At 38.3% G+C, this 130,746-nt stretch overlaps 2 protein-coding genes and 1 long non-coding RNA gene across 8 annotated transcripts; 2 read left to right on the top strand and 1 right to left on the bottom strand.

Moving 5' to 3' along the window:
* Window positions 1-23,084: 23,084 nt before the first annotated feature.
* On the bottom strand, window positions 23,085-27,759 carry LOC141939269 (uncharacterized). The gene is made up of 2 exons (XR_012627535.1): window positions 24,993-27,759; window positions 23,085-23,445 (listed from the first exon to the last, which is right to left on the bottom strand). It is a non-coding gene; the product is annotated as an uncharacterized LOC141939269 (long non-coding RNA).
* Window positions 27,760-27,928: 169 nt separating this feature from the next.
* On the top strand, window positions 27,929-109,434 carry RPS6KA3 (ribosomal protein S6 kinase A3). Of its 6 annotated transcripts, XM_074858660.1 has the most exons (23): window positions 28,120-28,182; window positions 43,090-43,146; window positions 54,465-54,616; window positions 66,820-66,936; window positions 69,178-69,259; window positions 73,071-73,151; window positions 74,166-74,245; window positions 76,650-76,756; window positions 79,073-79,110; window positions 79,503-79,645; window positions 82,768-82,838; window positions 86,747-86,835; window positions 87,102-87,166; window positions 87,269-87,371; window positions 88,151-88,275; window positions 90,290-90,415; window positions 92,212-92,301; window positions 96,558-96,716; window positions 100,183-100,344; window positions 100,536-100,612; window positions 101,709-101,826; window positions 103,977-104,117; window positions 105,290-109,434. In XM_074858660.1, exons 3-23 carry the CDS (start codon window positions 54,578-54,580, stop codon window positions 105,410-105,412), a joined length of 2,136 nt encoding a protein of 711 aa, XP_074714761.1. In that variant the 5' UTR covers window positions 28,120-28,182; window positions 43,090-43,146; window positions 54,465-54,577; the 3' UTR covers window positions 105,413-109,434. The 6 variants fall into 6 exon arrangements, with proteins under 6 accessions (XP_074714764.1, XP_074714765.1, XP_074714763.1 ...); XM_074858663.1 differs by lacking the exon at window positions 54,465-54,616 and having other exon boundaries at window positions 27,929-28,182; XM_074858664.1 differs by lacking the exon at window positions 54,465-54,616 and having other exon boundaries at window positions 27,929-28,182; window positions 90,293-90,415.
* Window positions 109,435-111,031: 1,597 nt separating this feature from the next.
* EIF1AX (eukaryotic translation initiation factor 1A X-linked) lies at window positions 111,032-121,668 on the top strand. The gene is made up of 7 exons (XM_074858665.1): window positions 111,032-111,238; window positions 112,709-112,792; window positions 114,570-114,673; window positions 116,286-116,336; window positions 117,901-117,982; window positions 118,088-118,179; window positions 120,301-121,668. The coding sequence occupies exons 1-7, from the start codon at window positions 111,223-111,225 to the stop codon at window positions 120,304-120,306; spliced, it is 435 nt and encodes a 144-aa protein (XP_074714766.1). The 5' UTR covers window positions 111,032-111,222; the 3' UTR covers window positions 120,307-121,668.
* The last annotated feature ends 9,078 nt before the right edge of the window (window positions 121,669-130,746 follow it).

A 130,746-nucleotide genomic window follows, 5' to 3' on the forward strand; every position in this document is an offset into this window, starting at 1 on the left:
CAGTTTTAAAACTTACCAAATAACTTTCACAGTGTAAAATTTTCAGCACTTCATAAAGATCCTGGGTTGTGCCATCTTCATTTTGATCATCTTCAGAAGCTGGTTGAGTCATGGAGATGGCAATCTGAAGGGAAACTGTCATTTCTCTGAGCTACTTCATCCAATGTGAGCATGTGAATATGACTGTGAGGGCTCTCAGAAGGAAGAAGGACAGGGACAGTGTTCCAGATATAAAAAAAATCAGGGAGCCTCTCTAAAGTCTTCAAGCACATACAAAGAAAGAAAGGACTGTTAAAGCCCAGATCAAGAAAATGCTGGTGTTATGGTGAAAAAGCAAAATAAACAGAGATAAAATCTGTAAGCCAGAACAAGAAAGATAAAAAATTGCTTGCACAGGTTAAAAAAAGAAAAAAAAAAAAAAAAAGCAGACACTTGAGATCAACACTATAATCAAAACTGTTTGAAGATGGTGAGATTTGCTGTCTACTGGCACTGGCCCTTTTATGAATCATCGACTGCAAAAGTTGAGAATTATTTTAAAAGTAAGCTGCAAACCTATTTTTTTTTCCCTCTGCTTTCCTGCTGGGACACTTGGTTGTTTTTCAACATGATACTGCAACAGGTAAGCTGAAAACCTCCCTTACACAGTGATTGGTTTTGGTACGTATTAGTTACTATAAACTATTCTGACAACTCAAGAATTGTGTGAGCAGGTTACAAAATTAAATTCATTCACAAAATGTCCCTGTCACTCACTGATCTGGAGTTTCTCAAAGACGTTATGCATGAAAACAAAAAGAATGTAGACCTGTGTCAAGTTACTGTTTATTTCCATTGCAACTATGTGCCAAAAAAAGGTATTGTCAGTGTGAGCACTTCTCTTCTTAAAAAGTTAGAGTCATCATAAAGGGACAATGGAAGCAGCAACACTGCTTGTTATCATAGCCAAAGTCTCCTAATGAAACATCTCCAACTTGATAGCATCCCTGTACTTATCATAAGAACAGTCATTCAGAACTGGACCAAAGCCATCAAGTTAAGTACCTGATGGTGAACAACAACAAACGTATAGGCAAGATTATAAAAGCAGGACAAGAAAATGAAGATACTCTCCCAGCCTCTGGCAAAGAGGTAGACAATCATTTCCCAAGCCAGAGGTGCATGTTTAATCTCAGCATTAAATAGGCTTCGATGTTTTATTGTGTTGGGTTTTTTTTTTCTATTTTCATGAATTTGTCTAATCACTTTTGGAATCAATGTAAATTTTTAGTACCTAGAACATCCTCAGGCCTGGGTTCTACAGATGAGCTGCTGCCTGGTGATCTCCTTAGACGTTCCCTCTTATTTTAGAAGAGCAAAATGATCCTTCCTTACTGATCTCCATCCCATACATGATTTTATAGCTCTTTCATATCTTCTCTGAGTCAAATTTTTTCATAGCTGGAGTTCTTATATGTTTGATTTTTTTGTACTGAGCCTTTTTCATATATATGATTGCCCTTGTCACCCTACTATGCTCCTTTTTTGGTCCTATTTTTTTATATATATAGTGATATGAGGGCTAAAAATGTCCACAGCATTGAAGATATTGTAGCCTAATATTGTTTTATGGGTTGTTCTCCCTTCCTTCCCTAGTAATTTACTTCATATTGGCTGCCATTCAGCACTGTGCTGACATTTTTACAGAACTTGCTATTATAACTTCAGAATCTTTGTACTAGTTGATAATAGCTTTTTCAGAGTCTGTAATTGCATATATTAAATTAGGATTTCTCTTGTGAACTCTCTATATTTTCATACACTCTCTTCCCCCACTCCACCATGTTATTCAGCATCACAAGATGTCATAGCAACTCTTCACACTTTGCTGGCTTTTGCTTTTTCCACCAGGAAGAGTTCAGAACAGCCACTGAACTTTACCACTTCATTTTTCACCCTTTTTCCATTCTTTTATGAATGTGATGAAGAGCAGGGCTCCTCAGATAAGTCCCTGTGGGACCACAGTGGTAAGGTCCCTCTGGTAAGAGAAATAACTACTTATTCTTTTAATCGGTTGCATATCCATGTCAGCACTGTCTACCTCATCCCAGTCCTAATTTCTTTAAGACCCTTTGGTGAATGATCTTGTCAAGTACCTTTCAGGAATCCAAGGAGACCATATCAGCTCTATCTCCCATATTAACATGCTTGTTCATTCCTTCAGAGAACTCTGATAGATTTATGATGAATAAATTGCCTTTACAAAACCATGAAGAATATTGCCCAAAGTATCATATATGCATACATATCCAATAATTTTGCTATTTTATTAAGGCCAACACCGGTCTGTAATCTTCTAAAATCCCTGAAACTCCTTTCAACAATAGGCATCATCATTTGCTACATTTCCATTCCTCTGGTATCCAGGCTATTGGTTGTAGGTGAGAGAAAAGTGGCTGTACACTACACCTAGTACTGTTCAGCTATTTCTCATTTGCATCTCTTTAGAGGTGAAATATGTGGTCCTACTGGTAACTGTTAACTCTCCATGTGGTGGCACTTAAAGCATTCTGTCTTTTCATGGATTTACCATTACCAAGGCTCAGTCTTCCAAAACTCCTTCAGGTTCAGGATATTCTGAAGTCATTATGAAAGTAACTGAAATAAGAGTTGTAAAAAGGCCAGGAGAGGAAAAAAAGTAACAACCCATCACTGGAAGACCACATCAGAATGCTCCTTTCTAAGGCAGGACATTTAAAACTTCCTTATTTAACTTTCCATGGCATTCCTTGAAAAGCTCTGTGGATCATCAGAAGAGAAAAGCAAGGGCCTGTGTTCACAGCAACCTCTTTTCCCATTCAGTTGTGTTTCTTTTTCTGTCTACACTCTGCTGCTTCAAAAGGAATGAACAAACAAAAGATCATGGTGCATAGGCTTGCTTTTTTAAGTAGGATGAGCCTTCATGAAATAGAAGTTTCTGTAACAAAGGCTTTTAGACACTGGGGCTTTTTATACATTGCTCACATATAATTTAGTAATGAGTAGTTACCGATGTAGTTAGGCAGTTGTGGACCCAATTATCCAATTACTGCAACTGACTGCACAAACAGAGTAATTGTACAGTGAACGTGCTCATGTACTTTGCATTCATGCTTTTGTACGCCTGGTGTTAATCTTTCAGTGCTATGACGGAGTAGGGACGATTCACCCTGTTTATTATCACTTCTCTCCTTGAGGAAGTTTTAGCTCATATTTTGGGGAGAAAACACTCTGGGTTTTCAGAAAAGGCAGCAAATGGTAGAACTATCATGAGATACTTGGCAAGCAGGAACCTTAATTCTCTCAAACTCAGATGATATCAAAGTTAAATTAGCTGTCTTCTCTGAGCTTCCTATTCTCAAAGTTCTCTTTTGTAATAAGATGATTCCATTCCTTATAGATGCTGAAAAGTCATAACAGCCTCATCATCCAGAAATTTGCATGCAACTGAAATAAAACCACAGTGAAAATTGAATTTTATCCTTTGTCTTAATGGAATATTAGAGTTTAGTGCATGCCACAAAACACAAACCCAGATCCAACTCACAACAAATTTCAGCATTCTTCATGTTATTCCTCTTGCACTTAGGTTTGGCTTGAGGAGAGGTGCATCTGTCAAGTCTGTGCCTGTGCAACAGCAATATAAAGAATTAGGCAAATTTTTCTCCAAGACTCAAGTCCATGTGCAAAGCTCAGTAATAAGACCATAGATTGTATGGACAGTTACAAACAAATCAGATCAAAATTTCATGCCAAGAGGGAGTTGGTACATATTCTTCCACAAACTGAAGCAACGTGTTTCCCTTCACACTTACATTTCTGACTGTGAATTGCTGTGTAGGAAGTATAATGGCTTGGGACAATTACTGAATAAAATGGCAGGAAAGAAGATATTCTTTGTGGGATGTATCAAAGGTAAAATCACAGATTGTTCTAACTTGCTTGTATAGAAAGTACCTTATAAGCATAAAATGTGTAAGGGTATTTTTGCCTTGATACAGCAATATTCTTTCAGTGTTAATCTTCTTCTTGTTCATCTCCCGGATTCTCACAGTACATAGCTCTTTTGCATTTGTCCCTTATCCTAAAAAGTAGTTGATCAAACTCCAGGACCATGTTTATCTTGCTGGAGGCAATTAGTTAGGACCAGCTGTCAAAGCCACAGCCAGTTCCTAGCACACGTGTGTGTAGCTTGTCAGCATACACAAGTAACAGCATATGCCTTCCAGAAGATAATGATACTGATCTTGAACTGGAATCATGTTTTGTTTGGTAGAATAACACATGGAGAACCATATTACACCATAACCAAATACTGTGATATTTCAATAAATGATTCAACTTCAGGCCTATTTTTGGGTTTGTAGACTGTTAGCACAGCAGCTGCTTTTAATATAAACTCCAGTTTATCTGCACCCTCCCAGTACTTAGAGGTTTGAATACTCCTTTTGAATTTAGTCCCATCTCTATTTTTAAAAGCTCATTTATCAGATAAGTGCAGCTGAAAGACCAAGAAACCTCTAGGCTTTGAATAGATGGATTAGATTAAAGTATTGGGCATAAGAAGTGAAGATTTTACTAAATTATACAACTTCCCCTGCATATCAGTGTTTTCAACACTTTGTCATATTTAGAATCTGTTTAGCTGCAATATTATTAGAAACAGTAGTTAAGTGTTACTTACGAAAGAAAAACAAAATAATGTTACCAATTTGTGAGCCAGAAATGTCTACCTCCTACTGAATGAGGACTGTCAAATAATAAAGAGCTCTTTGAAATCTATAAAAAGACTCCTGTAGCTAAGTATGTTCTACATCAAACCCTTGTAATTCCCAACATTCAAAATGTAAAATCTACAAGGAACAAATTATGATTAAGCTCACAGCAACTGCTAAATACAGGTCAGAGATGGGAATATTTCATTCTGGAAATGATTATCAGGATTGAAAAGTTTTGTATTTGGGCTGAGATACATTTCTAAGGATGAGCTTTATTCCCTTGCAGTCCCAAACATGCTACCTCCCCCTGAGAGGGTGCAATGGCCCCAGAAGGGAACCACAAAGGCCAGAGGCTATTCTGTGCAAGTGCCTGTAGGAAGAGAAAGTGTTATCAGGCCTGGCAAGGCTGGAGTAGCTTATTGGGAAACCGAGACAAACCATCTGCTGGAAGGGAAGTTCAAACCCAATGTGGTGATCTCTTCTGAAACTGAGAAGTAGAAAAAGAGCAGCAACAAACTGCTGAAGCTTGAGCCACTGCTAACTGCACTGCCTTGCAATAAAAAGGGAGCTTATTAAAAGCAGATGAGTTAATGTCTTGAAAAGAAGCAAGACACGGAAGGCTTTCCCTTTTCTGAAGCTTAGTGTCTGTGCTCTCTGCCTGCACATAATTTTGACTGTTAACTTTGACGTTTAAGCCAATGCACATCTCCCGAGCAGCAGAAAAGTTCATATTTTTTTACTTGCTTTTGAATTGCTGAGTTCTATACTATGGAGGTGATAGCCTCTTTAATAAAGGGTGTCCCTTTCTTTAGAGAAGGGAAATGGAGCTGGAAGCTCACAAGAGGGTAATTTTGAAACTCACTTTCTCCACAATAATTCTTCAAAACTACTGCAGGAAGAGAGGCAAGATCGTAACAACCTCTCTGCTTTTTGGATAGCACTCTGTAAATTGCAAGCCAGAGAAGAATATGGGCAAGAGAAGAAGTGGAAGATGGGAAAGGAAAATGTTGAGCAGATTTTGAAAATTCTCCAAGTAATGTCTTAAATGAAAGTAATCCTTGACTATGAATGCAGAGGCTGCAAGTAGATGGGCCTTTTGGGTAGAGAATTCTTGCTAATCAGAAAGAGAAACTCTGTGCAAGCAATCTAAAAGGAGAATAATAGTATTAGTCACTCCTCATGCTCTGAGATTAACTCCTTTCAAAACACTGATTACAGTTCTAAGTACAGCCCAAAACTGGAATTTATAAATCAGATGAGAAAGTGGCATTTTAGCAGTTCAGTTTCAGATCCTAGCCATTCTCCTTCTACATAACCAAGAGCAGCTTTCATAAGCTCATGAAGTTCCACTCTATATAGCTATTCATCCTATATACTGAATTTCCCCTATAAATCATACTATGCTTCAGCCAATCTGACAGCTTACTGCCTAGGACTGGAAGTTGTGCAGTGTATGGCAGTCCAGTGAACAGTCCCAACTACTGTAGACCTCTGAAATGTTTCAGTCTGGCTTTTAAATCTCATCAGGCATCTGCATACAGGGGTCAGACTGAAAACACCATTTTGAGTGTTTGTCTCTTTTGCCTCCTCTGCTGTGTTTGGCCTCCCAGCTGACACAGAAGCTATGGGAGGAGACAAGGCTAGTTCTTGCATCGAGCACAGGGTGAACAGGAACCACGGGGGCTGACCAGACACTTTCATGTGTCACTCTTGGACACCCTTGGCTCTTGTCCAGGGCAAACCAGTTTTCAGCTCTGAATACTCGAGGTCAGTGATAACTAAGCAATAAATTATATTGTGAGAAGACACTGACAAAGCTACCTCAAGAGAATAACACAGAAGACCCATTTTGGGAAGAAGACAGGAGGAAGAAAGAAGAAGGAGCAAAGAAGGTGGTCAGGCAGTAGACATCCTTCTGTCAGAGGATGCCTAGTCTGATTTTTTTTAAATTATAGCCTGCGAATTTAAGCACAATAACCCTGAAGTAGAAAACTTCCATGGATTCTTATTTAACAGGCCTGCATGTTCTCTGGTTCTCCAAGGAATTAAGTTGCAGTCAGCTCCTGTCTGGTTCACCTCCAAACATCCAGAGGTTGCACGTCGCAGGTGCCCAGAGCCATTTGCAGGCTCCTAGGAAGACAAGTTTGTGTCAGAAAAGCTTCTCACCTCTCTTTGCCTTTTCTCCCTTGTGCCTGAATACGCGTGGTGAATCATAGCACCCATAGGTACGACTCAGAGAAGGGACATGTTTGTCCAGCAGAATTCACATAACTTTAAACATATGCTTAAGCTCTTGACCAAATGAAAGATTTAACCACTGCTTATCTCATACCCTACCAAATGAAGCCCATAAGAACTAATAACACCAGTGCTGAATGATTATGAAACTGTGTAGTCAGACTAACAAAGCAAGTGCTCATCCTGTGCTGAATCTGAAGGAAGCAGGTTGAAAGTTTGTTAACATGGATGACGTTGCTAGAAAAGATCCTAATATAATTTTAGGTTTAAAAAATTAGGAGACAAAACCTCTGTAATAACTACATTTCATTATAGGCATTCAGAATGTACAACTGGTAATCCAAGTGAAAGTAAATTGATCTCAGTATATACACTGACACTGTATCACCTGTATGTTCATTAAAAGCACATACGTTTAAAGAACATGTAAATTGCCTAAGCACAGCAAGAGAGAAAATAGTAATGCTGAGGTTATGCATTTAGTCTTAAATAAGTCCCTTTCACTGTTTCTTAACTGGTAATATAATATTTCTGTCTATTTCTCTATTTCTTCCAGGGTACCAAGACATTTACTTTATATCCTCACCTAGACCCAAAGCTAGTAATTTTTCCTTTAATTGTTCCTCAAAGCAGTTATTAGTGTGTCAATAGATGTCCAAATATTAATATCAAACAGAAATTTTAAAAAAGGAACAAGCATCATTGCTTCTTTTCTAATGTGTCCTTTTTCCTCTTTTAAAATTATAACTTCACTATTCACCTCCTAAATTAAATGTGTTTCTTTGAAATATACATAGCTGAATTAGGGTCCAGTTCAGTTCCTATTCAAACCAATTAGTAGAATTCCCAATGACACAAATGAAAGTGAAAACAAAACTCAGTTGTATCTCTCACTCCCAGCCTTAGCTTCCTTTTTTCTCTTCCTTCTTAGATTCACTATATGTTTAGCTTGGTTTCTGAATGAGATGGGGCTTATCTGACCACATTGTCTGCCTGCCCACCTTCACTTTTGAACTCTCTGGCTAAATATACCTTAACTTGAGAGAGCTACTCATCTCCAGGAGATTATATTTCTACACATTCTGGGGAAATAGCAGAGAAGATATAGCCAAATCAGTCACCCCTCTAGGAGAAAGGTGACAGTGTGATATGGGTAGTTACTCCCCCTGCTTTGCCAGTCTGTGCTCCCTCTTGCTAAGGCAGTACTTGGGAAGCACGGATAGCAAGGTTGGTAGCTCTGTATTAAAGAACACAGAGAAAGATGAGCTGGGATGAGTGTCGTAGGAGTCTCAGGCAGATCGGATGACAGACTGTGGAAATTAAGATTCACAAGTGACAACTCACAAACTGAATGATCTGTAAATATTTTTTTGCTGGGGGGATAAGTTTGATCGTGACTCGCAGTCCTTGTGCAGATCTAAACTCTAAAGAGAAGTCCAGCTGAGTTGGATGAGCATTTGGCTGAGCTAAAACTAAGCAGAAACTGTGGGACTTAGCCCACTGGTGGTAAGACCTCATTTCCTTTCAGCATTTCCTCCCCAGCTGTCAAATGAGTATTTCACCAGAGTACCAGCTATCTCGCCCAGAGCAGCTGTGAAAGCTCATATCAAGTCCAGCTTCTAAAAGTACCATTACACCTGCTGTTGGATTTTTCCCTCTTCCCTCAGCGATAAATTCAGCAAAGCTTTCATTTTTGTTGCAGAAATATGATACACCAAATCCCAGATCTTTAAAATTAAGGCTGCTGTATGTAATGTCTTACAAACATAAAAGTAGGACAAGAAATATGAAAATCAAATCCCATGGCCCACTCAGTTGTGAGAATTTCTTTCATTATAATAGCCAGTGCAGCTAATGTAGATCAGCTACAGCTAGAATTGTTCACATGCATGTTCCATTTTCTTCTTCACAGCAGCTTTGTTATTTAAAAAAGCTTAATTTAAAAATGTTTTCCCCGTATACTGATCCCACAATCACATTGGCCAGCTCCTCCAGCATCGTCAGGTAAATCTTACCCATCCCCATGGTTTTAAGTACATCCAGCTTCTTTCAAGTCCCTAACTTGTTTTACCCCTCCCCACTGAGGGAGGGCTGCCCCGCTCCCGCACAAATCATGCCAGTACCAGAGCAGCCTTTGCTTGTGAAGACTGAGGCAAAAAAAGCCATTGAATGCTTAAGCCTTTTTTGCTCCACCATAACTAGGGCTTCTTCTCCACTAATCAATGGGTCCATGCTTTTCCTGAACTTACTTTGAAACTAGCATTCCCACAGAGTCTGTCTTGTTCCCATCAGTGCCCCTTAGCAGTCTCAGCTCCAGCTGGGCTTTGGCCTTCCTGATTTTGACACTAAGTACCTAACATTGCTTTATACTGCCTGTCCTTGTTTCTACCTCTTCTCCACTCCCTTTTTGTGTGCTAGTTCAATAAGAAGCTACCTGTCCAGCCATGCAGACCTTCTCCTGAAATTCCCAGTCTTCCTGAATGACAAGATGGTTCATTCCTGAGCTCTCAGTAAGTTGCCTTTAGTCACCAGCCACCTTTCCTGGGCACCCTTCCCCTTCACAGCAGCTCCTCGGGGGATCATGACAGGCAATCCCTGAACAAGTCCCTGTTTGCTCCACCGAAGACCAGCGTCCTCTGCTCACCTCCCAGTCTTCCTCTGGACCCCAACCTCCAGCACCTTGTGGTTGCTGCAGCCAGGGCCACTCTGTGTGACCAGAGCTGCCACCAGCTCTTCCCTGAGAAGCAGGTTAAGTCAATTATTGACCCTGTTCAGCTCATCTGGCATTTCCATGAGGACCCATCACCTACGCAGACCAGGACCTTCCTGGGTTTCCTGCCAGATGCTGTGTTGCTATCCCAGCAGGTGTCTAGGTGGTTGAACACCCACCCCGAGGATAAGAGCCTGCAAGTAGGAGCCTGCTACTAGTTGGGAGTTCCCAAGGAACAAGCACCTTTCTGCTGTGGGTAAGCATTGTCTGTCAGTACCGCCAGACACTGCCAGCCATGGCTGCTATTAAACTTCAGAAGACTGTTCCATAATAGTTTGTCATTGAAGAGGCTAGCTGGTCTTCTATTTTTAGATCAATAAAAGCCTTTCTATCAATTACAGTGATACTTAATACAATGAAAATTATACTTCTTTAAAAATCTGAACTTTTGAACTCCTTTCTGAAAATAACAGGAACATCAACCCAAATTACTGCTTATCAATTGCTGATGTAATTGGACAATGTTTTACATGCAATACAGCTTTCCAGTTTGTTTTAATTTTTAATTATTTTCTGGCATGGCATCTATATGTCTTACCCTGCTCCAGTCAAAGACTTTTTTTTTTTTAATTTGGATACAGCATCTGAGTCTTGGGAAGGGATGCTGGTGGTTAAAAAACCAAAATAGTATTGTACATAGATTTTTTTTTTTAGAGTTAAATAAGAAAATGTCCATGTCTGTACTATGGCACTTCTATTAAGCACTATACTTTGTTCAATCTGTGATTACAAAACCATTGTTTAGTAAAAGCTAAGATCAATTTGAATGCATTGTGGGGGCAGGGAAGAGTGTTCAGCATAGTGGCAATGGAGTCTTATGTCCCTGACAATAGCATGTCTGAGAAATCTCACTCGGGAATAAAAATGGTATAATTATGGGGAAAAAAATCTACATTGGCTTGGCACTGGCAGCAGTTTGTCAGGCTGGGTGGCTAAACTAGTACAGTGAGACATGGCCTTAATACTATGTTGTACTACATTAATGTTTTTATAGCATCTGAAATCTTCAGAGCTGAAATTCAAATCCAAAAATGTGGAGAAGTGGTTACCTTTAAGACTTTTCTTATCTGAAAGACTTTAAGACTCCTTTTTTCCACAGGAGAAGAGGACATCCCTGTCAGAGCTGCTGAGTGTGCTGTACGTGTGTTTTAAGCAGTTTTAGTCTGTGGGGTCAAAAAATAAAGATGGAGAGTGCTGGTTTTAGTGTTACCATCTATATTCTTCCCTTTCTATACCATTCTTTTTGATCCTTGAGGTTCACACTCTGCAGATTTTTACTACCAGAAACTCTAACTTTAGCATCGGAGATCCTAAAATGTGATTCTTATTCCTGAGGATGAAGAATACACTGAAGATGTCACAGAAATGCCAATAATTCTCAGGAATAACTATCACAGAAATTTAGAAATAGACAACTTTGGCCCATCTAGTCCAATATATCCTATTCCAGTCACAGGTATCAGCCATCAGTAAAGTTTTCTTTCAAAGCTCAGAAGTCGTGTGGTGCCTTGCTCTCTTGGTTGCTGTAGAGCGAAAGTCTGAAGCCCTTGAGTATTTTGAGTTTTAAAGACCATGTAGAAATGAAAATATTTTTTCTTAATGTCTTACTCCTTTGATTTCAAGGTTCTAGGTTAATGGTGTTTGCCAGGCCACCTCTGTAATGTAATCTCTGTTTACAAGGCATTATTTTTTATTCCCTACCTTACCCTAGCTGTCTTTATGTAACCATGTTTGTATGTTGGCATTCATGCCTAAATACCTGAATGCTACCAGCAGGAACTTAATTCTTGTATCTACAGGGGCATATTATCTTCTAAATAATTACTTACCCTCTCACAGCAAGCCACTAATATTTCAATTTTAGTTTAGCTTTAGTTTCCCCTGTTACTGACACTGGCTATGTCTGCCCAAGTAGAAAGGCTAGAGATTGGGCCAGGAGCAATAGACTGCATCGAATTTCCTAATGTATCAAGTTCTACCTATCTGGTATTACCAGCAAACAACCTGCATCTTCGTTTTTATAAACCGACCAAGTCCTGTTTAAAACTACGTAGACCCTGTCCTCCCTTATTTCCACTGTTGTTTTAAAACAACCAAAACTTTATTGCTCTGATGGTTATAAACCATCCTAGCCTTCAATCTATATTAATTCATGGCCAATTTATATTCATTCATTCCTATGTCAGTATTGCTCTTTAGCATAAGTGGCTCCCTCCCTTCCAGGTGTTTTACCTGTTCTGCATTCACAGAGAGTAACCATGACCTCTTTCAGCCTTGCTTTTCTAAGCTGAGCAAGCTCTCTTCAATAAAACACTTTTCATTACCATCATCACTTCTCTGCACCTGTTCCTGTCTGAATTCCCTTTCCCTCAGTCATTGATGCTCAGAAGCATATACAATACTCCAGATAAGGTTTTGGCATAGTCACACACACCTGCATGAATATGTCTCATTTTTTGCTACAATTACCTCAATTGACACATCTAAGAACTGCCCTTCAAGGAAGCTTCTCATTAGTGGCTCATAGACAGATCCTGATCAGTTAATACACCCCAAAGCACTTGATCCCCTCCATCATTCCCACCTAGCGCTCTCACAACACTTTCCCCAGGATATTTATGCAGGGAATGGTTTCATTCATAGAATTTTAGCCATCTAAATGTTAGTGGCCAGGCTCATTAACTTTAAATAGCTGTCCAAGGCAATTTAGGTAGATAAATCCCACTCTGGAATTCATCCCATCTATCTCCAGTAAAACTCTAGTACTAATTTGATGTCTAAAACCAAAGGTCATGCAGACTCTGGGACACGTGGGCCATATTCCCATGTAAAAATATACAGCCCTTGCTTAGGACCTCAGGCCATTTCTGTCTCATGCTAGCCGTATATGTCCCATTTCTCTCCACTGGCTCCTCAGTTCTCTCTGAGCTTACACCATTCCTGGCCAACCCAAACAAGTGAAAACCAAAGCTCCCACGCTGTCAGTCAGGCTCACCCACTCTGTGTAAACACTGGCCCCTTTGGCCTTGAATTACCCAACACCAAAGAGATACATGAGATGTGTTTTCACAGGAACGACTTGGACCAAATTACTCCAGATATTAAGTTGGGATAGAAAAGGATGAATTGGAAGAGAGCAATGGGTCTTGGAAGGGATATTGGGAAGAAGATAGGGACTAGACTACTGCTCACTTCCCTGGTCTTGGAACAAATAGATGGACAGACCTAGACCTGAGAGAGTGTTAAAGTTTGGTGAACTGGTCTGGGGAATCCCTGAGAGCACAGACTATGGAACAGCTTGGTCCATGGCTGCAGGAGGGATAAGGAGAGCTGCTGAGGAAAACACTTTCTCCTAGATATCAAAGAAACAATACTCACTAGCATGACTTTTCTCACTCAGAAACTTTAAAAAGGAAAAGGTTTATAGGGATTTCTTTATGATCTGAGCACAGGCTTTTTCTTCCAGGATCATTTCTCAGATTGTTCCTGAGTGTAGGCATGGGAAGGTCAAGCAGGGCTAGAGCAATGGTGGGGAAACGGCCTTTGACTACACCCCTCTGCTCTTTCTCATTGTTTGAAATGGCCAAAGACAGTACAGACACGGGACAAGTCCATACAACCTGTGGAAAAGCTGTTGCCACTGTCTAAAAGAAAATTATGGTTAGAAGTTAATTGACTGTTTTCCTGAATGAAAATCCCAGACTTAGGAGCCCAGCAGTCATGACTGATTTGACAAGGCAGGTGAACAAGGTAGGTCTAGGTCTGTCCATCCATTTCAGGACCAGGAAGGCAAATACTATGACTTCCTCTGAACCTGCTTATCTGAGTAACTTCTTGGGGGTTGTAGTTTGCCCAGATGGCTCTCCTCCGAGTTTTGCTCTCAGGGTCACTCCCAGCCTTTGCCCTGACCACAACCCTCCTGCTCTTATCACTGCAGGTATTTTGGCACTTTGAACCACTAGGAGTCACTTTTTTAATTTGCTTGGGTTGGTTTTTTTTTTTTACCATTTCAACCCAAGGAGTGAAGGTTCACCAGGACACTGCTGACTGCCCACCACTGTCAGTCAGCATACAGAGGCTACCCATGTAATACTCTGAAAGATGCATCCTATTTAGGTGCAGCCACCAGTCGTCTTCTTCCTGGGAGGGTCAGATCTCACCTGAATTCGTTAGACCCCTCTTGCATCTCTCAGCTTTGAGGCTGCTGTGAAGTCTGTCCAGACACACAAGACTGTCTTTAAGATGTGGTGGGCTGGAGGGTAGGTGGGTATCTCCTACCATGTCATCCAATTCATGGCTGAGAGTGGAAAAGAGGGGCACTCTTGCATTCTGGGCAAGAAGTGTTCAAAATTAGGGGCAGAGTTGTGTGGTGCCATGCCAAAGGATTCCCACCAGATCCTTAAAGTGACTGGATAATTGTTTTTGTTCAACACTGTTCTCGTGTAAAAGAAGAGACTTCTGCCAGGTACGTTCCCTCTTCCTCACATCTGCATTCCCCTCACGACAGGGAATTTAGGGTGGTGAGAAAGGTCTGCATGTGAGAGTAGCAGCCTGAGACACAGGCCCTGCCAGCGGCTGCCCAGGGGATTGAGAAGCGTGGTAGAGGCTTGCCCACAAGAAAAATGATAATTCATTGTTCCACTTGAGAAAGTACTGTTTGAGTGCAGAAAGCCTCCTCCAGATACAACACTAAGCTTGATTTCAAATGGCTACATTTTTCCTCACATTTTCAAGTTCATCTTCAGGCAGTGACCCAATACACAACCACATATAAGCTACATCTTTCTATTGTTTGCAGATTTTAAAGACTGTTAAAAGTTAACAGCACAGACCTCAATACAAAAATATTGTCAGTGATAATTGCCACATTCTATTTTACAATTTGCAGAGAAGTTTATCTGCATTACCATCAAAATGTGCTGCAGACATGCTAGAAGAACCAACACTTCTCAACCATAATAAACCCTGCCTCTCCATCCTAGAGAAAGTTTTTTGAAAATATGTTGTCTCAATGCCTCTGAAAAAAAGGGCATTAGATATGTTTTACAAAACAATACAAACTCATAAAGCTGGGATAGCTCTGTATTTTTTATTCTGTCATAGTCTATGTTTCCACCTGGCACTTATTACATCATAAGTGCTATATTAAGCATGTCGATGCACGCGTCTATTTAATTTTGGCAAGTCCTTGATTGCAGCCTTTTGTACAGAGGCAGTTCCTGGTGCTTAAGAATTGCAGCTAGGAATTGTGATAGACAGTAAATCTAACTGAGTGTGAACTGGAAACAATAACCGTAATGAAGATTTGCATTTTTAAAGGCATGTAATTAACACCAGTGTTAGCTTCTTCCTTCAGCTAAAAAGTCAAGCTGAACTACCTTTTGCTGAATTTGTCTTGGGTTTTGCATTTCTTTTGCTTTGCTGACATGAATAAAGCATGCAGGTCAGCTGCTTCCCAGGTACTATTTTGAATATTGCTCATACAAATGGTTAACCCATAAGAAAGAAGCAGCAGGACTAATCAGTAGATGTGCCAAGAACCAATGGATGAAACAAATACATAGGTTATTTCGGGGCCTGATCTGAGACATTGTCATTAGAAAACTTGGAGTTTACTCTGTTTTGTAAGGCAAAATTACAGAGTATATAAGGCAAGAATTTTCCTTCCATAGTTTCTTCACTTTTGTTCTATTTTGGATGCACATTTAGCTAATGCACACAGTATCAAACATAGAAATGGCTTAGGTGTCCTTTATGCTCCTCCAGTCTTTAGATGTAGAAATTCAGTGAGTTTGAACACACACCTATGAAGGCATGACACTCAATCCAGTTTTCACAATTTTTTAAACATCACCAAAGTACTAACACTTATGGTTTTGAACGACTTAAAATCCATCTATCCATCAAGAAGGCTGAGTTCCTAATTCTCGTAATGCTGTTTACTTATTATATTTATCATTTTTTATTTCCTAGATATTGTTTATTTAGCTGAAATGTCCTTCAGCAGCTTTACCAAGCTCAGTAACTGCCAGTAGTAACAGTGAAGAATGATTTACTTTAGCTTTCTCTGGGCTAGATACTGAGGTTTCTAGTTAAAGTTTATTTGGTTCTTAGACAAAACTTCCATGAGCTTTCAATGGTCTTTGCCTTTCAAAATCCATGAGCATAAATTGCTTTACAGGATGCAGAGCAGTTTATGTGAAGCGTTCACCAGACTGTATGCAGAGTTAAAAAGCAAGGCTAAGCATGAACGTTTTAGATGCTATTGTGGGATGGAAGACGAAGTCCCTCCTAGTCTTGTTTATGACACAGAGTCCTTGAAGCATGGAAATTTTGGTTCTCGAAGTTAAAGTCCTTTACCAGTCCATGAGCAAAATGAACTATTCATTAATCTTCATTAATCATTACAGGCTGAAAAATAAATACTTGAGTGTTTTCACAGAAACGATGTGTATTGGTGTAGCCCATTTAAGCCAGAGATACAAATATCTAAGTTAGTACTGCAAACTTTCCTCATCCTGTATTCATCCTATCCTGAATCTAGGAGAATTCCTAAAGCAGGATTAAATCAGACTACCATAGTCTGCAGCATTAGGATGACAGTCTTCTTCACACCATCCTAAAAATGACCACAGAGCCAGTATCTGATTCTGTGTACAGAGACAATGTCTTTTAAATGCATGGTTATACCAGAAAACTGTTTTCACAGCTCCTAAATTGAAAGATGCTATGCAGCAATCCTCTATGTCTGGATGAACTTTCCCATTTTAAAATAAAAGTTAAAAGTTAGATTGAGTTTTACTCCTGTAGGTATTTATTTGAATTATACCTATGGTTTCAGGGAAAAGAATTATATTCATAGTTTGTGTACATTACCTTCCCATGTACCTCGTATTTAAATTAAATGTTGCCATTAGTTTTCACAGTTTCTTTTTAAGAAGATACATTTTACAACTGAAATTAATCCCTGGGGTAAGAGTTATAAAAGAGTATTTTTAATGTTGCTGTGACATCAATTTCTAGAATTCCTTGGGTTTTCCTATAGAAATACACAGTTCTATCATTAAAACACATGCACATGATTAAAAGTGTGACAAATAAAAAAATGATTCATTGAGTTCATGAGAATTTAGAAATATGCCAGCATGTTTTTCTCCTGCATCGTAACAAAAGGGTAAAAAAGCAGCAAGGAGCAGGTCTCAACCTAAACTCTAGAAGGAGGAACCAAACAAGTTAAAGGCAGAAAATAAGATTAGATCTGATATTAAATAACTTCTAAGGATTACAGAAAAATAAATTGAAACTAAGGCAACGCTACTTAAACATCCTGAGGAAAACCACACGACTGAAACAACCTGTATCTTTTTCCTTATTCTTACTTCTTGTGTGTGTTCTTCCTTGCTCTAAATATTTAGAGTTATTCATTGCATTCAAATATGCCTTATCTTTTGATTATGGACACAACTCCACTTTGCTTAAGTGAGTCAGTGGCAGTCAAAGCTTTTAATCCCCAGAAGATGTAAAGCGATTAAAAAAGTTACAGCCCCTCTCATCTTCTGCCAGCAGAGGATCTGGCCCCTGGGTACTTAAATACAGAAGGAGAGCCAAAAAAAAGTATGCTGTCAGGAAAAGTCTATTTACTGCTACTTTGCTAGTCCAAACTAAACTGCAACTTTTTTTTTTTTTTTTTTTTTTCCAAAATGTGCATAAAATATATCAGGTAGACATCAAAAATACTCTTTGTGGACAAGAGAAATTCTGCCCAACCTCAACCTCACAGGTACTTGGAAAACAAAGTATAATGAAATGGACAAAAGAGGGTCCAGTTGCACACTGATTTTCCACAAGACTTCTTCTCTTCAGCTTGCAGACACATTAGGGGGCAGGCCAAGAAAGAAAAATAAAAGCATCCGAACAATGGATCTGCAGCCAAACCATTGCTTGCTGACACCACCCGTACTGCGTCAGCTGCTGAGGCTGAGGTTAAGGTAACAACTCAACCATCCCAGACAACCAACTACCAGACCACCACTGTGGCCTAGTATGAAAGAATAAAACTATTCAGTAGGGCAACTCTGCAAAAATCTTAGATGTTCCTGCTTTAGACAACATCTTCTCTATGATAACAAAGTGCAGAGTTATTTCAGACTCTTCATTTCCTTTTTCCTTCATGAATAGGAGTACCTGTACCTGCTACAAAGGGAGTGGATATTTAAAGCCCCAAACTCATGGCCAAATAGATGAAATAAACATAACTACTTTACTTCAGACCTAACAAGTGAGTCAGCAGTCAGATTCTATTTCCCCTGCTGAAGTCAGAAAACAAATTAAGCTGACAGCGCGCCTCTAATGGTGATGACATCACTGAGAGTGAAGTTATTTTCAGTCTCCACAGCACTGGTGAAAGAGAAGCATAAAAGAGAGAAAGGGAAGCTTACCTTTTTCTCATGCCTACTCCTAATATATTTGCTTTGCACCCACTCCCTCAAACTATGTATTTTTTGCAATCGTCATTCCGTGCTTATGCATTTTTCAAAGGCTTGTAACTGAATAAAACTTTTTTTTTCTTTCTTTGCAGAGCACCCATACATAAGGTTTACAGCAATTTTACCCTTGTATTAAGTGGGAACAAGTCCTCCAAATACTTTAGAATTGCACCTAAATAAAACAAGGAAGAGTTTAAACCATTTGCCAAAATGTTCAAAAGTGACCTTATATGGAGTCTGTCAGTCTTCGATGCCCAACTTGTGAGCCCCAGAGGACAGTATAGAACGTGGCTCTACATCTGAAAAAATATCTCTCTCTAAAGTGCACTCCTTACTTTTAAAGTGGGGGTGGAAAAACTTCTGCTTTTTGACAGTACAAAAGCTGCTCTTTGAAGAGTTTTCTAAATTGGAAAAAATACACTTTCTGGGACAGGGGCTGAGAGACACTGTTAAGGTGGATACAAGAAGACTCGAGGGAATTTGGGGAAGAGCAGGGCTTTCTACGTGAGAAGCCTGAAGCACAGAGTGACATAAAAAATGCATGAGGCTGAGAAGCAGTAGCACAGAAGATGCAGAAGGATACAGAACGACGAACAAGGTAAAGGATAAAATAACAAAAGTGAAATAAACCAGGACAGAGTTCTGCTGAGCCTTGAAGATGAACCTGAGTAAGAAGCAGAGAGAAGTGAAGGTGTGGAAATGTCAAGAGAGATCGGAGTAGTCTGGCTTTGTCCGTAAGTGATAAGACGTGAAGTGATGAGAATGTTGCAGCAACTGGACTGCAGGTCCTGGCAATGGCAACAGACAGGAAATGCTGAATTGCAAATACACAGCTCCCGAAGGTACACGATTTAATGAGGAGCTGATGACTTGACAAGTGGGATTAGAGAGGTTCCTTGCACGGTAAATGGGAAGTTATTAAAAGAAAGGGATTAGGTGTGAAAAGGGGAAGCAAAGTTTTGGATGTATCACATGTAATGTGGAGATAGGTAAAAATAAAATGATTGGGCAGGAGAGAGGAGATGTGGTAAGTGAGGAAATAGACGTACACAAGGTGGGTGAGCACCTCAGATCCACTGAATGTATTGCAGGGAGCGCAGGCAACCTGCTTCTTCTGCCATGTGCCAGCTTGGAGCTGTGTGAGAAGGATGAAGAATACCTTGAAGGAAACACAAGAACAAAGCTAAGAGAACAAGGTCTGTCTTCAGAAGATAAAATGGAGAAAAATAAATGTACACAGGATTAAGAGCACTGAGAAAAGGCAGTCAGAACTGGCTAGAAGGAAATTAGTGACAGATTTCCTGCTTGTCTCCAAGGAAAAATAAACCCAGTGTGGAATGTAACCCATTAAACAAGAGCATTGGTGTGTCACTAATGTAAAAGGCGTTTCTGTGGACTAAAGTGGACAAATTTTGTAATATAGATGAGTGGTGCTTTAAGGCACTCATAAGGGATCTCTTTGTCCTGAGGAACTATTAAACCAAAAAAATCTGTAGCAATGAAATTAATAATTAAAGAATCCTTGCAACAGACCAATTCAGTACTCTCTGGAGATGGCCATCTTATTGCAATTTACACTCTCTTAAACAACGTCATTAGTAGTGGTTCTAGAAAGCACAAAGGAATGAGACACTGAAATACTGCAGGAACACTGTCAACACTGATCAAAGCCCTCATCGTAGCTTTTGTTCAACTAGGCCAAGCAGCTCATTTGTGCTCAGCAGAAGAGCGTTCATTCTGGAGAAGCAGGCAAAATAACGTCATTCCTTCCTGAAAATTGTGATTTTTAAAATAGCTTCTTTGAAGTCAGATAAAGTTTCAGTTTTGCTGAAAGTGAATCAGTAGAGGAGGAATATAATCCTGACAACTCATTTAATCCTTTCTACTGTCTGTGGTGATGTAATACCAAAGACTCTATTAACTTGTAGGCCCACTCATGAGCTAAAAATTTGCTTCTCACTGCAAACATTTAGCTGAAGCCACTGGAAATTGTATCTGGTTGTAATGGATTTAATGAGACACTGAATGATTGTTTGTTTCATTAATCTGGTATCAAGTGACTCTAAAAAAAGAAAATATTGGCAGATTTCTACAATTGCTTAGAGCATCTCTATGGCTTATCACTGTTAACACATCAGCCTTTCCAATTTCCTGTGATTCACTAAATATTGACACAAAAATTCTTACATAGTATTAACTGGCTATTCATTTCCAAGACACAACAGCTCTTTATATGCTCTATAGAATTGTTTTGCTCTTTTTCCTCTTCCCTGTTTAAAGAGCCATCTCCTCTTCACAGCGTCCCCTTTTTGTCTCCTCCTACATCTTACATTACCTTCCTTTTCACTTACTGGAGAATGACCAACAAGCCAAAAATCTTCTACAACTTCCCCTCCTCCACCTACAGTATCTTGCCCAATCTAGCAGTAGGTCAAGTCCGTACCACTTCTTAGCTTAAGCACACCATAGCCCAGAACCTTTCACAGCTCAGACAGCACAGACTTTACCAATTCTGACTCACCTGTCACATACATACCTTTTTGCAACACCAAAGCTCAAAATAAGGGACCATGTCTTAACACAGTCTTCAGCTGCCCTGCAATACTGGATAAATGTTGCTGCCTCCTCATCTTGGTACTCCTTTTGGCAAGGTTGTAACTCTAGAGCAAGGCCTTGAGGATGTCTTTGCTCCATCAAATAGGGCAAAGTGGGTCAACACAGTAGGGACAGAGTGCAGTACCCACGAGGGAGACATGGTTGTTTCAGCTACCGCATTTCTCTTCACTCCTTCCAGATAATGATCTGGCTTTCATTATGTTCATGCCTCCCCTTCAGTGAGCACTGGCTTTGGGTGATGGGAATAATGAGCATTCACCAGGAGACTGTGTCATCACATGTTCCTGGAATGACTGCTGCGGATCTAAAATATCCATATTCAGAGTAGGCACCTGTCCTTTTCACCAGTAAATCACCCACAGGAGGTAAGGAAGGGTGCCAGTATGTTTTGGAGTTTGCCGACCCCCAGCTCATACTGAGTGGTGAAGAAACACTTCAGGATAAATCAACCATCAGCAAAGTTCCTTTTTCACAGAAGTCATATATCAACAATACATGGGAGTGTGAATCTCTCACATACCTGAATTACAAGGAGGCCGGGGCTCACGGCAGGAATTCCCCAGCTGCAGTGGAACAACAAACATCATACAAGGAAATGGGGAAAATGCTACATATTGCCTGTTGTACACCATGCACAGTTGCGATCCCTTGTGATTGTACTGGGTCACGGGTGGCCAAGATCTTGGGAGGGGACACAACCAGGACAGCTGACCCGAACTGACCAAAGGGATATTCCAGACCATATGACGTCTGCTCAAGTATAAAGTTGGGAGAAAGGAGGAAGGGGGGGGGGGGGGGGGTCACCCTTGGTCCTCCGAGGCAACCACTACGCTTATCGGAGCCCTGCTTCCTGAGAAGGCCCAACATCGCCTGTTAGTGGGAAGTAGAGAATAAATGTTTTCTTTTTTGCTTCCATGTGCGGACCTTTGCTTCGCTTTGCTTATATTAAAACTGCTTTTGTTTTACCCACAAGGGTTGGGGTTTTTTTTTTCCTATCTTATTTTCTTTCCCCTCTTTGCCCTGTTGAGAACAAAGGGGAAGGGGGGGGAAGTGATAGAGCAATTTGGTGGGTACCTGGCATTTAGCCAAGGTCAAACCACCACAGTGATTTACATTCGATGGTGATGCTACAGGTTTTATTTGTCACGGTAGAAAATGTACGGACATGGTGGCTGGACACAAAGCTGGGCCCCCCTCTGTAAGGCACCACTTGGTTCTCTACAGGGGAAAAGCAAGGCACAAATGTAAGATGCTGGTGGGAGAGTGAGTGAACTATCTTGAGAGAACGCATGGATCTTTCAAACCAGTAGAGGTAGCAAACTATATTTTTAGGTCTGATCACTTCAACAGCAGGTATTTCAGAAAAGATCAGCAGACTGCTGGGAATGAGGATCAGGTGTTGTCAAGGATAAAGGACAGCTGTTAGCTCAGTCAGGAGAATCCTGTTGAGGGCAATTAAGGGTCAGGAAAAGAAAGTAAAGCTTTCTAGATTTAAAAGAGATTCTTGGCTAAGAGACACTGGGTAATCTATAAAAGGAAGTGAAGAGTAAGATTGTTAGAGTAGATGATTTGGTGGGTAGCTTTTGAAGAGACCAAGGGATGGGGAAGGACGTTAAAACTATTTAATTGGGAGAACATAAAATCAGGAAATTGAGGTAGTAAGGTTAGACCCCAAAAAAGCTAGACAAACTGGCCTTTGCTTCTCAGTATACTCTAAATCAGACCTAATTTGGTAGTAATAGAAAGGCATGTGACCCTTAAGCTCCTAGGTCTGGGGGAGGAGACAGGTAGGGTATATATAATGTTGTGGCCCCTCCAGACCTGGTGTGTTGTATAGCAGTGACTTGTGAAGCTGACAAATTTGTGATTGCTATGCTGTCTTGTATCATAGCTTATTCAATCACCTCTATCATTTTTTTGTGAACAGCTAGTTTGTGTCATATTTAAGCCAGGAGAACCCCAACCCTCAGAGACTGATCCTTGTTCATACTCTGTTTCCTTTATGTCTCAAAATACGACAATCTAAAATTCTGATCTGCTTCTCCATGTCCCACCATAATGGGCTGACAACTTGCGTTCAGTATTTGATAGTAAGTTTCCATGTAAGATTTCAAAGCTCAGCAGCAGGTTTCTCATACTCTAGGGTGAACAGGATAAGCTTTATCATTCAGAAGATAAATCTCAACTATCTGTATGTACAGAAACACTAAAATGAGAACATATGTTAAGAGACAGGTATGCTGTAATGAGACCATATTTTATTGAATTCCAGATTTCCACTCAGGATGTAGAAACCACAGACACAATATTTCCTGCTAGTATAATGACCACAGATAAAACTCAGAGCAGTAATACCATCAAGCCTGATCCATTAGCCTTTACTCTTTCAATGCAATTTTATGTAAACATACATACATCCAGAAAAGCTAGAGTTTTAAGCGATGAGTCAGACACCATATCTCTAATATACATAGAAGTATTCTTATTGTCGTTATCGCGTCTTCTGCTATACTAGCAGGATCGGGACTTCAAAGAAGAGCCTGCCAGAGGAAATTGTAGGAAATGTTTGCATTCCTGTATGATTCCATCATCCAGGGGCCTGTAATGGTGAAAGCACCCTTCAGCAGATGTTGTTTAAAAGGTCAGGTCAAGTCTTACTATACAATAGACATTCATTTCAGTTATTCCCTTTTTAATTATTGATTATAACGCTCTTTAACCCTGGTTTGTATAGTGAATCCTTCTGGTGTCTCTGCTATGACAACTCACAGCAGCTGGAAACTTCTTGCAGCACCGTTGTTGTCTCTCTCCCCCTGTCTTTGTCAGCTTTCCAAACATCAGTAAAACCATTCTTTCAATATCCCAATGAGGTTAAGGAGATGTTCTTTACATTTACAACTAAAGCATGGAGCAACCAGTTCTAATTATCACTAAGGCTTTCTTAGTCTATTTTGGCAGGATGTATTTACACTTCTCCAATCAAGGCCTCTTCACACTTTTGAAAACATCATTAAGAAAGACTAAGTCTCCTTAGTTGAATCTCATCTATGTTAAGTGACTTACTAAACAACACAACTGTCCTTTGTGATCTGCTAGGTGTCTTGAGAGTAAGAGATTCTCTGCATCTACTAGCTATACAAATAAATTGTATTGATTTTTTTTAACTCCTTGGAGGTTTTTCCCATGTAAATTTGGATAGTAACTTCTGTATATTTTCTTGTGCATTAAATTCAAATTATACACCTCAGTACTATGGTTGTAATACTTGTAACTGAATTTCACACTTTTGGAATGTATTTATTTTCTCATATTCTATTCATTTTAATTCAGGAGATACTGCATTCCAATTCATACCTAATATACTAGAATAAACTAGAAGGTGTAGTACCTTCTAGATGAGTGTCAGATTGTGGTTTTTGTTGCCATAAATAGTTTGCTTTGTTTTTTCTCCCCTTTTATTTGTATTTTAAAAATGCAAGTAATATTAGCAAACTAATCCTGGTTTATATTTATTTTTTGGGTATGTCTATGGTGACTTACTAACTCTGCCATGAATTCTGCCTTAATTGCAAAGAGTAAGTAGGTACTACTTCAAAGCTAGGCAAAGCATTAGACCACTGACCATCAGCAAGCTTCCCCAATTTCTGCCACTTACACATCAAGACGTCTTCTGTGGGGATAGTTAAGTGCTGTTAAGCTGATGTCTCCCTTTCAATAGGGTGCCATTTCAGTGATACTTGTTAGAAGTGAGATCAAAACATGGTGCAGCCTGTGAAGCCCACCTAATTCACATGATGACAGGTTAACAGGATTTTATAAAGCACTGTCATTTCAGTGCCATATGCTATCTTTTTCCTAACAAACATGATCAAATTTTCTGCTGCAATGCATGTAAAACATCTATGTGGATGCAATATGATTGCAACCACTTATGCAAAGGTGAAATCAACCCACACAACCGAGTCTGGTGACAGACAGTTATTAGTGGTGACTGCAGTCAAGTAGTGATGGCTGTGCCTGGAGGGAAAGAGGGTAAAAGGAAAGGTCTGCTGCCACAGGTGAAAGCACGATCTCGTTTTGACCTAAGACAAAAGGAATGAAAAATAGGAGCTGCTGTCTCGAGGCAAAGTATCTTCAGCGTCTTACCTCTCATTGGGAGGATGATCCAACTCTGAGCTTAGCAGGATCTGAAAGTCAGAATCCCCCGCATCTTCCACAGATTAACTGATGTGTTTCTCTTCCCCATGGAGACAATTTCCAGATGATTTTCTTGCCCTGAAGTCTGTTCTTGCATAGTAGCTCCTATTAAAATCCTGATGCAGCTTTCTCCTTTATAAAATTTAAATGTGTGGTGTGATAATACTTAAACCCCTAAACAATGAAACGGCATACTTCTGCCTATCCTCTGTACTTCAGTGCCTGGGAAAAGGTCAGACTTCTGTTGTTTGCAGCCCTTTTATATGCTAGCGCATAAGATCTTTGCTTGTTTTTTCTGGATTCATAGGACTCACACAGGGAAGGACAAAAGATGACCAACACATAAAATTTAGAGATGCTAACTGAAATGTGACACCCACTCTCCTTCTAAAAAGAGTTTCTAATTCAAATACATAATTTGGAATAGGTACCTAGGCAGGAAAGGACTAGACAACTATGAAAGGAAAAGAGGACATCACGGAATTTTTTATTTAGAGGAAGGAAGTCTTATAAAGAAGGATTGCTTGAACTATGTTAATTGCAAGCTTAGGTTTAGGGGTTTTTTCCTGCTGTGGTTGTCACCTTTCAGCTGCTCAGGTTCTTCCCCCTAATGGCACATCTCAGATGTATGTACCTGACTCTGTAGCTGATGCAGTTACAAATGCATGAGATTTGATAATGTAAGGCAAATTATCCCTGTGAGGGAACAGAAACTGATGTTTCCTGAGGGATGGATGGAAACATTTTTTCATAATGGATTTTTACATGAACTCGAGATTTTTTAAGAAGTCCTGATTTGTGTGTCAAACACATGATGTACGACTGCTGTGAATATGAGTTTTCTAGTCAACATTCCAGCAGCCAGTTTGAGACTGAAGTGATCTGTACTGAACAGACTACCAAAAAATTACTCCTTGTTATTAAGCATAAAAGCTGCCAAGCACTACTGAATTATCTGTTTTCTATTACCTTGTTCTAAATTTCATACCAGTAACTGGCCAGAGTTTTGCAAATTACCCCTGGTTTTAATGGAAGTAGTCCTGACCTCTCTTCAACCTTAAACTTTGATAGGGTTTGTTGGTGGGGGTTTTTTTGAGGACAACAGAAGGTAAAAAGGGTAGGGTTAGTTTTGATGTAGATCTCTTTCCCGGTTTAACACACCACGTGGCAGTACAAGCAATTGCACCACTTTAAAAGAGGCTGATGCAAGGGCCAGACCCAACAGCAGTGAGCAAGAGGAGAGGGCACAGCTGCTTCTCCTGGCAGTGGTGATGGCTTCAAGTGACCACTCAAACTATGTCCTTTTACTCCAGATATGGAAGCCTCTGTCGTACCAGCCTAAGCCTGATTCATTACAAGCAACTGCCTATACAGTCCTTTGTACCTCTTTGTAGTTATTTATGCTTACATGAATATAAAGTGGGATCAAAAATGCTACCAAGCAGAAACAGAAGTAGCCTGTGTTCATCACAGTAGCGTGTGCCTGTGCACACACACATTTTTAATTACTAGCACTCTCGCTATTCCTCCCACCCCAAAAACCACTCCAAGTATTTAAAGAATGTTAACTTTTATCAAGGATGAAACAAAGCACGTGATCTGTCAAAATCTAGAAATGCTTGGGGACAGTGGGGGCTGTTGAAAACGAACTGGCCTTCTCAAACACAGCTCTGAAAAATCTGGCTTCAACAGCAAGACGTCTGACACCAGTACCCAACTTCAGCTGCTGGTCTAATGTTTCAAGGATTCTTCTGCATCAGCCAAGCCATTTGACGTTGCAAAAGGATGGGTGTTTATTACAGTGCTTAACATTTTAAGAGAACCATGTAAGACTGTGCACATTCGTGGATCTCCATATATGTTTGTCAGCTGTTTGCATACTAAGTAGCAGCTGAGAATAAAAAGTAAAATAAGGGCTGTTTTCAGAACCTGTGGGGTTTTTTTGACAGCTTTATCTTCACGTCTCTTGGCCTGGAGAAGTACGACTTTCCCGCTTCAGGCAACTCTTACTCATGTAGTCCAACCACTACTTTAATGGTATTGATACAAACAAAATTTCCTGCATCTCAATTCCTTTCCCTCTTCGCCTAATGATATTCTGCACAACACTACGTCTTCCTCCCCGTCGCCACTCGCCTCCCAACTTCTCCACCCTTTCTTCTGTTTGTACAAACAAGCTTTTCGTCTCTCCCATTCCCCCCAGCTCATCTGCCTGAGCAGCGGCAAACCCGGGCGCTGGCCGGGCTTCCCAACGCAGCTTTAACAGCCCTTCCCGCCGGGGGAACTCCTGAACGCGGCAGCCCCAAGGGTGAAACCCCACACAGGCGCGTCCTATCAAGGACCGCGCCTCGGTCGCTGTCACCCCTCAACCCAGCAGGCCTGCCCGTCGCTGCCCCGCGCGGCAAAACGACTTAAGCCGGGCAGCAGCGGAGTACGGACAAGCCTCGCCCCCGGGAGCCCCGGCCCCGCACCGGCCCGGCCGCCCGCCGTCACCGAGCGCTTCACCCGTTCGCCGGCCAGGGGCGGCGGCATCACCGCGCCCGCGACTGATCCGGTCCTGCCGGGCCTCTAGCAGCGCCGCGCTCCAGTCTCTTCCCGCAGCTCGGCTCGGCTCGGCTCGGCTCCGCTCCGCCGTGCGCGGCCGCCGCCTCCCACTGAGCCGGGCGCGCCTCTCTGCCCCCAGCCCCCGCGGCCCGGCCCGGCCCAGCACCTGCGGTCCGTGAGGGCCGGGGCGACGGGGGCCCCGCCCGGCGGTGGCGCGCGCAGACGCCGTTGGGCGGGCAGGTACGGGCCGGGCGCCATGTTGTGAGCGGAAGCCGGGCCCGAGCGGCGGGCAGGGGGGAGGGCGGAAGCGCGGCTCCGCCTGGCAGCGGGGAGGGGGCGGGGGGAGGGACGGGAGGACGGACGGCGGCAGCGGGCAGCAGTCGCCGCAGGAGCCGCCGTCGCCGTTAGAGCCAGCCGGGGTGTCCCTCGCCTTCCGGAGGGCTCGTTACCTGCCTTGCCGCCGCCGCTGCCGCCGGGGTGCGGGAAAGCGGAGCGCGGAGGCTGCGGGAGCCGGGCGGGGAAGATGCCCCTGGCGCAGCTGGCGGACCCGTGGCAGAAGATGGCTGTGGAGAGCACGGCCGAGAGCAGCACCGAGGTACGGGGCGGGCGGAGGGGAATGTGTGTGCTCTGGGGAAAGTTGTGAGGAGGGGACGGAACCTGGGCTCCCGCTGCCGCCGCCGCTCAAGGGACGGGCAGAGTTTGCCCTCGCGGGCGCTCGGGGCGGGCAGCGCGGCGACCGCGGGGCCGGGGGCTGGTGGGGCAGCGGCCCAGCGGGGGACCGGGGCAGCGAGCCCCCGGGCCGCCCGGGCGGGCAGCGCGGGGTGAACGTTGGCGCCTGCCGCCCGGCCGGCCCCTGCGCGCCGCTTCCTCCCCGGGGCACTGACTCAGGGCCGGGACCGGCCGGGACTCCCCCGCGCTGGGGCTCGGGGCGTGTTTCACGGGACCGGGCTGCTCCCGGTTCGCTCCCTCCCCTTCCGCCCCCTTTCCCGGGAGGGAGTAACCTGCTCCGGCGGCGGCGGCCGACTCGGGCGCTTTTGTTCCAGCGCGGTGTCTGGTTACTGTCACGGCGAGTTTCCCTTCCCGGGGCGGCCCCGCCGCCTCCGCAAGCGCGGCCCGGGAGCCTGCGGTGGGGGGGGCGGCCGGGAGGGCCGGGGCCTGCCCTCACCTTGCCCGGCGCCCTCGCCTTGCCGCTGCTCCCCCTGCGGCGGCCAAGGGCCGTCCCCGCCCGGGTGCCGCTGCCCCCTTATCTAAGCAGGATGGGGTTGTCTCTGCAGTTTCGCAAGCGTTTGGGAAACCGCAGGGACGTTTCGCATGGGTGAAGCTTTGTGCTTGGCGGCGTTTATGGGAACATCCTTGAGATGCCGCGCAGTGTGGTTTCCTGCTGTTCGTAGCGGGGAGTTCGCGTTGTGCTCCTGCCCTTGTTAGGGAGGACGCGTGTCAGCTTTCCTAGGCAGAGATAATGAGAGTGGCTGGAAATTAGATTCACCGAGGCCATAGCTGCCTTCAGTTACTTTCATTTTTTCCTACACTGTACTACTGTGTTGGTTTGGATCTATGTAAACACTACACCTACACAGTCAGTTATGCTTGCTCTGTGATTCCCTAGTAGCCCACAATGCATGTGCCAGTTTGCGACCAGACTCCCATCTGAAAAGAAATACCTGCTTCTGACAGTGCAGCGTCTACCTGAATCTGCTCCAGCTGATACGCAGCCAGGCTGCTTCAAGTGATGCTGATCTTGAACGGTATGGACTCGGGCCAGCTCACAACTAGTCGCAAGGTTAGAACTTACTCCATAGTGAGCAAAGCAAAGAGAGACACCAATGCAAAGTTTCTCCCATATCAGAAGTATGTGTCCTTTTGATGTTTGTCTAGTCTTCTGCTTAAAGTGATTGCATCTCTGGGGGTCAGAATAATTTCAGTTCTAATCTGACAGGCAGATATATCTTCTAAATTCTTGCCAGTTACTCACTGACTTCTGAAGTGGTGATCTTAGACAATTTATTTATTTTTAATGGGGAGTAGCTACAACAGTGGTGTAATGCTTGCGGGCGGTGGAGAAGGGGATAGGAGAGATGTTTCTGCAAGACCCCCTAGACTAATGATTTAGAGAAAAGATCTTAACTGTTACTTTAGTCTTCCATGCTCACTGCCTATAGTCTGTGTAACTTCGATGATGGTATATATGATGGAAAGATGTCAAAATAGATTACATTATTTGAAATGTATGTATGTGCATGATTAATCATACTTTATTACTTGTTTTAGTGTATTTCAGACATGATGTATTTTTAAACTGCTGTCATAAACTTCTTGAAACAAGTGTATTTTACCTCTTTGTAAAAAAAAATAAACACTTACATGAGTCTACAGCAGTTTATCACCAAAAATTTTTCTAGGACCACTAACAAAATATGAAACAGCAGTGAACTGACAGGTTTGCACTTTAAGGCCCTAGTCTAGAATAAACACTCAGTTCTTGAAAAGACCAGACTGTACTTGTAAAAGCTTCTCAGATGACCCTCAAAAGGAAAAGGGTAGACTTAGATAGGTTGCTTACCTGAAATGAGTCTTTAAGAAAAGATGTTTCAATGAAAATAGATAAGTTTAATACATAAACAAATGACCTAAATACATAACTCACATTTTCAATCTGCATGAGTTGTGTTTGTTTGTAGCATAGCAATAGCCTACTTACAGACCTTATCCTGCAGGAGTTTCCTTGGGCAAAAAAATTTTTTACATCCACCTGGAAACTCCTTGTGATTTCAGTTATAGTTTAATAGTAATAATGTCTTTAGCTGTAATACTGAGGGAGGTAAGTTTCTGCTAACCTCTCAGATTTGCTGACAGTTCTTGTAACACTGTTATCCACATGGAATTACAAATTATTGAGCTTTAAAACTCGGATCGGACACTTTCCTTGCTTAACAACTCATTGAGTTTTTATTTGGATTAATTTTTTTATTTGTTTCCCAGTGCAGTCCTGTATTTGGTTTTATAGTAGTACCACTGAGGAGGTGATATGCTGTGATGTGTGAGCAAATTTAGTAGGAGGAATAGAATACCTTTAACTAGCATTATTTTGGAAGACAGTATAGTTAACCATAAATAGCTTCTGTAATTCAGGTGTTCAGGACAGCAAGTCCTTCTTACAAAATAATGCAAACAATTTTTTTTTTTGATAAAATATGGGTTTATAGTTTTCAGAGATCAGTTGCAGGACTTCTGGTTGTAGAGGTACAAATAGGTCAGCAATCCACATTGCATCTCTGACAGCTTTTTCAATATGTAAAGTTGTTACACTATTTTAAACATAACTTGTCTATATAGTATAGTATGTGGCTTGGTTTTGTTTTTAATGTTTCATGTTTTAAATCACAACATCTTTAAAGCCAGTGCAATGATGCTGTCTTTTATTGACTCAGGGTCTACTCAAGATTTATAACAAGCATAGGTTTGTTTTTCATGGTGAGAATGTGCCTGTTACTTCAAGTCATCTGCTTTCAAGCAAATTAAGTATTGATTATTTTATTTTGTATTTGAATGCCTGAATAACTAGCCTGATCCTTTGATCTGTACTCCCAGCAATGCATATTAGCATCGACTGGAGGAGAATGAATTCAGTTATGGCAGCCAAATTTTGGAACACCTGTATGTTGAAAGAGCTGGCCATTGTAAGGACATGCTGTTTGCTAGACTTTCTGGGAAGCATTTGTGCTATCTATCCTTAGGAGCTTTAATCTAGGTGCTCTAAATTGGCTGTGGAGAAAGTTCAGGTTTTTCCACTGCTCTTGACAGGGGATTTATGATCACCTATTTAGGTGACTAAATACATCTATGGTATGAATCCCTTTTTGCAGAATTCCTTGTTTTATCTTCTGTATCCAGAATTATTTGAACATTGCACAAGACAAGGGTGCATGTAACGGTCATACTGATGCTTTAAAGAATCTGGTATAATGTAATTTCTGCTTTGTAATTCCATTCTGATGTCAGTGTGACATTCTCCGTCAGTGTATATTCTGGCGTGGAATCTGAAATTTGTCACGTGTCTTGCCACTTGTAGACATGAGGCTGCAGTTGTGATTGTCTCTTTACATTCTGTACTAGTCTGTATAATCAGTGTTGTACTTATGTTCCACAGGAACAAAGGCTGTATTTGCAGTCATTTCTGGTATAGCCAACACAGGTAAACAATTCAGAGCCAAAGTGGAATCACCTAAATGGACTGGTCTATGTGGATTTTGAAGACTGTCGTCTCTCCATCATAAGACAGAATTCTCTGCAGCACTCTCCTATCACTTCTCATACATCCCTGCTGTCAGTACAGTGCATTCTGAAATCTGGGTTTTTCCCAGATTTGTGGAGTGACACTTCTTACACTGGGTTGAAAGTGGCAATTGGCAATTTAATTCTCATCTAAATAAGTAGTATACCCTGTATTCCACAAACTGCTGTGATAGACAGATAACAGATGTTATATATATGTAAATACTGTCTTGAGAAACATATCATCTGCATGAAAGATGTTTAGGTGTGTGGGGTTTTTTCTTCAGCTTTTTCAGATTCTTAATGGTACAAATTTACCTGCTTTGGTTTTAGTTAACACATTTGTACTATGTGACATAGTACTGATTTCCTGCTCTCAGCTGGCTGGGGTGGGAGTGGGCAGATGCTTCACTCTGCTGAATTTAGTACCTTCATGCAGTATTGTGTGCGCTCTGCAGCTCTTGATTTCCTCGTGGAAGGTGTTAAGTTTGACTTCTTGAATTGTTCTGTTAGTATGACATCGGCAGTTCTTAGCTTGTTATTGTTTTGTTCCTTATAGCATACATAATATTTCTTGCCACAGCTGGAACATCTAACACAAAGTAGATGTAAGCACTGACATGTTTAAAGGCGTGTCTGTTGTCTTTGAATTGATTGTGATCTGTCACGCTAACCGTAGTTGTTTGTCATTTCAAATGCTTGACTTTGATTCACAATGATACATAGACTAAGGTAGGTGTTTAATTATTCCTGCACACCCAAAATATTAGCTTTATGAGTTGATTGATCTTGGCAGTTGGCAGATCTATGAACTTTAAGAACTCATTCAAGATACCAGGTTTAGGTTGTTTGGGGGATTGGTGGTGGTGGTGTTGTGTTTCAGTTTTTTTAATATGATTCATAGCTGTATTCCAGTAATGAAACTTCTAAGCAGATATTCAGCAAGAGTATAACCTTGTAATTGTTTTTTCAGTCTTTGTGACTTTCATAGAGGGGAATAATTTAATCAGTAAAACTGGATAGGTTAGAATATCTTCAGGGACTTTTTAAGTTTAGAACAACTGAAGTGTGGTTGATTACTGCAAGTATTGTGCTATATGCTTGCATACATGATATGGTGCTACTTATTCTCTCCTTATTCTCTGAAATAAGATTAAATGTGTCACCCATTGGAAATGGGGGGGGGGGGGGGGGGGGGGGGAATCCTGTGTAACAGATGGGAAAATGAAGCTCAACAGCTTAGTGACCCCATCTAGCATCATTTGTGAGGTCTGTTCTAGAGCTAGGAAGTGAACGCTGATTTCCAGGGACCTACTCCAGTGGCTCAACCACAAAGTTACTGCTAGCTCCTTCTTATCAGTAACAGTTACCATATGTTCCCTTTGATGCAAGGAACCCCCTGTGGTAGGCTTAACGCTCCACTTAACTCTTTTTGGAGGAAATGTGCTGCTTTTTTTTTTTTTTTTTTGAGTGAAGCAATTCAATTGTGTAAAAAGTAGCACGTGTCTTCTAAATACATTATTATTATCTTGGTCTGTTTTCTGACACAATTTCTAAGCCTCCATTTAACCTAATTTAATTAATTTCCATTTAACATTTAATTTCAAGCATTAATTTATTGGAACATGATTAAGCATACACAGAAGATGTGAAGAAATGGTATTTTATTGTGAAGAAATGGTATATTGGTCCAGCGAACCACAGCTTTGAAAAATAAAATCTTCTTTGTCCTGCAGGCTCAAAAAGTGGTGGTTTCAGGATGTAATCAGACCATGATGAATATTATTTGTATTATTCCTTATATAATGTGATTGCCAAAATTAGTTACTGTTAGAATTCAGGATTGAATGTTAAACAATTTTTTTTTTTTTTTTTACTTAACGGGGAGTCTTTCTCCTCCTGCCTTCCAGCATTTGACTTTGTTGTGTAGTCAGCTTGGAAATCATGAATTTTAGGAAAGAGTGAAGTTGCTCCATAGCTCGGTCTCTCTCCTTATTAGAATTTATTAAAATAGGTAAATGACAAAATGACCATAAATGAGTAATGCTTTAGTTGACTTCAATATTAAATTTCAACCTTTGTCATTTATCATGCAAAGAGATTCCTGTGTCTGCTTTGTAAGGAATTGCAGCACACAGCCTTGCTGTGCCTGTCGGCTGCTCCCGACTCACGGGGGAAGGATGTGGCACATACTCCTATGTGTGTGCCCTGGTCCTGTTTTGAAGGGGCCCAGGCAGGTGCAGGGCATTTCAATAGGCCTGGCACTGCAGGAGGCAGTGACCATGAAATGTACCTGCTTCTCATGCAAATATAGTCTTCATAAAAAGATTTGTGTGCTGTCAGGTGCTAGAGGCACTCCTAGGATAACGTCTGTGAGCAGAGAAGGAATTACTTTTATTTTCATATGTGCAGCAATGGTTGGATGTATTGAAGTAAGGGATTTCAACATGTATGTTTCTTCTTCCTCTTTGGTGCAGATGAACAGAGAATAGGTGGTGTGGTATTTGTTTTCTTTTTTCTTTACGAAGGCTGCTGAATTGATGTGTTAAGTGTAATAATTTACCACCCATACAGGTAAGGAACTATATGAAAATTTCACTTCCCTACCCCCTTTTTTTTTCCTTGAACAAATGAACATACACAATTTGGAGCTTGTTTTAGCTACAGCAAGTGGTTGGTACTATATGTCTGGTGTCTTGGATAGTGCAATGGCATTTGTCTGACTTCAAGCTGAGTTAATTCAGAGAAGTAAACTCACTGAAAGCTGCAAATGTTTTTTTAGTTTCCTTTTCTGACCTGACTTGACATAGGGCTGGACATATGCCAGTGCCAAGGAAAGCATTGCAGTGGAGGATAGGGAGCTGCTTTTCTGTATTGTTAAACTATGCTATTGAGTCAGATAAGAAGGTGGTAGTGTAAAGTAGATAGGGCTTACAAAATCACATAGTTGCCCAAGTATCCTAACTTAAGGAAGTTTGGCTTTGTATCTAACTGATTTGCATATTAATGGCTTATAGCTGAGGTTGATTGTCTACAGAGAGGCAAGTTTCAATGTCCTGCTGTTTCTTTTAATACTCAGAAAAGGAAGAAGTCAGTCACCTTAGTCAATAAAGTTTAGAATAAATTATGTGGAATTACTGAACTTGAAGTAACAAAGATTTATATAAAAGAAATACTTGCAGTAATTTTATGTTTCATAAAAATAAAGACTCATATCTTTAGTTTTTTGTTTGATTTTTCAAAAAAATATAAGGAGTTTTTAATACTCGTGTGTACTATTTTAACAGCATATGCAAAATGTATTGAATACCTGCTATGAAAGAACAGCTAAAGAAGTCTAAGATGATAGCTCAGTTCTGCTATTTACATATAATAAGTTTTAATCAGGTCAGGATTTAGGTAAGTGCTTCAGATCTGTGTGTCTTCACAGCTCAGGAGTTAGGGCACAAGTCATTAATTCAGATCCTATTAAAGCCTTATATTTTAGTTAAGCACTGGAACAGATTTGGAAAACTCCCATTACTGAAGATTTAAGGAGGGGTTAGACATAAACATCTTGTGAGCGACATTGTAGAAATAGCTGATCATGCCTTGGTGCACTGAGATAGATTGGATGACCTCTCAAGGTCCTCTCGGTCTATTTTCAACTATTTTTCTGTGGACCTATGAATTTTTTCTCAGGGTAGATCATTGCTGCTTAGAATAGCAAGTTTGAGCATGTACAGTTTGAAAGACTCTTACTGAATGTAGTTCCATGCAGCGCCTTGTGTCGCTAACAGCAAATTTGTTATGAATGTTTCAGTGGGGATACTGTATTCTGTGCTGCTCTGAAACAAGCCAGAAGCATTGTTACAGCTTTACTCAATTCAAGGATCACATGGTTGTTGAGCTTTATCTGTCAGTTGAGAATCCCTTGAAAACACCAGAGTGTAAGTGCTCAGATCTATATATGGCCAGTGTTTTAATGATTAAATAATAAATAATACCAAAAATTCTTGTGTGTTCTGAAATATTTATTTTTGGTATCCTAAACTTTATTTCAGAAGGTGGAAAGGGGGAAAAATGTTTTTTATTAAATCCCATAACTGTTTAAAAGTTGTTGGGTAAGTCTGGAAGTCTCAGTAGCTGAAAACTAGGAATTACTTTGGACAAACTTCAGACTTATCCAGGTAATTTATTTAAATTATAATTCCAAAGCATAGTTAAATCATCACCTATGTTACTCATTGGCATGTTAAAACTTCTAGATAATGATTTTTAAATGGTGTGATTCAGACGTCTTGTCTGCTTGTTTGTGTACTCAAAATATCATCCTGCACTGATACACAGTTCATAATTCTTGATCTGTACAGTTGTTAAGTCTAAGAATATAACACTTTTAAAATTATATCTTAATTTGGGGCATGTTTCTGCTAAAAGGCACCAATTACATGGAAAAGTCAATAGTTATACTATTAACAGAGTTCATTATATTATATAAAGACTGGTTGCTAACTTACATGCTCAAACCCAATATTAATAATTAGGAAATGTTGAGGTTAATGGCAGAAGAATTATACCAAAAGCTATAACTACTATCAATTTCATAAGGGGTGTTAAAATAACTGACTCATAGTCAGCAGAGAGGATACTTAAAATCCCAGAATAGTCTAGCAATAGTCTAAATGCAAAGCTGAGATCTTTTGGGGTTGGAAGAAGATATTTGGTGATGTCTAATATTGAATAAGCTTTGGGGACAAATTTATGTCCTTCAGAAAAAAATTCTATTAAACTGTAGGAAAGAACGTAAAGTTCAGCAAGGTAAGTCCAAATTAGCAGAACTTTGATTTGCAAACAGACTGTGAGAATGGAGATACTAAACTAAATCTAGAAACTTCAAGTATATACTCTCTGTAATAATATATCCTCCAAGATCAGGACCGATGCATCCCAACAAAGGGAACTCAGGTAAAAATGCCAGGAGGCCTGTATGATGAGCAAGGAGCTCCTGGACAAGCTCAAAGACAGAAAAGAAGTCTACAGAGGGTGGGAGCAAGGACAGGTAGCCTGGGAGGAATACAGAGAAATTGTCTGAGCAGCCAGGGATCAGGTTAGGAAGGCCAAAGCCCTGATAGAATTAAATCTGGTGAGGAACATCAAGGGCAACAAGAAAAGCTTTTATAAGTATGTTGGTGACAAAAAGAAGACTAGGGAATATGTGGGTCCTCTCTGGAAGGAAATGGGAGATTTGGTTGCCTGGGATATGGAGAAGGCTGAGGGACTTTACGACTTTTTTGCCTCAGTCTTCACTGGCAAGAACTCCAGCCACACTGCCCAAGATGCAGAAGGCAAAGGCAGGGACTGGGAGAATGAAGAACCACCCAATATAGGAGATGATCAGGTTTAAGACCATCTAAGGAACCTGAAGGTGCACAAGTCCATGAGACCTAATGAGATGCATCCACAGGTCCTGAGGGAACTGGCGGGTGAAGTGGCTAAGCCACTATCCATTATATTTGAGAAGTTGTGGCTGTCCTGCAAAGTTCCTGAGGACTGGAAAAGGGGAAACATAACTCCATTTTTAAAAAGAGAAAAAAGGAAGACCCGGGGAACTACAGGCCGGTCAGTCTTACCTCTGTGCCTGGCAAGATCATGGAGTGGATCCCCCTGGAAACTATGCTAGGGCACATGGAAAATAAGGACGTGACTGGTGACAGCCAACATGGCTTCACTAAGGGCAAATCGTGCCTGGCAAATTCAGTGGCCTTCTATGCTGGGGTTACAGCGCTGGCGGATAAGGGAAGAGCAACTGATGTCATCTACCTGGATTTGTGCAAAGCTTTGAACACTGTCCCATGCAACATCCTTGTCTCTCAATTGGAGAGATGTGGATTTGATAGATGGACCACTCGGTACATGAAGTTCAGCAAGGCCAAGTGCGAGGTCCTGCACATGGGTTGGGGCAATCCCAAGCACAAATGCAGGCTGGGCAATAGGTGGATTGAGAGCAGCCCTGTGGAGAAGCACTTGGGTGTAGCAGTGGATGGAAAACTGACTATGAGCCAGCAATGTGCACTCACAGCCCAGAAAGCCAGCCGTATCCTGGGCTGCATCAAGAGAAGTGTGGCCAACAGGTCAAGGGAGGGGATTCTCCCCCTCCACTCCGGTCTTGTGAGACCCCACCTGCAGTACTGTGTCCAGCTCTGGGGCCCCCAACATAAGAAGGACATGGACCTACTTGAGCGGGTCCAGAGGAGGCCATGAAGATGGTCAAGCACGTCCCCTATGAAGACAGGCTGAGAGAGCTGGGGTGGTTCAGCCTGGAGAAGAGAAGGCTCTACAGACACCTTATAGCAACCTTCCAGTATTTGAAGGCAGACTACAGGAAAGATGGGGAAGGGACTCTTTATCTGAAAGTGTAGTGATAGGATGAGGGGTAACGGTTTTAAACTGAAAGAGGGGAGATTTAGATTAGACATATGGAAGAAATTCTTTACTGTGAGGGTGGTGAGACACTGGAACAGGTTGCCCAGAGAAGCTGTGGCTGCCCCTCCCTGGCAGTGTTCAAGGCCAGGTTGGACGGGGCTTTGAGCAACCTCGGCTGGTGGAAGGTGTCCCTGCCTGTGGCAGGGAGTTTGGAACTAGAAGATCTTTAAGGTCCCTTCCAACCCAAACCATTCTGTGATTCTGTGATTATTGATGAAACTAATGGGAAAAATAGGAAAAAATGAGTGCTACTGGAAACATAATGATTTGTCCACTTAATATTTCAATTAATACAGTTTAAATACCTGTAAAAAACCTCTGTGATGGGAATGATGGGTACCTGACATTATTATCAAAATAAGATATTCTGCACCAAGTTGATAAGTTCAAGTTGCTGTTAGGGATGCTAGATGGTGTATTTTACATACAAGATTACCCGTGTGGGTCCAGTGCTAAGCAGAAGGATAGATGGGAATAGCATTAGGCTTATTGTGCAGGTGCCCAAGATAGTACAATTTTGCCAGACTTCTGAGATGAATTGGATCTCTTGCAGTAAATGTTGGAATCATAATTTTAAAAAAAAAATAATTTACGAGTGACATTAAGACTGTAGATCAATATAGACTTGTAGTGTGTAGAGTGCAGGATATTTCCCTACTTTACAAAAAGTGATTAATTGATTGTGGGTGGGATGTGGGCTACATTTCTTGATGTACTCCTTTCTTACAAAGGATGTAGTATGATTATATTTTTCTCAATACTAATACCTAAACATATGCCACTACTTAATACCTCTTGGTCCCTTCCAGTGCAGTTATTTATGGGCATGTGTTACTGGTCAAGAAGTAAAATAATCTGAATTTAAAAATCAAAACAAAACAAATCCAAGAAACTCAAAACAAACAAATCAAAACAAAACACCAAAAAGCCTCCTTTAAACTGTCTTTTTGCCAGGAAAATCAAGTACTTGATTACATCCTAAGAGTTCAGTGGGTTTAAACCTGTAATTTTTGATTGCTAGAAATATTGGTGGTTGATTCCCTGTTTTGTAGTTGATGGACTTTTGTGTCAGAGGTTCTGTCGGTTCATATGGACGACATTCATGTACCAGCTGCCTGGTGCAGATTCCCTGATGTTTGTCTGCTTTACGCTTAGTTAGGGAGCCTGTAGGATCTCTTCTGTGTTCCTGTCCATGTGCCTTCAGCGAAACTGCTGAAACACAACTGTGTTTATTCATTTCTACTAGTTTAGTGAAATGTGGCAACAGGTTTGAAGGCTTTTGGGAGTCAAATTTGTAGCTAACTTAACGTGACTGTTTCCACTGGAAAACAGAATAGGAAGTGGAATTTGAGTGGGTTGGAAGAGTATTTTGTAGGTTACCTTTATAAGGGATGTGCACCCTCCTTCCATGGTGTAAACTGATTGCTAATGTGTTTAGGTGTAAGTAGAAAGTTTCTGTGGACCTTTTCTGTTCTTTTTCTTATAGTTCTCTTGTATGGTCACCTGAAATATGTTTTACTTTTGGAGCCAGAGTACTGGAAACCAGATCCTTGATCCATTCTGCTTGCTTAGTGTCCCACTATGGGAGGCGTGCAGCTGAGGAATAATGAAGGTCTAGAGTCTCTGTCTTTTGAATTAGACCAGTCTGTACATTTGAAAGATATATTCAGCCTTCTCTTGTTCTGTCTTCATTAGACTGTTATATCTAGTCCCAATCTGTTATGTCACTGAGACATGTCCTTGGCTCTAGTTAAATACTAGAGGGAGTCTACGCCCAGCAAAACGGAACCTATTTCATTCGCTCACCTCTTAAGCATGCTGCTGACCTCCTTGCTCCACAGTGGTTTAAATATTGCCAGTTCCGATAGGAACCCTTTGGCTTTACGTTTTAACTCATTAGAAAAGTAGTACACTTTGCAGGCTTTCTGAATACACAGCTGCTTTACATTAAATAGTATCATATATCAGCAAACCTTAAATCATATATACATATTCTTCTTTACCTTACATGGCTCAGACTGTTCTGAGAAAAACTGGTTCTACCATCCAGTGATTCCTTTAGCATAATCATTGCTTGGGTAGACCTATTTAAAAAGATCTTGCTAATCCAGTGATCTGGCTCAGACATGACCGCGTGGCGCACATGCTGATTTCTTGAGTTTGTTCCTAGTTCTAATAAGTGTGTTTGGAATGCATTGCTTGATTTCAGCTGAAAAGTAACTGAAAGCAATGCAGGATTAAACAGGAAAACCAGATTGTACAAAATAGTTCATTTGCGTTGCGAAAGTTTGCTGGTTTTTTTCTGGTAGGCTGATAAACTGTTGAAAAAGTCAATGAGGTTAAAGATTAGAGCCTTTTTAAAAACAGAGGTTGATCTCGCCTTTTTGTCTTCAAAGACAGGCTTGTCTCAAGTTTTCGATAGTGTATTCCACTTTCAACTACATTTCGGTTGCCTCAAAATAATAAATGTGAAGTCTCAAAGCTTACTGTGTAGTAAATTCTTATTTAGTCTGCAGTTAATGTACATTATTATTGAGCAGAATAGTGATTCCTGCTACAACAACCATTTCTGAAAATCTGCATGTGGAGTCAGTTTAGAGCACATGGCTTTGATACACAAATTGCAGTATTTTGGGCCCCAGAGTTTAGCCATCATTAGTTGTTAGGACATTTTAGACTCATCCTTTTTGGCTAAAGTCAATTGACTTATTTGTTCTACTGTTTTCTTCTCTTTTTTTAATATTGCCAAGGTAGTTTGGAAGCTGTCTTGTTGCATGAACAGAATATACAGATGTGTAGCTAAAATACAAATGTTAATTTAATTTAAATATATGCTGTAGATTTGAGAAAAGGGAAAGTATATGACTTGTGGCCTTGATGATAATGATATATGTAGACACAATATGCTTCCTTGTAAACAGGCTTTATTAAAAATACTAATTTCTGTTACTTAGCTAAGCTGGTTTTTTACAGGCTTTAAAAATTTCAACTTTTTATGTATCTTAAGGAAGAATATTAGCTGCCTGTACACTATAAGTAAAAGATGCTACAGTGAGGGCAATTTAAGCTTTTTGGAGCATCATCTCATCAAATTACCATTAGCTGTACAACTAGTAGGTTGTACTGACTTCCCATAATTGAGACAGTTTATAAAGATTATATTCACCTCCGTAGTAACCTATAACACGTGAAGCTCATTTCTTTCTAGTCCTCCATCATGGAAAGATGACTTCTAGAGTAGACTAGAATCATACCAGAAGTCTCTAGTATCTTCCTGAAGCCGGTTAAGATGAGAAAATGGCAGTGCTACCATGTGCCAGAATTCAGCACTGGAGAGACAATCAGAAGCCCAACCTTCTTCCCTTCCTTCCCCACCCCCTTAAAAAAAAAAAAAAAAAAGCATGTGTCATATTTTGGCAACCCATAATTGTCATAATTTAGCTTTATCCAGCTGCATCTTTTAGCAAAAAAATGTGCAGGAGAAAACTTGGTAGAGAGCTGGTAATCATCTGAGATGGAACATTCAGTGTGTTTGCAATATTTGAAAATTAGAATTCATAAGTGGTTACTTCACATCAGTGACATCTGTCACTTCATATAAAAGATTCTCCTCCAGCCATGTGCAAGCTGGAAGACTATTAATCAAAAGTTGTTACAGAAAAATGCTAGGAAGGTTCCACACTAGAAGTCTGCTGAAAGACTGAACTGTGGGAAGGAAGGTGTAGAGTGAAGCTACAATCTCTGATTCTCTGAGCAGCTTTTATTAACTTTCTAACATCTAGAAAATATTTATCCATACATGCGTGTAACTTCAAGTAGATTATGTTCTGAAAAATAGATTAATTAGGCTTTATGCCCTCTAGGGAAACAATGCACAAATGAACTTAAATTCTGCCTCCAGTGGTTATGGGAAATGTAACCATTTTTAATAGTTTTTCATTTGTTTCTAAAATCATATTGGATTTCTGTTAAAGTTTAGGATCAAAGAATTAATGCCCAGGTGATAACCCATAGCATAACTTAGGAAGCACATTTTTTTTGCTTATAACTCACTAATATTCATGCTTGTTATGTAAGCAAGTCTTTCTAGGAAAAATGTCTCTTAGAGGGTCTTCAAGTATAGTATCACTGACAAGGAAAATAAAGCATTTGTTGCCCAACAAGGTATTTAACCTTTTTTAAACTTTATATGGCTAAATTTCCAGTTCAAAAGCCTATTTCTGTATGACTTGTTAGAATGGTCCTTAGAAAAGTACAGAAAGTAGTAAATACTGGCTAATGAAGTTCATATTTTTTATAAGGCTGTACTGTAGTTATAAATGTCCTTGAATTAGTCATGGTAGAGTAACGACTGACATGCTGCATAAAGTCTTGCTTTTAGAAAGAACATGTTTATCTGTTCTTTGTTGTGGCTTTTTTGCTGTTCAGTATTGATCAGGTTTAACTCTTGCAGAAGTTGTAGTAGTGGAAGATAATGTCTAGCTGTGTAGTAGTAAGGCTTCAAATGCCAGATGGTTTTATCTATTTCTCACTGTGACTTCATTCAGTTTGATAATACATGAGAATCAAAGCAAGAGTGGCATTGTGTGCCAGGAATACGCAGTCTTCTGTGTTTACTTTCAATGACTTTTTTTTTTTTAATAGAATGTGGAGAAGAGAACACTTGATCCTGTACAGTAGCATGCTATAAAAGCACATCTGCAATATAGTTATTTCTGTACTTGGATTCAGCATTCTAGTAACTTGCTGTGTCTGTTTTTTATAGAATGGACAGCAAATTGTGGATGAACCTATGGGAGAAGATGATATCAACCCACAAACAGTGAGTAGAAGATGGTTATAATAAAGATAGGTAGTACAGTATTATAGCATAACAAATATCACTTAATTTACAGGCAGTTTGCCACTATTTTTTTGCTGTTTAGGTTTACTAGACATGAGGTATAATCTAGGATCCTAATATTTTTGAGACATGTTCTTTCCTACTGATTCTGATTCTGTCTGGTTCTGTATCCAACTGTTTGTTCTGGTGAACTTTTATGCTTTCCCTAGTATTTTTGTATGATACAGGCTCTCCCTAGTATTTTTAGTATGAGGTAGGCTTTTCTGTGGGAAGCACAAAGCTGAATGTGATAGAAATTATAATTGGGTTGGGGAGTGAGAAGGTTTGATAGTAAGATGTGGCTAGTTAGAGCATTCTTGAATAGGGAGGGAGGTTCAACTCCTCTTTTCTTAGCTTAGCAGACATTAAAAACATGTAGTTCTTTTTTACTGTCCACTTTTCCTAGTGCCAGCGAGCAAAGCACTTCCATTGACTTCTGTTAGTCAGTGCATAGGTGCAAATATTTTACATCTATGAGTTCCAAAATATGCTTTATTAATAGTTAGGGTTTCAGTTGTGGTTGTGTCACAGCAAAGGATTCTGTCATGGTTAAATTCCACACAGATTCAGCTGCAGACGCATGTGCACTTACTGTATGAAATATGACTCTTTCAGTATGGCAGTGTACACCACAGCTTTTCCCCTTCTATTTTGATACGCAGCATGTAACAGCAGCTATCACCTTTGTTTTTCCATACTGTCATAAGATTTCTTGGCAGTATCTCTTTGTGCCCTTTTGTTAGCATTAGTCATTTCGTATTTTCCTTATTGACCTGTGTAAAACTAGATTATTTGCATAATAAATCTTAATTATCATAGAAGATTCTTTCTATTTCCTTTCTCCATAGAACCGAGAACCCAAGATACAAAGTTTTAGGTCCTCTTCCTGGGCTTTCAATTGAAGAGTTTAGATGTGTCACATTGGAGTACATTCAAGAACAGCAAAGTTAGTCCATTGAGGCCAGGGGTGGGGGTGTTTCTTAAATCTTTCCTCTGTTGATGTGGATTCCAGCTTTCCTCTTGTGATGCTAATTTGGCTAAATTGAAGTGAAAGAGAACTTCTGTTCATTGGTTCAGAGCTGACAAAGCTAAGGGCACCAGAAATGTTTGTGTGAAGGTACTCGAAGATGATAGCTGTAGCTATCAATTTAGATGGCGACTTAAGACCCCTTCCCTGCCTCAGATAAGATGCTAAATGCTGAAACATGCTTAGTGAAATTTTCATAGTGATGCTGAACTATTAGTGTAGATCTTGAGTGTTTGCTGTAAATCACATCTGGACAGTAAACACTGAACTAATGCATTGTGAAGCACACATAGGAGTAGAGTGGTCACTCTGAGCTTGAACTCCCAAGTGAACACAACAAAACAGATATCTATTCTTTTTTTCTCCCTTCCACATAACATTTTTTAAAAAAAATTTTCTAATTTCAGCTACCCATAAATTCCAAAAGCTCATACCTCATATTCCTTTCTGCTTTCAACTTTCAATAGTCTTTCAGAGGAAGATCAAGGATGAGCAAGGACTGTGAAACTGTAGTTTCCATTGCTTTAGTTATTGAGAGGCATTAACCAAAGGAATTCTTAACCCAGGCTTCTTGAAAATAGAAGTTGCTTCTGAAGAGAAGATCAGTCAGGAAGGTTCATTGATAATTTAAGTTCCTTATCTTCATGTCAAACTTGCAGTTCACAAATTTTCATAATGTGAAGATACCAGTGAGTTCAGGTTTCTTAGTGTGATGCCTGTGACTTTTTCTCAGTCATGAAGGCACTTCAGTGTTTACCTGTAGTTTTGTGTTAGAGAGTACTAGTGGACTGTTAAGCCTGGTGATAAATGACCTTACCAATAAAACAGAGGTTTTGGAAATGCACATTTGATTGGAGTTCAGGGTTCATATGCTGGTATTGCATATTGTGCAGACCTCAGCTTGTGTTTAGATGGTCGAAGCTGTTTCCGTCTACGCAGTAGCAACGCTGTAGCAGTTTCTGCTGAAGTTGTGGACAGAGCCAGTTTAGCTAATGAGTGGAGCTGCCGTTTCCAAGCTTGTCTTCAAACGTACCAGTAATAGATGTAGCTCTTAAGCTGATATGAACATTAGGAGATTAAAAGCTTGCACTATATAACTGCTTTTGGTTCCTCCTCATAGCATGCAAGGTTCTGCTGTCTTTAACATGGGGTGAAGAAACAAGGCAAGTGCTGACAGGTGACTCTAAAGTAGTGCAGTGTTGAAGAGTAAGAAACGAACAATATTTGTGTGGTTAGAAGGCAATACTAGAAGGATATCATTTGTTCTAATATTCTTCATAGCATAGACTACAGTGCTTGCTTGAATTCTTGTTTGAACTAGAACATCTCTTTTTGGAAAAGTGTTCAGTTTTGGTTTGGTTAATTTATTCTGACTAGTGCCACTGCTTGATGCTGATTTCCTTGTTTTGAGTCTGTAACTTCACCTTCTTCTGATGAGCTTTTTTGTTTTGTGTTTATCTACTAAAATTATATTCTTTGTCTATCGTATTGGGTTTATGTGACAAGGTTTTGGTAGAGGAGAGGGGGAGTGACCTCTGTGAGAAGAGGTTGGGGGCTGCCCCACCATGTAGGACAGAGCCAGTTCCAGCCAGCTCCAAAATGGACCCACCACTGGCCAAAGCTGAGCCCATCAAGGACACTGGTGGTGTGCCTCTGTGATACCATGTTTACAAAAGGGTGAGAAATGCTGCACAGCAGCTGTGAGAGTAAGGAGTGAAAAAGCATGAGAGAACCAAGGTCAGGAAAGAAGGAGGAGGAGCTCCAGGTGCCTGAGCAGAGATTCCACTGCAGCCTGTGGTGAAGACCCTGCTGAGGCAGGCTGTGCCCCTGCACCCATGGAGGTTAATGGTGGAGCAGATATCACGCCAGAGCAGGTAGATGTGCCCTGAAGAAAGCTGCAGCTGGTGGAGAGCCCATGCTGGAGCATGCAGAATTATTTACAAGTAGTTTCCTGTACTTTCTTCAGACACTTCCAAATTGCTGCTTTTTTGGGGAGCAATGTATTTTAACACAATATGATTATTAAAAAATTAAAACATTTCTCTAATATTCTATTACACTTGACCTACTTGATTAAGATTGTGTTAGCTTTTTAATGCCTCAGACCAGTATTTTAGGAACTTGTTTTGCATTTATTTTTAGGTTGTGTTGAGTAAAAGGTTGCCAGTAGTGATGTAAAATAATCTATTTTTTTTAAACAAAAAATTACTATGGCTGCTCAGTCAGTCATAACTGGAAGCTAGCCTTTGCTGTCTGTCAGCTAATAAAATACTACTTTAGCTGTGATGTGATACTCTTTCAGTGCTTCATATCTGTTTTGGTGCAAGATAAAGACTGAAACTCTCTTCTGAAGTTCTTCTGTTTAACTTTGAACTGAAATGGACTTGGAACACTCACATGGTCACTGACAATTTATGCAATTTCTCAGCTGTAACTGAGAACAGTAGAGTGAACAGGGCTAGGACATCAGGTAAGAAGGCAAAATTTTTTGTTAGGTGTGTAAGGTATGCAAGTTCAAGACAGTTGCCATAGTTATGTGGAGAAGAAGGTTAAAACTTGAAATATTGCATCCTTTTGCTGTGTTAAGTGTTTGGATAGTGTGCTGATAATGCAAATCAGATACATTTAAAATAACTGCTAAAGACAAACACAGTCCTATCTACATAGGAAGTCTGTCTAGTATTCCGCATATCAAAAGATAAATTTCATTTTATTACATCCCTTTTCTTCTGATCAAAAGTAAAGTTAATTGACTGGAGAGTCTGTGTTGCATAGCTTGGATTCAAATTAGGTAGTTTGTTTTAAGAAAAGCAGGAGCTGTAATGGTACATACCTGTTTGAGGAGTCCAAGATGCTGTATAGTTCAAAATCTTGCTCCTCTTAAAAGAAGAATCATTCAGTAGTCTAGTTTTATTAGAATGAATATACTGATTATATCTGACTTTATAGCTTGCTGTCAAGATTTTTTATGTAATGTATCTCATAAATGATCTGGGTCCAACAGGAAATAAATGTAAGAACAAGGAAACAACTGGCTGAAGCTTGACCTAATGTGAAAGCTGAAGTGAACATTACTGAAAGAGGGGAAGCTATTTAAAGCCTTTTATGTGCTACCTTTCTCATGCGTGCGGTCTGCCATTGCTTTCTCTATCTGTGTCCATAGAGATTGAGTAAATCAACTGAGCAAATTGTTTTGAGCTCTTGCAATCGTGATGCATGCTTTACTAGTTAAAGCTTACCAGAAACTACAGCTAGTCCACCGAGTAGCTTCCCATTTTGTATATATGTGAAAAGCATATTGTTTGCCATCTTTGTTACGTTCTGTTACCTGGATTCAGTTTAACTGTTAAAACACTTAATACTACTGATGTATTACTGCACTCTACTAGCTTCAATATAATTATTAAACATACAGAAATATTAGGTTCCAAAAATTTGTGAAAAGCTGTTTTCAGTAATACTTTGTAAGTTGCAGGAAAACTCAAGTATGTTTCTTTTTGGTAACCTGCAAGGACTGAAGATTACTTTTTTCAGTACAGGCAAGAGTGGAACCTATTCAGGCTCAAACAACTGGGATGAAAAAGTAAGCCCTCTCTCCAGTGGAGGTAGTTGGGTAATATTAGTACACTTGAGTTCTTGTATGCTTTGGTAAAACTTTAAACAAAATCCTACTTTAAGCAGAATTAAAGCATACATAGAATTAAATAGAATGAAAACATAAAGCAGTATATTAAAATATACAATCTGGATGATGACAAACTAAATCTCAGTAACTGTCATCTTTCTGTGAAAAATATATATAACTAAGATAACTAAGACTGTAGTTAATGGGTAGTCAAAAGGTAGCATAAGAAATGCTTGCAAAGAAAAGTCAGTAGTTAAAAATGTCTTTCATTTATTTTTCTCTAGTATAATTTAAATAAAACAACTGTTGGCAGTCAGGAGAGATAAAAATTAAGACCTTTGTCTTGCCAATCAGTGTTTGAACAGAAGAATTTATAAGGAAAGCATGACCTTAGAAAAGGCTTTAATATAAGTTAGAAAACTAATTTGAAGCATGTGGGCAATATAGTCTCTTCGTCGAAGTACTGAACTTGATCAGTCAATTATATGTGGTAATGTATTGGGTTTGCATGGCAAGGTTTCGGTAGCGGGGAGGCTACAGGGGTAGCCCCCCCTTCTGTGAGAAGCTGCCAGCAGCTTCCCCTGTGTCCGACAGAGCCGATGCCAGCCGGCTCCAAGACGGACCCGCCACTGGCCAAGGCCGAGCCCACCAGTGATGGTGGTAGCACCTCTGGGATAACGTATAAATAAGAAGGGGAAAAAGTTGCTGAGTGACAGCAATTGCAGCCAGAGAGAGGAGTGAGAATATGTGAGAGCAACAGCTCTGCAGACCCCAAGGTCAGGGAAGAAGGAGGGGAGGAGGTGCTCCAGGCGCCGGAGCGGCGATTCCCCTGCAGCCCGTGGTGCAGCCCATGGCGGGGCGGGCTGTGCCCCTGCACCCATGGAGGGTAACGCTGGAGCAGATCTCCACCTGCAGCCCGTGGGGGACCCCACGCCGGAGCAGGTGGGTGCCCGAAGGAGGCTGTGACCCCGTGGGAAGCCCACGCTGGAGCAGGCTCCTGGCAGCACCTGAGGGGAGGAGCCCCGCTGGAGCAGGTTTGCTGTCAGGACTTGTGACCCCGTGGGGGACCCAGGCTGGAGCAGTTCTTAATGAACTGCAGCCCGCAGGGAGGGTGCACATTGGAGAAGTTCGTGGAGGACTGTCTCCCATGGGAGGGACCCCACACTGGAGCAGGGAAGAGTGTGAGGAGTCCTCCCCCTGAGGAGGAAGGAGCAGCATAGACAACGTATGATGAACTGACCACAACTCCTATTCCCCATCCCCTGTGCCACTCAGGAGGAATAGGTAGAGAAATTGGGAGTAAAGTTAAGTCTGGGAAGAAGGAAGCAGTGAGGGGAGGGTGTTTTAAAATTTATTTCTCATTGTCCTGCTCTGATTTGGTTGGCAATAAATTAAGTTCGTTTTCCTGAGTTGAGTCTGTTTTGCCAATAACGGTGACTGGTGAATGATCTCTCCCTGTCCTTATCTCAACCCATGAGCCTTTCATTATATTTTGTCTCCCCTGTCCAGTTGAGGAGGGGAGTGATAGAGCAGCTTTGGTGGGCACCTGGCATCCAACCAGGGTCAACCCACCACAAATGATAACATTGAGATTCTATATTATAAATGCATGTATACTGTAAAATGTACCATGAATCTATAAAACGCTGGTCAACAGGCAGTGGTGGTGCGGGGAGGGACGTGTCAAGGTAAGGACAGGAAGATCACTCACCAGTTACAGTCATGGGTAAAACAGCCCCCTGTCACTCAGGCAATAATACTAAAATGGCAGTAATCTGGGGTAATCTCATTTGTTGTGTCACCATCCATGAAAATAACAAAAGATAAGAATGTTGAAATGAAGTAATTCAACAAAAAAAGCATAATTAAACTGGCGAATATTTAGATTTTGAGAGAGGCTTTAAGTGATTTTTAGTGTCACCTCTATTTTTAATGCTATAGCATTGTACCTGTGAGAGCTTTTAGTTTCAAAACTTTGTTTGCATTTTGGCAGCTTGAAGCACTGTTTCAGGACTGCTCCAAACTTGGATATTACTGTTTGGCTGCTCAGTAACAGTTTCCAGTTACAAGAATAATCATGTGTGTTAACATGACAACATATTTCTGATGATCATTTTTGATTTGTTTGTTTTACTTTTGCTAGTATAACCTTTACATTTTAATTTTCTGTATGTGTATTTTTGTCCTTTTTTTGATGTAAATTCTTGGCTCTGTGGTGGAGGTGGTAAGACAGCTAGAATTTCTTAAATACTACAGAAATGTTTGGACTCAAGTATTTGTAGACTGCTGAGTTTGGGATTCCGTATTTTTTACAGACTGATACTGAAACAGCTACTTGTGCAGCTTATCAGTAGTAAAACAGTGACAATTTAGTATTTTTGCAGTTTTACTGAAGGATGAGGTATACAGTCAAGTTAGTCTTTTACATTGCTTACACATTCTTGAACATGTACTTATTACTTGTTTATATGGAAATCAATCTGAGCAAGCTTTCTTTAGAGCAGTAGCAATCCAGTTGTTTGAAACAATAATATGTAATTCAGTATAACACCATGTTCCTTGTTATGAAGTAAGTTGTAGTTTCTGTTAAAGCCAGACGATAACCTGGCCACATAATGAGACAGTGTCTACTGTGTAATGGAGTGAAGGAAACCATCTGGGTTACAATTACTAAACTCAGATTTTAAGGTGGTCCATAAATCTTATATTCCTTCTAATATATTGTACTAAATATACTTAAATATACTTACACATGTATGTAATTCTATTTTACAGTCAAATAACTTGATTCTTGAACAAATAAGTTTCACAGGCAAACCATTTATGTCTGTAAAACCTGAATCCAGTTATTCCCTTCTCAATGCCCGGATTTTGATTTGTAAAAGGCAGAATACCTTTTTTCCTCTAATGTAATGAAATTGGAAGTTCATTCTCTTCCAAAGCACTATGCTGTGCTGCAGCTTGGATGAATTCTGTGAGAAACTTAGTGATGTACACACATCTTACCTGTGTAAGAATGGACTTAGTGGTCCTGACATAAGAAGTTACGGCATCCTTATAAACAGTGGAAGGCTTTTTACTCTGAGATGTGAACTGTTAGATAGCAAACCCATCTAGAGAAGGCAAGCCCTGGAATATTTTTTTTCCTCCCCAAGATATCATCAGATGTTGAAGAAAGGTTACAGCAAAACTCTTTCACTGATGTCTTCTAATGGATTTTCTGAGTGCCTTATTTTGCACTTGGTATCCTAGGTGCAGCATACTTTCTGGATCTTGGTCAGAAAATTGAATGATTTGAGAGTGTAAGCAACATTGGAAGTCAAGCTGCTTACTTGTTCCATGAAGAGAAAACAGATGGTAGCCCTGAAAAGCCTGTAAACTAGCAGATGGGAACTGCCACACCCCCTGATTAATAGAATATTGCTGCTTTGGCTATACAAACATATTTATTATGAAGAGAAGTACATTATTCAGCTTCTGAAAAACCAAAAAAGTAGCTCTCTGTTCCTCAACTGTTTACCTTCATCAAATGAGGGCTTTTCATTCCTTATGTGTACTCCATTTTTGTTTTTTCCAGCTAATTGAAGGCAATCCGTACTACAGAGCCTTGCTTATCTAACAGCATAAAGACTTAATTAGTTATTACACTTCTCAGACTGATGGTATAGGAAGAGTGTCAGACTACCTAATGGACTCCACTTAGGTGAAATGGTTCAACTTCTGGTTATGTGTAAAAGTGAGCATCTCACAGTGGCATGCACATTTTATTCAAAACCTATGGATTCCCACATGTTCTGTACTGCTTTGAGAGTTACTCCAGCATCTTTTAGTTCTGCTCTCTATGAAGGCTGTGAGCCTCATTCTCTTGAACGCCTGGACAGCAAGTCAGATGACATTTTCTCTTCATTTTTGTAAATTCAGAGCATCCAATTTAAAAGAGGTGGGGAAGATGGGAGATGAACTTGCTTTATATTTCTGTTCTGGAGGAGGAAATGCATTGTGCAAGTGGAGTGCTGCAATTGACAGCACTGTCACTGATGGGCATAGCAAATTCCTTTTGTTTTGGAGACAGTTGTGTTTCGTGATAAACATGTATAACACAAATCCTTATCAAAGACTTCAAGGTAAGGGGAGCAATTTGCTGGAGCTTGTCCTTGTTATCACAGACTTCCCTGTTGGGGACTGCTGCCCTCTAACCTGTCTCCTGCTCATACGAAGCAATATTTAAAAGGACAAACTCTCTTCTCAGAGATTTTCAAAATAAATTATGTGGCATATATCTTAATGTTTCTGGTTGGCTGGTAGTGCTCTTTGGGAACCATGCAGGCTTTATTCTCCCAGAACACAAGAAATTTCTTCCACCTGCTGCAGACCCATGCCAGTTATAAGAGAACTATTGTTGTGAAGTAACCCCGCTGACCCCTGAGCACTGTGCTTTGTACTTCACTGGGAGGTCACATAAAAGGTTTGGGAGAGCAGTAGTCAGTAATTGTACAAATGTTGCAGTTGAAATGCCTTATTTCTGTCACCCTTCACAAATAGAGCTTATCTGCAGCAGAATACACTCATACCCTTGCAACAAAAAGAAGAGAAAATGGTTATTTACCCACAGTATCTTTTAATCTTTAAAGAACACTGTAGTTAGTGTAGGTCTTACCACTTACTCTCTATTTCTGCTTTTAGCTCTCTTTGCTACCATAGCGTTTAATTTAGTGACTTGGAGATTCCTGCTTACTCTGCTTTTAGTGCATTCATATGTGTTCTTGACAAGGTAAGGCAGAGAGCTTGAATGGTCTCCCATTTATTTATTTAAATTTGGTTTAAGTCTTCAAAGTGTAAGCAACTGTATTGCTGTTAAACTGCAATTCTTGAGATATTTCAGTTTTGAGGGGGAAGTAGCTGGAAGTTTAAAACAATTGAAGAGAGGAAAGCTTCAAGTAATTTTTGTACTATTTATGAAATACTTGAAACCCTTGTGTTGCAGTAACTTCCTTGTGTTCAAGAAGCTTTGTTTATCCCAAAACAAAATACTGAATCATTTTTCATGCTGTGCTACTGCTGTTGTAGTAGAGGCTGTTTCTTCCAAAAAGGCTGTAACACACCGGACTGTAAGAAGTACATTGTAATTGAGGACTCAGGGTGTAGTATTTGCTGAATGCTTGTGTAATCTACAGTAATAATTGTGTATATTCAATACATAGGGTTTAAAAGATCCATCCCTGAGGATGTGACATAAATAAAGACCCAGAAGAGTACAAGAGAACACAAAAAAGGCACATTTTTGCTTGTGGGGTCCTGATAAAGCCAGGGTCTTTATTTCATCTCTGCATTTGGCCAAGAGGGTCTTCACTCATGCTGGGGAGACCTGTAATCCAGGTTTTAAAGGCAAAGTTAGAAACTGATACTGTAGACAACCAGGATGTGTGGTATAGGGATAGAAGCAACATGTTCTGTCACTTAAATAAATCACTGGCTTTGTCTTCTGAAGAGGAATTAAAATCTAAAAAAATTGCAGTGATCCAGATATTTGTTAGACCCCAATCAAAGGAGGTAATTTGGAGGGCTTGTTAGTTTTAATGTCTTGTGTAGGATTAAGTATAGTATTTTGCTGTATGTTTCCTTTGGTCCAGTCACTACATGGAGTCACCTGGATCTGTTCATAGCTGAGTACTTGTATATACCTTTGACTAAATGTTGTTACTTGCCTTTGTTTGTTTATTGCTTGAAGAAAAACAGTCTTGCTCCATATTATAATAGAGCATTGAACTGTGTAGTTCAGCATTTGTAATAAATATCAAAAAAGCTAAAGATACTGTCAATATTCAGAAAAAATAACTTTCATACTGAATCTAGAGAGAGATCAAATTAAAAGCTTCATCTCTAGCTGTTTGAAGTAATGGGATTGAATTCTAATTCTCAGAAACTTTTGAAGTTTTTTTTTTTAAACATTGAAAGAAAGTTTAGATTTATTACTCTAAGAAATTTTTCACTCTACAGAGCGATATGATATTGATGCATAAGTCAGACATTTGAGCTGGGTTATCCAATTCAAATAATTTCTGCAGCCTGTCTTTGCCCTAACCTCTATATAACATCTGTGTGCAGGATTTCAAAGGGCTATGCACAAGGTCAGTTTGGTCCTCTAACAACTAGTAAATAAAAATAGTCATTGAGCATATGCATACTGCATTCGCTGCATTGAAGTCTAAATAGTGGTGATATATCTTAAGATATTTTGTAAAATCAAGTTAAAATTAATAAAAATACAGTTATCACATGTAGGACTTAAAATAGTTGCTATTCTGCTTAACTAGTGAAATGTTGCATAGTAGCATGATTTCTGAAATAGATGTTGGTATTTTTTGTTCTTTTCTGGGTACCAGGACTAAATAACATCTGCAAGAGCGTGTTGCTATCAGGCAATTTACTTAAGTTTCCTGTGCTGATCTCTACAGCATCAGCAACGCAAGTACTACTGGTGCCCAGTTTTTCTTTACTGTGGGGGTAGAGAGGGGGGGAATCAATGTCTGTCTTTTTTTTTTTGACCTTTTTTTCCCCCCTTTCTCTCTCCCCACCCCCCCTGACTGTGTCTGACTTGCCTGACAGGAAATTTTCTAATTGCCGGAACAGCTGGTCACAGCAAAAACGCCAGGGTTGGTCTTCCCTCTTAGACTTATGATCGCTCAGTCAGAAAATCTAAACATCATGGTTTCTTAGTCATGTTTAAGTTTCTGGCTCTACGTGTTCGTTCTGTCCGGGTGAGCTTAGTTTCTTATTTAAAAGAATAAGGGGGAAAAGGGGAAATTTTATTTTAATCAAACTTATAATTTCAAAGAAATTTTAGTCTTTCGCTGGTTTGGGATCAGTGCTGTTTGTATACAAAGCCTTTTGTATTTTCTTAAAAAAAAAAAAAAAAAAAGATTTGTTGTATGCTTGTATTTTGTAGAAGTTTCTAAGGTACCTGTTGATAATTTAACTGTATTGGGAAATTTTTGCTTGTATGTAAATACTGTAAAACTTACCTTTTATTCTCCAGAAATGTATGAGCTAAGCTGTAGGTTAAGTTTTCTTGCTGAGAGTCTAGTTTTATTAAAAATGTTTGTCTTTTTAGAATTAATACTTAGTGGTTATTTTAATAGTTACATTTTAATGTAGTACTTTAAACTGTAAAATATGTGTGGAGTGACAGTTAAAATAACAGTCTTATTAAATTTACTTCTGAAATGGTATTAAGAATAGTGACACTTGCATGCATTACAGTTAATGTTATGGTTGTTTCAACTTTATAATTTAGTCTTAGCAGACAATTCATGTAATTTGTCTTGTTGAGCATATATTTAAATATAAAAGGGTTGTTTTAAGTTGAAAAATATCTCTAGTGGAGAACTGTATTATCCCAAGGACTGTTTCAAAACTATTTAACAATACGTGTAAACATTGAATGTGATAGAGCATTTTATTGTTGAAACTCAAATCACTTCTCATGTTTCTCCTCCTGTAAGTCTACAGATACTTTTCGGGGGGACGGGGGACACAAGACACACAACCCAATCTTCTTGTGTACTGTCTTAATATCTTAAGAAGCAGGTCTACTGCTTTGTAAAAGGGATAGTAATTTAACACCTATTAGCCTATGTACTCTCTTAAAATTTGCAATATGTGTTAGAAAATGAAATAGAATTTGCTTGCCATAACTGAAACACTAAAACAAGACATGCACCTAAGACAACAGAACATAGGCTGCATTATATACAGGTTTTTAAATATAAACCTTGTAAAATAAATGTTTATCAACTTATAGTTCTTTTCCCCAGGCAACATGAAAGGTATTTCTTAGAAGTTTTATCAAAAAAATTATATTATTTTATCTACTTATGGCAGCTTGATTATATTGTCTTTAACATTCTGTTGATTTTAAAATGCTAGACAGGGCAGAGCAAACTAAGGGTTTTCAGCCCATACACATTTTATAGTAAATTTAGGTTATTTTCTCGAAACGGGAATCATAGCTTTCATAGATGAGCACTGAATATGCTTTTATTTTTAAATTGTTGATTTTTTTTTTTTAACTTTGCAATGGTCTGAGATGTTCGTGCTTACAAAGTAGGAACAAAACTTATATCAAAGTTACTGGGAAATGAAAGTTCCACCCAATGAGTATTTTTTTCCAATGCTGACATGCACAGTCTAGTTCATGAGATAATTTTGTGATGTTTGATCAAAAGAGAACTGCGTTACAAAACTGCTTTTGGTGACCAGCATCGGGCTTTTAAAATGCTTACAGGAATTCCTCAGCTTTACCTGCTAAACAACCTACTGCTCACAGGTTCTTTGGGAAGGAAGGAGTAGAGTCCCACTTCTGTCCTGGCCTTTGTATTTTGATTCTGAGGAGGGAAAGCATCTTCAGAATTACCCTCCCAGCCTGGCCAGCCATGTTTATCCAAAGGGTCTCATCTATCCTTTGACTTGTTGCTCTGGGACAGGACTCTGATTCAAACTCCTATCTTGCTTCATCTATAACACCAAAAGAATGGGAGGAGTTCAGTCTCAGTAACCACGTCTGCAGTTTTCATTATGTGAGTTGGCTACCTGGAACAAATGTGGACATAGACATCCTTCTAGATCTCAAAAGAGTAGTAGAAAGCCAGGAACGGAAAGGAGTAGAAAGTATAGAGAGTAAGGAATAAATACAGTGATTTTTCTTTGTTATCTCTATGCTTTGTTTTTCTCTTAGAGACTTCACAATTTAAGAATAATAAAAAAACCCTGAAACTAAACATTTGGAAGTTCTGCTTTTAGGAAATCTTATTTTCTGTCAGGTAAAACAATACATACCATCTGCAACAAGTAATTTGATGTCAGTTGAAAATGTAAGTTTTTACTTCTTTTAAAAAGAAGCAAAGACATAAATTGTGGAAACCTGTATTTCTGACTTCAAATGTCCATGTTAATTAGAACTTACTTCTGCTCTATTCTTGCTTTTCTTTGGTAGTAGTGTAAAACAGACAACATCCACAGAATACCCTTGAGTCAACTTGACTGAATTTTATGCATGGTAGGGCTTTGCTTTGTGTTTTATTATAATAATTGCTACTTCAAAAGCAGCATTTTAAATCAGCTTTTTAGAACAATTGTTTGTGTGTGAACATTAGTTCTATTAAGTGACTCAAATTGAATATTAGTCACAAATATAGGGAATGTGTTTTATTCCATGGTTTAGCTCACTAACATTGCTTACTGAAGTAATGGGAGATTGTGAAATGCTTGTTGGACCTTGAATTTATTTTTTTTAAAGGCAGTTTTGAATTTATAGGTAGGAGTATAATGAGTATAGAGTGTAAGAATGTATATAGAATGTGTCTGAGATTTCTAAAAATACCTGGACTGGTGCATTCCTCACATTTTTAATTCCCATTTTTACCTTAAAGATTTCCTAATACAAAAGGTAAAAGTCATTGGTTTTTAGTTTGGCTCTGTTATTTCAAAAAGCATAGCTCATATGGGTTTTATTTCTTCAGGTAATACTGAAAATTAATCCTACATTCATAACAAGTTGGGAAAGTAAAAATGCATCTAGGAGGCTTCCTGACTGAAGGGAGGGGAGGAAAAGGAAATTATGTATATGACCTGGGGAATTGTGCCAGCATTGAGTCATCCTTTTAAAATCACTTGATATCCAATAAGCTTACTGTCTTTACAGGACATAACTGCTTTATGTAACTTCAGCACCAAGGTTTAATATCATAGTCAATATTTCAGAAATGGTTTCTATTTGATTACAGGAATCAACATTAGTCTGCCTGTGATGGACAGAAAAATATTTTGCAAAATCCAGCAATGTCCATCTGAGCTCTGATAACTACAATGAAGGCTAACAAAATAGTAAAAGGAAACCTGCAACTGTAGTTGGAGCAGTGTTAAGTAACTTGCTGGGGAATCCATTTTTCTGTTTTCAGCCTTATCTTCACTGTACTGAATGTACATGTGCCTCAAGAACATGCATTTGTCTAGAGGAAGCAAAACATTCCTGAAAATGAGATTGAGAGGAGTGAAAACAAAGCTGCTAATCCTGTAATGAAAATAGAAAAAAATCTATGTAGCTACATACCTAATACTAACAAGTCAAAACTGATAAAAGCAGTATTTTTGCCGCTGCTCAACTTTCAAGTGGAAAAGATTGCAATTAGCTCTTTATTCATTGGATTTTCTTTTTTGAAAATGGTATGGTCAATAGTGTAAACTGATACAGCAGTGATTTTGTCATATAAGTTAAAATTACTTAAGTGCAGTTGAACAGTATTACACAGGCAAGTACACTATGAATTGTCCTTTACACTGATAGAAATTACTATTACCTATCTTATAGCAAAAGGGTTACACTTTAATACTGTTGAAATATTTGTATCTTTATTTCAGAAACTTAATTCTAAAATTTATTTTAGGGTTGTAATCCTATTTTGAAAGATGGCTAATGTTTGAGGGGCCTGTTCACCAGTACTGGCAGTATAGATCTGACTTAGCTGATGTAATTAAAACTAGCAGAAAGATTTTTTTTTTTTCCTCTCATTCTGGTTCCTGACTGTATAGAAGTTGAAATTCCAGAATTGTGAACTTTCCTAATGGTGATTCTGGCTGTTTCTCATGTATAAATTACCACTATACAAAATAGATATATAAACCAGATTTTAATCCATTTTAAAATGTTATTTTAAATGGAAAATATTTGTGAAACACTTCCTGGAAGAGTTTCTGGTGGGATCCCATCATTTCTTAATGTATTAATAGTGTCTGTTCAGAAGCAGTGTTAAAATTACAATGTTGGCACAGTTAAACGCTAACTTGAGCACTAGGAACAAAGAATCTTGCACAATTTGGGGGAGTGACTTTGGCAGGCAGTGACTCTGAAAGGACTAGCAATACCACTGAACACTCAGCTGAGTACAGCCTCATGGTCAGTGCCTTAGCAACTGCAGTCTCTGCAGGTCGAGGCAGGAAGATTGTGGCTAGGGGTAGTATGGGGCTATCGCTTTATATGCAGTGTAAAAGCAGTCCATCGTAGCAGGGATGCAAGGGCTTCCAAAATAACATTAAAAATGAAGTATTAAAAATAAAAATTTGTTCAGAGGAGACCTTACAAGACCACGAACTGGAAGGTCACATTACAGCGAAAAATCTGAACTCTTACTTATCTTAAGGGGCAAATTATGTCATAACTTAAGTTTGTAAGTAACTATATGTAGAAGATGCTTCTGATTGTACCTTCTTAAGTCTGTTAAGAGCAGTACAGAATTAACGGATAAAGGTGAAACCTGGGCAATGTTGGAACCAGGAGTATCAGTATTAAAGTTAATTTCTCCAGTAGTTACTTAACCTGGCTTAGATATTAGAACATGTTTTAGTTATTCATTGAGATAAACAGATTAACAAATTTTAATCTAATGTTTATTTTAAGTCAAAGTCTTAGGCGCATTTTTACAGTTTTTGGTCAGCATGTCAACCATGCTGTCCAGGAAGAGTTGTTGGGTTTTTTTTTGAATAGAGGAGCTGTCTAAAGATTTGTTGCATATGCCAGATTTCCTTCCCACTGGGTTTTGATAAACTCCAGTATGTATAGCCATGTCTGTCCTGGTCATCTGTGCCTCTTATTGGAAAAATAATGTTTATTTAAAAGCCTACTGAGAGGCAAAAGCAAACACACCATAATATTTTTTTGTCCAGAAATAGTGTTGTAAAATTCAGAGGTTTTATTTAAAATAACTGTGAGGGTTAATGTTTTATCCTCGTTCTTTTTTTATGTCAGTTATTTCATAACTTCCATCACTGTTAGATGCAGAAGGGTCTGTGGTCTTTTACTTTCTCTCACCATAAAACCTTTTATTCGGATGTTAGAGGTGTGGTGTTGTATTTCTTGATATATTTCATATAACCAGCAAGTGTGCAGAGGGAAGGTTCTTTGATCAGTACTTGGTTGTCTACCAGCTGAAATTCACTGCACTTTTCAGGAGATTTTCACCTATGTCTAGGTAGCATTCATTTCATGGGAAAGTGAACATGCAACCTTGTTTTGCAGTCACTTCTGTCCCTTTTATTAACATAATACGGATGTTGTGTGTTATCTTTAATATCCCCTTCCTGATGCAAAGGATTCGAGATAGGATACAGTTATTCATCACATATTTCACACAATAAGAACTTCTGGGGTTTTCTAAATCCATATTTGAACTTTTTTGTAAAAGAGATAATTTTCCCAGGAATCTGTTTTGGAATTTGTTAGAAGCTTCCTGGTGAAATTCAGGTATGGTGAAGGAGCTATTTATTTTGTTTAGTCTTTAACTGCTTTACTCCCTTTTTTGTGGAAAATGGGTGTTCTTATTTGATGACAATTACAGGTATCAGAGTCATAAAAAAATATAATGCCAATTCTTTTGAAGTGTTTTAGCATGTCAAAAATAAAAGGAAAGTTCTTTCAGAAAGAATCTTAATCTGTAGGTACTCATAGCATATACTGCACATACTTAATCTTTGCTCTTGATATCATAAAAAATAAACTGCCAGTTGTTGTTCTGTGCATAGTTGACCACAAATATATTTAAAAAAAACCTACACTGTTTTTATCAAATGAAAACTCTCTGCCTCCCCACCCCCAGTCTTGTGCGTGCGTATCTTTGTTAGAGAGCTTACCTTTGGATATCTCGGTTTTGGTTAACTTTCTGTATTTCATCTGATTTCATTTTAATTTCACTGAAGCTGACAACAGAGATGATGCAGTCAGTCTTTCTGTTCAGGATGGGTCTAGTTTACTTTCAGACCTGAATGCTCTGGATGTCTTAAGCTGTAAATGTTTCCCTGTATTTTTTCTTACCTTTCCAATTCTATGTCACTTCATGACTTTACACTCATTAAATGTCACCTATGTGTAGGAACAATTTCAATATACCATTCAATTATTATTATTGCTGTAAAACTTTACATTTTTCAGATAACTGCTGCTTTTTCCCTTTAGTGTATTCTATATATACCAGAATTTTAATTTATACTTTCAGTATATTGAAGAATATATGCTCAGATCTTTGTCACTCACTGTGAAGCCGATGAACTAATTGAATTAATAACTGTTATCTAAAATATGCTGTCATAAAGAGTTAAGTGTTTAAAATATTTCTACTCATATTTTACTCATAATTTTGAGTACCCAGAAAAGGAGGAATCTGTCTTCCAGGAATACCTTTCCTGAGTAAGCATTCCATACATGACATACCAGCTTATTCTTTGATGTTCTAAATGAATTTACGTCTAATTCTTGCACATCTTTGAGAGTAAGGTAACTTGCTGAATTTCCCATTTCTGTCCCAGTGTTTTGGAATTTCTTTGTCAAGCACTTCTTATTGTGCTGTTGTCTATTCAAGAACCTGAAACTGAGAATTTTAGATGCAGCAGAACCCCTGTGGTGTTTGGATGTGCTAATGTTCCTTATTCTGAATAGCCTTCGTCTTCCTGATACGAGTAAGAGCATAAATCTGATCCTGTGCCATCTATTTAGATGATTCAGAGCTTTTTTCTTGTAGATTACTTTGTTAGTGTCAGAGCATACATTTTAATATTGTTTTTAGTTATTTTAATCTTTTGTTGGTTGTTTCTCTGTCCTTTTTATATAAAATTTGTAGACTAAGAATGCTTCTATTTTTTGAGGTGCTATTTAAATTCTAATGAGTGGTGGTTATATTTTCTAAATTTGTCAGATTTAGGTCGTGTCATAAGAATATATTGCATATGATACTCACAATAGTTGTTGTAAGTGCATGTCCAGCAACCCTCTCTTAAAGTGTCTACAGGTGGTTTAAGCTCAGACTCCAAAATTCTCTCATGGACCCCTTTTACTTGCTTTTCCTTTCATACCACTGTCACATTATCTTCAGAAATTGGAACTTAGAGGTAAAAGGGTTATGTACTCTTTTTGCTGCTGTATTCATGCTTAGAAAATAAAATCAATCTGTAAAAAGATTGGAATTATTAGGAGTAGTAAAAGAAGTGGAAATTAGAGGCCTGTGAGAACAATAAGAATGGTACTGTGGATGACACAGGCAGCTCTCCTAGCAGTTCAGAGCCCAGTTTACTAGTCGTAGACCAACTTTTCAGTTGTCCCTAGAACATACTGCTCAGAAAAAGGTCTGCAGAGATAAACTTACCTGTGTAAAGCAAGCAGTGTGTTATGCCATGCAGCTCGGCATAGGCCACTTCTTTACACACAGAACTGTTTTCAGATCTACTGAAAATTCAGAAAAATGAAGGATAAATTATGGAAGATTCTATGTATAGATAAACTCACATTTTTCTCTTCATTTTCTGGGCTTTTTCGTTACTACTGAGAAATAGTTACCTAGTAAGGCTCTTCTACTTCCTTTAGGGTTTGAAGTCCAGTTTCCTTTTAATACATTATCTAATAGTTGTTCCTGTAATAAGATCTGAGAAACAAATAAAGTATTTTACGTTACAGCAGAGTTAATTTAGTCTTGAATTAAAAAGTGAACATAAAATAAATTAACAAATTCAATTACTAGAACAAAAGTGAGTATATAGTGTTTGCTAAGTACCAAAAAAATGTGGGGTTTTTTTTTCAGCAAGGTGATTAGGCTATTATTTTTATAGCCAAATAATGGTTAAACAGTTTTTTCACTGCTTGCCTAGAAGGTGTGTATCTTTCTTTTGTTTTTTCCTGACAAGCATGTGTCCTATTGTAATGTGCAGCTGATTCCTAAAGAGAAAAATGAGTCAGCCTTGGTGCTGCTGAATCCCTTTTTTTCTTCCTCTTTAGCTTTTGTCTTTTAGGTTTGATTTGTCTGTGGAATGTGGTCCCTTCAGTGTTCTTTTCTATGTATGTATGCATTCCTGTGCATAGACATATATTGTGAGGTACATTACTAAGAGCTTACTTATACTGAGATACTTACTGACCAGAATAGTTCTGACTTGCAAATTGTATCAGTACAGGAAGTTATTCTGAAATAGTGGTGTTTTAAATTCATACCCAAACTTGTTTGTCACTCACTTCCCTTCTAGGCCAGTGTTGATTTAACACTATTATACTGTTAAGGAAATGTTAAGGAAACTCAGAGTAATGTTACCTTCTGTTTGTTTCCTTGTATTCTATATTTAGTTTCATGATAATGGAAGCCAGTAACAACCACTTTAAGTTGACTAACACAGTATTTATTTATTTTTTTTAATGTGGCTTCCATGACAGTTTTACTTTCTAGTGTGAAGAAAGCCTTAAGAGAGAGCTGTGTGGCTAGAAAAAGAAATTTATGTCTCAGGACTTATTAGACTTGAGTAAAGGGAGCTTTTCAAGCTTATAAATAACAGAAATAAAATACAGGCAGTAGGATGTAGTTATAACTGGAAAGAAGATCCCACCATTGCAATCGCCAGATCACTGGTGAGTGAGTGTCTGTAGTGGTGTGAAAGTTGTTGGGGAATGGAAGAAATGAGAGGACCACCCGAATCTTTCAGCACCCTATTCATCATCTCATTTAATTTGACTTTATCACATGGGACAAATGTTTTTTACAAATATCAGGGAATGATCAGAGATGGAGCTTAAGACAAATTCAGTACCAGGCTTCTCTTCCAGCTTACTGTAAGACAACATCTATCAACTAATGTAATTAGTGCAGTTGGCTGAGAGAGATCTCTTTTTATACTGTGAAAGGCTTGTATTTTAATTCAGGTAGATCGTGGATACAGTGAGGATTTAACTTCTGCATGTAATTGACATTTCTATAAAAGACTCAGCTTTTGTACTTTTAACTGCATTTGCAAAATACTGTTTAGGTTAAATAACAAACGTTCAGCAATTATGTCAGAAAAGGAAACTGCAAATTTGTGGGTAACTATTAATCATAAATCTTGCTCCCAAACATATGTTATGGACAAACTACTAAAGTGAGATAAAACAGAGTTGGATTAGGTCAGCCTTATGAGGACTGAAGAGTGTCTGAACCCTGAGAAACTGTGAAGACTGGGAATATTCTTTTGGTATCAGGAATGTGAAGTGATGGCTTGTTGTGTTTGTTTTTTGTTTTTTGTTTTTTTTTTTTTTAGACAGTGCCCAAAATAACCACTGGAAAGTTGGTTGCATAATAATTGCATTGCATTCAAAAATAATTTTTGTTTGTGTATAGAGAACAAGTTAATATCTTTTCTTCATTTCTTGTTTTTGTTACATTTTGTGATGCTTTCAAAGCAGTGTGTCCACATGATCACTTTGTGTCCCTGAACCTGAGTAGATAACAGAAAGATCCAAAGAAGTTCCGTTTCAGACATTTTACTTTCCCAAGATTTCCAGGGAGCTAATAGATAAAACAGTTAAGCAGGAACAGATCAAAGTGTCCCAAGTAATGTGTACTTGGCAATCTGTTTATTGTGCTATTCCTCCCATGGGGTTCTCTAAGATTGCATTGGGTGGTTTAAGTAGTATGTAATTGAACTGATCATATACTAATTTAGAAGATGAAAACACAAATGTCCACCAGCAAATAATTCCTTTGACAAATAGAAGGAATCAGTATTTGTTTCAAACTCTGTAAAGATTCAGCCTTGAGTCAATGATGGTAGCATTTTCTACTGAAAGGAAGGAGGAGTTTAGGTTTATTAGGAGTAGTACACGGCATGCATACATGCACACGTATGTAAAATTTTGGCTGTCGTACAGTGGAACCTGGCACCTATCCTTATTGGTCATCATAGTTTTAGAACACCCAAGACAAATCCAAGCTCTTTACATTAAAATAACTTTTCACTTTCTGATTTTAAAAGTTGCCAGGATGTTCTGTGCATTATTCCGAAGTGTACATTGAGAATTTTTTATATGTGCACATTCTCACACATACATGCTTGGGATTTGTTATGTGCAGTTTGTTTCTAACTTTGGTTGGAATATTTTAAAAAAATAATCTTTTGACAGCTAAATGTTGATTTAGGAGAAGCATGTGTTTGAGCATGCTGATGTGTATGGACAGTTGCTGTGTACTTATATATGGTACTGAAATGACCAGATACAAAAGGATACTTTCAGCAATAGTTCATGCACATACATTTTTGCTGAATACTTGAAAAATACATAAATTGGTGCTTCTGAAGCACAGCTTTAGAATGCTCCCTTTAGTCCCTAGAACTAATTAGTGCACATTTTGGTGCATATAGATAAAGTCTGGAGCAAGGGAGACATATCCTTGGTGGAAAAGGGTCAAGTTAGAGAATATTTAAGCAAACTGGGCATACATAAGTCTATGGGGCCTGACAGGATGCACACATGAGTGCTGAGGGACCTGGCAGATGTCATTGCAAGGCCACTTTTGATTATCTTCCAATGGTCATGGTGACTGCGAGAGGTGCCTGAGGTCTGAAGGAAAGCAAATGTCATTCCTATCTTCAAAAAGAGCAAGAGGAAAGACCCGGGAACTACAGGATGGTCAGCCACACCTTGATCCCTGGGAAGGTGAAGGAACAACTAATCCTGGAAACCATTTCCATGTATGTGAAGGATGAAAAGAGAACTGTGGTTAATCAGCAGGGGTTCACACAGGTGAAATCATGTTTGAACAACCTGAAGGGAGGGTGCAAAGAAGATGGGGCCAGGCTCTTTTCAGTGGTGTCCAGTGGCAGGACCAGAGATGACAGGCACAAACTGAAACACAAGAGGTTCCCCCTGAACATCAGGAAACACTCTTTCACTGTGAGGGTGACCAAGCCCTGACACAGGTGGCCCGGAGAGGTTGTGGAGTCTCTAGCCTTGGAGATACTCAAAAGCTGCCTGGACATGGTTCTGGACAACTGGCTGTAGGTGGCCCTGCTTGAGCCAGGGGGTTGGATGAGATGACTGCCAGAGGTGCCTTCAAATATCAAACAGTCTGTGATTCTGTGAAATAGATCTGAGACTTCCTCGTTAAATAGAGGAAGTCTAATCTCAGATTTATTTTATCCGCTATAGCCAGTAGAAGGAATAGAAAGAGAATGCACAACAAGTTGAAATTGTAGTTAGTATATTTATATTATGTAAGTTAATTTACAGTCAGTGCTGCTTAAGTTGGATTGTGTGTGATGCCTGGATACTTCTTCAGATGACATGCAGCTTTTTACTTACTTTTGAACAATTGCTGTTACGTTCTTTGTGGCAAGGAGTGTTGCTTTCCGGGGGATTTTCAAATTCTATACAGAAAATACTGAATTAAGTGCAGAGCACAAAAAGACTAGAAGATCCACTGCCCTTTACAGCTTTCTGATGACTAGTTTCTCACAGAAGGGCAAATGCTGAAGACTGGCAGCTTTTATAGAACAGACTCTCCTCCTTGAGAAGAGAGGCAGTGAGATTCTTTTCCTTGACTGAGTTTTCTCAGTGACAGGTGGAGAGTTTATTGCTGCTGAAGTGGGGGTGGGGGGTGCTGCTTTGGAGGAAAATGTCTTGACCCTTACACTGTCTTATAAAGATGAGCATTAGCATTGCTGCATCATAGTGGTCCTCATTGAAGTGTTAAAAAGGAGGCCTTTCCTAAGAGATCTGGTCTGTTTGATGCACTTCAGGTGTGCTTTAAGACTACTAAATTAAGATTGGTTTCCATTAATGGGTTGTGAATCTGCAATGGAGATTATGAACCAAACAATATGGGCCTGAGCACAAAAGCTTGGAAATTGCTGCCTTGTTTTGTCAACTGTTATTGTCTGGATTCTGATGCATCCCTGGAAGTTTTAAGTCACATCATTACTGAACTAATACTGCCTTTTGTAACTTTTTATGTGTGTCTTAATTATGCAAATAGCATTGTTCAGCATTTTTTTATCTACATTTGGGAGTGTGTAGTTGGTTGGATTCAGTGGCACTGGTATTTTTCAACGTATTGTGAGTTTATAAACATTTTGGGAAGATGCACCACTAATGTAAATTTATTCCATTCTTTTCCTCTGTCAGGAAGAAGGAAATATCAAAGAAATTGCAATAACTCACCATGTAAAGGAAGGGCATGAGAAAGCAGACCCTTCACAGTTTGAACTTCTAAAAGTACTAGGACAAGGATCCTTTGGAAAGGTTGGTAACTGAATGCTTGTGGAGCCAATTATTCAGGAATATAGCATTGGATAATATTAGGAGTGAAATATTTAGAACAGTCACAATCTTGCATTAAGGCAATGTTGCAAGTGAAAACTGCTTTCTAAATTAGTGCTAACTAGCCACTGTAGTTGTGGCAGATCCTTTTAAAGCAGTAGATTTTTTTCTAGTTTGTACGATGCATAGATCTCAATGTTCCATAAAAAAATTGGCTTGATATGAAATAATTGGGTATTCACTGTTAAAACAGAATGTCATTTTTTCTATAACTACTCTTCTTCTATGTTTCAGAGGGCGAGGGTTGAAAGGTTTTTCTAGTAAGTGTTCCTAGTTGCTAACTTGCTAATGGTAGGTCATCACCAGTACAGAAGCTATAGGCAGAATCTATTTTTGTAGCAGATTATAACAAACAAATTTTAGACAATAATGGGTGCTGAAGAAAACATGATATACTGTAGTCGTGTTCATGCTAGGCATTATCTGTCATAATTTGGTTAAGGCACAACGTTCCTTGATATTTATTTGAAGCTCTGTTAAAGACTCAATGTTTCTGCCATTTAGTGAGTACTGTCCACACTGGCATCTTAATTTAGGTGTACATGATTCATACTTTTAGTTGTCCAAATCCAACTTGGAAGCAAAATATTAACTTCAACAGATCATTGAGACAGAGTGGAATATGCAGAGTAAGACAACAGAGCCTTTACATCCATTTTGAACCTTAACTGCAATTCTAAATGTGATGTTAAGCTCTAGTGTATAATGCCAAATCCATCTCAGATATAGGGGAAAAATGAGAATAATTGGTTCACTTCTCTCTTGGTGGTAGGAAATTACTCTTAGTCACATTATTGGAGTAGCAGTTCGAGTTAAGCTTGGAAATGTAGATGTTTAGAAACACTAAAATTTTGTACTCAAACTAGTAAGAATTCACCGAGAAACATGATTCCAAAGGTGATTTCCTATGTTGTTTGATTTCATCCAGAATCATAACCAAGTTTTTATTTGGAAATCTTCAGATCAGAAGTAAACCATTCAGGGGGAAGGAAATGTAAGCTAATAAATGATAATTTCAACAATCCGTTTTATTTTCTTGATAATACTAAATTCAATGCTATAACTGAGGGGACAAGTTTTGAAAAAGCAAAAATAATTAACTGTCTAGCTGACTCAAAGTATTGCAGCAATGCCAATCTTATCCTCAGTTGTTTTAGCTTTTATGGAAAAAGCATTAATATTACAAAGCCCATAATTCCTTCTTTCTAATAATTTCGGAATATGTCACTACTTCCCATTCAGTTTAAAATTATTAATTCTGCATGCTTTTCAAGGTCTCTTGAAAATATTCTGGTAATCTCTGGATAATGCAAAAGGATGTTAACATAAGTGAGAATTGGATACAAAAACAGACATAAAACTAATTTCGTATAACATGTTTTAACATTCTCATATACCACAACATGTTTCTATGCTTTTTCATAAATAATCAGAAAACTGTGGCAGGTATATTTTTATTTCTTCATTTCTAAATCTAAAATTTGGCTCTACTGGAATTCATTTTGTATTAAGGATATTAAAAACAATCCCACTCAATAAATCCCATTACACTAAAGAAGGAAATGAAACACACTTTAAATGAAGTTGGTTGTCCTTTATTGGTAAGTGCAAAACTCATCCAAAGCATGTCATAAAAAAATATGATTTTATGACACAATTTTATAGGTTATTCTTTTAAAAAATATTTTGTTACGCATTGGTTAATATAGTTTTCTGGATCAACTTTTGTATGTATGTTTATCTTCATATCCAACAATTATTAGCACTTTTGCAGTGCCATCTTATGAATTTTAATAAGACAAAACTATTTAGAGATTAATATTAAAAAGCTGAACTCTGTGTTTCAAATTTCAGCTTCTGAGAGTCCAATCATACTTTCTTTTACTCACTGGAATCAATTAAGTTAAACCGAAGTTAATTTGGCAGACTGTCTTGAATGAACCTTTTAGATTATGAAATGAAGGAATAGTAGGAAAAAATGCAAAGAAATTTTTGTTGGGCTTTGAAGAATCTAAAACTCAAAGAAGCTAATAATAGTATTGGGAGAAATAATAAGGTTGAGTTTCATTGAAATAATACTGACTACTTGAATTTCATAGCAAAGTATATTGATCTGGCTTGTCTTTATTTTCTTTTAAGAATTCTTTTTAATTTTCAATGCAGGTCTTTCTTGTCAAAAAAATCTCAGGATCAGATGCTAGACAGCTTTATGCAATGAAGGTGTTGAAAAAGGCCACATTGAAAGGTAAGCATAGTTTAGAGAGGGGGCAAGGTGGGGGGAGGGGGGGGATAAATCAGGGACATCATACCAAGACTTGATATTTACACATGCTGTTCTACAGATTGTGTCTTAGAACTTTTTTCTGTGTAACAGCAGATAGCAGAATACACTGCCCTGTATTGTTAACCCAGGAGGATTACATAAACAATAGTACTATACTGAAAGTTATAGGGGAAAGTGGGTTCCTTTCCATGCGAAGTTTGTTAGGTGATGGTGGTTTAATAGACTAGTTGGGTTACATCTGCCACCTGACTTACTCCTGAGCTGCTGTTATTTGAAACTTAATATCCTTCCTTTTTTCATTTGCTGTGTATCACCAAGGTTACAGTTAATGCCTTTTGCTCAGTTTATATTTAGGTCATGATATTTAAAAGTGCATTATATCAGCTGTCTTATTCTAAAAGTTCGAAGCACAGGCATTTATGTCTTTCTTTAAAACAGAAGTATACTGTACATTTTCCCAAAACTCTTTCTGCTTGTTCTGGATGTAGAATATATTTGATAAAATCTTAAGTTAATCACCTAAGTTACTTGAGCAAAAATGAGTTGTAAATTGTTTGTTTCTTAGTTGGTTTTGGTCTTGAATGGTATCAGTAACAAAATAAGTTTAAATCTGAACAATCTCAGTTCTGTCCTGAAGAATTATATAAGAAAAAAGAATGTATTTTTTACTGTAGCTTAAAATGAAAGTGATCTTTCACACTAATCCCATAACCAGAATGTATTTGTTGCTTTATGCCATTGTTTAATACTTCTGTCTGTATGTAGTTCTTCTAACTCATGACTGCACTGAAATTGTAATGATAATATTGGAATAGTTCGAACAACTTGTAGTACTTCACCTATGTTATTGATTATTATACTGATCTACAATTTTAACATAATAGTTTAATCTGAAAATATTCATAGAATGATGGAGGGAACAAAAACTCACATTAAATTGTGAACTTCTGCTAAAATGTTGAACCTGAAATTTTTCTGCCTAAGATCTAGTCCTGAATACCTGTCTCGCAAATCTCATTATATATCACTTTCACATAAAACTGAAGGTGTGTTTTTGAACAGTTTCCTATATTTTGATTCCTCTGTGTTTTATGGCATGTGTTATTCTCATTATTTACTTCCTAATTTTGTGAAATTGATTTCCACTCATTTAAGTTACTTCAATATCCTCAGTAGCCTTTCATTCTCCAGCCTTTTAATAGCTCAGAACTGGAGTCAGAGGTCATTCAGCAGTTGCTTTTTTAAGATGTTTGAGGGCTTCTCTCCATCACCTTTTGATTGTGGTTTAACCTTACGTGTTAAAATTACAGTCCAAGCTGTGGATCTAGTTTTGCCTACAGATGGCCTAGACTGATAAATGCTGAAATTGGAAGCTTGACTTTTCATTGGAAAAGCAGACTCTTTGAGGCACTAAGAATTCAAGGATGCAAAAGTCTTGAGCAAAAGAAGTGACACTAGCAGGAGAATGCCACGCTTTTCAAAACTTTATCTGAATTTTCAGATGCTTTTGAGTGTCTTTTGGTTGCAATTTGTGTTTTAGGAAGAGCAGAGTTGCAAACAAATGAAGGTTACTGTTGAAATCTTAATATGATATTAACTGAAATTAATTATTTTTTCCATAACTGCAACATTTTTTGGAGATCTAATATTGTAATTTTAAATTACACTGTAATTAAACACTGTATTACTTGGATTTGTCTAAGGTTCTTTAGCTCTTTCAAATCTATTTCATAAAGTTATTTCTGTGTTCTAAAATTAAAGATAAAAATGCCCTTTAATACTGCTTCTTAATCGAAGGCAGTGTGCATGATTCACAAATCAAATTTAGAGAGAATATTCTCATAGGAATGCAACTATATTAGCCAGATCACGTTGATGTAACTGCACAGACCAACCTTTTAATGTTTAGAGCAAATCCAAGAATATACACATACAACTTTGTTTAGAGCAGAGACTAGTTTATTAATACACTCTGATAGAAGGTATCATCTTTCAGTGCCTCTTTATGATGGGGAGAGAGAGAAACAGGGCCAAATCATTGCTAGAGAGTCTAGCATCAAATGTGTTAAGAAAAATCAGTACTTCCAGCAGCACACATAGGGAAACTAGTCAACAAAAGTCAGATTTTACATCAAATAATGGCTAATACCAATGTCTGAAATTGGAAAGCTCAGTTCCTTATACTTTTTTTGGTTGATATTTTGTAAATCAGAACTTCTCTAGCTTTTCAGAAATAACTGTTTCATAGCTATAGGCACTTAGAAGTCTTTTGAAATTTTTTCTCAACTGAATCTGCCTTAAAGAATATTCTGAATTTCAATTTTCTGATTCAGATGAACCCTTAAAACAGTGAAATTGCACAACTATCTTGAGACATTTTCATGACATTAGATGTAAAGGTCAAAATTCAAATGTGATGTTTGCTCTGTGTCTGGTGAGCACTTATTACATGTGCTTCCATTTTTAGGAATCTGGTAGATGGAAACTTGATAGCTTTATTAATTCTTGAAAATATATCTATATAACTTTTTCACAAGTACCTGTATTGTAAGTGCCTGTTTGTAGGAAAAGATAGCTAAACCTCTAAAAGACCCTTTTGCTGCTTGACTTTTTTTTCCTGCCTTGTTATGTTTTAGTATCTGAGAACTCTGGCTTGTTAACTGTACAAAGGAATGCCAGCAACTTAAACTTTGGACTGGACTTCGTTGCTCTGGGGTGCTTCCGTCAAGAAGTTGTAACATTTGGGAAAGGGGCAGTAACAAAATGTAGAATGAAGAAAAGAAAGAGAAATGCAACATCTTAAACGACTGTAGCAAACTTTACTAGCTCTCATCTGTAAGAGTTCTGAATTTTGTCTGCATCCTGGCTGTTCTGGAGCTTCAGATGGGAACCAGGCACTGGCTGGAGTGGCAGGGGAGTTGTCTAAGACAGCTGGAGCAAGTGCCATGCTCAGCTAACCGTCCTGCCTGTATTCATGGATTGCCCACTCCGTATGCGGGATATCTGTGCGCTTAGTTTAATCTATAGTGGCATAGAAGCAGATACATGTCCCATTCTGAGCCACCATAGTGGGACAACACAGGCAGCTTGAGCAGTAACTGCTTCTGTTGTCTGATATACTTCTTCCTGCACACATTAAATAAACCATTAAAATCAAAAATATTGTCTGAAGTACACACTGCATCGATTGAATATTCTTTTTATTGTCAGTTCATAAAGAAACTATTGTCAGTCCATAAAGAAAGGAAATTTTTAAAATTTTCCCTTTCAAGTCGTGAATGTACTTAATAGTGCAAGTTATCTGAATGAGTTAAACCAATATAAGCATCTTTATGATAGTATAATTGTATTTATGTTTTTGCTCTAACTTTAATTCTCTCTACTTTTCAACAGTAAAGAAAATGGCTCTGTTGTCCATATGTAGCTGCAGCAGTTTTGCTCTACTGTTTAAAAGGTTAACTAAGTATAGAGCAGACTGAAGGGTGCTTATGTTTTCTCATGTGCTTTTAAGTTTATTTACCTAGTGTCAGATTTTGCCAGTAGCAGAAACTGAAGCAAATTAAAATGCATAAAGAGATTTATCAGAAAACTCTGCACTGTCTCAAATCAAATTCTGTCTCAAATCTCTTGTAAAGTATAGTGAGCTGCAGACAGTTGTTATACTATGGGATACAGTGTGAAGTACATCGGGAAACATAAGAGAAATACTGATTCATCATGTAAATTTTGTTTTGGTTTTTTTTATTTTTTTTTTGCTCATATTCTGTTGTAGTCCGAGATCGGGTTCGGACAAAAATGGAACGTGATATCCTAGTAGAAGTTAACCATCCTTTTATTGTCAAGTTACATTACGGTGAGTTGCAGAAAAATTCATTTTTTTTTATATTGTAAAAATGGGTGCTTGTCAAGATAGTACCTAATATTTGCTTTGTGGTTCAGAGAATCGTAGAAAATTAATGTGCTATCTGAATCCTGATTGTGCAAATACTTGCTGTGTAGTAATTTTCATGCAAAGTAAGCACATGGCTAACTTCATGCAGTGTTAAATCTTTATGACTCTGAGAGTCTGTAGCCCTTTGTGTTATTAAAAAGCAATTATCTGTTTATGTCTAGCCATTTTTTTCCAAAACCTCTTATCTCTTGTATGTCATTTGCTTTTTTCACTTATTTCTTATCCTTGCTTTATGTACTCTATAGAGAACATACACATTAGTGTTACTGCCAGTTGCATCAAAATTGGTGGGAAATGTCTTTTAATTTTAATAGTATGGGCAGCCATAAGGAAATATTCATGTGGAGGGGGGAGGAAATCAGTACTCTTAACATGTCATGCAGAAAGTAAACTGAAAAAAGATAACAGTTTCTGTTCTTTTTTTTTTTTTCATTTTATGGGGTTTTTTTCAGATCCAGTTTTTCCTATAGTTCAAAGCTGAGATCTGTATCACTCTCTGATGTGGCTTAAATAATGTGGCTTTCACTACTTGTCACTCTTTTGCAAACTAGACTAGATCTCCCTGTTAAGATGAGTTTCCAGAGGTTTTAGAATATGTGCATTAGTTGGTAATTTGCCCTTTTAAAGCTAGGCTTTTTACTTCCAAAATCTGGAATGAAATGCTAACTAACCTAAGTATAATTTATTTTTTTAGAAATTCCATTGATGACTTGCTTTGCTTTCACATGGCATGGGAGTTACTTGGTCCATGATAAAGGAATAGTTACTTAATTCATTTAAATAAATTTTTCCACAAAGGAGAAAGAAGAATAATTCATTTTGACAATGAAAGTAAGGGTGGATTATTGGGTATGTTATTCTTCTGATCATGGGTAAAATTAGATGATGTTTAATTTTTTTAATTGATCTTTTCAGCTTTTCAAACAGAAGGGAAGCTATATCTTATTTTGGATTTTCTCAGGGGAGGAGACTTGTTTACACGTTTATCCAAAGAGGTAAACTTTTTTAATTTGAAAATTGCCTGTTGATACAATTTTACTATAAATTTTCAATATTAGGAGAGTTTACTTTTTAAATTCAGTTGTCATTGAATAAAATTTTGACTATCTTTTTTATTAACCAGCTAGGTTTTTTATTTGGGGTTTTTTGCACAAAGTAGTCACTTCATGAAAATGCTGTTGGTAATATACATAGTTTCTGAAAAAAGGCTTAGACAAGCAGTCTTTCTGTGATGCTTTTTACACCTTGCAAAATTTTCTTCTATTGCTATCATGTTTAAAGATGAGTCTCAGAGCATGGATTTATATAAAGAAATTATAATCAAAGTAACTGTTTTATGTCTGGTTTTAATATCCTGAATTTAATGTCAGATTTATTTTTTAATGATCTATACATGAACACAAAATTACCTTATCTATAAATATCAAAAAAGCAAGAATTGTATTCCACTTATTTTAGTAATTTTCCAAATACGAACACTTTGCCTCTGTCAAGCTGGTGATTATCTCTGCGTAGATATGTGAAATAATGACTTTGGAAAGTTTGATTACCTCGAATTAATTTGATTATAACTCCTAAAATATTAACATTTCATATATCGGATTTTTTTTTTTTGCCATCACTCATGTGCAAAAACTTCCACATAGGATAAAGATATAAATACATCCAATGTATATCTGGTAACCAGAACTTGTAATTGTAGCTGTCTTCCATTTTCCCATGCTGCGGAGTATCTGGGACAGTTGGGTCAGCACTGCAAAGCTATATGGTTATTAAGGGGAGAGTAGACTGCAATGCATTTTGCGTATAGATATGTCATCATTTCTGTGCTGACCAGAAAAATTATTACATTTAATTCAGTGAAGCCATTCATTTCAAGTTGCTTCTTTTAGTTTTGCCACAGATAAGTAGAAAGTTATTAGTACTCTAAAACTGAGATACTTTTTTCTTAAAATCTGTAGTTCTTTCTTGATTCCCAAGAAAGACTGTATATCACTTTGCTGCTGCTGACTCTTTCATCTTGAGCCACTCAAATTTTGTAAGATTTAATATGATTAGATAAGAAATATTCATTATAGGTACCTGAATCTAAGTTAATTGTTTATAACTGATAGAGTGAAATGGGCATGCTGGATGCATTTAATGTCATCCTCATATCAATTAATGTGATTTTTAAAATAGATCAGATGAACTGCAGCCTAAAAGTTCCTGCTTTTTCCCCATAGACTACTGATTAATTCAGAGCTAGATGTCTACACTGCAGATGTTTAAGGTTAGGAGAGATGAATTCCATGCAATGTTTTTAAAGAACATAGTGTGGGTGTATTATCATCCTCAGGAGATCTTTCATTATTTGAGCTTTTACATGTTTTTTACAGAGATTTCCCTTCTTGAATGTGTCTGTACTAAATATTGGCTCTTTTGTAGAAGTAACATCAGCAACAACCTTTTGTAAAAGCTTTGATATCACTTTCTCTCTTTAAACTACTAAGGGGAAAATATATTATATTCTTTGTTCTTAACTCTTGCTTAAAATGATGTTCATATGTGCTCCCCATTGCCACTCTTTTTTCTAGGTCCATATGCTGTATCTAAAGACATTTGTCTGAAATTCTAAAAAAAAAAGCCAGAGTAGTAACTGAGGTAGAATCAAATGCAGGATTTTTATCATCTTCTAAATTCTCAGAAAGGTTTAACTAATGTTTTCTGTCAGTGGGTCACAACGGTTGTTGATATAATTGGGACAACATGTTCATTTCATTGAATGTAAACAGGGATTAGTTTATCTTCCTAACAGCAAATGTTGGTTTGCTACCTGAGATCTTACCCTTGCTCTTACATAGGCTATTTCCTTAGTTTACTCTTTGATCTACCTTTTCTGCAGTTGTATCTCAGGCTGCATCTTGGGGTTTTTACCATCACTGTAACTTCTCTTTCATAGATATTAGAGACAGTCTGTGCAAAACCAAGGTGCATATGCTTTTCTTGTTTCTCTTTGTAAACAAAATGCAGGCATTTGGACTTTAGTCCATTTGTTGTCTGGAAATGAAATGGTCATATCCAGTAAAAAGGCGTTCTTTAAATGCTTCCCAAAAATTTTCAGTTCCACTACAATGTGTCTGTCTGTTCTCTTGAACAATTAGAAGCAAGTAAGCTCAGTTTTGCAGAAAGAATAATATATTGGCTTCAGAAGTTCTTTTTCAAGTATGTACTGTGAAATAGTATAGATTATAAAATTCTAGTTTTTGTCTAACCAAGAAATTTGAATTTCTAGGATTTTGCATAGGAATTAAGTACTATGAAGAACCATTCTGCAAAACCACTGCTACCACTGTTTAGTTGGTGCTGGTGTAAGCTTTACAGATTTTACATATAAAATATGTTGTTTTGTTTTTTCAGGTGATGTTCACAGAAGATGATGTTAAATTTTACCTGGCAGAATTAGCACTTGCTTTAGACCATCTACATAGTCTTGGAATAATATACCGGGACCTAAAACCCGAAAAGTAAGACTCCTCTGCGGCAAATGCAGTGTATTAAATTAATTTCTGTAGCACTTCGACCTACGCACTTCTCTTTCCAGCTGTTAAACTTCAGTAATTTACTATGTAAACTGAACAGGGGAGGAGGTAGGGGAAGCTCGTGTGCTATTTTAATTAAAAAGGTTGGATTTCATTTCCACTAGAACATGATCATCTAGTTTCAGTGGTATGCCAAGTACTATAATCCATGTTACTTTAGAGAGTGTACAGAAATATTCCTAGCATTCATTTTCCAGGTGGTTTAGGGTGTACAATGGAGAAGAGGTGGTCTTGGCCTTTTGTTTTTGTCATTATTGTAGAATTTCTGGACTAGAGGTAAACTTGGAGTAAATGTGTGATACAAAGTTACAGTTGAATGTTCTATCTTTCCCTTTGAAAGCCTAATAGCAAACATTTTTTTCCCACACTGATTTTTAAAATGCACTGCCATAAGAGTAGAAAGGAGTTTAAATATTAAAGTAAAATACAAAAATAGTAAGTGACGGGCTTCATTTGGTGTATTGACAATGATGTAATTACACAGAAAACTTAAAATAAGCTCGAAGCTACAATTCCGGTATGGTGGTGTGTCTCAATATATTAGTCATCCATGCTTCATTCAAATGACTGAATTCTGTCTCCTGTTCATGTCTTTCCTCCCATAATTTTTTTTTAGTTTTAGAAGATGTGAAGAAGAAAATTTCAGTGCTATCATCTGGAACATTTGAGCCTTTCAGATATAAATGTATGCTGTAGTGTTACTCTACCTGGAGGGGAATCTAAGTGACAATGTAACACGTGCATTTCTGTTGTGCTTAATCAGATGGTTAACATACTCTGCCTCATTGCCTCATTGGCAGGAAATCTGTAATAACTCTGAAGTCCTGATGTCCTTGGTGATCCCACTTCTCTGTTATGGCTATGGAGAATCTGAAAAGTCTGTGTGAGATAACTGTCTCATATAAATACAAGTATCACAGAACCTGGCTGTTCCATGGAACTTCCATTAGGCTAGCTTGGCCTTTTGTGCATCTTCTGTGAAAAAGACACAAATTTGAAAATGTTTAGCCCTGACTGACAAGAAGGGAAATATTCATACTAAAATCAGAAATTTGGAGACTTTTGGCATGGGCTTGCACTTACAAATGAAAAGGGAATGAATTGCATTTAAAGTTAGGGAGTGTTCTGTTAAGTAATTCTGAAGTGGGGAAAAATAAGCTTACCAAGTGGAAAAAGATCTTTAAAAAGCAACGCGGGAGAACTTTTTGCTAACATTTACTTCCAAGAGGAAAAGGGTGAAATAGTAATTGTCAGAAAACTAAATAACTACTGCCTCAAACATAGTTTGTTCAGTGACATGCTGTATGTGTCGTGTCTCTACCTATTTAAAAGCCTTGGGTGTATCTGATTTTAAAACCTGTCAAAGGTTGAAATTACTTGCAAGTTATGGATGAGATAGATACAGCCAGTAAGAGTTAGTACTATACTGTAGAGCTGTTTCCCACCATGGAAACTGCAAGGAGGAAAAGGGAGGGGTAGGGGAAATGGACAAGTACTGTGTGCCTGGGTTGTGTCTCATCCTCAGGATGAAACACAGCTACACACAGGAGAAGCTGGAGGAACTAAGTCTGCTATGTAGGTGGTGTTAGAGAGTCCAGTTCTTGAATACTTTGCATGCTTTGAATTGCAGTTAGTGACAGTTAAGGGTAGTTGGCATCTCAGAGAAGTGTGGGCTTTTTTGTGATTAAAATAAACAGGCGGAAGCACAAGGCCTGCTCTAAGTATAGCGCCTGTGGGTCCTGTCCTTTGGTACAACATAAGAATATTTATTACTTGATGTTATTTGAAGAGGTCAACACCCTTTGAAACAGTAATTGCAAATGAATACTCATTCTGTATACATATGCAAACATACATTGTATTAACATGTCATGCTCAGTTTAAGAGAAATGGAACTGTGTCTCTAGTTTTAACAGTTGTGATGACACATGCTGCAGATGTCCAAAACTGGAAGTTCAAGATAAATGTTTCTACATACTGTGCTGAATTTAACCAGATAGTCAAATAAAGTTCTGATATGCTGATGTTTCATAATCCTTAAAAGAAATAATTGAAGGAAAAGAAAATGTGTAGTTTCAAAGTATTTCCTCCTAATGATTAGTTTTCATGCATGTTCAAATCAGCTTGTCTTCATGTATGCTGTTCTGTTTATTCCTAAATGTTGTCAGTACATACTTTGTCTGAAACAACAGTTAAAAGATATTTTAATTAGTTTGGTTTATTCTTTTTATTGTTTTTTAGCATCCTGCTTGATGAGGAAGGACATATCAAATTGACAGGTGAATAACGGAAAATTGTAATACCTGGGTTTTTTTCTGTTTGTAATATAATCTTTTCATTTTCCTTTTTTTTGGTAAAGCAATATGGTAAAATGAGTAATTTTAATTGGTAGGTAATTTTTCGGTGGAGCAAATACTGTAATTAGTTCGAAATAAATGAAATACATAAATATTTAAATATCTGCTTTATAAGTATAGCTGATGTTATGGACCTGTGATAATGTGGGGAGGGGAGGGAAATTTTGTAATTACCATATGTGTGCAATATGGGTATATATATAAACGATACAAGCATTCCATTTCACATTATGGTGAAAGTATTAACCGTGAGTGATTTTAACAAAAAAAAAAAAATTACATTTAGAACTATTTTTTTTTTTTTTTCCTTCCAGATTTTGGCTTAAGTAAGGAATCAATTGATCACGAAAAAAAAGCCTACTCTTTCTGTGGAACAGTGGAATATATGGCACCAGAAGTCGTTAATAGACGAGGCCATACACAGAGTGCAGACTGGTGGTCTTTTGGTGTTTTAATGGTAGGTTTCTGGTAAATTTAAAAAATAGCAAAACTGTGGTTTGCGAGGTTTGGTGTAACAAATCAAACATTAAACTTTAAGGTGAGCTTTAAATGAATTGTAATTACCAAAAAAACTCCAGATTATATGAAATTAATAACACCACAACAGAGTTTGGATCAAGAATATGGACTAGGTCTTATATCAACACCAACAATATGCCATATTTTTGTTATTGTTAAATTGAAATATTATGCCTCTGTTGTAGTTTGAATGTTACAGAGACTAAGAGGAATACTAAAGTATACAGGAAAAGCACTGTCTCTTCCAAGGTGGGGAAGAAATTTAGATCCAATTTTTAAATTTTAATTTACTCTCAAGTGGAAAAAAATGACTGATAACTTTCTAATTAGTCTCCAGTGTAATTACAACGTAGTGCAATAATGGCAGCTGTTGCTCTCACATATCAAAATAATCTAAATGACACTGAGCTGATATGGAATATAGTTGCTCAGTTGCTTATGGTGTTTCTGCAAGGAATTCTGTGAAGTTACAGGGTCGGGGGAAATAATGTGTGTATCAAATATGCTTTTGGAAAAGAAAAATCATGTTTGGTATTTTAGGAATGCTGAATGGCTTTTAATATTTATAATCTCTGTGTGCATTTTTGGCATAAAGATTAAATAATTGTCTTTTTAAAGGAAATGTTTTTGTTTCTTACTGCTGCTGCTACATATGACTGTAACAGTACAACTAACGTGTGCTCTTTGTAGTACAAGGACTCTTGTGTCTGAAAATAAGTCATCCTGTCACCTTTTAATCATCTAGAATGCTGTTGTGATCTGAAAACTGACTATGTAAAAGTAGCACCTGATAACCAGACTCTGCAGACACACACCCTCACAACTGCACATCTTATCAATAAGAACACAGTCAATTAAAAGATAATTACAGTGTAGTTGCAGAATATTTGTTGTTGATAACTCAGTTAAACTTCAGCTTTACTTTATAAAGCTGGAAAACATAATTTTGTGCTTATAAAATGCATATGTTAAAATTGAAAATTGCTGAAAGATGTTAGACGTGACTGATGTAGTTTTCACAATCTTAAGTGCACTGCATTTTAAACACTTTGGCTTCTACTTTGAATACATAAATATGACCTTAAAAAGCAAATTCTGTAAATTAGTATATGGAATACAGTGCAGTTTTCTCTAAGACATATTTTTGTTGCTTGCATTTCTAGTTTGCATGGCAATTTTCATAGACAATCTGTATGTATCCACTCCTAAATCACTCTTAATTAGAATCTGTGTTGATTGAGAATTCAAGTTGTCGTTAGTGTGGTATGAGAAGTTATAGCATAGAAATGGAGACTGGAAAGATATCTCAACAAATCATTTGGCCTGTTTTCTCCTGCTGCTAGACACTAAGTATGTTTAAACCATCCTTGAGAAGTATATTCCAATTTTTCCTTTAAAACAGTGACTATTTTAAGGGATGCCAGACATCTAAATTCATTTAAAGTTTTCAGAAGCATTATGTATTTGCTGAGGTACTCTGCTGCTGAAATAAAAGATGATAACTAGGGAAGGCCAGTATTGGCTTATTCTTAAAGTACTATTAGCCTATTGATGTTGGAGTATAGTCTGGGGGGCTGGGGGCCGGGGACAAAGAACAAGCGTGCTGAGTTGTTAATACAAGTGTGTATGCTTGTGACAAATAGGAGCTCGCTAAAGAAACTTATTTGAAGTAAGTGTAAACGAAACATGCAGCACTACAAATTTACCTTTATAAAAGTTTTTTTGCAAGTGCAATTTGTGAAGATAATTCTAAACTATAAACAAGTGAAAGGTGAATTTTTTTTATAGTTTTGACTTATGCCTCTCACCTTCCTGACAATTGTCTTAAGAAGTGTTAAAAGTAGGGTTTTTTCATGTTGGCATTATGTTAAATTTAAAATTTTAAATTTGAATATATATATATGTAAAAAAAAATATTTAGAGTAAAAAGTATCTAGCAGTAGTGAAGAGTTGGCAGCTTTTACTGTCTGAATGCTTTATAGGGTAGTAAGAAATTTAAAATTTTAATAAAAAGGGGTTTTAAAGAATGCTGTTAGTGCAACTTCATGCTCTTATTGTAGATCTAATAATACTAGTCCCACATTATTCACTCAAGTTATTAATGTACATTTTTAATGCTTAGAAGGCTGAATGTTTGGGTCGTACCAGAACAGGGAAATAGAGGATACCTTGTGTTCAGGATCACTTAAGTTTGCATATGCTGTTCAGAGGGTTCCTTTATGATTATTTTAATTTTGATGGCTTTAAGTGTATGCTGTGAAATTTCATTAAACTAAATTGTTTTGCAATTCTTAAACCAAAAATCAGGATTTCTGCCTCAGAGTGGCTGCTGTGACTGCTGCTGGGCTGCTTTCACTACCTCACTTAGATCTGATATCCCTGCAGTATGCTGCAGCCCAACAGAAGTGGCTTCATATTTATCTATTTTTACTCAGTCACTTTCAGAACAAATCAGTATTTTAACAGTGTCTGTTGCCTACTACCAGGCACTGTAGAATGTGCATGCACGTACTGTGTAGCTCTTACGTGTTCCTTCAGGCTTTATTTCCGCTGTATGCATACAGTAACCACTTTTCATCATGCATGTCTCTGTCAATCAACTAACCTTTTTTCCCTTTCCAATGAAGGCTATGTACATGCCAATTTTTAAATTTTTGACATTTTTAGATATCTCTGCATGAGGAGAAATCGTCACTAACTTTTGAAAGGGGAATTTTTCCCTACCCCCCACTCTCTTGAAAACTAAAATACAGTTGTATAGATTGAGACTTCCAAGAATAAACTCTTTAGGCAGAAATTAATCATACAACATTATAGTCTAAATCGTTCCGATAAAAGCATGTAAAGCAAGGTATCAATATAGGAAAATATTTTGCAGCTTTAAAAATGGCAAAGGCTGCTCAATGTTCATAGTAATTTAAATTGTACAATGAGAAGTTGTTTTGCACAGACTTGATTGTTAACATGCATGAATTTTGGAAGGTTAAGATGCTAAGTGGTTTTGTCAAAAAATAGATTTTGTCCAGGTAATGTAATTGATGAAAGTTTTACTCTATACAGTTTGAAATGCTCACTGGTACTCTACCTTTCCAAGGGAAAGACAGAAAAGAAACCATGACTATGATTCTCAAGTGAGTACACTCTTATTTATATATCTCATCAGGTATTCTACAGGGATGCCCTCCGGGCTGCAATATCTAATTTCTACTCTTCCCTCATTTCCAAAGGTACTGGTAAATCCTCACTCCCTATTCCATACTATTAATTCTCTTTGCCACCTATCTAATTTGCCTTTCTATTCCTCCCCCATACCAGGTACAAAGAATTTCATAGCAGCTCTTTAATCTGTAATAATAACTTCTCCAACCACATGATCTTTCCCATCTTATTTCCATAGTATTTTTTAACTTTCTTATCCTTTTTGATAACCTGTGCATTTTTTCCTTGGTTTTTTTTTTGTTTTAGGTTTTTCTTTTTTTTTTTTTAAGAAAGCATTTACTCTCCTTATCCTTCTCTATCTTACTAGCTCCTCTCCCTACTTCTTTATATTATTGGTGCTGCCAACAACTTGCTTCCCTGATAATTCCCCTGTTTGCTAAAGTGCATCCTCCCTTATGTACTCTCCTATGACTTGCCCAAGCTCCAATTTTCCCCTTTGCTATTTCAAGTATAGATTTTGCATTAGCTATATTGTGGAAATTGCTTTCCTTCATGCAGTTAACATTCTCGTTTTTGCTAATGAAGGCCTGCTTTTTTTTTCCTTGCTGGTCCCCTACATATTCTCTGAACTAATACAACCTATGACATAATTGTCCCATTTTTGGGACTGTAGCCTAACGCTGTGCAAACAACTCTGTTTCCTCATATCATAGTGTCACTTCTCTGTTTCCATCCATTTTTTACTAATACTTTTTTTTCCCCCCATGAAAGCTCCTAAGACTATTTTAGTTTTCTCATTTGTTTTCTGCTTCACTGTTTATCATCGTTCTTAGTCCCGTCACTACTTGTCTACCCATATATCAAAGCCAGCATTTCTTTTGCATCAACAGCCTGTTTTCAAAAGTAAATATATGAAACTCTTTTCATATTTTTTCTAAGAATTAGAATGTGAAAACTGCTAGAAAAACTCATTCTTTTCCTTGCTTTTGCTTTCATAATGCATACATGTTATTTTATTCTTTGCCCTTGGTTTTTCTTCCTCATCTTACATTTGCAAATGTATTTAGTGATGCTAGTTTCTGCTGCCTCAATACCATGCCAGTTCAAATCTTCATGTTGTGGTTATTGAATGTCTTTAACTAAAAGGTTCTATCTATTCACAGCAAGCATAAACTCCTTCTGACCACCTCCTATTTACAAGAAGCTAGTCTGAAATAGTTCTACTGCACTCTCACTTGTTTCAGGAGCCATGCATTTTTTTTTCTATCCATGTCTCACAAGTCACCTTTCTTTTCTTTCCTCTGCCTGCATGTGAATCCACTCTGTTCCTCAACAGTCTTTCCACTGTTTCTACAAAAATCTTCTGTATTCAGCTGCCATGTAGAATATCCTTGCATCTCCCCAGTTAATTGACATTCATAATTACTTTCAGATTTCATCTGAGCATGTATCTCTCATTCCCTTTCCAACTTCTTTCTTATCTTCTAGTCTTTGTAATTATTACTAGTTTCAGAGCTGCACAAAAAATGTGGTATGAAGTAAAGAAATTTTACCTCTGTTGTAATGTTCTGTACACTTAGGATTATTACATAGAGATCTGTTTTGCTGTTGGTAATATGAACAGCTGAAAACCAGAAGATATTCTAAAGTATTTTCTGATAAATTCACATTTTTTGTCTGGCCCCATAGGAATGGCAATAGGAATTTTATTTTCTGTATACTAGTAAATGTTTACAATGGACAGATGTGCATACAAATTCATATGTTCATAGTGTATCATTTAAGATATATTGCTTTTCTTACCTTCTGTTCATGAAAATCCACAGAAAATGTATTCTTCTTACAACACATGTGTTTCTGGGCTCTTTATTTCTCACAACATTACCAAGACAAGTTTTTGTTTATTCTTGTGTGTTTTACCTACTGAGAAACTCTGCAATTTGAAGAAATCATAGTTTGCAGCAATAAAGTTAACTTACTAAAGCATCCTTTCTCCTTTACTAAAGAGGTATGCCTTCGTATAAAGTTTTGTCTTTGACCATCAGAAATGTCAGAAAAAAACTGCTGTCACTCATGTAAGGTAAGAACTCAGAGGACCTGGTGATCACCTTTTCCTTCTGCTGTGTCACGTGGCCAGTAAAGGATTTTCTGAAAGGAGCACCTTCGTGATGGAAAGGGAGCAATGACAATCTTAATCTCTGCGGTTTGCCCAAGGGCCTCCAATTCACTCCACTGTGGACTGTAGTACATACCAGTCCTATGGAATTTCTTCTACATATTCAGTTTCTACATATTCAGTGAATTAATATGTTTTCATATTCAGTGAATTTTACATATTCATTTTCTTCTACATATTCAGTGATTCATTGAGTCACTTCTCAGTAAGATTAATTGCAGTTATGTTTTTGGCCTAGTTCTAGATTTTTCTAAGCAGTTGGCTTCTCATGCTGAACCTCCAGGGCTGCATCCTATTGTTGGAGCTGTTTTGGATTATAATAGGACAAAGATTTTCACCCACTCCAGCACAGTCCTATCATATTTAGTTGTCTGTTCTCTGTCCTTCAGTAACATCATAAATGATACCATTGTGCTTCTGCAGACAATGTGTTCCTTGCTTCCTTCTTACAGTGTAGCTCTGTGATACTTTGCTGTGAGCAGAAATGACATCAAGTGAACGTGAAATGAAATCACTGCATGTAAAGTGCATGAGTAAGAATTCAGCTGCTAGTGATGCACAGCAAGCAGGGAAGCATTGGATGGCCCACTGCCCTTTCCTCCACTCCATTGGTGGTCTTCATCTGTCTGTAGTATGTTACTGAAGAGCCCAAAGAAGGCAAAGTTTTTCAGACTCTCCACCCCCCAGCTTCTTTAATGCTGAAAGGAATGGAAGATATAGTAAATTCTGGTTTTAAAGTAATAAATAGTGAATCAATGACAACGTATATGCACTCGCTGAAGTCAGATGGAGGTGGACATTACAAATAGCTGGAACACAAGGTAAAACATGTTTTCTGGTTGAAATACCAGAAAGCACAAGAAAGCTTATGCCATGTATTGTTATGAAAATATTCAAGCTACAGGTTGAATAGGAGATGGAAAGCAGGGAATTATATCCATCCTTACCATGAGCATGCTTGTAAGAAAAAATGAGACCTAGTAATGGTGAGGGTATGGAGGCTCAACATTAAACGGAGAGAAGGAAAATTGGCGAGGATTACAAAACAAAATTAAATGACAGAACTACAAAAACTTAAATTTAAAAATTCAGGACTGGCAAGTTGGAAAGTAATATTTGAAATGGATTGAGGGGAGCAAAAAGAAAGGAGGGAGTGGTCTTTTTCTCTTTTTTTTTTTGCCTGCTAATCTTGTAAGATCTGTCCTATCTTAATTCAATTTCTATCTTCTAGCTTAGCTTTCCTGTTTTGCTTGGATGTTCTTGGTGTATGTCATACTGTGATAATTTTCTCACCCGTTCTAAAATGTCTTTTATTGTGCTATCAGAATGGATTTGCTTGTTTGGTGTCATTTGGTAATAAATGGACTTAAAAGTAGATCAAAGCATATTACAGAAACTTACAAGTTTGTAAACTGTTATCCTGTAACTATTCTTTTCTACATTTTTACCACCTCTTCCTCTACTTTAGTTCTTGAGTCACTACTGAAAATATTATACTACTCAAAACAGGGAAAAAAAAAAAAAAGAAATTACATGTTTACATGACTGACAGCACTTTTGCTCTGTTTCTGATGTCTGAAGGCAATTTCTCAGTGATGCTATTTTGTTTGATATGGATTTGTTGAATGACAAAGGACAGGGGGGATGCAAAGTTAATTCTTACCTAAATATGTTTGTATGCTATTAACTATCTTTGTTCTATAGGGCCAAACTTGGAATGCCCCAGTTCTTGAGTCCTGAAGCACAGAGTCTTCTGCGAATGCTCTTCAAAAGAAACCCGGCAAACAGATTAGGTAAAGTGTTTAGCAGACTATTTTAAATATAATCATAATATTGATAACATAAATGATCATTAAACTGACTAAATAAATTTACAGTTGCTTGTGTAAAACAGGCTTTGAAGTAAGAACATAGTTTGCCTGTTTACTCGTATAATGAACAAAATATAGTTTCTGCTATTTATACGTGTAAAAAGAAAAAGATAAGAAATATAATTTTGCTAGTCATTCTTTTGACCAAGAAGAAAATAATTCACAGACATTTTCCTTCCTTATAAAAGGAGCAGGTCCAGATGGAGTTGAAGAAATTAAGAGGCATGCATTCTTTTCCAAAATAGATTGGAATGTGAGTTTCTAATTCAAAATTTAATTCAGTACATTTCTTAGTTAAGTGTTTGGTGGTGTCATATAACTTTTTAATTCACTCTGGCCTGTGCCTTCTCTTCAGAAATTGTACAGGAGAGAAATTCATCCCCCTTTTAAACCTGCAACTGGCAGACCTGAAGATACGTTTTATTTTGACCCTGAGTTTACAGCAAAAACTCCAAAAGGTAAAAAGAGAAGAATTAAACAATTTACATATTAAAAAACTAGAAACACTGTTCCTGTTCAGCTTATGTAAAGTGTCTTGTTCTTGCAGATGTTGCTGGGCTAAGTAAATGCTCACAGACAAGTATTCCATTGTTCGTAAAAGTTTTTGTGGTCTTTGATATAAATATATCATGAGGGACAACTCAGTTGTCCTATGTTAGAAATAAAGTAATCCTCAGCAACAGAACATACACATAAATTCAATTTTACTTACCAAGGTAATCTCGTTTTTTTTAAATTCAAAAATATTATCCGTGTCTTTAAAGGCTATGTTCTGTGGCTTCATTTAATTCATGATGGTGACTCTACATACTATTTATATGTAGAAGCTTAGTCATTTCAGGCTTTGGGTGGCAAAGCTGCTGTTTCAAGGCAATGTATCTCTGCATAGTTTTACACTGATCCATTCAAAATATGATAGAAATTTTTGTCTTTACAGATTTTCGGTGTTTGAGACTTCTCATCCATAAGTGTAACATGGATATGCTGCTATATGTAAATAGTATTGTCTGACAGTACTATGATCTGTGTAGTCATTGATTATCAGTTGTGTGATCATCTAGATGGTATATGCAAAACAATTCAGTAACTATTTCTATTCTGATCCTCAGAAACACTTTCTGCAAATTCCAGCTCCTCTGTACTTTATACAATAAAGCTGTAGTTTGCTCTTCGGAGTAGACATAATCTCATCTATACATTTTAAAAACTGCTTGTAAGTAGATGATGTGTTTTTCAGATTCGCCTGGTATCCCACCTAGTGCTAATGCACATCAACTTTTTCGGGGATTTAGTTTTGTAGCTATTGCATCAGATGATGAAAGCCAAGCAATGCAGACAGTTGGAGTGCATTCAATTGTCCAGGTGAGTACCTCTGCTTTAAAAAAAAAGTCAATAAAGCAGTATTGCTGTCTCTTGGTGGAGGGATGTTTCCTTCATCACAGAAGGAAGTACCATGACAAAGTCATTATCAGCTTTATACAAGAAAAGTAAAAATTAGATTATTTTATCCATAGAAAACCTCTGAAGGTGCAGGACCTGTGTAATTACTGAGCAGCCATGGGTGTGAATACGCTTCAACCCTTAAATGAAAACATTCTACCATCTGTACTGTATTAACTCTTTAATATCAAGCCATAATTACAAGGTGGAGGGGAGTAACAGACATCTCGATCTTTTTCTCCTATGCATGAAAATATCAGTTGATTCCTGCAGTGCAGTAGGAGGCACTGAGTACAATTGTGAATTGTATTTGGATATTTGGGGCTGCCATATGTTTTGGAACCCATGACCCAAGGACATAGTCTGTCCCTCCCAAGCCACTTTAAGTTAATGTGCTAATCTGTGATATTTTGTAATTAACTTCAGTGTATCATACAAGTCAATGTTACAGTACACAGACAAGCTTTGGCTTCCTAGCAGTATTAGAATGACTCCAATACAGTCTCCCATATTAATAATTGTGAGGTTGTCACATTCAATAGCCTAATACAGTTGCTATTCTTATATATTCTATTACTGCCATAACTGCTTATTTTTGGACAACAGACCTTTGGTTAGGTGCAGTTTTGTATGAGGCAAGAAGGGTGGACCTCATGCTAGAATGGGGAGAGGCATGCCTTGCCTCCTTACGAGGCTGAGGTTATCCTAAAAGTATGCTTCAACACTGGAGAGTTTACGACCAGTGGGAAAGGAGCAGATGCATGTCCAGGAAAGAAAACTGGAAGACCTCTGCAAAAATTGTATTTCTACCTCCTCTTTCTGCTTTTAATAATTCTAATTAGCAAGGAAGACTGAGTCATGAAAACCAACTGGTGATCTAAATTGTGTTGAAAACTTACTGGTGTATAGGTAGGAATAAAAATGTATGCTGTATGATTGGGTTTGTTTATATTTTTCACTGCAAGGATATTTTGCAAATGTCTGAGAGAATTTTTCAGAAACAGTTTATTCAGAACATGAATAGTTCTTTTATTTCTTTAATCCTCTCATGTCTAGAATAGTCATGACGTGCTTCTTTGTACACATTACCTGTTTCATGTGTAATAAGCCATTACATTTCAAGGGGTTTTGGATCTTTTTTTATTCTGAAGGAGGTGTCTGATTAGATATACGCATCAGAATGATTTCTGGCCCTGAAGCCTTGCTAAAATTTTCTGCAAGCTTTTCCATGCTCCTTTCCCACATAGTTTTGTAGATGAAATTCTTTCTCTTTGTATATGGCTTCCTTCTCTTGTAAAGGTCTTTTTCTCTGCTGCCTTTCCTCTGTGCCCCTCAACCGCTTCCTCACTCCTATTTCCTCTTTTCAGTGCTGCAGGATACCCAGATGGTTTCCTGCAAATGCTTTGCATCCTTTGCACAAACTCTTTACACTAGAACACCATTTCCTTCCCTTGCAAGAGTGAACACTTGTCCTTCTTTCAACTTTTTATTTCTGTGAAAGGATTTTTGACTGCCATTTCATGCAATTTCTGGTTAATCTGATTCTATTCAGTATGTCTGAATTTTCCAGCTGGCATTCATCTGTTCAGATAATAGAAACAGTGAAGATTTTTTATCATTATTTTATCATTATTTTACCATGTAGTCTTCTGATCTTACTTGTTTTGGAGATTCTATCTTTAAATTAATAAATCAGTAACCAGAAGAGTCACGTTGTCAGTTTCTAAAATAGTGTGCATTATTTACAGTGTCTAGTGTATAATTTATCTCATACTAATATCAAACAGAAGGTAGTGGCTATTTAGACCACTTTGAGCTAGTACAGCCCTCAGTTTAAAACCTGAAGCAAATCCGTAGGAATTCAAAAACTTATTTTTAATATAAAGGTCAGTTATATATTTAGAATATTCATCAATTGATAATATTATTTTGGTAGCAGTTGCACAGGAACAGCATTCAGTTTACTGATGGATATGAAGTAAAGGAGGATATCGGAGTTGGGTCTTACTCTATCTGCAAGAGATGTATTCATAAAGCCTCAAACATGGAATATGCTGTAAAGGTAATTACTTTGTTATAAAACACACTGTTTTCAGGTTTTAGCATCATAGACATTGGACATCATTAATTTATTTGCCATAAATAACATAGCAAATTAGAACAATTTTTTAATATAAAAAGATTTTAGATGAAAATGTGAATTGTACTAATCAATCAAATAGAATATTTACTGGCAGATATTTATACGGAGTTGCTATGGGGTTTGTTATCCATATGCTGGTTTGGGTCATGAAAAGCAATCTGCAGTCTCTGAAACACCTGTGTAATTACGGTAGGACTGATGGGAGTTACATGACTGCTTCTAGAAGGAAACGTGCTATGAAAAACTTGCACAACTTTTCATCATTTTTTAAAAATGTGATTGATTACTTTTATTTAAACATAGTTATAGATGCTTCCAAAGTAGATTTATAAATTGTCAGAAAGCTAGGAGTTCATAACAGTGCTTAAGTCTGGTATACCTTCCAGAATAAACTTAAAGTCTTTGTCAGTTTTTAACAAGGTTTCTAAAGTTTTTATGTTATTCTATTGGGTTTTCTGGGGCTTCTTTGAAGGCATTAAATTCTTAGTTGAAATCAGAGAGTTCCCAGAAGTGGAATGATAGGTTAACTTTTTGTCTTTCCATATAAAACTTTGGGGCTGAATTGTTACTATGAAAGCAGGAGTATGGATTAGCAGACTGTAAAGGGGCGGTGGGGGGAGAGAGAAATTTAAATCCTGTACTATGAAGTGGTTCTTTTTTTGAATTGTTGAACAGTTTACTACTGAATTTATCTTTGCATTTTACATATTTTAGTATGTTTTGCTGTATCCTTGTACGTAGATTGTTCACTGAAAGCCCTCCAAGTTCAGTTTGGTAGTTACATACTTGTCTTTTATTCTCATTCTGGCCAGGAACGGATTTGACTTCTGTGCTTGCAATTTGAAGTAATTTCTTGAAACTGGCAGAAAGTACTGGCATTGCTGTTAATTCTCTAAGCCGTAGCATTTATTGTGAAGATTGTCTTACTTTTCTGTTGCCTCTGTTGTGGCTTTTTTTCCTGCAAGGAATCATGAAAAAAGAATAAGGTGATCAGTGTCCAATGTGTTAGGATGGTGCTGGTAGCAGTTAAGGCTTAAGGATGTCAAGACGAAGAAGGGGTAAGACAAAGATAGAGAAGACATTAGAGGAAATCCTATAGTTCAGAGGGAGAGGAAAAAAGGAGAAGAAGAAGAAGAATACTTTTTAAGTAGGGCAAACTAATATTTTTCTTGTTTGCACAGGAAGAACTTCAGAGCCTGATAGCAAGTCTCCAGAGATTCAGATGAACTTCCATAACAGAATGGTTGCCTGAATTAACTCTGAGAAATTTTTTCAATGTCTTATTTTTGATTCCCTTACTCTCCTGCTTTTTCTTTTGCTACACTAAACATTTGTTTGAGATTAGCTTTGTGAAAATCCATTCATTACCATCGTCAAAACAGTATCTCATGTCAAATTAGAAACTTCCTATTTTATTAAATGATGGGTGACTGAAGTCTTATCTACTGAACAGCCTTGCATTATTTATTACAGCCTGAGGGATCAGATCATTTATCCTCCAAAATTGTTTTCAACTGAAAGATTTTTCCATGTTTTTCCAATGTTTTTTGCTTTGCCTTGCTGTTCCAGTTTAACAAACTTTTAGTTATAATCCATGCCCTTTACCAACAACAATAAGTGTTGCTTATCTGCTTATGCTAGTAAGCACACCAAAGTATTAGACTATATAATATTCACAAAAAGAATTATGCCCATGTATCTATTTGCTCTTACAGATTATTGACAAGAGTAAAAGAGATCCAACAGAGGAGATTGAAATCCTGCTGCGCTATGGACAGCATCCAAATATAATTACCCTAAAAGATGTAAGTAGTGTGTTTAAAGACATCCTTTAGTGTATTGTAATTGCATATCACTTTCTAATTTAAGAGATGACAAACTACATCTTTTAGATGTATGTTCATGTTTTTCAGTATTTAAAAATAAAGCAACATTCTAATGCAATTCAACAATATCCAATTTTTTACTGAGATGTCTCATTGTTCTCTTTTAAAGATGCTCATGTTTTGGTACAGTGTAATCCTAAACAGTCAAGTAATTCATCCTTCATAAATCCTAGCACAGGAATAATTCATTCACCATTGGCTCTGTTTTTAAAGGAATAAAGTTTTTTGATTGCCTTGTTAACTTAGAACCTACTTTTGTTTACATTAGTCAAAAGCAATTTTAAAGTACATTATATAACTGAGGACTCACTGTTAACACAATACCCACGGTAATTTTCATGGACAGTAACGAGTATTACTCAGTGGTGCACAAAATCTTTTCATGTCCATGGTCATCACTTCTACGTAGTATCTTTATCTGATCTTTGTATGGAAGATTATCTAGCTATTTTTCTCTTGTGATTTGCTCTGAGCATGGAAACACTTTGACCATAAAAAGCAAAGAATAACATAAGTTGGGAGGTAGAGGTTTTTCATAGTGAACAGTAGATTCTGATGATCTAACAGAAACAGAAAATTGTCTTTCTCTCCTTAATTATGCATTAAAGAGGATTAAAAATCAAAAAGGCACATGCTTAATTACTTTCTTAGTCTGCATGAAAGTATTCTGGTCGCCAAAACCAAACCTCAAGCAAAACAGCTAACCATTTCCAGGAAGCTGAGCTCAGCTGAAGGGAGGTTCTCAAACATTCTGAAGTTATTAAAACAATAGCTTGTAAATAATGTGGAGATGAATACTAGAGAACTCTGCCTAAAGTTCTCCTGTAATGTGTCTTCACTTTATCAATATCATGTAGTCTGGCCCTTTCTTGGGAGAACAAAGTCAATCAGATATACAAGGGGGCAAACCATGGAGCTTACCTTATTGCAAGCTAGATATCATTTGTTCTGCTTCACATGGTTGGACGGTAAAGCTGCCTGAAAGCAGCTGTGCTAACATGGAACCTGCATCAACATTCATGTTGCTTTTAGTGCCGTATGCTAGGTTTATGTGTCACTTGAATTCATAATAGAGGTTATGTTATTCAAGCAGGAAGACAAACATAAGGAATAGGAGTACTTACCTGAACTTCAGCATTGTGAATATTTTACACTGAGAGCAGAGAAGCCCAGGCAGCCTTGAAAAGTTGCCACATATACTGAATTATTTTACTTTGTAATTAATTTTTCATCATCATTGGTCATCTTCTAGCAGGAGCCATCTTTCATTCACACCAACAGTAATACACAAATAGCAAAAGGAGACTACAAAAAAACCCCTTAAGTCCCCAGAGGAAGAAAGGTTGTAATTCTCACTTATTTCTACTCCAGATCAATTCCCCAAGCAGAGTTTAGGGAAGTATGTCCAGTGTAAGGAAAGAAGTATTCATATGTAATAGATGTAATATGTAAAAGGATTCATATGTAATAGAAATTTGTATAAGATCCACTATTGTAAGAATTTAACATTGGTTTAAGTTTTCATTGTTCTAATATAGATGCATGGGGTAGATTGCTTGCATATCCCACAATATAGTGGTGTGTTATTACAGCTTTCAGAGGAAAGAATAAAGAGTACTTGGCCTTCAGGTCTCAACCTCATCAATAGCTCTATGTATTATTGTACAGGTAAAACTCAATGTTGATTTGGCTCAATTTTTTATTCAGTTCCACACCAAAATTCAAATGTTTTTATTTTGAAGCGCCAACATAAAATGTTTCAGCATTTAAGTACATGCCTTTAGAAATCACTGTTCTGTGAGAAATTATTTATTTCTTTTCTTGTATTTCAAGAATGAATGCAGTAATATTTGAATTTAGCTTAGGATGGAAATTTTCATTCTTGCTCAGCCTTTTTGTGTAATTTAATTCTGAAGGTGTTTGGATTGAAACAATGGATATTCAAAAGACCAAATTCTTTCTGCAATGCACAGTCCTCTGGGGTTTTTCCTTCTGATTGTTATCAGTGGTCTTTTTCAGTTACACAGTATATAAACAAAAGAAGGAGCTATATTGTGCTAAATCAGATGTCCTTCTTATCCAATATCCTGCCTCTGACAGTGGCCATTAGTGGATGCCTAGGAAACAGTGTAAGAATGGAGGAAGCACACGGCTTCCAACAAACCATTACCTAGAAGCTTCCTGTGCCGGACCATTATATGTATTTTACCCTTTTTATCTATTAGTTACTGTTCTATAACAGAACTTTTGCCCTGTTTTGAGTTATTTAAAGCATTGGCTGAAGAATCTTTTCCAGAAGCATTTTAGAAACCTGAATACAGTATATCCAGTCTCCCTGTCCAAGTGCTTATTATGAGTTCAAAAAACCACCTAATATGTATGTGAAATCTTATTTCGCTTTGCAAAAAACATGTTCTCTTTCTTCATTACCTTATATTTTGTTCATGTGCCTGCATCTGTTTCTCACCATAGTTTCTTCCAGTTTGCCTGGTAGAGAAGACATACTGACTGATCTTTGGCATGTGCCAGGAGTTCATTTTAAAAACGAGCATCACATTTATGATCTCAGCACAATACTGTGCAGAAAACTTGAACAGCATTTAATGCAAACAACTAAATTGATAATACCATTAGAGAAATCGGGGTGAGGGGCATGATTTGTTTGTGGTGGCTTTTTTTTTTGGCAGGCAGACAGGACCAGCAAGGGGTAGCAGATAAAATAGTAATCAAATGCAAATTTTGCTTGAATGCCCTCTGCAGTACTGAGATGTGTATGCTCTGTCATGTCAGATGAAAAAAGCTTATTTCCTCATGTTATACCAGGATTACAGAGAACTTGCCTATTAAAAAAAAAATCTAAAATCCAGTTTAGTATCTAGAATTAGATAATTCTGCTTTTTAACACCATGTAATATTTAAAGTCTTAATACAAGCACATTCTGATGATCGGCCACTTACTTCATGGGGGAAAAAATTGCTGTTAGAACATAGAAACCTGTCATGTCTTCCTCTCCTTAAGATCATAAGCTTGTAAAGCCTGCAGAATTATTTCTTTAACACTCTTCCCCTTTTTTTATTTGGTGAGAAAGACTATACTAAAAGGACTTATAAGAGCACAAAAATCTCTAAGCTTAAAACTTTTAGTAGCCTGTATTTCCCAGATATCTTAAGACAAGGAAATCGGGATGAATGCTCTTTTTTTTTTTTTATTTAACTGATATCTATCCCTAAATTTATTTTACAACTTGGATAATTGTTTCTACGTAAACACAAACTAATTTTTATTTCGCATGTATTACTGAAGAGAACGATTCCAACGTCACCGTAAAAAATAGGTTGAAATAATAGGGAACAGAGTCTGCAAAAGGTTTTGCTAAAGCAGGAACCACTTTCTGGATTAAGTTAAAAGCCCAAGAAAGTGCAACTGAAATGAAATGCTTAAGTATGCCTGAGAATATGTTTTGGTATAGTTCAGTCTGTAGTGCCCCCTAGTGATAATATAAATAATTATCAACTATTGTTTCCATAAAAGATAAAAGCCGTGCAAAAATTAAGCTGTTTTCCATAACTAGAAATAAGGACTAAAATATACATATTTTAATAATTTCAGACTTTGGTTTAGGCTTTATGTGCAGGGTAGTGTGTAAGTTGTAGGCTTTTATTATCGCAGCTTTGCATGAATTAACTTCAGTCTTCGTAGAGCTTCATTTGAGCTGAACTTAGATTTATTTCTTCTTTTTGTCTGACTGAACAGAGATCATTCCAACTGAACATACTTGTAATTTGGTGCAATAACTGCTTCTAGAATTAGCTCTGGTTTTGCCTTAATTAGACTAGTTTCCATTTATTACTACTTCTTAATTTCTCCCATATCTAGTTTAATTTGTTTCAGTAAAACTATGTGGGGAAAACTACATATTATTCATCTTTTTTTGTCTTTAAACAGTTACATGCTGGTATTTTTATGTTATTTCATTACTGTACTGCCTTTTTGTAGAAGGTTTTGTGTTCATTTCTGAAGATGAACAGTGGTTGGATAGTGTGTGGGGTGAGAAATATGGGGAAAAATAATTGAAGAAAGCTTGTGGATGCACCTGCACTATCTCTATGCATTTCACAGGAAGACAGTAGAGAATAAATATTTTGAAATTTACATCTTCATGTACTCTTTGCAGGTGTATGATGATGGAAAATACGTATACGTAGTAACAGAACTTATGAAAGGAGGAGAATTGCTGGATAAAATCCTCAGGCAAAAATTTTTCTCAGAACGAGAAGCTAGTGCTGTTCTGTTCACAATAACAAAAACGGTTGAATATCTCCATGCACAAGGGGTAAGTTTTCATCTTGGACAAAATGCTTATAGATGTTAATATTTTTCCCTTTTAGAATTATAAACTCATATCTTGATGTGTTCTTCTGTATGGTAATTGAGTCATTTCTGGTAAATAATTACATTGCAGCAGGCATTTGTGTCGAAATCAGAACATTCCTCATAAGCTGTGTAGATGTCCAGATAACGGAGATTATGCAACTGTTTCTGCTGTCCTTCATGCAGTCTGTCAGCAGTTCTGTGGAATATGCAGATAATGATTAATAGAGATGATATGAGAGGAAGTAAGTGAGGAAGAAATGTTAGGACCGGTACTGTTGCTTAGCCACAGGACCTAATGTAATTCAACCCATCCTGTGATAGAACCTGAAAATTTATCTTCCACCACCTATCACACTTGCAATTTCTTCCACTTCTTGGTTTTGAAGAGCATGGCTTATGACTTTTAACTTCTGTGCCATAGGGTCAGGAAGTTGCAGTGGACTGCTAGGAGAAAGAAAATTAATGCTTCAGGAAATAAATTTGGAGACAGGAGAAGTAGTTCAAAGGTAGAGGAGACCGGTGTGACAATAGCATGGCAAGAATGACAAGTCGTGTTGCATTTTTAAGTAAACAAGAAAAGGGGGATAGAGAAAAAGCAGAAAGCAAGGGTGCAAGGAAAAAGTCAAGTTGCTAACACCTAATATCGTTATCCAAGAAAAGATGCTTTGGAACACATAGTACTCAAATTATTTTAAGAAACAAATAACAATTCAGCACACACTGTCATTTCTGGGAGCTATTATTTTAGAAATTTTACACTCAAAGTTATCTGGTGTATCTTCTGTGATTCATCACTTTCTTCAGTTGCTTGCTCACATGTAGGTTTTTATTTGAGCCTGTGTGTACAGGACTAGAATCTTTGGCCAGCAGCATCCATAGGAATTATGAATAAACCTCGATACCTTCTGTTTGGAAATATAAGTAATAGAATAACACAAATGATAACTTGGTTCCTTTTTACCACATGTGGCCAAAAAAGACCTAGTGTCCTTGCATCAAGGGATTTTAGGGGCCTTTGTTTGTTTGTTTACTGTAGATCTCTGTAAATATTGGCATTTTAATTTGCATTAGATCACATGCTTTTTGGAACTTTTACTTTTGGAAATTTTTGGGTCATCTTATGTTAAGTACACTTCTGCATGAAAGGTGGCCATATATGTAAATAGTGAGCACTTCAGTAGTCTAATTTTTATCTGGAAGAGTCCACCCTGTCTTCAGTGGATTTTCCTTTTGTAGTTCTGGACACCAGAGGAGATAGCTCATTTGAATATGGTATTAGGTAATACCTGGTTTGACAGACTCTGAATCTGTGTGCAGCCTCCACAACCCTTCACAGAAGGAGTTTCCTCATGGACATTCATAGGATACTTTTGAACTGAAAATTAGCTAAGCAGGAATGCAGTCCTCCTCCTCAGGGTAAGCAATACTTCCAACTCTCTCCCAAATCATTCTAAAAGTATTAGGGCCAGCATACAACAATTAAGGGTTGGCACAGCAGACATTGTAAAAAGGATAAACAAGAAGTATCATGTCATCTTGGAGCAGAATACTTCTGCATGCTGGTAGATGATTGAGACTGCTAATCAAAACATGATGCTAAACAATAAAGAACTGAAATGTCCTGCATATTGTTTTGCTCTCTTCTTCTGCTCTACAATAAAATGTTATTTCTGTGCAAAATACAATATAATCTAAACATCTGATATATTTTTAAAATTCACCTTTGGGAAAACAGCTTAATACAGGAAGGTATTTTATTATTCTTTGACATAAACATTTTGATTGCCTTGGAATTAGTATTTGGATTTGAACTAGACTGTTACACTTACTCTTCCGCCCACTTGCGAATTGCTTCCCCTTCAAAAAAAAAAAGTACAACTAGAGCAGACTGGTTGTAGAAACAGTCTGCCAAATCCCCAGCTCTGTGCTGCTTCTGTTGCCCACCTCTTCCTTTCCTGCCCCTTTTAGAATCTATTTAAAAAAACCCCACCAACTAGAATAAAACTGTGGGTTTTTTCTTCTGCCTCTTGGAGCAGTAAAGGATGTTTTCATTCATTACTTAGAAAATAAAGGATTCTAGTCTGTCTGAACACTAAAAAATGAAGGCTATCAAGAGCCAGTTCTCTCATACTGACATCTCAAGCCAGGATGTTCCCCTTAACATCTACTGTTCCAGCTCAAATTCTTTAATATCACTTCTGTATTTCAGTTTACAAGGTGCTTATTTCCATAATTTTAAGTATTTGCTTTGTTAAATCTGAGAATTGCAGCGTATTTGCATGCTGAAAAAGCCTCTAATAGATAGACCTGCTGTGTTGAATGGCTTTACAATGTACAGACCCTCTGCAGTCTTTTACTTCTTGGTCTTATATTACTTTCCTGAAACACTGCTAGCTTCCTGGAGGAGTGCATAGAACTTCTGATTCTGCACATCATTTACTTGCAGGAGTTTTGGGGTATCTTCTCATTCTAATGTGATTTTCTTCTTAAAATATTTCACCACAATCTCTTCTATTCAAATTTAATCATGAAAAGCTGTGTTTATTATTAGTCAAATACATAGAACAATCAGAAAGATAAAGGCCTTCATAGCAAGTCTATTTAAATATTTAAAAGAGAACATTTAGATCCACTCTGCTGTCTTACAGCTCTTTACAGAGAGCAGACTCTAGAAGGCTTGTGAAGAAAATATAACAGGTCATCTGATTTCAAAGACTGTCTTTGCACATTCCAGGTTTTACTCAGGCTTGTTATAGCTTCAAATAAGATCAGATTGATTCTGCCAAAACTTTAGCAACTTCTACAGTTTTTGTCAAGCCTTTTACATCTCAAGCCCCTTCAAAACGGCACTTGGGAACCAGTACGGGCTTTTTTTGACATGACAGTCCATTAGGAGTCCATTGCTCTTTGATATATTTAGTTATTTTTTGGCAGAACTGTATTAAAATTCCTCCTTAATCAGGCCTTCAATGTTTGCACTTGAGATTAATTCAGACTATCTGAATGAAGAAAATTGAATATATAGGGTTACTCCAGCAATAACTAGTGTGTTGTTACATAGCACAGTGGTGCATCAGCAGCTGCGGATATCCATGACTCCAAAAGATATTACTAGCCAAAGGTGTATGCATGTTAAAATAGGAAATACAAATATTCACCCATTAGAACAAGACATCTGGAACTGTCTGTACAAATTTTTTAAGGGGGAGTGGGATGTCTGGAGGGGTCTTTAGTTTCCTGGGTAGACCTGTAGTCCTCTAAACACCACTGAGCATCAGAATACTGCAGCTGATGTTAGAAGCTGGAAATCTGGAAACTGATTGCTGATTGGAGATTTTAAATTAGGTAGCAGAATTTATAATTACAATATAAAGCCTTTCATATGTTTAGCTTATTGTATTTAGTGATTTGTTTTATTTCTTTAGGTTGTGCATCGAGACTTGAAGCCTAGCAATATTCTTTATGTTGATGAATCTGGTAATCCAGAATCAATTCGAATTTGTGACTTTGGCTTTGCAAAACAACTACGAGCAGAAAATGGTCTTCTGATGACTCCATGTTACACAGCAAACTTTGTTGCACCAGAGGTAAATACCATGATAGCTTATATGCCTTGATTTATTTTTATTGGATTTTTTTGCTAATTAGACATTTGTTTCATTCTTGTGTAACAAGTTAAATCACTTTGTAAACACTAAAATTTGAAATCTCACTATTTTTATGGCATGATCAAAGCATTTCTAAGCATTTTTCTCAGAAGAAACGTTTGTTTCCTCAGGTTTTAAAGAGGCAAGGTTATGATGCTGCATGTGACATATGGAGCCTTGGTGTTCTACTTTACACCATGCTTACTGGGTAAGGGTAATTTTAGTTTGTTTTGCTGTAGAATAGCAAACCAATATAAACAAAAAAATAATAAATGTAGGCCCACTGATGAAGATTTTTCTATCAAGGCACTGATTAATCTCAATTTTGTCTTCAGTGGGCGTAGAACATGCTTTGCCTTCAGTAGAATCCAAGTTTACAGGGACTGATGTGAAAAATTCTTGGCTTCTTATGATCTCATCTATTTTAGGTGTTTTCATTTCTGCTTTATAGTGATTTAGGAGTAAGAATTAATTGTTTCATGTGAAAATTAGCTGATTAAGCAGCATATATGTTGAAGGAAATACATGTTGCAAATATAATTGCAATGCATCGAAGCATGATTGTGTGCAAAATTCAGCCACTGAATAGTTTGAAGTGATGCAGTTAGGATGTAATACATGCATAGAAATGCATTTATCTATGCAACAGAAATTAGTTGTATAAAAGATGATGAACAATAAATTCAGCTATAGTTCCACAAGTTCAAAAGATAGTTGCTGTTGCACCTGCCAAATAAGATTATCTTTTCTGCCGGATTATTCAGATTGCCACTTTGGTTAAGAGTTAACATCCTCAGAGACATTTTGGCATTTTAAAATAAATAAGTGACAAACATATTTGTTTTTAAATATATCTTCTTTTTAGTTGTGGATATTCTGGTAGCAGCAAGAATGCTTATAGTGAAGCAAGGAAAATTGCTATACCTTCCTTCCTCTAGTATCAAACCATCATTTAGTCTTTTTCAGACTCCTCATAAATTCTTCACATTTAATTTTATAACAGCTTGTTTTATTACTTCACTAAAATATGAAGGCTTAAGGAATACTTTCTGTAATCCAGTACTTAGACAGCTATAGGAAAAATCTGGTTTTCAGACCTGATATAGAGGGAATATATACAGTAAGAACAGAACTGTAGTCAGTGCATGCATGTTCATGTGTTAAGAATAATTTTTTTTACACCTATCTGACTATCTGTTGCCTATAATTATGTTGAACTCACTGAATGTTATGATCAGACTTGTAATAACTATTGAGGTCCAGGTTATGAAAGTTCTTAATATTGAAATTGTTTGGTTAAACAGCTACACTCCGTTTGCAAATGGTCCTGATGATACCCCAGAGGAGATTTTGGCCCGAATAGGTAGTGGAAAGTTCTCTCTCAGCGGTGGGTATTGGAATACCGTTTCAGATACAGCTAAGGCAAGTATATTTGTTTTGTCCTTCGAGCAATGGAAATGGATTGCAATGTAACATGTTGCTTATAATGTATATGTTATATCGTACATGACTAAGTTCCACCCATTGTTATTTTAAAATACTGATCTGATCCTTTATGTGCCTTGAACTGTGTTCTCTATTTATGATCACTGTTTCAACAGTCACTTGTGTGTAGGAAGAAAAAAAGGTGTGCCTTATACTATAGAGGTTAACAACTGTCCTTAGAAATATAGTGTATTTTATCAGTATTCACACACATGCGCAATCATCCATGATGAGAAATGCTGTAACAAAACTTCATGTGGAAGCACGATATTCAAAAAATCGTACAGATAGTCTAAATCAGGATAATGAAAATATTACGATCATTACCATATCCTCCACTGATTCACACTAGAAAAATAAATAGTTTTTCACATTTTTCTGTTCGGGTCAGTTCTTCAGAGTTACCCAAGACAATTTATCTCATACTCTTTCATTAGGATTTGAGCAGTTTATTCTTTTAAGTTCTTTAAGAACTTTTGGTCCTTAAGGATGTCATATCTACTTAAAAAAACAAACCAAAAACCACTGAAGTATTATATTTTCTTACTGTGTTTGTACAAAGTAAAAATTTTAGACAACTTTATTTTTTTGAGAAGTACATTTTTTTTTATAGCAAATAGACTCTAAACTTAACTGTGCAATATGCTTTATGTCCCTTCTGGGTAGCTACAGTAAAGTGCTAGTTTTCCCAAAAAGGTCATCTAATATGTTGTGCTCTTTCTTGCTAATTGATTTGTGATGTGCTTTCTAATGGTACTATTCTCATAACTCACGATGTTCCCACAAATCACGTCATTCATTTGATTGACAAATTAACCTATTAGAATAACATGTTTACACTAATCTGGTAGCATCGGCTTTTTCTTCCTTCAGTGCCGTTATGTTCAGTTGTACTTGGGAGTCTAGAATGAACCAAAAACCTATCAGCCATGTAAAAAAAAAAAATCTTAGATTCCTTTTTAATATCTTTGCAATTCAAAAAGAGTTTGAACATAAAACAAATAGTGTTTTATATGAAAATGTCCAGTATTGCTCATGTAACTTCAATTATCTTAAATCCAGTTGTAGTCAACTAAATGTTTTTCTCCACAAGTAATTGCTTAATGTAGAAATGTTATTTACACTTTACCCTTACTGACTGACATCTAAAGTCATCTATAAAATATTATGCTGCTGTATAAATTTGTTTTCAACAATTCATCTTGAGTGTCGTATGCAATTCTCACTACCATAATTTGAAGAAGATAAAATAGAAGTTGAAAAGGTGATAGAAAAGGATGTACCAAAATGAAGGTGAAAATCTGATCAGATCTCGAGAGCCACTTCCATGTAAAGCGAGTAAATAGAATACGGTGTTTCATCTCAGCAGAGTTGACTGACATGACAGACAAAAGAGATCATCTTACTGATGGTACAAAGAAGGAAAGACTAATTCCTTTTTTCTCATATGATTTTATTAGGACAATCAGGAATAATTCAATTAATATATTCTGCAGAAGTTAAAAACCAAACAAAATTAAATACCTGTTCATGAGGTTCACAACTTAGTTGTGAAACAACTGTGAAAGATGTTTGAGAAGGGGTGGGGGAAAAAAAGTATAAGCAGCAAAATTAGTTCAGATGGGGTGAGGTAAAAATCCCTATAGGTATGTATATGGCCAGCAGGAGTACTAAAATTCAACTTTCACCTTGCACAGTTGTTGAAAGATTGTTAGACACAGGGAGGTCATGCAAGCGGAAGGATCGTCTCTGTTTTCTTGATTTTTCCTTTTTCAATACTTATTTCCTACATATCTGCTATTTGTCATTGTTAAAATACTGGTATAGTGGGGCCTCTACTCTAGCCCAAGGTGCATATTTTTGTTTGTGGCTTTTGCCTCACTTAATTGGATGCCTTCCTGTTGTGTTACTAAACATCCATTAAATCACATAATTAAAAAATACAGTGTTAGGCATTGCTGGGCAGTTTTCCAGCTGTTTCAAACTGACATTATTATAGCACTAAAATCTTCAAGTTTGAACTATAATCTGTGTTAAAGCTGAAGTTTTACTGTTATTTGCATTAACTCTTTGTATATTACTGACAGGACCTTGTTTCAAAAATGCTTCATGTTGACCCACATCAGAGATTGACTGCAGCCCAAGTTCTTGGTCACCCCTGGATAGTTCACTGTGACCAGTTGCCTCAATACCAGCTGAACAGGCAGGATGCTCCCCATTTAGTGAAGGTAAATAGATACTAGTTCAGCTTGCTGTGTAGCCAAAATTAGTGTAAACAAAAGGACGTTTTTTTAAAAAAATTTACTGTAGCATGTGTTTCCTCTAAATACTATTTAAAAGTTGTTATGAGTGGGAGTTGCACTAAGCCATAAAGTGAGCTTGTAATATGTAGTAGGATTTCATAAGAACCCACTCATGGATAACACTTTTTCAAAAGACTTTCATTTTCTTAGGTCTGAAATTTATTGGACTGACTTACACTGGGAAGCTTAACTGCCTTAAGAAGCCAGCATAGAAGAAATCATTCTTCTGATAGTGAAAGTGTTGTCAGGTGACTACAAGGGAGCTGAAAAATAGTTTGGCTAATTTTACAGTTTCAGAGGAGGTTAATTGTCAGTGACTAAAAGAAAACAGTATACTTCATGATCACATTATAAGCTAAAAAGAACTCAAAAAGGCAGTGTTAATTAATATGGTATCATACTGTTCTGCACTCTGAAACACAATCTGGTTTTGACTCTGATAAACTTTTCATTTTGAACAAGCAGAGAGAAATCAAAAATAATTCAATTCTACTTGTGTCTATTCCACTCTGCCTTCAGTGCTACATCCAAGAATCTCTGTCATGCAACATAAAAGGGATCTGAAGAATATAATTAACACTCTCTCTGAGTCACCTATTAGAAATTTCCAGCATCCAAAACACACAGGTGGAAAGAGGCGGAAGTTCTGATTCCACGGCTCACAACTTTCTAACTTTTTAAATAATTCTTCATGTGCTGAATAATGTGGGCGATTTTTTTATTTTGTTGAAAACCAAAATGGTTATATAAGTGATGAGCAGAAACAGCATAACGATGGGATTTCATTCCCCAACTATCTTGCAAAGCATGGATAGAGAACTTAATTTAACAATATATCTTCTACCGTCTGGGTTTGGCTTTTTAAGCAAGGTAAAATTGCTTTAGATTGATCTGAAAACTATTTATTACCTTAAAAAACACTCACTCCTAACACTACTAGTATTTGAATAATGCAGTGGTACGTTTCTGTTTTGTAGATGAAAGTAGACTGGAAGCTAAAATTCGTTCAGAATCTCTGGCACTTAGAGCTGTGTGATCTCTAGTGTGTGCATCAGTCACAAGTGGTCTTCTTGGTTTTTGTCCCCTCTGCCCCACAGGGTGCAATGGCAGCAACTTACTCTGCTTTGAATCGTAATCAGTCACCGGTTTTGGAGCCAGTCGGCCGTTCTACTCTTGCTCAGAGGAGAGGTATAAAAAAAATTACCTCAACAGCCCTGTGAAGTGACCTCAACCAGATATTTGGTACCATGGCATAAGATGATAGCACAAATCATGGCGACAGGTAGCACATATCTGACAGATACCTGCAAGCACACTCTGTCCCAGCTGGTACCTATAATGCTGCTGCTCCTGCTGCTGCTGCTGCTTTCATCTATTCTCGCTTTAAACTGTTGATGGCAAGTTACTGATCTTACTGGAGCTTCAAATGGAGTGACAAGTGGAAACACAACAAAAACAATCATGTTCACAACTGAATAAACCAGAAGAATTACGAATGCCACCTCTGTCAAAAATACACTGAATAAAGCACTCTGCACCACATAGCATTATTTTTATAAGGAATATTTTTTGTCCCCTAAAATATTCTTTGTTACAGGTAGAGATGGACAGTTTATGTTAAGCACTTAGCTTAAACAATCTGTTTATATTAGCACTATATACTTTGTGCCATCCAACATTTTGTATGTTTTTGTAAACAGTTCACAGCAGTACATTTCCGTGCTGTTTTCTTTAATGTATACATGCCTTGTTTTACTTAGATATTATTAATCATTTTGACAATTAAGTCTGATTAAACAGTTCACCTGGATTAATCAGTGTTGTTCGACAGTTCTAAGAGAAGCCTGACTGTTAAACAGCTATTGAATGTAATACTATGAATATGTATTTCTCCTTGCCTGTGTCTTTTCTACATTTCCATGTTTTTGACGCTGCATGTCATGCTATGAAAATCAGGATACTGTTTATAGTATTCAAAATTGAAACAGTGGATCTTTCACCATACTATATATTCAATAGGTAGTGTAACCCAGAAAAAAGATAACTTGCTCCGTATCTCACTGTCTTTTGTTCCCCCTCCCCTCCCATTTATTCTCTCCCATCTAAACTCTGGACTCAGGAATCATTGCTAAATACTTTCTGATAGAGGACATTTCTATATTGTTTATTCTTATAATCCATTGTTAATATTTTATCTCTAGTCTGTGACTTTTAAGCTGCAAAGGATTTGTTCAGTGAATGTTGGCATTATTGAAGAAAGGCAACATTGAAGATACTGCAAAACTTATTGTCCGCTAATAAGCAGAAGCCTGCAAAAAGTAGGTTTAAACTGTGTTCATTGCGGTTGGATCTAATGTTCTGTCAGTTATTTTCCAATAATTTTAATTGACATCCAAAGCAAAATGAGAGGACAGTCATTCAGATCCGTCAGGGGTTAGAAAAGGTTCGTTATAATTTGCCAGGAAAATAGTATTGTCCCAGTCAGGTAAGACAAAGCTGTTCAGAGTGAGTGTTCTCACTTCTCCCCAGGTGGAAGCAAGTTTGTAAGGAGGGTGAAAGACTAATTTTAAATACTAATATCTAAACTTTTAATATTCTGGGCCTCTTGGTGTCTTAAGTAATTAACGGTGCATCTTGATGGCTACTCCTGAAAGATCAAATTGCCCACATGAGAAGGTGCACTGGAGTGTGTTTGGATTCAGTGAGTGTCCCACTCTACCAAAATGATACGCTACACCAACTCATTCAAATATGAAACTGGCTATTTGGAATTCCAGCTTTAATAAATATGCATCTGGGTGAACAGCTCTATGTGAACAATACCATTTAAAAGGTGCAATTTTGCGTTTTGCATAAGAAGGTATTTTCTTGATTTAGGGGTCTTATATTTCTTTTATGGTAATTAATTTGCTAGTTTCCCTGAAATCATCAGAGGTTTGTTGAAAGGGAGAATCATCTTTATGACACCACAGATTTGCTCTAAATGATTGTGAGAGTATTCCTTCTGCCACAAGTTTTTCTGAGTTCCTTGGGGAAGCTTCCTTGTTAGACTTGCAAAGGATCCCACTTTTATTGCCCTTAAAAATCTGTTAAATGTTTAATTCCTCATATAGTTCTTAAGGAATTGCTTTTATGAATAAGGATTCTTATTTTTAAATTAGATCTCAGAAATTTGAACACATGGCTCTTCCAAGCAGTTAGCATTTTTTCCCTTACTTGGTCCTCTAGCACTGAAGTTCCCTTTAGCTGTACAGATGCATCTACCCTTCTTTCAAGAAACATCTTTAACTAGAGGCAAAAGAAGACCTTTTTAATTTTTCTTTGACAGTGTCTGCAGTTCCAGAGTAATTCAGTAAAACCTTACCTTTCAGAAAATATATTTTCAGCCTGTTAGCGATTGTAAATCAGGCTTATCAAAATCAAGAAACTGTACCTTCCAGAGTAGCTTTTAAATGTGTCAATCTGAAGATCATCTTACCTTGTCAACAAACAAGATTTAAAACTGATACTGTTGAAATAAAGGAATAGCAGTACTTGCTAGTGTGTCAATAATAGCATTTCAGTTCAGGAAGAAATTTCTTGTGTGTTCTCAGTGTGTATATACAGGCACCTAGCAAAGAACAGCCCGAAAAGAGGAAGTGTTAAACTGCTTCCCTATTGGCAATATCCATGTGAAAATAATATAAAAGTATTTTCAGTAGTTTTATTTTAGCAATATTTTGTGGCCCTCAAGCTCATTGGTCATTAGCCAAATAGCAAAGCAAAGTTAACTCCTGTATTTTATGTATCTACATTCTCAAGTAAGCTGTTAATTTAGTCTAGACTTTACAGATGTTGCTACTGTGTCAGGTATATCGCAGCATAGGATGAACAGTTTAAATGCTAATAAAACAGAGCAGTTTAGCACATGCTAACTTGAGTGTGTTGAAGTCTAGATCCGCTATATTTTTAAGTTACTTTCTAAACCAAAGTATAAAGGGCTACCAAGGTATAAAGGGCCTGATTATGCAGGTGTATTTTACAGATTAGACTTACATGGTTTTATGTACCTTACTTCCTGTTTTGGATCCATGTTCACAACTTTCACATTTATTTTTATGTTTTTGTAGCTGCAGTTGTTAGAAGCTATAAAGAAATCCACATAATGCTTCTTTGAATCCCAGCACCTTTCTATTAGAATGTGAGTACATATGACACACTGTGTGAATTCATTGCTGGACTGCTGCTTTGTCTGCAAAGCATAGCAAGTGACTCTAGGATACAGAGTCATAGAGGATAAAAAAGGAGGACTGCAGATACAGGTGAATTTTCTATATGTGGGCCGTGGTTCTTTTTTTTTTAGTGTGAAATTACCACTTACTGTGCTTTGAGAGCATGAGAGAACAGAGGGAAGAGTGTAGTTGCAATAGTCATTAAATGTCATCTGTATCCTGTAAGGGCAAAGTTCTTTACTTGTAATCACTATAACATTGAACGAAACTTATAAGTTTTTCAAGAGACTATTTAAAACTTTTTTCTAGAGACATGGGCATAAGAAAATAGATTTACGCATCTGGGATTTTTTTGTGTGTGTTTTGCTTTTGTAAATGTGGTGTACCAACTAAAGCTGTGCTTTTCTATTATTGGAAGGAAAGGATTCAAAGTATGCTGGTCCTTAGTAAGCAGCAATGGTTAATAGATGAATTTTCACTTATGAAAATGATGTAAATGATTAGCTTTATCTTGATACTCTTGACCTAATCAAAGGGAAGGTGTACTTATGAGGGATGTAATTATTTTGCAACCTAGTTGGGGGGGGGAAACTACTTAAAACATTTTTAAAAAATGACAAAATCACAGATAAAATATTTTTCTACAATTCTATACAATCATACTTTATACTAGTTTTCTCAGCATGGCATGTAAGTGAGTCTAAGGTACTGTTCCAGGAAAACAGTGGTATTGTACCTTGTTCTAGACCATTACAATAGCATCTGTTAGATGCTTGTCACTGCTGTCATAGAACTGAAATGCTAGTAAAAAAAAAAATAAATTGTACTGAATACTTTAAATGATTGTTTTATTCAGAGTCTGATCTAGGAAATGTTCCAATCATGCTATTAATGTGTAATTAGAACTGTTCCAGATGTAACTATGAACAGTTCTGGAAAGATAATGCTTGTACTCCTGTCTCATGGCAGGTTTTGTAGTCTTCAAAAGAAATTGAAATTTCTACTATGAATAAACTTTCAACCATCTTAAAGTGCTTTTTTGGTTACTCATTGGTTCTGCTCAGTTATGAAACTTTTTGTTTGTTCATCACTAACACTGAACTACACTTGCAGCATACCACATCTGCATTTCCAACCAGAAAGTTTTTAATAAGTGTTTGTCAGTTGTCACTATATTACAGCATATTTAGTCAGATCACTATTAGTAAGGTAAATAGGGACACAAAGGAAAAACACTTGTATGCAGTAGATGCTCTAGACCCAATATATGACACAGCAAGACCAAAGTGCAAGAATATTGTATTTTTAATACCGTATAAAGACTCCAGTCAACTGCGAAGTACAACTTAAAGGGAGGCTGCTAAATAATACTTGCAATGCCTGCATTGCTCTGGACCCTGCAAATGAACTTTTAAACATTTGAAAAATGGAAATATGTACGTAAGTACTTCATAAGCAATCTGCCCATGTTTCAGCAGCTCCCACAACTTGGAAGCTTACAACTGTAATCCTTTTTAGCCTTGCAACCTGGAAAAGATGGAAGATTTTTTTTTTTAAGTTTGCATAGTCTACATAAAATTACAGTACTTGTGATAGCAGGACCTCTGGTTATGTTCCTCTTCTATTCTCTAAGTGTACTGAAAGCAAACTGTAAGAGGATAAGAGAGTTGGTAACAGGCTCAACAAAGCTCAAGAGAAAACAAGGGGGTGGAGAGCAGCGTTCTCTCCCAAGTGAAATTCCCACCGTGGATCCGAGATGTGTATTGGTGTGGCCTTGGGCCAACACCAGGCTTTGTCCTGCCTCTCTGAAAAACTTATATGAATTTTCATGTAAACTGGATAATCTGTATGCCTTGAGAAGCTCTGGCATGGAAGGGAGGGCCATAGGACACGGCACCCCGATGATGCACACTTACCGTGCCTTACTTCAGCCCGTCCCCCTTTCCTACCCTCACGCTAGTAACCGTTTACCCGGCGCGTTTGTAACAGCGTGAGTGTGCGGGTCCCCGGGCTCGGGGGGCGGACGCTGCCCGCTGCTCCGGCCGGAGGTGCGAGACCTCCTTCTGCTCCTTGAAATCCACCACAGAAAGTCCCCGCCATCCCCGGGAGCCGCCGTGCCGGAGGCTGCGGCTGGGCCCCGCGCGGGGGCAGGGAGCGCCGGGAGGGCGGCGGCTGGAGGCGGGGACCGGTCCCGGGGCGGCGGCGGGCTGCTGGGGGGCGGCACCAGGGCGCCTGCCGGCCCCGCTCTTTGGGGTCGGCGTTGTTAAAAAAAGCCTCAATCACCCCAGCACTCGGTGGCGCCGGCCCGTTCCGGTGAGACTCACGCGCCCCCCACAGGTGTTGCCCGGCCCCGCCCGCACCACGCGGCTGCCGCGCCCGCCCGGCCCCGCCCTTCGCCGCCACAGCCGCTCCCTGGAGCCCCCGATTGGCCGCCGCCGCCCGCCCGGCGCGGAGTTCTGGCCAATCGCGCGGCGCCCGCCGATGACGCTGCCCGTCGAGGCGTGCCCCGCCCCGACACCGCTGCGCCGCCGGGAGCGGGCGGGCTGCCAGGAAGGCGCCAGGCGCATGCGCAGTCGCCCCGCGGGGCGCGTGCGCAGAGGCGGCGCTGCCGGGCGGCGCGAGGCCGCCCGCGCGCCAGGGGGCGCTGTGGGTCGGAGCGGCGCCAGCGGCCGGAACGCACGAGTCAGCGCGGCCCCGGCCCCGGCCCCAGTCCCGCCGCGCGAGGAGCCGCCGCCGATCGCCTCCGCTTCGAGGGAGCCGTGTGAAGCCCCGACCGCCGCCCCTGCCCGCAGCCCCTCCGCGGCGGAGCGCCCAGCGCCATGCCCAAGAATAAAGGTGAGGCGCCCTCCCCTCCGCCGGGCCTTCCACGGCGGCCCGTCCCTCCGCTGTAGCGACGAGGCTGGGCCCGGGCGCGGCCGCGCAGGGGAGGCCCGGGGACGCCCCACTTCCCGCTTGCCGCCGCCTCTCACGTGTGTGCCGCCGCGGCCCCGTGCCGGCGGGCGGTGCGGGGAGGGGGCGGAGGAGCCCTCCCGCCGGGCCGGCGGGTCCGCCGGGCCAATTCCCCCTCCCCGCTCCCGGCCCTTCCCGGACGCGGGTCCCGGCCTAGCCCCTGTCCTACGCAGCCCAGCGGCTTGTCGGAGGCCTCTGGGGCCTGGCCGGCCGGGAGGGGGAGGCCCTGGTGGGTCTTGGCTGTCAGGGGCCCAGGGAGCGGCCGGGTGTGCGTGCTCCTCGGTGTACTCGCCGGTGAGTGCTGCTTCTGCCGTCCCCCCCACCCCGCTGCTTAAAGGAAGAGAAGAGAAAGTGAGAGGAAGGGAGCAGCAGCTTTTTAACAGGGGGGAAGTATGAACTACTCTTCTGTGTTTTCATGAAGAGCACTTAACCCTGTTGCCACGTGTGTGCCTTTTAAAAAGGGCATCTTCACTTGGATCATAAGTTTTCCCCTGAGTATTTCAGGGATTTCAGCACTACAATAGCCTCTCAAGTTATTCTGCTCTTTGGTGGTTATGAGCATCAGATCATCCCACCATTATTTATGACATTTGGTAGCAGTGGCCACAAAAACTGAAAACGGCAGTTCAGCTCTGGGGCCCCCAACATAAGAAGGACATGGACCTGCTTGAGCAGGTCCAGAGGACACCACAAAGATGATCACGGGCCTGGAGCACGTCCCCTATGAGGACAGGCTGAGAGAGTTGGGGTGGTTCAGCCTGGAGAAGAGAAGGCTCCAGGGAGACCTTATAGTGGCCTTCCAAGGGGCCTACATCAAAGCTGGAGGGGGACTTTTTACAAGGGCACGTAGTGATAGGACAAGGGGTAACGGCTTCAATCCGAAAGAGGGTAAATTTAGATTAGACATAAGGAAGAAATTCTTCCCTGTGAGCGTGATGAGGCACTGGAACAGGTTGCCCAGAGAGGTTGTGGCCGCGGCCTCCCTGGAAGTGTTCAAGGCCCGGTTGGACGGGGCTTTGAGCAACCTGGTCTAGTGGAAGGCGGATTGGAACTAGATGATCTTTAAGGTCCCTTCCAACCCAAACCATTCTGTGATCTTGGGCAAATCCTTGTTGAAGGCTATCGTCACTCCAGAGCAACCAGGATATTTTAAATAGTGGAGGCTCTAATCTTTTAATTACTGTATTACTATTCAGTAAAAAACTTAGAGCTAAAAATGTTAACAGCAAGCAAAAAATCTAGATCTGGATAGGATACTCAAACAGCCATATAGAGAACAAGCACAGAAGTCCTCATAAGTCATTCATTATATTCAGAGATAGTAACACATGCTCTTTTTTCACCCTTTTAATTTAGGCAAAGGAGGTAAAAACAGACGACGAGGTAAGAATGAGAATGAATCAGAAAAAAGAGAACTGGTGTTCAAGGAAGATGGGCAAGGTGAGTTTTTAACTATAGTATGGTAGTGTCATTGTTTTCAGTCAGATACTGTAAGTGACATACATTGGAAGTTAATGCACAAAGAAAACATCTGGATGTCTGAGAAATACGAAGTTGTTGTGGAATAAAGAGAGGTATTCTTGGGGTTGTATCTGAATTCTAAATGACGTGTTGAGTGTGGGAGGAAGACATTGGGAAAAGGGAAATTTTAAATCACTTTGCCACTTAAGAATTTACCACTTTACCACTAAGGCCTCTCCTTGACCTTGCTGTGGTGCCATGTGTAATACAGTATGTGTGTAAACATTCCCTAGAAATCCCTTGAGTAGCTCTGTGTGAGGGTCTGTAAGCAGCTAGCTTAGCTGATGTAGTTCAGTGTTGCCAGTATTTGTTGCCTCTTGGATGCACAGTCCCGCTTTCTGTTTTATACCAACTGTAACATTTCTTGGATCCCTTGATGAGCTCTCCAAAGTCACTGACCTGGCACAACAGTACATCTCGCTGTTCTTCCGCTGTCCCCTGATGGTTTGGTTAAATTGGCTCCTAGGTTGGGATGCCTAACAATTATTAAAACAGGAGCAATAGGTAAGGTCCTTGCTTGGATGTTACCGGGTGAAGTAAGCCACAGGAGTGTTCGGCTGGAAGGTGATGACTAGAATTCCCCTCTCCCCTGCCTTTTGGTGACAGTAAGCTCACCTCCCTTTTGGCTTAGCCTGTCTTGAGTGTCACACTCTTGTTGTTGCTCATGTATATGTGAGTACTTGCCTAGTGACCAATTAATCAGCTGGTTTGTTAGAAGTACAAGAAAAGTACTGACTGAGATCACTGTAAAAGAAGTGACCACTGAACTCATTTTTTAAGCTCTTTCTGATATTCTGTGACAGTTAAGCAAAAAAGGAGTTGATGTTGATGCACCTATAAAACTTAAAATCCTTTTCAACTCCCAAGTAAAATCTACTTAATGAAACATTATTCTCAGTTATTAATAGTCTCATGTGGTTTGTTGGACTATCTAACTTGTGCTAAGGAAAGATTTTAGGATATTGAAATACAGCTTTGGCTAATTGAGAAATATTTTTTCCTGACAAGTATGGGTGGTCAGATAATGTTATAATTCTTACAAGCTTTATTTTTTTTTAGTTAAATGCTAATACATTATACTGCAAACTTTAATTGTGTGAAGTACTTCAGTAGTGATTTCTGGAACTCAGTGAGGGAAGGAGATAAAATACAAGGTGAGAGGTTAAGGGTGGGTGTTGGAGAGCAGCTTCATAGTTTTCAGGTGAAGCATGGTACTTGTCTTTCAGATGGTTTCTGAGAACACCAGAACGTGTCCTTTCACGAACAGCATTTTTTTTCACAGAACCTCAGCAGGAGGGATTTGGTGTATCAGTGGGGTACACAGGATGTGCTGCTTTCTCCTCTTCCCTCAATGATAGTGCCAGATTTTGTCAGGACAGGTGCTGTGATGCTATCATAAACTTTCAAACTCTGAGCGTGACTTGATAGCTCTAAAAATTACCTGTAGTAAGCATTTTGGAGGGAACAGAAGCATAGACACAACCAAGAATGATCAGTGTTTGAAAATACTAACATCAATGATGATATGAGAACTGCAGTACATTGAGCAGCCTGTGTTGCTGATCAAAGCTCCTCTCAGCTGTTGATGTTTGATAAAACATTATAGCAAATTTTGGTTATGGTGGCGAAAGTTATTGGTTATTTCATGAAGCAGTATTTGTTTAGAAGTTTTGCTATATGTTACCGTCTCTTTCAGAATATGCCCAGGTGATCAAGATGTTAGGCAATGGAAGACTGGAGGCATTATGTTTTGATGGTGTGAAGAGGTTATGTCATATTAGAGGGAAACTAAGAAAAAAGGTAATTCTGAAGCATTGCAATAGCATTATGCATGTTATGTAATTGTAAAAATTTAAGTATGTAGCTTGTTAAAAAAGTTAATATCTCTACTGTACTTAATATCTTAAACTTCTTTTTTGATAGTAAACTAGTGTGTTCTTCTGTTTGTCTTGCCGGCACAACAATAGGCAGTCTTTGGCTTTTGAGGTGAAGCTCGTAGTTGAAGGGCTGCCTTTAGATGGGTATATTTCAGGGGAGACTTTTTTGTCTGCTTATGAAATACTAATTTTTCATATTCTAGCAACTTATATCAAATATTAAAAAGTTCCCTAATTGTAGATGGGGAACTTGACCATTTTGAAAATCAGTATGTTACATCTGAGACTAGATCAGAACTTATCTTAGCAGCAGAACTTCTGTTAACATGAAGATTGACACCCAAAGTAGGAAATAAAGGTGTAAAAGGATTGTCCAAAGCCACCTTTTTTGTGTGCTATTTCCTGAAACCAATAAGAATCAGGGTTTGATACCCCACTTAGTTTGATCTGGGGAGGAACTAAATAATTATCATCATCTCACTGGGTGACTTACCTGAGAATAGCTCGGTAAGAGTGGTTTGGGAAGGTTTCTTTATAGCTTCCTGCAGGCACCTCAGATGCCATCGTTTCATTGTCCACCTCATCATTTCCCAAAATACTTTCATGCGAAGCTGATCTGCAAAAGTCTGTAGCTTCAGGGAAGTCAGGTGTATGTGTTTGCATTCTTAACTTTGCCATCTTTGGATGGTGTCCCCTCTTGCCCTTGTCAGATGTCAGCTTTCTGTCCTCTGCTGGTGTATGGTACGGAGGAGCCCCTCTCAGATAGTCTGTTCCCAGTAAAAACAGACATTCACTGTGTTCATTCTGGATTGTTCCACCTGTCTGGTTTTGGAGACCGGTGGATAGCCATATCTTGGTATCCATGTGAGCCCTGCTAGCTGCCTGCAATGCACTGCAATGAGCTGTTGAAAGTGAGATAAATGCTAGGTGCTGCAGAATTAATTTCTTGCTACAGAAAGCATCACTCAGCTATTCCTCGTGTCTAAAAGAAAGGAAATCTCAACTGAAGTATATTTCATCTCCAAAAAAAATCAAACTGATGTGGGATAGAACTATCATGTGCATTTAAATTCTTGCAGGCTTCAGGCTTTGTTTTGACTGCTTAGCATAGACAGTTGCTAGAAACAACTCCATTCATTTTCTCATGCTGTTCACTGTGCTTGTCCATCACCCCCTTCATCAGGGTTTTTTTTTTCATTTTTGCCCTTGTAGAGCTCAGTTCACGGAGTGGTGGCTTGATGCTTTATTTGTTTTCTCAGAAGTTACAACTGAATAATCACCTCATTGGCTGGAAGCTCTTCAAAGAAGTTTGATTTACCTTAGTAATAGCCCCATTACACGTGAAATAATACGAGTATTTATGACCTTGGTTTTGATGTTAAAATATGAAATTGAGTATTTCCAGTTTTCTGGTTAGAAAGTGAAAATGGTGGCTGTATTTTGTGTCTTTCAGTAAACATAAATGTACTGTTTGACTCTTGTGTTATACAACAAAAGTTGAATTCCTGCAGTATAACATATGTTTTCTCTTTCAGGTTTGGATAAATACATCTGATATTATATTGGTTGGCTTAAGAGACTACCAGGTAAAAATTCAGTGTAATTTGCCAATGAAGAATATCTTACAAACAGTTTTATTAAATGTTAAATTGCAGCAGGTATTGTGAGGGAATTCCCATCTAACTTTCTTTGAATTTGTATTTAGTTATGCTAAATCATGATTTTTAGTTTCCTTGTATTACAGAAAGATTGTCAAGAGTAGATGACAAATCCTGGTTCAACTTGTTCTAAATTGTCTAAATTGCTTCCTGAGACTTTGTGAGGGAAGGTGCTTATTGACATCACACCTGAGCCTTTTTTTCCAGGTGTAGCTGTTTGAGGATTAGGTCCTGTGGGAGATTGAGCCAAGCACCAAACATGTTGTTGTAGTACTCAGAATTCTGGAGCCTTGATGTTTAGGCTTTTACCTTAAGAGGCCAGCTGATCAGAGATTAGTTTCTGCTTAAATTTCCAAAAATGAAGTAGCGTAATTTTACCTAATGTAAAGGTTAATGGAAAACCGTTGTCAAATTTTCATTAGGTAAATACTTTTCATGAATGTTAGTGTCATGTCATCAGTTGTTCAAAGTTAGATTCTGCTTCTGAAATGTACATTACAGGGTGTTGTGGTTTAGGCCCAGCTGGCAACTAAGCACTGCACAGCTGCTCACTCACTCCTCCCCCCTCCCAGTGGAATGGGGAGGAGAACTGAAAAAAAGTAAAACTCATGGGTTGAGATAAGACCAGTTTAATAACTAAAATAAAATATAAATCTAAAATATAATAATAATAACAATAATAAAATACAATAATAATTATAATAACTGTAATGAAAAGGAATATAACAAAAAGAGAGAGAAATGAAACCCAAGAAAAGTGATGTGCAGTGCAGTTGCTCACCACCTGCTGACCAATGCCCAAGCAGCAATCTGCCCCTCCTGGCCAACTCCCCCCAGTTTATATACCGAGCATGATGTCCTACAGTATGGAATATCCCTTTGGCTAGTTCTGACCTGCTGTCCTGGCCGCACTTCCTCCCAGCTCCTTGTACACCTGCTCGCTGGCAGAGCATGGGAAACTGAAAAATCCTTAACTTAGGATAAGTGCTCCTTAGCAACAACTAAAACTGTGTGTTATCAACATTATTCTCACACTGAATCCAAAACACAGCACTATACCAGTTACTAGGAAGAAAATTAACTCTATCGTAGCTGAAACCAGGACACAGAGTTGTAAAGCATTTGAGATACTGTCATTTACTGTATATATTAAACTACTTAAAACTAGGAAGTTTTGACACTTTCTGACTGACCATCAAATACCTCACTATGTGTGTCTCTGAAGAAAGATTAATTTCAAAGGCATGAAACTAAATTTCTGTCTTACACTTGAAGACTTACACCCAGAATAAATGAAGATACTCTACAAATGAGCATTTTTTACTTCAAATTTAAAGGAACTGGAGGGGAGGGAGTAACAAGATATTCTTCTGTAAATAATATAGGTGTTACTCTTCTGTAAATAATATAGATGTTACTAGTCTGCCGAAGTTAATAAGGAGGTTTTTTTCCTTTATAGATTGCTAATAAATTCTAATAAATTCTTATTTAGGATAACAAGGCTGATGTTATTCTAAAGTACAACGCAGATGAAGCCAGAAGTCTGAAAGCATATGGGGAGCTTCCAGAACATGGTAATCTTTTTCACTTCAAATTGGAAGTTCATACTGGACAAGAATATTCAGTCTATCTTGACTTGATATAAGTGCATTCCTTAACCATTCTAAATTCCTTTTTAGCTAAAATCAATGAAACAGACACATTTGGTCCTGGAGATGATGATGAAATCCAGTTTGATGATATTGGAGATGATGATGAAGATATTGATGACGTAAGTAGTAAATATGTATTTTGTATCATATGCTTGAAACTGTCATCTTTGGCAATAAGCTATTTTTCATTTAGAGCAAGTAAAATAATACATGAATGTTCAGAATAGCTCACTTTGTCAGGGACTGCTTCAGAAAGTGGTGTGGATGTGTGCATACCAGCTCTCTGTTCTCACCTCTGTCCTACAATCATCCTCCAGCTGACCTCTAAGCAAATAGTATGCTTAGTATCATACTATTAAAACATACATGGAGAGCAGCAGTCTTCTCATTACCCTTAAGATGCCTAAAAGAAAATCAAAAGTCGTTTGACTCCAAAGACCTAGAGTTACATAGCAGCCTCCGTTCAGATGATTGCGTGTGTGTGTGTGTGCGTGCGTGCGAGAGGCGTTGCAGTTACACGAACCAACAACTGCGTACGTACATGTAACTGGGAAGGTTCATATTGAAGGAACTGAATGTGGCCCTCAGCGCTGCTCTCTGTACAACAAGCTCGTGACAGAAAGCGAAGTAGATGATACGGGATGGTTTAGCAGACTAGTAGGATTTCCTTGCATCCCCTGCACAGAAGGCCAGAAAGACCTCTTGGGGAGCATGCACAAAGACTGGTGGGTCAGCTCCTGTGCCACATAGAGTGGCTGCGGCCACTTCAGTGGAGGCAGGGTGAGCCATAAGCTGCTGATGCGCACTACTTTGGACACCAACTGCTGGAACGGGTCACAGGTTATGTAGGTGTTTTGGCAGATTGCACGAACACCTGTGGCTTTCACCTTTCTGATTCCCCTGAGTTTTAACAACCTCGCTATGTAATAATAACTACAGAAATAATTGAGGGATTTTTGTTTTTAAAAAACAAAGACTTTAAGTCTCCATTTTCGTTTACATAAAAATCATAAAAAGCTGCACCTTAGTAGTTACTAAAGTTAACCGTAATTGTGAATTCAGATTGTCACAGTATCACTAAGCTGTAGTAGCTGACCATGCACACTCTTAAATTGTAGTAGTACAGTTGTTATAATTCAAATTATATAGTAAATTGCAGAAGTAGAATCTGCTGTGAGGTGTTTTCTAAGATGATGCACTTTATTTTACAGTTGAGAGATGAATGTGTGCAGGGCAGGGCCAACTGGCTGACTGGATTAGTAATTTACCAAGCCAGTGAGTTAATTGGCTAGACTGTTCTAAGTATATTATTATGTTTTAATTCTTCATCTTTTTAGTCCTCTCTCTGAGTTGGTAATATGACTAATTCTCTTTAAATGCTTACATTATTTTGACTTTTTTGAGGTTCTCAATATTTGATGTATCAGATCAAATATTTTAAAAATATCAAAATCGTGATTTGATCTGAATTTTTCTTCAGGCTTTTGAAAATTGCACTTTGGACCTGTCAGTGGTTGAGCTTACTGAAGAGAGAAACACTTTCTAGTACTATATGCTTTTAATAATGAAGCTGTTGTAAGACATCAAAGCAATAAGTAGCTGCAGGAATACTGAAATAGTAAAATTTGCAAACTAATGGATCTTTGTGTGGGATAGTATATTTAAGTGAGCCACTGTGATTGTTTGTAAGCTTCTGTCAGCTATGCAATATGATATTAATAGCATGCCTCAAGAAAGAAAAAGGTATAAAGAGATAAAATGTGAATAACCTGTCTGAGGATCATCCTAGTCTACATAGAATGAAGTGCAGCTTCCAAGGTCATAGTTAACATGAAAGACTTGGTGGCACCTTTCCTTTGTTGTTTATGTCAGAAGAATGGTTAAAAAACTTCATTTTGGTACCAAATTAATTTGGATAGTCACTACTTGGGGAAGGTACCCTTAAACTAGGTTTTGTTTTTGTTTTTGAGAGTCGTGGACTAATTCAGGTCTCTACTATTTACGTGTAATTGGCAGAATTGCTCACCTGTGTAACTATAGTATTGTGATAGTGGTAGTAGGACATAAGAAGAGAGTAATTGTTCACACGTTACGAAAACGGGATGTGAGCTGAGGCAAAACCAGTACTGTACTGAGTTCAGGAAGTCTCCTGTAGAACCATAAAAACAGCTTAAAGGCAGAGTTGCATAATGAAAAATACATGTGAATTAAATACATCGTGTGGTGTTTTTGCTTTTCAGATCTAATTTGGAACAGAGGTTTACATTCCGACTTTTTTCCTCCAAGGATTGTTCTACATTGATGCTTTGATTATTTTTGGGTGAAGTCCCTTTCTTTTAAGAAGACTGAAAATTCTCGGTAAAGAGTGTAGTTTGTTACATCAAAAGGATTTATTTTCAATGTTTGTTTTAAAGTATTTATATTTCTTTAGAAATGGATAACGCTGGATTATCACAAAGGTTCAATGAAATGCCACAAATATTTTCTTTCAGCAGTTAGAGCTTTTACCTCTGCGTGTAAGTGAGATACAGTAACATGGGCTGTAAAAGACTGTGTTTTTCCCTCTTCTGCTTTCATCACTACAATTCCAGTTAAAACTTGTATTTTGAAATAAAAATTGTTTACCCTGTAATTATCATGGATTTTGATTAAATACAAATACCCAGTTCAGATTAGTATCAGATCATACTATGCAGTGTCTGTCCCTATACCCCTTGCCTTGATGTTAACTTTAAAAAGATTTTGATAATATAAAAGGAAGGCGGAAATCTGCATTTAAATTCATAATGCGTGATGAATCTGCTTTTCATGTCTAGTAGCATGCTGCTATTTTTATACTGATTTTGATAATTAAAAACACTCATTATTTCAAAGATGTAAATTTGCCACAGTGGAGGGGTAGGGGAGAAGCAAAGATAAAAAGCAAGCAGCATCTCAAATTTGCAGTTGTTGAAAACTGTCTTGTACGCATAGCTCTTCTGTGTTGTAAGTGCAGTAGTCACGCCGTAGTTGCAGAAGATGAACACTGGGTGACACCCAACTTAACAGGGATACGTTAATACAAAACTTTTAACTGTTGGGTTTGTACTGAAAAATGCATAAAATAGTTTTTCCCCAAAGTGAATGGTTACAATTCTTAATACATTAAACATGTAGAATATTTTTACATTATAGAAAAGGTTATGTTAAGAGTAGAGTTTTATTTTAATCTTAAATTCCATACATTGTAAGGTACAACATTAAAGCTTATGTGATGAACTTTGAATAACAATATGAATGGGAAAATAAAATTGTGTCAAACATAGGAAAAGAATCTTTTCATCCAGAATAAATTGCTGAAACAAACTAATGGAAAGATTCTTCTCCACCTTCAGACTGGAGGAATCAGTTAAGAAGCTGAATAAAGACTAACATCGTCATGCAAATATTATTTTGTGGTAGCCTTAGTTTGTCTTCAATTATGTATTTAACAACTCTGAAAGCAGGTTAATGGAAAACTTCCTTTTGTGCCATAAAAATCTGATTCTTGACACTTGTATTCGTTATGCAGTCTTTTTGGTATGATGTAAAGTGACTACCCCAATAGATAAAACCAAAATGGCTTTAAATATGGAGTGGCCTCATTGCTTTACATGATTTTTAAGGAGGAGTTCAGTGCTTGATTTGAACTTCCAGAACTTTTGTGAAAATGTCTTCTCTTTTTCGTTGTTGTAAAAACTTGTTAAATATTGGGAAAAGATACTACGAGTACAGCATTCTTACTCCACTGATCTTAAAGTATATGAATTTACTGTCTTTGTATGCCAGCGAGGTTCATTTGTGAAGCAACATAAATGCTGTAACATTTCAGGATAAGGTTTTATGAACCATTCTATAGCTCATTGGTTTCCTCAACATATTTCCCTGTACCAGAGTTCTCCAGTATAACAGAGACTTCAACTGTGGGACAAAGATGAAATTTCCTGGCAGAATTGGTTACGGTTTGCCCTGAGGTTCCCTCCAATCTTTATTGCTCCCAGGCTCGTGTCTGGCTCAGCCTAAACTCTGCAGAGTTTTTAAGGAAATACTCTGTTTAACTATTAATTTCTTACTAATGCTTTGGCTCAACACCATCTGGTTTCTACTTACATGCCAGGCTGTGTTGCTTTCCTTGAATATATTTCCTCATCTTGTTTCTCTGTCCACTGCTAAAGCTCCTTTCATAGCCCAATCTATATTGACCCTTCTCTTTTCTTTAGGGGGGAAAAACAGCTAGCACAAGTAGTTCTCTTTTCAGTGTCTCCGTGCAAAGAACAGTTGTAGAACAGCAGTTACCAGGTAGAGGATTGCAAGACTGCTGACTGTAAAGCCACGAAAAGTGCTTCATCCCTAAGGAGTATTTTCTAGATAAATTTTTAATAATTCTTGTTTAACTTTGGGAGTTGCTGCTGGCTTTTACCTATAGTCTAAAACTGAAAGCGGGATTTGAAAAATTAATTTCCTGTAGCTAAAGTGTAAACTGTGTTCCCAAAGGTGTTTCCCACTTTGAAGTCTTCTCTGTGGTTGAAACTTTGAAACATGATTTTTGTTCATTGTTCCATATCTTTGTCTCTTCACCTTGTAACAGGGGCAGCTGTGCATTTGGTTGGACAGCCCTAATGCTTTTCCACCTCATCCTTAGCAGATATAGTCCAGACATACTAACTGAAAAAAGTATACTGTTAAACAAAACCAAAACCTCTCCTCCTTATGCAAGAGGAGGTAACCCATGATTGTTAAGCTCTGTGCCATTTACTTCTTACTACTGATAGCACTAGTATGTATATATGTGGTACTACGTGCTAGTGCCATACTTAGATATGGTACCACATATATACACGCGCACACACTTAGTGTGCAGCATACAACCTGGTAGAGGTTAGGCTGGCACAACGATTGCTCTGTCATCTGAGTGATGTCCATGAATGAAAATGAGCTGGTGACTGAGGGTGCCCGTTTGCTCGGTGCAGTACCCGGCTGTGCTCCGGACCAGGTTCTTCCTGGTGAAGGGATAGGACTCGTGGCACGGCTGCATTACAAACCGGTGCTGGGACTGCTGCTCCCTGGGGCCCTCTGGGGATAAGGTAAGCCCTGTTTTCAGGTGAGTTGGGGTGTCAGCTCTTCCTGCTGTTGAGCAACCTCCAATCTAAGCCATAATTATTTGCTGTTACTGAACGTGAATATCACAGAACTTGAATACCTGTATTTTGTGGTTCACTAGAGGACAGGAGCCTAGCTTTTCATCTGTGGATGCTATGCTCTCTTTTAGGTAGTCTGACCACTTCACAGAAGTGAGGACTTGAAAGTTAAAATAAGTGCAGCCTTTTGGAAGATGTGTGGGAAGAGAGAGGTATTACCTGAAATAATCTTGGGGTGGTCTGAGTGCAGCTTTATCCCTTTAAACTTGAGGCCCATTGCTGGCTTTTGTGAAGGTAGCTGTTGGCAATGATTTCTCATTTTGATACTGAACAACGAATCTTCAGAATTTATTTTTCAGGCTTTGTATGCCCTTCTCTTTGGAGAAGGAGGGAGAAGAGCTGAGCAGGAAGGATGCCTTTCTTTTTTTATCACAGCAAGCATGAGTCAGAGTTCCTATTGATTAATTCAGGTTGTTTGTGCTATATCTTGCCCATCAAATTTAATGCCAAAGATCAACTTTGTGAGTATAAAATACAGTCTCAACCAATTAGAGAGGCAAGCTGAAAATAGTGAGTACCTTCATGTAGTAATTCCATCTAGGAAGTGGGTACTAGCATCAGGGTACCACTAGAAGCATCTAAAGACCTGCTTCTCCTTTCAAGTGCTTGTTTGCTCCTGGGCCATGCTTGGGATCCAGATGTTTTAATTAGACCATATATGTTTTCAGACTTCCCTTTAGATGCTTAGTGGGACAAAAATACTTTCAAAAAATACACAGACTGTGTTGTCCTATGAGTTAGCTTTTCTTCATGCTTTTTCCAATGTGTTTGTAGACAGAGAAGACACTTGTACAGCAGTTTTATTTATATCCAGGCTGTCAGCTCAAGAAGGGAAATCTTAATCAGAAGCTGAAAGAGACTTGTTAACAGTTATGGGGCCTGTTACTACATTACTTGCCTAACAGTAAATTCTCTTTTGAAGTACTCTTACTGTATTTTGTAGGCACTCATTCTTCCCTCTTGTACAAGTGAGTAGCTTGTATTTGTGTCTCTAGGCTGTGGTGGTATAGGAGTCTCTTCTGCCATCACTAGCATCTGTATTCCTTAATCAGCTCTACTTTTCTTTATGGTTAAGTTAATGAATTTTATTCCCAGTTGAGGAAGATCATCAGCAAAATGCCTTTGCGTGCTTGGCCTCTGGAGGGAGCAGACAAGCAAAAAACCAAACTGACCTTGGCAGTTGAGAGCAAGCAGATTACCTCAACTTCTCGGAGGAAGGAGTTTCTATCGCTGGGTTTCAGGGTCTCTGCGGTGCCCAGTGTCTGCAGTAATTGTTGCCAGCAATGGAAATACTTAAGATTTTTTTTTTAAGGTTTTTGAAGTAGGTCATCTTCCTAAAGAGCAAGCTGATTCAAGCTTGTAAGCATGGGCTGAGGTGCAAGCTTGTCACTAGCAGCAACCCATGATGAATACTGCTGTTTCCATCTGTAGTAAATACAGCAAAGAGCAGCAGATGTACTGGAGGATCGGTGTGGGAGACCCAGACCTGCATAGGTTACATACGTTCCGCCATCAGTGCTATGTGCTGTCACGGAGGATTCAGTTTTGTGACAATCCTTAAGACAGTGACAGGACTCTGCAGTTACCGTGTCTAGTCTCTGTGCTTAGAGAAGAAAGCCAAGTGCTGCAAAGCACTTCAGGAAACAGCTTCTGACTTACAAGGCTTTAAAACGAATTGTAGTAGATAGGGGGGGAGGGGTGGCAAAAGATGCATTAACAATGTTTCTGAGAAGCATTTTACTCTCTTCCTGCTTGACCCAGTGTTGTGGTTTACCTGGCTGGCAGCCAAACACCACACAGCTGTTCATTCACCCTCCCCCATCCCAGGGAATGGGGGGAGAGAACTGGAGGGGTAAAGGTAAGGAGACTTGTGGGTTGAGATGAAAACAATAATTGAAGTAAAATAAAATAATAATGACAATAATAATAATAGAAAATACAAACGAGTAGTGCAGAATGTGATTGCTCACCACCAGCTGACTGATGGCTAGCAGTCCCAGAGAAGTGAGAATCCCAAAACTGCAATCCCAGAAGTGAGAGCCAGCTTTCCAGTCAACCATCATCTCTATGCTGAGCGTGACATTCTATGATATGGAATATTCCATTGGCCAGTTTGGGTCTGGTGCTCTGGCTGTGCTCTCTCCCAGACACTTGTGCACCTGCACACTAGCAGGGCATAGGAAGTTGAAAAGTCCTTGATTTTTTCACAATAACTAAAAAAATCAGTGCATTATCAACATTCTTCTCATACCAAATACCATACTGAACCCAAACCACAGCACTGTTCTAGCTACTAAGAAGAAAAAATTAGTTCTATCCCAGCCGAAACCAGGGCACCCAGTGGGAAGATCCCCCCTGTTCATGGCTGGAACTGGAGATGTATACAGAAGCTACCGTGGTTAAAGCTGTAGTCCTGGAGACTCACCGAGAAGCTCAAGACCCTGCAACAGTGTGGAACACCTTGCCGCCTTCTGAACCTATGGACAGCAGCTGTCCCAAATTGCCCTGTCAAATAGCTCTGGAATGGGTATGGGATGTTAATGATCAACTGATGCAGCAGGTAGCTGACCAGAGGGAGTCTTGCAACAGCTCAGTCATAGGGACCCTTGTGTCTTGAGCAAATAACAATAGGCAGCTAGATCCTAAGTTTTGCTGAAAATGGCAAAAGTAGCCAGTACTAAGTAACTGTGTAGGGTCTGACGGAATATCTAGAGATGGATCTTCAGATTGGCAATATAACCTCACAGTTTTCTGCTGCTAATTGACTGCAACTTACAAGCCTGAATAGAAATGAAAAGGAAGAAGCTGTAGATCAGTTAGTGTGTGTAGGGACAGGTAGGGACAGGTTCTCCCTGGATTTGGTAAATAGCTTCTTAAGCTCTGGAGAGGTATCATTTAGACTTAGCCTAACCAGAAGGACCTGCAGTATCTTATTCTCAGTGAACCCATGGCTTATGAATGTTTTAATGGAACATTTGGTTCTTCACACCTAAATGGCACTAGCCACTTTGGGAAATGAAAACCTATGGGTGCATCTATTGATTTTAGTATTCATAAAGATGTTAGATGGTTCTGCCAGCCCTGATAGCTGCAAACATCTTAAAAGATGCCCTAGGACCCATTGGTGTTGTTGTCCAGTCTTACTGTATTCCACTTGAGTGACTGGGTCAGAAGTAATGGGCACCCTGTACCCCACTGTGGTTGTCACATCCATCCCCTTAATAGCAGTTTATACCACCTGCAACCTAGTAATGTGTCTTTGGACCATTACTGTTAACCAGAGTGTTGGCGAGTGAGCAGAAACCTCTTCCCAAAACAGGGCATCAGTTTCACAGAGGTGTTGGAAATGCGTAACAGCATAGGGATTGTTTCACTGAAAATGTGAGTATGCCACCTGGAAGTGGAACAAATAGTGTATTGTTACCACCACCTAATGAAACAGTTGCAGAAAAGTAAGTGGAAAAAGCCAAGATTAGCTAGTGCCCCTCTGTATTTAATTATGGTGTAATCTTCAACTCCCTCCTCCTTTTTCTCTCTCCTCCCCAATCTGAATTGATGCTATCATATTGCTAGGTGTACCTTTTGTCTACAAAGGTCTGAAGAGTGATCTTGGGCTTCATGAAATGTTTTAAACTAAACTGCTATAAAGTTACCGTTTAGGAGTACAAAAGTCATGGTTAACTGTAGTATTTAGTATAGGATAATACAGAAAAGAATGTATGGTAACTAATAATGGAAAGAATATAGCCAGTAGCTGAATATGTGTTACTGTAGGCAGCTTAGGTTAACCTAGAAATAGTTATATTACAGGCAGATGTTAAAGAATCAAAAAAATGAAGATAGTGTCTGATTTAGGGCATGGGGAAGCATTTAGAAGAAACAGCTTGAGTGCCAAGTAGCCAATAATTTTATATTGAGAAGACAGCGTGACTGTTTCTGATTACTTGCATAGATTGAAATCTTCTAAATCAATTAAAATAATATAAGGGGGAAGGAAGAAGAGTATGGCACCTAATAGTTTCCTGCTGTAATACCCAAGCCCTCCATAAAACAGGTAATTTTCTTATTACTGGTTTTCAAAATAATATTTACTCTTAATTGAATAGTTTTTTCATTCTTTTTTTCTGTACTCACATAATCATTTGCACATATGACTGTAGAAAATTATAGTTTACATTCTTATATTTTTTATTCATATTGCACAGTAAGAATAAGTAAATATCTCTTCATCTTCCTATGAAAACCTGATTCTTCTGGTTCAAAGTCCTTGAACTCATTATTTCTCAGTTGTTGTTGGGTGGTCACGTGCATTTGTTTAGCTTCATTTTTTGCCATCCACACATTACACTGGTTCTCTTGTACTGATTGTTGTTGAGATTTCTCACAGGACTTTTGTATCTATTTCCTCTATCAGGAGAAATATTGTTATCATGGGAACATAGTGTTGTTCCTGATAGCTTAATATGCCCTAATAATTATCCTTTCCATGTCCTTCCTGTAAAAAATAATATTCTTTTTATTTTACCTCAACATACCAAGTGGATGAACTTGGTAGGAGCATCAGCTACTATTTTTCCTAAGGAGTAGATGACACTCAATGTTCCTTCCAATTGCCAAGAGAGCATATTTTATTTTTTTCTCTCTTCAAAAACCATACTTTCCTCAAGGGCAGCGTATATATGTGTAATTACAACTTAGACATACAGAAATAAAGCTGTTTAGCTGAGTTCCTGTCTTATTGCAAAAACCTCAAAGGATCAAGGAATCTTTGGTAACTGTATGCCATAGCTGAATGTCTATGTTTCAGAATAACTTAATGTGGACATTATAGCTAGAAAATGCTTTATCAAGCCATATATTAATATTTTTCAGAAATATTTTTTAAATTGCCTTGTATGGCAACTACTTCAAAGAGCACACGACTCACTAATCATAATTCAGTCAGAGGTATCTTATCTTGACACCTAACTTACTAAAGCCGACACTTACTGTTCTGGTAGACTAAATTCTTTCTTCCAGTAACAGCCTATTTCTTGTGATAAGAGATGGAGTGCCTAAGGGAAGTTACTAGTACAGTAAGTAGATTTGAAAGTAGATTTGAAATGTATTGGGCATGGATCTTCCACCCCCACCAATATCTTTTTCCAGTAAATTTTAACCTATGGATTAAGAAATCCAAAGGTGGCAAAGTAAATTCTGTTTCTTGTTCCATGTCCTGTCTCTACCACATTGCACTTCACTGATTAGTCTCTTTTTAATCTTAAGTAATAGGGCTCTAAGTAAGTGCACTTCATCTCTTGCAGTATCTTGGAATATTTCAGGTTTGGTACATCAACTGAGCACTTGATAAACATGTGAAAATATCCAATCTCTGTCAGACTGAAAGGACCATCTGGACCATCTCTTCATGCTTTTGAAATAACCAAAATCAGATAGAGATGAATGTGGGAAACAGGTCACATACAACAAAACCTCTCTTCTTGTATGATCTCCCACTTCCAGCGCTTGGAGCTCACTGTGTCATGATAAACCCATCCCTTTTCAGTTAGGGAAATGGGGAGTGAGGATGGAAGTCACTCAGAAAAAGTCAGGAAAGAGGTGTTTGATCCAACAAGTGACCAGGTTGCACAGGTGTACTCTGGGGCTGTATCAGCAATCTGGTTTGGGTGCTCAACTCCAATCAGAAATACATATTTTAGTGGCATTGCTTAAAGACAGCAGCACAAGATTTGTTCTTTTTGGTCAAAAGCAGTTTCCCCTTGGAGTCTGTTCTGTTAGAAAGCTCAGCTGTAAATCACTGAGAGCTCTATATATGCTCACAGAATATTTGAATCATGACTGAGAAAACCTTGAGGTCAGTTCTATTCATCACATGCTAGGAAAGTGCTAAACCTTCAGCTCCAAGTCAAGTCTCTCTCCAGGCTCATGTTGTGCGCTCCCTACCCCATCTGAAAAGACTTCATTATTCTCTCCATAGAGTTGTGGTGGTGTTTGCCTTGCTTGCTAGCAGTCTGCTGAGGTTTGTCAGAGAGCAGAACCACCTCCTGTGGTGGTAGGGCTGCACAGGGCTTCTCTGAAGCCTTTGGTGTTCTCAAGAACTGCTGCTGTCACTGAGATGTGCAGAAATACTGTCTCAAGCTCTGTTCAAACTTTCACTTGGTGTGCCGTAACAAAAGCATTTAAATACAGTGGTGGACTTGGCTTGGCTGTGTGCTCCTGCAGTCTCTATTTTTAGAGGTTTGCAAGACCATAATTGAGCTGTATGAGGCTAGGTAAAAGTGTAGGGGATGTACAGCTTAGAGGCATCCACCCCATGACAATCTAGAGCAAAAAGTTAACTCATTTACTGAAAATCGGAAGCTATTTAAAATGTACGTCCTTCCTTTGTATTTACCTTTGAATCCCTCAACAAAACTTGGGTATGAGATGCATCCAGAAGATGGGGTATGTTCTTTCCCTTTTGTAGGTTGCTTGTATAGTTTGAGGAAAGTAGTGATAGGTCTAAAAATGTTTCCAGCTCAAATAATCACACCTATGCGTAGCACATTGAGAATATGTCTTCGGATGGCAGGTTTTGAATAACTTCCTTTTTTGTGCTGTGGAGTAAAGGCTAAGTGTACTCTAGTCCCTGTTTTGAGCCTCTTGTGTAGATGATGCATGCATGCCTAAAGAGACAGGGTGAAAACCTCTGAGCACTCCCCAGACTAGAATTCTGAGAAATGTAAACTTTCACTATATTTGGGGAGTTAACACTGATCCTCAGAACACACCGAAGAACATGGTATGTGAGGAGAAAATGAGATCCAGTGGAGATCAGAAGGACTGTTACATCTTGCATATCAATCAGAGATTCAGATTAGTGGCTCCTGCCTGTTTACATAGTTTTTAATATTTTTCATGGTAACGATAATGAATGCACCTAGTTTACATAGCTGAAGTACTATATCCATATGATTTCTTCAGCAGATATTACTATGTTGTACCATTATACAATAATAAGAAATCAGAAGCCACAGAAACTGTGTTCTCGCTTGGGCTGAGCTGAATTCGCAGTAGCGTGGGAGTCTTTTCAACTAAAGTTCCCCCACCGTAGTTCTTCTGTGAAATTAGTCCCCTGCTGGTACTGAAGGTTAGTTTCATGTTTATTGGTATAGAGTTGAGTATTGACCACTTTATGAAGTTGGTATTTGTGTTACTCTACTTCTGTACAGTTGTGTTGGCAGAACAATATTGCATTGGTATAACTGGCACAGAAAAGGGTTGGAAACTAACATTTATTAAAACATGAGTTTCTGAAATAATAAAAATTCTAACATTGTTCATTGGCAAGACAATGTTTTTGTATAAATGTTCTTTAGGTATTTTCCTTGTCAATGTTCATTTTGAACCTCTGTCATAGTGTACCAATACAACAGTTGGTGCAGCACATTCTGAACCATCTCAGGGCAGTTAAGTTACTTAAGAAAACTT

The sequence above is a fragment of the Strix uralensis genome, chromosome 2, assembly GCF_047716275.1.
Source record: "Strix uralensis isolate ZFMK-TIS-50842 chromosome 2, bStrUra1, whole genome shotgun sequence".
NCBI classification, from domain to species: Eukaryota; Metazoa; Chordata; class Aves; order Strigiformes; family Strigidae; genus Strix; species Strix uralensis.

Excerpts from the sequence above, each read along its gene's own strand:
- EIF1AX (XM_074858665.1), top strand. Across the intron at positions 112,793-114,569 it reads GTTCAAGGAAGATGGGCAAG|AATATGCCCAGGTGATCAAG; the intron begins GTGAGTTTTTAA and ends CGTCTCTTTCAG. Across the intron at positions 116,337-117,900 it reads TTGGCTTAAGAGACTACCAG|GATAACAAGGCTGATGTTAT; the intron begins GTAAAAATTCAG and ends ATTCTTATTTAG.
- RPS6KA3 (XM_074858663.1), top strand. The coding sequence starts at position 28,111 with ATGCCCCTGGCGCAGCTGGCGGACCCGTGGCAGAAGATGGCTGTGGAG. Across the intron at positions 69,260-73,070 it reads GAAAAAGGCCACATTGAAAG|TCCGAGATCGGGTTCGGACA; the intron begins GTAAGCATAGTT and ends ATTCTGTTGTAG. Across the intron at positions 101,827-103,976 it reads CCGTTTCAGATACAGCTAAG|GACCTTGTTTCAAAAATGCT; the intron begins GCAAGTATATTT and ends TATTACTGACAG.